Source organism: Zingiber officinale, chromosome 7A, assembly GCF_018446385.1.
Source record: "Zingiber officinale cultivar Zhangliang chromosome 7A, Zo_v1.1, whole genome shotgun sequence".
In the NCBI taxonomy this organism is placed as follows: domain Eukaryota; kingdom Viridiplantae; phylum Streptophyta; class Magnoliopsida; order Zingiberales; family Zingiberaceae; genus Zingiber; species Zingiber officinale.
In genome coordinates, this window is record NC_055998.1 from 137,850,599 (window position 1) to 137,967,305 (window position 116,707).

Genomic DNA, 116,707 nt, shown 5'->3' on the forward strand with positions numbered 1-116,707 from the left:
ATTTAACTATACAACATACCTCCTACTTGCCGAAATAAATATAATATGTTCAAACATGAAAAACATAATTCCTAAAGAGGTAAAACTATATAACTCAAAAAGATTGACAGAAGCTCCAACTCCATTAATCGGAATGTCAGCAAAAAAGTAGCAATGCACCTAATAACTTGATTCAACATGTCTACTAGTTTCAGATTGATTTGGAGCAAAAGTGTAGGGCAGGATTGTTTATAAAACTGGTTGGAGAGCCTTCCAAAGATATATAAATAAAGAATAAACAGATATACTTCAAAATGAGCCCAACTCCATCTCACACTTCTACATCTATTTTTAGTGGGAATTCTAATGATATTTCATAAAGGGTTGTACATTACCATTTCAACCAACTTCTCATTCAGAGTTGTAATTATTTAACCACGTGATCTCCAGTTTGGCATTGACAGCTCCCAATCATCATGGGCCTACAATATCTCCACTCATGCGTTCTCCAATTAGGCAACACCCAACCATCTAGAATCTTCAACATCTCTAAGTTCTTGACTAGAAATGCCAATCCTAGAATTAACTCATCTAAGGTTAAGGAAAACCTAGATAGGAATCCCAAAACAACTAGATATATGCCTAGGAATACCTCAAAGAAAAATGACAAATTAAAACTTGAGGTATTAGAAAAGGGAACGCCGCCAGTCGACTGTGAAGTGCTAGTCATGGTCAAGGGACGAGAATATAGGATGCCGAGGGAAGGGGTGAGCAAAGAATGGAGAAAAAGCCGATTGAAGGAAACAGGTAACAAAAAGAAGAAAGCGCTGGGGACAAGAGAAAAGGCCTTACAAACAAAGAAGATGATCGACGAAGGGCCGAGGTTTGCCGAAGAGTTGAGGGGCGAGGTTGCCGGAAGAGAATACGAGCAGAGAAGTGCCGGAGGAGAATGAAGCAGCGAGGCGGCGGCGGAAGCGGAGCCGCAAGCTTTATATTGCCACCCGGAAGCAACCTCCACCGTCCGATCCAGGTCGTTGATAACAAGGTCATCATCCAGCCGTTCATTTCAAACGGCGGCTGTCCCATCGGAAGTGACGACACCGCCATGCGCTGACAAGCGCACGATCGCCACGCGTCAGCGAGATACTGGCCGCATTTAATGAGCTCCCCTTACCGTGCGTAGTGCACGTGATACACAGTGGGGGAGGGGGGAGCATTGGACAGGGATTCCGAGAGAAGCACAAGGCGTGGACGAAATATTGCCGAACGGATGAGCATCCTTATGCCAGGCCGAGCGGATTAATGCAAGGATCATTGCTCAGTCAGATCGGCAGTTCAGTCAGTCAGACTTCGCCTCCTTCGACTAGACTCGAGGGGGAGGCAAGTGATCCGGTGGTAAGAATCCGGAACCCCATACGAGGGATCAACACCGCGGGGAGGTTAAAGGGCCCAGTGGCCCGCCGGAGAAGGACGAGCCGACCGGATTTAGAAGGAAGGGACATCTGGTAGTAAAAGGCACCCTGGTAGGGATCAGGGTTCCGACGCTCAATGAAACAGTACATAATGACCGAGCGGAGGGACGGGCCGCCCGGCCGACGCAGGGAATTAAGGCCGTCCGGACGACGTTCTTCGCCCGGTCGGCCGGACGGACGTCCCGGCCGGGTGGTGGGTAAAGGAAGGGAACACCCTCTGACAGCCGTCAAGTCGTATGGCTACGCCATACCCCTAGTCTGGCTACGCCATACCCCTAGTCTGGCGACGGGGTGTCTTGCTGTCCCATCAAAGACATGCTCGGACTGTAGCAGTATGGTGTCAGGTAAGCTCTCTGACAAGTACATACCGAGGTATGGGTGGTTGACACGTCTGCACCTCGATGAACGTGCATTAGTTCTCTCCTCGCTCTATATATAGAGCCTCTTACTTCGCCGGAGGTACGCGAAAAAATCATCTCTGGAGCCACCTTTTGCATTATTTGCTTGCCTGACTTGAGCGTCGGAGGGTCGACGCCGGGAACCCTTCCCGGCCCGACTTTTGTGCAGGTTCGCCGGAGATTCGTGCGACCAGACGGAGGTCTACGTCCTCGACTAGGAGCGTACCACGTGCCCAGCGTCCTTTGGTTCGGTGATTCGGACAGGATCACTATTATTGCATTGTCTACTACGGAGTCAGAGTACATGACAATAACTGAAGTAGCAAAGGAAGCTTTATGGCTTATAGGGTTGGTCAGAGAACTGAGTGTTCAGAAAGGTGAAGTCAAGTTGTTATACGATAGTCAGAGTGCTATCTATTTGGCAAAGAATAGGTGTATCATGCGAGAACCAAGCACAATGATGTGAGGTTTCACAAGATCAGAGAGTTGATTGCTTTTGGGGAAATTCAACTTGAGAAGGTTCACACTATAGACAATGCTGCAAACATGCACAGAGAAATTCAAGCATTGCTTGATCTTAATCCATATCTATCGATGTTAGAGGAAGGCAGCCCGGACCCAGAAATCCAGATGGAGCTTTATTCAGATACTCGTGTTATTCGAAGGGGTGAATATTCGCCAAGGTGGAGATTGTTGACTGGTGACTTATATTTAGATGAAGACCAATGCGATGGATGCTATGAAAGAAAAATCTATTAAGGTTTTTCATAATAAAATTCTGTTACGATTTTATATAATAGAATTCTGTTACGATTTTTCATAACATAATTTTGTTACGATTTTTCATAACAAAATTCGGTTATGATTTTATCGAGTTTGGAGTTTATACATTATTTATAGGGATCATCGTAAACCTATTGTACAATAACAATCACAAGAATCATATAATATGATCCTCTTCTTATATTTTAATAATTTTAAATAATAAATTATTAGATTATTTATGATGACATTTTTCTTGCCCTATATAATTGTATTATAATTCACAGGACAACGGCAATCAATATCTTTATAATTCTAGTATAAATATAATAATATTTAACTACCAAATAGACTATAGCAAACTAAATTCTCCGAATAAAAATAATACGGTTATTTATATAATGATACGAAGAACCTTCACGAAAAATCATAAAAATCCACTCCTAATCACTTAGCAGTTAACTATAAATTGATTTAGTAATTTATTTGCATTTACATAATTTAGAAATGAGTAATAAAATAAATTGTTGGGACCTTGACGCTGCGAGGAGGGGCGGGGGAGGGGGGGTGAATAGCGTCTCACCTAAAACATCGCTTCCTACAATGGTTAGTACGCACAGCGGAATACAAAAATAAATATTAACAATAGAAAGCAAACCTAACACGTTGATTTAACGTGGTCCAGAGATAAAGCTCCTACTCCACGGCTCTCCGTAAGGTGGACGATCCCGATCCGTCGGTGGATGATTCCCCGGAGAACTTCCGGCTAGCTCGCGTAGCTCCTTGTGGGTGGAGAAACCTCGCCACAACCTCGTACAAGCACGCTAGATCACTTGGAGACTCTAATTAGGGTTAACCCCTACTAATTTCATAAACCTTGGCGAAGCACCCTGAGCTCCATTAAATAGAGCTCGGGATGAAAACACCTACTGTTTCCCCCGCCACCAGTCGACTGGTAAAACCACCAATCGACTGGTCCTAAGAGAAATTCAGCCATTACAAGCCAACGGTCGGGTACTAGTCGACTGATGAAAACATCAGTTAACTGCTATAGTAACAATACAGTACTGCTATAGTAACGCTACAGTATAACCCTAATCCTAGGATTTAACCCCCGAGTACATTCGCTCAGCACTCATCCTCACCCGACCAACCTAGACCTAGCCTTCTGGCCTCCTCCATCAGCCTTGCTTCCCTATAATGTCTCTCCATCATTCACGTCTTGCCTTCTGGAGCTTCCATCGACTTTGTCATTGTTGTCGGGTCTTCCTTTGCCAAGAGGTCGCTCCTCCGGGACTTCATTCATTGCCAAGTCACACTTGTACTTATGTTGCCAAGACTGTATGCTTGGACTTACATCACTAAGACTCATCCTTGGACTTTCCTCCTTTACCCAGATCACCTTTAGATTTTCCTTGTTGTACCTGTATCCTGCACACTCACAATACATATCAAATACAATAATAAACCTAACTTAAATCTTTGCCCAAACATCAAAACTTAGGGTACCCAGATTGCTCCAGCACAAATAATATATGATATCAAGGAATAGACTATGAGACAAACAATATATGATATCAAAACTCGTTCAAAGATTTTTGATTTGATATATTGTGTGTCCTGTTGTTCAGAGAAAAGAAATTATAACCTCTCAAACCTTACCCAGTATATATGTTGTAACTATTATGAAACTGTAGTTGCTACAACTGTGTGACAACTTAGTTGTAGCAGCTACAAAACTGTAGCTGCTACAATTATAAACTCAACTTTAAAATGTCATGACTTTTGATTTGCATTGCACCACAAAATATATAATATATCAAATTGAAGCTCGTTCAGAGATATTTAATTTGATAGATTATGTGTCCGATGGTTCAAAAATCATAACCTTTTAAAATTTACCCAACATACACATAGCAGTTATGAAACCATAACTGCTATGACTCTAAGTTTAACTTTAAGATACCATAATTTTTTATTTAGGTTGAACCATGAGATGCACATTATATTAAATCAAAGCTTGTTTAGAAATTTTCAATTTAATATATTGTGTGGCCCGTGATTCAATGTGAGTCAAAAGTTATGATATTTAAAAGTTTACCTAGTATACACGTTGTAACAATTACGAAATCGTAACTGCTATATATAACTTATAACTTTGAAAGATTATAACTTTTGATTTAGATTGAATTGAGATATATTAAATCAAAGATATCTAAAGATCTTTAATTTAATATATATTATTGATTTAGTCTGAATTAAAAATTATGATATCTTAAAGTTTATTTAGTATATATACTGTAACAATTATGAAATAGTAGTTACCATAACTGTGTGATAATTTAATTATAGCAGTTATAAGAATGGAGCTGTTATAGTTTGACTCTGATTTAGATGGAAATATATGTATATAGGTAGGAGTGTTGTTAAAAGTATGCAGTGTGACAGAAAGGATTCGTGTCATTTTATAAGAATAGGAATGAGTAATGATAAAAAAAAATCAAAATGGATGCTCATTGAATAAAAAAATAGGGTTCTCTTGACATTTGGCAATTATTCATTTTGATCTATTAAATCTTTATTTTTACATTGCTTATTTCCCAAGATTGAAATCATCATTTGCACATGTGCAACAACTAACCTCTGCTTTATTGCTAATCACTTTACTTATTTGGCTAGCTAATTGATATTGTAATTTAAAGTTAATAATAACAACAATAATAAGAATAAGAACCGATGAAATTTATTAAAGACTCCTAAAAAAATATAGTTTTTTAAATCCTAAAAAAAAAGAATAAATATAATAAATTTCAAAAAAATTATCATTGTTTATAACAACTGATATAATTTTAAAAAATTATTATCCAATTAAAATTTAGCTAAATAATAATTTATAAATTTGATTACCCTATAATTTTTTTTTGGTGCGGTCGTTGCCGGTGTGGTGGGTGGGGGCCACCTACCGACGCACCCCCTCTGAGTCTGGTTCTTTATTCAAGTTCTTGCGGCGAACGGGCTCTGGCCACTATTTAAGCAGGCGCACGCCCCTTCTTCCTCCTTCATTCTACACCGGAAACGAGTCCTCTTACTCTCGCCGTCGCCCTTCGCTCCTCTTCTTATCCTTCAGATCTCCCCTGCGCCATAAGGTAATGCACTCAACTAGCTTTCGACTTCACTGAGTTTCTTGACCTGAGCCTGAAAATTTTGGCGCCTTGTCCAGATCTGTGGATATTATGCAAAATCTTCATAGATCTAGTGAGTCTACATGCTTCAGAATTGGGATTTCGTAAATAGGATCCATATCCAGACATATCTCTGTTGCGTGAGTCGTAGATCTGAACATATCACAGCATTTTGTTTTTTCGGATCTGTGTATGGTGACCTCGAAGAAGATATTTTCTAATTAATGCTGCGATTGTTCTAAAGTTGAGGTCGTTGTGTACGATTAATTTTACTAGGGTCCAGATCCTATTTTATTTCTCTTCCTGGAGCTGTGAATCTGGATAGATCTCAATAATTTCAGTCTAGATGGTCGTCTTTGTTGCTTTGTTTTTGAACTTAGAAGGTAGACATTGTTTGATAGTTATTTGATTGTGTGTGATGTCAAATTTGCCTTTCCAGATAGAAAAATTTCAGATCCGATCTCATCTTTTTTGTTTGGCCGGTTGAGTAATTATGTGTTCTCAAGATGTTCTAGAAATTTATATTTTGGCAACTAAAATCATAGATCTCTGCACTTTACTGTTTTCTTTTTCTTATTACTTTGATACACATTGATTCAACAAAGAAAATGGCAAAGGTCAGGTACGCTTTCAAGTTTCAACGTTCCTGAAGAATGTAGCTGTATGTTCTTGATAATCACAAATTGCAGATTTTCTAATGTCTGCAAGCATGCAGATTTTTTTCTATTTACTTTGATTTGTAGATATGACATACAATGCTAATCAGTGTCTCTTTGTTTGTAACTGGGTCAGGATAAAGATCTAGAAAATAAATATGGTGAAGATCTGCTGCATAGGTGCCGGCTATGTCGGTGGCCCAACCATGGCCGTCATCGCTTTGAAATGCCCGTCCATTGAAGTTGCTGTTGTTGACATCTCTGTCGCCCGCATTGCTGCCTGGAACAGTGATCAACTTCCAATTTATGAGCCGGGGCTTGAAGATATAGTGAAGCAGTGCCGAGGGAAGAACCTTTCCTTCAGCTCAGATGTGGAGAAGCACGTATGTGAGGCCGATATAATCTTTGTCTCTGTGAACACACCAACAAAAACCCGGGGACTCGGTGCAGGCAAGGCTGCTGACCTTACCTACTGGGAGAGTGCTGCTCGCATGATAGCCGACGTCTCCAAATCAGACAAGATTGTGGTTGAAAAATCCACTGTCCCTGTCAAGACCGCGGAGGCTATCGAGAAGATTTTGACCCACAACAGCAAAGGCATCAACTACCAGATCCTTTCCAATCCCGAATTCCTCGCTGAGGGCACAGCGATTCAAGATTTATTCAACCCTGACCGAGTGCTCATCGGTGGCCGTGAAACACCAGAGGGCCGCAAGGCCGTGCAAGCACTGAAAGAGGTGTATGCTAATTGGGTTTCCGAGGATAGAATCATTACGACCAACCTCTGGTCTGCTGAGCTATCCAAGCTTGCTGCCAATGCCTTCCTCGCTCAGAGGATCTCTTCAGTGAATGCCATCTCGGCACTCTGCGAGGCCACGGGTGCAGATGTGAGCGAGGTGGCCTATGCTGTTGGGAAAGACACGAGAATTGGGCCCAAGTTCTTGAATGCGAGTGTCGGGTTTGGTGGTTCTTGCTTCCAGAAGGACATCCTGAACTTGATCTACATCTGCGAATGCAATGGCCTTCCTGAGGTGGCCAATTACTGGAAGCAAGTTATCAAAATCAACGACTACCAGAAGAATCGATTCGTCAACCGGGTGGTTGCCTCCATGTTTAACACTGTTGCCGGGAAGAAGATTGCCGTGCTCGGGTTTGCCTTCAAGAAGGATACTGGTGACACAAGGGAGACTCCGGCCATCGATGTTTGCAAGGGACTTCTGGGCGACAAGGCCAAGATTTGCATCTACGATCCCCAAGTGTCCGAAGATCAGATCCAACGCGATCTCGCGATGAACAAATTCGACTGGGATCACCCCATCCACTTGCAACCTATGAGCCCCACTGCAGTGAAGGAGGTCTCTGTGACCTGGGACGCCTACGAGGCGACTAAGGGGGCACACGGAATTTGCATCCTCACTGAGTGGGACGAGTTCAAGAAGCTGGATTATGCGAAGATCTACCAGAGCATGCAGAAACCTGCTTTTATTTTTGACGGACGCAATGTGGTCGATCCCGTCAAGCTTAGGGAGATCGGTTTTATAGTTTACTCAATTGGGAAGCCATTGGACCTATGGCTCAAGGACATGCCTGCTGTGGCCTAATTGGTAGTTCGGTTGGAGGAGTCAGAAATTCAACTTTCTTTTAGGAGGTTGAGGGTTTGGTCTGAAGATTCGGCATCGTTGTTGTCTTAATCTTGTTGGACAATCCAGTGTTTTACACATTGCAATTAGACGTGGATTTGTGATTTGCTTTGTTCTCCTGCGTTCATTCTTATTATAATTACATGGGATTGGGTGTTTTTTTTTTGGAAAGAAGACAGTACCAGTATCTTTTTTTCCCTCGTTACATCTAATGGAATTCTTTTATTTGGAAGAGGGACACTTTTGTTTGTATTTCTGTTGCTAGAATCTTATTATTATTGAGATTGCCAGCTTGTTCAAGAAATGATTTTACAAAAATTTCTCCGCATATTATGAATTTGATGTTTATCCTTCCTATTTTACATTACTATCTTTTGCTAAATTGACTATTCCTTCATCATGTCTTATGAGTGCGATGCTAACTTAGTTAAGGCAAAGATGAAGGAGAAGCGGAGAGCTAAAATTTTAGAAATAAGGTTGGTTCTTTGATTAAAAAATTAATATATATATTTTTAATGATTTATATATTAAAAATCATTTTCAATTTTTGGCCCAATAATGGTTAAAAATCAAAAGAACCATCCTTTTAAATTCGTATTGTCAAAGATTTTTTTAAATAAAAAAATAGCACGTCATTTCATATTTTATACTTCAAAAATATTTTTTTTTCAAGCATTATTTTTTAGCCATGGGGCATGACCACTCCAAAATAGAAAAAAAAAATTATTCTATCTTGATTAAGAATTAAATTTTTTTACCAACTTAATTAAAATTAATTTAAGTTGATCAAATCATTAAATACTATTATAGAACGTGTAATAATTATGGATCCTAACTGTTACTATAGTGTGTAAGTGATTTTGGTTAAGTTAAAGTGATTTTAATCAAATTTAGATAATTTTAATCAAGTTATAAAAAAAATAATATAGAAGTAACTAGTAAGATAGAGTTAAAATAATTTACTCAAAATTAATTTGATTAAAGTTTTTATGTTATGTCATTTGTGTCTACACTACTATAAAATATATGAGCGTACTATTTTATTTTATTTTTTAAAAATATAGGCTGGGCGGATGCCTTTTTAATTGATTCCCTAAGAATTCTATCTTATTTCGAGTCATAGAATTATAAAATGCCCTTGAACGATAAGGTAGTCCATTGCCCTCGACGATAAGAGTGGGCCCAAGGTGTGAGGGTAAACTGAAAGAGTTTGAAAATTTCAAGGGTATTATTGTTGGCGAAGGTGAAAGTTAGGACTAATTTTAGCCGATCCTCCGGCCTCCGTCCCTATTTTAAGTCGCCGGAAGGCGTCGAGTAAAAGGGGAGTAGTTTTGCCCTCGAGTGTCGCAGTTCGCCGAGGCTCGAGGGGAGACATCGCCGAACAAAGCGAAGTTAATCTGTGGCGAATCGACGAGCTCAATCTTGTTTCGAACTGAGCACGTTAAGACGCTCCTTTGATGGGGTGTTGCAACAGCAAAGGCGCCGGGGATTCTAGCGCCGGTCGGGTCGCCCGATGGCGATCGACCGGCATCGTTGCTCTGAGAGACTCCAAATTGAGAGTATGTTTTTCTGTTCCCTTTTCCATTGGTTTCTAGGATCTTACAAAACCTTCCGCATGCAATTATAGCTCTTGGTTGCCTTCTGGACATGGAAAATCAAATATTTCAGAATCCAGAATTCTATATTTTCCCCTGTTTTTCATGGTATTGTAACCCTTGCTAGTGTTAGATGCTTTCATGTTGCTGGAAGGATTTCTGTTTCCGGTACATAGACTGTCTCCCTTTTGTATACATATTATGGTCCTCGACGCACTTTCTGGGAAGAATTCGGTCTTGAAACCTATCTTAGAAGCCATGGTTTAGGTGGATATTTAATATGATTAACTGCAAAGTTGGACATTCTATATCTTTGCCACTTAGTTGTCCGCACGAGGGCATAATCAATCCATTTTTACATGATGCAATGGAAAATGAGTGTGAGTTTTACTAAGAAGACAATTCTATGAGAAAAGATCATATGAATTGGTTTGTCTATATATTATGCAATTGCCATTATATGTGTTTGTTAACTATACTCATGCTTCATGCTACACTCGTCAATTTACTTTAAGTAGAGGTATACATGCACATACGCCTAAACTTTTACATAAGAAATGAGTATGCAAGATTGACAAACTTACATATAAGTTGATGAGTCATATTGCAAGAGGAAAATTGACTACACTTCTCTTCTGATATTGCATTATGATAACGCCTGTTCTAAACTTCTTTTACAGACGTTACCAAGTGAGATCCTTGCAGTGGAAAGTTTTGTTCGTACTCTTGATCTAACAAACAACAGAATAAGTAAGTGAAGGTTTTAACTTTGTCTGTTTCACTATATTCATGATCCTTGAGTAACTTAAATTATCAATTATGTTGATCATGACTACTTTATTGTACCAGTTCAAATGTTGTATAAGGTAGTATCTCAGGCCACATCTTTAACACATTTAATACTAGTTCTTTGTTTACAAACAGTTTCACATAAATTTATTAATTGGTATGCAAAAACTAAACATTATTCTTTTACTGTCTAAATGAACTGGCATAACCAAGAATATTAAAAACTATCATGAATGATTATTCCGTATTAGGTAATTGGGGGCATTAGATATAATTTCTTTCGAAAGAGATTATTACATATTGTTCTTATGGATTGTGATTACTTTTTTTTTTCTTCAGCAAGTTTTTGACAAGAAAAACAATGATACATGTTGTATGCCTATTGTAAACTTGATGGATGAGCACGTATCTTATAGTCCTAAATTTAGGTAGCTGGCCAATATATACTTAAGAGTCCTCAAATTTTCACCTCGTGTATGGAAGGGATAGTTCAAACTTCACTAGTGGTTTGAATTATATTGTATATTTTTGAATAATCAACTTTAGCAATCAAACACAAAATGCGCTACTCTATAACAGAAGTCTAATTGGTTGACCACTTCTCTCTACTATGAAATCTCTAATTTATAAATTTATATTGTTAGCGCCTCACAATTTATTTAGAGCTATATGTTAAAAAATAATTGACATTGTCTATAATTGAACATAAAGGCACCCTTCTCTAGTACCATTCATAGTCCAATTGGATGCTACATACCCCTAAGCCTTGAATTTCTAAGAAATGTCAGGATTTATGAGTTGTTGTTGTTAATGCATATATGTATTTGGATCTCCATTTGGACCAATTATTTATAATGGTTTATGAGGTTACATGAGTTAATCATTAATGTGAGCTTAGGCTTAGCATTTTCATGAAGATGTTGTTATGCCTATCAAGTCTGATGGGGGTTTCAATTATATGTGACTAAAGTTCTAAGCAAATGAAGGACAACTACTAAACAATACAATGGATGTGACTAGAAAAAGAAAAGTTACGCGATATATTGCAAAAATCTTGTCAATTAGCCACAACTTGAGGACAAAGGTTTTATTATCCTTAATGGGTGAGCAACCTTGACACTGAGTTTAAATACTGCATTCAGAAAGTTCACAAGAGGCATTTTGATGTTATATTTGACATGATTTGGTTGGGTCTTTCATGGGTCTAAGGCTCACTGTATATAGCAATTATGGATTGGGATTGAGTCGTTCCGAGATGTACATGGCATCTAAATAAGAACTGTTGGTAATGTTACTTATCATTCTAAAAATAAATTTAAATATGAAGAGGTCATCGTTAATTTAATCTTGAGTAGCCTTGGTTTTATAAAGTGAGTTTATCTCTTATTCAAACTTTCAATGAGTTGACCGTGGGCCTTGACTTTGCATAAACTGAAGAAACAAGCATTACTCATGTTACAAGAGAGAATGGTGAAGGTAGATAAATACACAATGAAGATTCTCATGATACACTGTCAATATAAATTTGCAGCTTTCTGTATGAGATTGCTTGACGAAATTGTTCATGGTGTGGATCAATGTGATGGCATATGTATAAAACCTTGGTTTAACAATCAATGAGCTAGTGCTCCTATCTTATTTCTCTTGTTTTGATTGGATGTTGAGATTTGGATTCACAAATTAGAGACTATCATATATATGATTACGGGCTTAAGTAGGAAATGCTAGCACATGGTAAGGCTAGTGGTATATCTCATGTATGGATCTCCTCCTATGCTGTCTTAATTTGCTTTAGTTAAAGATGATTTTGTTTAGCCATCATGAGGATGTAAATCTTTGTAGGTGGAATATAGTGACATCCAAATATAGTGCCTCATTAGAAGCAGGAAAATATGTTTTTTAAGCTTGATGATTTATTAGCATTTTGCAACATGGTTCTAGACCCATCTTTAGAATGTTTCTATTTTCTTGTCTACCTTAGTTGTGACTTGTGACATTGGATGTCTAAAAGCTTACCATCTTTGTAGATGTAGAAAGTAGGCAAATGTAGAAAACGTAGGAACATTTTGATTGATATGAATCTCTTGTTTTCTTGGCTTCTCAAGTTGCATATGATAGATTGTTTATATTTGGGATTGGACCAGTTTCAATTTGTCATATTGGTTCAAGGCAAATTATTACATGTTGCATTGGAGTGTTTGGCAAAGTAACTTTTTTGGCACATTAATGCAGTAACATAAGAAACTGATCAAGAATAGATTTCTAGAAAAGGAACATAACATTGGGGACATAGAGAGGGAAGGATGGGTTACCTTGACAAGGCGAGAGCACGTGTTGTAATCGGTGTCCAGATTGTTGATGGAGGTTATCTGTGCAATGCCTACCCACAGTGGTTGGGCCACTATGGAACAACAGACAGAGATGGGGACAGGGACGGCAGAAGCGGCATGGAAAATGAGATTAGGTAAAGTTTTGATATGTGAACCAAGGTAGAAGGCCATCAACAAATCGGAGTGATTCGAAAAATAAAAAATAAAATTTTTTAGGCCTTTTTATCAAATCACAATAATTATTTTTTTATTGAATTAGGCGCATATATTTTTCTCTTATTGTCCATAATTTTTACAAAATAAGGAATCAGTGTAGAGAAATATTATCATGTATGCTCATGATACAAATATCCACTAAGACAACAAAAATCCCATATTCTATTTATATTTTTGACCAAATACGTCAATAAAAGATCACACTGCCCTTTTCTATTTATATTTTCATTAGTCGATATCAAATGCCCAAAATACATTTGTGCCACATCGAATTTTAATTGATTTGCCATAATCTTCTTGCTATTTTTGAATATGCTCAAATAGGTTACAATTACCATGACCTCGTATTTAACATCTTGGTGAAACATTGACTGTTTACATTTTGAAGTTCTTCTTCCATTGGACTATGATTTTCGTTTTTGATTTTTTTTTTTCTTCTGTTTTCCAGCCCAGCTATTTGGTCCATTAATTTTCTGTGTTTGATATAATTTACTAAAAACAATTGCATTGCCTTGACTAAACTTAAAATGTGGATTCAACAATGTGAATAATTAAATATTCGTTATATGTTCTAACCTTTTAACTTTATTGTTGTCTCTCTCATAGAGAAATTTCAAATTTTAGCCGTGTCATTGTCCTTTTGCAGATGAAGTAACACCAGAAATCAGTAAACTGGTTAATATGCAGCGTTTGGTGAGATTATCTTTTTATGGTTCCTTTTTTTGGCATATCGTTGTGATAATTGGGTAATAGGGAAAATTCTCCAGTTATCAGCTTTGAGAGGCAATATCAGATAGAAAAACTTAACTCTCCCCATGGAATATATGCCCTTTTCAGGTTTTAGCCAACAATCAGATCGAGCAACTTCCAACAACAATTGGAATTCTCCGACAGCTAAAGGTCATCATACTTGATGGCAATCACCTTACTAACTTGCCCGATGAATGTAATTTTCTTTTTACAGTTACTATATGAAGAATATGAAAAATAGTTCAAAGACTCATTTTCAAAGTTTGGCCAGATAGCTTACACACATGCTTTTGTTTCTTTTTTCTAGATTGAATAAACTCTTTACACTGACTATATTGTGCTAGACTTGTTTTTGTATATTCATGGTTGTAATCTTGTATGGCATTCTCTTTGGTTTCCAGTGGGTTTTCTTTCCAGACTGGAGAAGTTATCCATCACAGGGAACTCATTGGTTTGTCTGCCCAAAACCATTGGAAATTTGTGTAATGTGAGCATTCTTGATCTACGTAATTCAATACGAGAAAATGCAATACAGTTTCTTCAAATGCTTCACACAATCAGTGAATCTGTTGTGACGTGGTACTGAACTACTGTGGGATACAATCATATACTGTACATATGATGATGGTGGATCCATATATTTCATTAATGTCTCATTCCTTTCTTAAAATACTTTGTTTTAAGAAACATGTTTCTATGATAATGAGAATTGTTGCTTGTTCGTCTTCAATAATGGCATTGATGCTATGCCTATGTAGTTTCCATGATATTCAAGTTCAAGTTAGAACCATATGTTCGTGAACTTCAGCGGTTTGTTGGTTGTCTATATCTTTCTTGTGCCACTGATCTGTAATGGAAATGATCACAGTTGGTGTTGCTAAATGTCTCAAGTAACAAGTTGAAGTGCCTTCCAGAATCAATTGGAGGGTGTATCTCCCTTGAAGAATTACAAGCAAACGGTAGTTTTCTTGTCATATTGAATATCACTTTATGATGAATTGTAGACCCTCATCTTTTTCCTGATAGATTGATAATTTTGGTTTATGTTCTTCAGATCTAAGTTTGTTTCTCATTCTAATTTATACTATTTTGCTGCATATGATCTGCTACCCTTATTTTGGCTGCCCATGATGTTTCTACGCTGCAAGTAGATAGGGATGACAAGCTGCAATATTTGTAGGATACTTCCACCTAACCCTCTTTACATGGGTTCAAATACCTAATCATGAACTTTAGATTGAGTTCGGATAGTTATATTGTATTGATAAATTGCGTTTGAGAGAAATTTGGGTTTGCTTAAATTCATAACAGGTATTCCCATTTATCATATTTGTATAAGGTTCAGTAATAAGAATTCTCAGACTATACCCTCCCTGTTGCAATAACTTTGTCATCAACCAAGGTCATACTTGCTCTCTTATTTTTCTACTTAATGAAGGTTTGATCACTCATAAAATGTGGATGTGGAAGTTGTTTCTTTGGGGAAAAAAGTTTGTAATGGAGTTTCCTTATGACCTCTTGGTAGGATCAATGCCTCCTGAAAAGAATCAAATGATAAATGTAATGAGCAGAGGAGTTAAAGGTGGGAGTCCTTGTATTTCATGTTATCAAACAAGCAGTGATAGGAATCTCTTCGACACTGGCAAAGAGTCCATGTGACAAAAATGAAGATTTTTTAATTGTTCTTTGTTATCAAGGTGAAGATAAGATTCAAAGCATTGTAGATAAGTTTTGCAACAAGATTTTGTCCCCTAGCAAGTGAGAATGAAATCTATGTTGAGATGTAATGATCTAGATGAAGTGATCTGAGGCCTGGAACACATAATCAGGAATATATGGAAAAAACAGAATGATACAATGGCGTTGACCACAATAAATCTTGTGTTGTTCAATGAATTTGCACTAAGTGATCCAGGAGTAGATGATGATTCCTACATAGAAGAAACTCAAAGATTTTTTACATTTTTATCTAGAAGTTTCACCAACATGTTGATTTTCAAGGCTCTGATAATGATTCCTTGAAGGTGAACTCAGTTTGGTTTGAAGAGAACTAGAGAAAAGTTGATTCTTGGAGGACATCGTTGGGAAACCCAAGATGTTGATTGATGTTGGACTTAGCACACCATTGATGGATAGCCCAAGATATTGAGTGGTGTTGACTTAGCACACCATTGATTTTATCTTTGAGACCTTAGATTTTATCATTACCTATTCTTGAGATGTTATAGCTTCCTTTTGTACATGGTATTCTTTAGTTAGCAATGTGGACTAGTGGACGTCTCTATGTTCTGTTATAAACAAATTAAGATGTGAGACATAATGTGTATTTTTGGGCTTGTGCCTTGAGTTGTTGAGTGCTATGCTTGTCTCAATGATAGTTGGAGAGGAAATGAGAGGTGAACCAAATGGTGATGTGAGTATGCTTGTCTCAATGATAGTGGACGTCTCTATGATCTAATGTGTGACGTGAACCAAATGGTGGTGAGTGCTCAAGATACCTCTTTTGAATGGTTTCCTCTCATTGAGGTCTAATCTGTCAAAATGTTAGTATTTTCTTATCGGTAATGCTACTTTTAACCATACAAGTGTTGATATGTTTTCACTATGCTAAAGTTAGAAGCCCTTCCATATCCAACACTGCAAAGTTGAAAACGTTTTGATCTAGCAGTTTCTTTTATGTGTTTTTTCCTCATCTATTTTCAATAAGTGATTTTGGCTTAGACACTCAATTGGAAATTCCCTGTTGAAATGGTTTCTCTTCAGAATGAACTTGCTCCCACTTCAAAACATGCTTTTCATGAATATTTACTTGTTGATCGTGAACTTTTTTTTATTAAGTTTCACGCTTGTATTAAGCAATGTTTGAAAGCTGGACCAACCTTGCGGTACTGTCTGAATTAAGGCCAGTTTGTCTTGGAAAATGCTTCTGTACCTAATATTTCCTTTTCAAATTTATTTGCAGGCAATGTAATAGAAGAATTGCCTTCCTCAGTCTGTAACCTTGTTCATTTGAAGTTGCTTTCATTAAACAACAACCTTATTCAGCAGGTATAATGAACCAAAATATGTTCACAAAAGCCAAAATATATTTATAATGCTCCTTTTCGAATGATTGTTTCTTAACAAGATAATTTGTGTCTATGTATGCTATATATTCATATTTGAATGTACTGATTCCCTGGTGTCTGCAGCTTCCGCAGGATCTTCTAAAGAGCTGCAAAGCTTTGCAGAATGTTTCCCTTCATGAAAATCCAATATCCATGGAACAGTTCCAGCAAGTCAGTCTCAAAACCTAGTTTAGCTGTATGATTTAAGAAATTGTATTTCTTGATAATGAAAAGTTCAAATTAATTTGGATGCAGATGGAAGGATTTCAAGAGTTCGAAGCAAGGAGAAAAAAGAAGTTCGACAAGCAAATCGATTCAAATGTTATGATGAGCTCGACTGGACTAGATGAGGGCCTCGACATATAAATTTGAGATTGTGATTGGGTTCTGTGGTGGAATGAGATGACATGAAATGAAATGATACAAAAGCTAGGATGATCGTTGCAATTATTGTATTTTGATTTAACTACAATGGAACGGTTTTGCAAGATAAAGTTGAATCAGCCACTCATACTTGAATAAATGTTTGAGATGTGGCTTAAGTTTAACTCTATTTTTAACTTGTATTTTGTATTAAATTTTTATAAACAGTCTGTGGTATTTGTTAAAACATGTACTTGAGCGTAAGTGGAGTTTCTTCTTTATATTTAAGTAAAGTATGTTCGACTAAATTTCACTTAATAATGCAGGATGTTGGAGCCTCGACGGGTGTTAGGGAACAAATCAGATCGTCTGTCCTAAGATTCCCGTGTCTCCTTACCGATCAAACATGATAGATTAAAGGATGTAGTGCACAACATGAGAATGTTATGCCTATCTGATTGGCGAGGGGATAGGGGGACATGAAAATCTTAAACAGATGATCTGATCTCGTTAGGGAACGAGTAAGAGGATATGATTCGAATCCCATTATAATTAATAATCACTTAATTTAGTGGAAATAAGGTAAAAACTTACTTTGAAAAAAATTATCCATTAAATTTTACTGGACTAAAATGAATTTTATTGATAATTTACTAGTTAAATTTAATTTTAATCGATAAAATATTTATAAATATTGTCCAAATAAATTTTGATTGGTATCATAATCATTTATTGGCGGAGATAAATTTTGATTTGTATTTTTTAAATTTTTTATTTAATTGGGTTTCTCTCTTCTTCATCAATGTCACCGGCACCCTCTCCCTCCACTACCACGGTGGCAAAGATTTTTTATAGAAAAATCAAAATAAAATTTACCATAAAAATGTGCTTCTACATGAATAATAGAAAACAAAAATACAAATACATCATAACGAACAACCATCATAATAATAATAATAATAATAATAATAATAATAATAATAAACAACTAAGACTGAAGACAAGATTCTATTTATTGCTAAATCTAGAACCTGTGAAAAGACTAATTATTTCATAAGGATTATAAAGCTATAGTAATATTTGTACAGGCAAGTGAATTTGAGCTAGTGGGTTGATGATTTAGTAATCGGTCAGGTTCTATTGGTAAAAAAGTTCTTCGAGCCAAACTGAGCTCAACTACATGGTGTTAAAGTTTATTTATTAAGATAATTGAGTCAGATCTATTTTAAAATGAATTACGGTGTTCAAATAGTTTTTAAATTTCTGTTTTTTATGAGTTTCAAGTTGGTTCATTATTTATTTGTTTTTTTTAATTAGCACCATATCTTTAATTTTTCGGACCAATTAATTTTATATGAAAATATTCATGAAAACTCATCTAAATGACCAACATTCTTAGATTCGTTTTTTCTAGAGGAAAAATCTCTTGAGTACACCCAGTTGAGATTCAAATTTTAAATCTCTTAGTTATTCAATGGAGAGTCTAATTATTGTACCCCAAGGACTTGAGCTTGATTCATTTAAATATTATTAAGTTCTCAATTCAAATTTATTTGATTTTTTGAAAAATTTATAATTTTAAACTTATTTGATTGGTTATTAAATTTGATAATACAAGTTTGATTGTAGAGTTTTATTGATGAACATGATTCAAAAGATTTGTTCGTATTCACAATTAATTATTTATCTTTTGATAATCTATGTATCAGCTTTTGGAACTAACTAATTTTAAAGGTGATCGGTATACTGCCGCGAGAATTTTCCATTGGCGATCAAGATCCAGATAAATCCAATAAGCACAAATAGATCTTGATGAACGGCTAACATCACAAGTGATTCAAACACCATTGGCGTATGATATGTCCTATGAGAGATTTGAACTCTCGTTGTACAGGAGTTCATCCTACCTCGTCCCCTTGTGACAGGAAGTTGGCTAGTACATGGGATGTTGTCACCATGAGATTTGGGGAAATAAATTCCTGGCTAACAGTTAGGTTCTTGCCCTCCTTTATACACTCGAGTTAATAACCAAATATGATTTACTTTCTTTCACATAATTTAAGAACAGATTCTGAAAGACACTGGAGATGGACATTATTATCTTTTATCATCATAAGCCAAGGGGCTATTATGTTTAAATTTTTTCATTACCAAGTCGAACATTAAATTTGGTCATGAACATTTAGTTAACTCACAACCCTAATATTTAAGTATATTTAAAGGACATTTAATAAACAGATGAAAATAAAAATAACTGAAGGCACCCTTTGATAATTAGTGCTTTACAAATTTCAAATGCTTCACTTAAATTTCACTTTTCACAAATTGTGAACTCAGATCGAGAGTTTCCCTAAAACAAAACACGCACACACTGAACAGCAACAGTTGGATAAATACACATCATGTCTTATAATCAGTGTGAACTGCTTTTGATTCACAAGGACTGTAAAACATGGACTAAAACATGTATGCATTTCTAATGATAATTTGTGATTGAAGTTTGTTTTGGATCATTCAAGTGTTTTGAGTTAAACCATTTTCTACAGCCAAGACTCTTTGCTTCAGTCATGTCTCCAGTCTTCGTCGGTTTCAAAATAGCTTCTGCCAATTCTTTCTCCAAGATCCTCCTAGCAGCCACCGGAATAGTTGCTCTGGCCTTAAACGACTGGTAAAGGGGCCATCAAACTGAAGAATCATGCAGCACAATATCTATCTTGCATCTTCAAGTGCTCTTATTCGATCGAGATCACAAGGTCCCAACACATATCCAAGCAAGACTAAGAAATGCGGACTAGCATGCAGCCTGCCCAGTATACAGAATACAAAGATTCAAAGAACAAGCGAGTAAAACATCGAATAAAATTGCAAAATTCAGGGAAAACAGAAACTGAGATGAATCATAAACAAATAAGAGCAAGAATCAAACAACCCTTGTTTGTACATTCGATCTGTAAAATCCGCTAAAAGAAATAGAGACAAATCGATCAGTATTTTACGATTAAAGAGTGGAAGAATCTGGTTTTGGATAAACCTTGAAACCAACAGACAACTATTAAACAAATAGGTGAAATAAACATGTCCCATCATCGGCAATAAGTTGATATTTATTAGACATTGAAGTTCGGTATAGAAAAATATAAATCGATGTTGCCTGATCAGCCTTGTTTATTGGCATAGTCATTAGGCTCCTCATCATCGTAATCACGGGAACTATCCCAGGACGCTTTTTGATCGTTGCTGAAGTTGGTGCTGTATTGATTGCTTTCAAAGCCACCACTCACACTGCTGTCAAAATTTCTGCTGCTGCTGCTACCGTAGCCATTACCACTACCTGCAACAGCACCTAAATTATTTCCAGCATTATTACCTCCATATCCACCACCACCACCACCACCACCACCACCACCGTAGCCACCTCCACCATAGCCGCCGCCGCCACTATAGCCACCTCCACCAAAGCCGCCGCCGCCGCCACTATAGCCACCTCCACCAAAGCCGCCGCCGCCGCCACTATAGCCGCCGCCACCACCACCATAGCCACCTCCACCATAGCTGCCGCCGCCGCCACCATAGCCACCTCCACCATAGCTGCCGCCGCCGCCACCATAGCTGCCGCCGCCGCCACCATAGCCACCACCACCCGTTCTATCAGAAGCATAGTTAACTCTTACCATCCGTCCATGAAGATCCTGATATGGTAAATTCATCAATGACATTAGCAATATAATGTAAAACTTAACATAGCACAGAGGACAGTTTCATAATGCCCCTATCTGAATATTGAGATTCAGTTATGAGCCATTTGAGAAATGACATTTAAATTAAAGTGAAATTCTTCAAGGATATTGTTATATCCCAAAAATTTGACTAAAGACAATATTCGTGACTTTTTAGTATGTAGCAAGTGTATTTGAGGATATAACAGTAGCAACTGCCAAAGCTGAAATCAACTTGGAATAGCAACATTAGCATCACCAGAAGTATTAATTTCAACTGTTTGAGGTAAGTTATGTGGATGTTAGCTCTTGGTTGTACTTTATGCAATATCCTCTTCCTTCTAGGAACCAATCATCCCTATTCTCTTCATTCCTCCCTCCTATGCCGTCACATCCAACACTCTTCCTTCTTTATCCCCTTCACAAGACAACCACCATTATCTATTTTTTTCCCTCTTTATGTTGCACTTTTTTCTAACTCTCATTTCTTAAGATGAATGCTTTGTTTTTCTGAATGAACATGAGTGATAGATTTGTGCAGCTAAACACCATGGCATATTTTCTCTATTTGAGACAGTATAATCATAAGTAAACAGGAAAATTGATTAAACTGTCAACATTCGTTGCCTTTCTTATTGCCAGACTTGAACATTTGACTGATAAATCAGTTCACAGGTTAGATCTTATGTAATGTTTACTTGGAGGAAGGGAAGGGAAGGAAAAATAGAGGAAAGAGAAGGGGAGGGAAAAACCCAGTTTGTTAACTTGGATGGGCTCGGAGAAAGAAATAAAGATTAAAAGAGGAAGGAAAAAAGATTGCTAGCAATCACCTCATCTTTTTTTTTTTACCAGGGTTCCGTCCTGTGAGGTAAACATTGTCAATGAAGCAAACATCTTATATTAGAGAAATACGTACATTTCTCTAGATTAAAACTTTGTAGGTCTACTGATGCTAGATTTTTGGTGTTCTTGCTATGTGACTGTCTAAATCAATCATAATTTTGTCTGTGAGAAGCAAAATTAGCCTCAAAACCTTGGATTCTCAAACAGGGAAAGTATAACTAACACATTTAGCATGGTTAAAAACTGGTGTAAGTGGTGTGAACATTGATGGGTTGTTGTGTTGCAAAGAGGATTTGGTCTCAACCATGTGAAAGAGTCCACTCAGGGCATGGCAAAAAATGGTGTCTACTAGCATATGATAGTTAGGAGGAAATAAATGATGTGCAATTTTAATCTAAAGAGGCAACATAAATCATATGAATTACAAAAGGAAAACACAGACAAATAGTTTTGCATATACCACCTTATTGTTTACATTTCATTTAACTAGCAAATAACTGAAACTTGTTGTTTTATTTCATATAGCCAATGTACCTTCCCATCCAAGCCACCAATCGCAGCAGAGGCTTCTTCATTAGATGTAAATGTAACAAATCCAAACCCCCTGGACCTCCCAGTTTCCCTATCCATGATAACTCTAGCTGCAAACGAAAATCAACATGAATTATTTCCATGCTGTAAAAGGTGCTATTGAATTTATATGGTAAAACAATCACTTGCCTTCTACCACTTCACCATAACTAGTAAATGCTTCTCTCAGACTTTGATCATCAGTTCCATATGAAAGTCCTAAGTAAGCATATAAAAGATTAGAAGTTAAGCATTACTTCAATTTATAGACTTGAAAGGCTTGTTAGTATTAAACCAAACCTCCAACAAAAACTTTTGAGGAAGACATGCATCTTGTTGCTTGAAAAAGTGATGATCCGGAAGTTATTGATTTCTTCAACAAATTACCAATTCTATTGGTAAAAGCCATTGTTCAACCTGAAAATGACAAGGGAAATAAACAAAATCAAAATTCATCATAAATTGCCATGTTGAACACAAATATTCATGCAAAAGAGAAAAAAAAACAAATTAATGGAAAAAATATCTAATAATAGACAAGAATGGGCCAGATAACACCGCTGCAGATGGAATATATATTTCCCAACAGATTAGAGATTGTAGTTGGGTTCAAATGTTCAATGATGTTGTTCTTTTCCATGAAGCTCCTCCAGGTTTCTTGACAGATTCAGAATTCTAGTTCGAATTCGATGATTTTCCTCTTCATGTTGGAATCTGGATGTTAATGCTGCTTTGCTTTCCTTCTGTTGCCGTAAATTTTGTTAACTTGGGAGGTTTAGAATCAATTACAATATTGCGCTCAATTCTTTTATGTTGATGGAGTTTTTCTAGCATAGACGTAAGAGGTTGCAAGAAGTTTCCCTAGTAGATATGGGTGAGCGTTTTTGGGTAGGTTTGCAGCAAGTGTCGTCTGTCATCTTTGCTACTGCACAAGGTTCATATGATTTCTGCTTCATTTTGGGTAATATCGTATGGTTTTCAGTGGAATGCTTTGTTTGGTTGTGAAGCAATGGACGGAATTTGGTGGTGGTATATGGTTTCAATTTTTTTGTCCATGGTTCTGTGATTGTTCGGTTTTAGTTCTTGGACAAAGAATGACTTCAGTTATGGTGCATGTGATCCTTGAGTTAATGTAGGATCGTATTCTTCCTTGTTGTACTGATTTGGAAAAGAGGGTTGGGTTATGATACGGTGTGTTAATTAATTTCCTTTTTCTCTCGATGTAGATTTGGGGCAGTTTGGATAAAATCTGAATTTGTGTCGCTTGATGTAGATTACTCTTCCATTATTTCTCTTAAGATACTTAGATTGAATATGCATTTCTTGAAATTCTAATTTCCTTTTTCTCTCGATGTAGACTTGGGGCAGTTTGGATAAAATCTGAATTTGTGTCGCTTGATGTAGATTACTCTTCCATTATTTCTCTTAAGATACTTAGATTGAATATGCATTTCTTGAAATTCCAAATAGATCACAGTATGATGGTATAGGAACTATGCACAATTATGTACATGATAAGATATGTTTCGATTCATGTGTTCTCTAAATGGCTAGTTAGATGGTTATGCGCATATGTGGTGACAGTACGGGATGAGTGCCTCGGGATGAGCTCCGGAGAGGGCCCTTCCAAACATGACTGATAACGTAATTTATGTTGGCTTTGGCTACACGACTGCACGTTCTCCTAGGAGGTACCTCTAGGGACATGATTATGGACTGGATGACAGGCTCAAATGGTGGTTACCACATGTCTGACATATTCTTCCTTACTAGCTGTGTAGGTTCTTTTACCTATTGTGCTTTACTCTATACTGCATTATAGTTTATATTTTGTGCCTACTCGCTACTGCTCATGTTTCTTACGGATATCATATTCGTCATATTGAGATGTACTTGCTGGGTCCATAGACTCATGATGTTTATGATTCAGGAGAGGGAGACACCTCTCAAGAAGTTATGGAAGGCATGCACGTGGAGTAGGCGAGCAGACGAGATGGTACCATGTCACACTGTCCGGAGGCCCTTAGGAGTGTTGTGTAGGCTATTGTGCTCTTATGAGTCCTTTCCTTATTTGTACTAGATGATGTGATGGTGCTTCGATGTCCCTTTTGCTAAACTCCTTGGGTTGAGATGCTACTGCTTGTGTTGAATTTGTGGTGTACGCAAGTTGAGATTTCTATCATAGTTTCTTAGCAGCAAAGGTTTAGAAATTGTTCTTGAGTGAACATCTGTCTGCAAGTGATTGGTAAAAGCTAAAAAAAAAACAAAGAAATAACACCGCTGCAGATGGAATATATATATATATATATATATATATATATATATATATATATATATATATATATATATATATATATATATATATATATATATATATATATATATATATATATATATTTCATTTTCATCCATTGTTTCCTATGCTTTCTACAATGATGGATCCTCAATCTGTCTTATACTTCCTATAAATGATGTAAATTTTCATAAATTTATTTATTTTTACCAAAATAATGTTTGTGTATAATATAATATGCAACCCAGTCACTACATTGCATTTGCATTATGCAAACACCTATGAAGATGCCAATGTGGTCGTCAATAAAATTTAAGATGTCCATAAACAATAATTTGCACTTACCTAACATAATGATATCAACTCTTACAAATAAACAAAAAGAATAGTGCTTAAGAATTTTTTTGTTCAAATTATTAATAGCGAATACTTAGACACCTATTGTTTCTTTCTTAGTCATCTCTTACCTTTCAATTTAATTATTTTCTAAAGTCTAATCATTAATCCAAACTAGATAAATAATCCACTTCTAGTTCAGTAAAATTACACACATACTAAGTCAAAATGAAACGTTAAACTAATTGATATAATTGGAAATAAAAGTCATCTGTATTTATCTATGTAGCTACAAGTAATATGGGAATCACTTCATCTGTGTGCATATTATACGGGTACATAAAACACTTTCAAAATAGAATCTTTAGAGTGCTTGAATACAATTTAAGAATCCCCAAGTGAAAGATGCATCCTTAATTGTTCTTAACTAAACTCACGGTATTACATCCACAGGCATAAAATCTTGACACGAACTTGTGTCTCATAGGAAATCAGAAAAAAAAGGAAGAAATATGGGATAGGATGATCCCTTCAAGTGGATCTACATCTAATAATCAAAGCCATTTGATTAGTTAATTTTATTGTTTGCCTGAAAATGTTACACTATAATATATTATAGGCATATATAAGTATAATACTTTGAATATATTTGGAGGGAGCAGATCTCCTGGTATACTTTTTTTTGGACTAGGGGATGGGCCACTTGCAATTGTGGCCGGATTGTGATTGCGATCCAGCCGCAATTGATTGCGATCTCTCCCTGGGTCCATTGTCCCCACCAAATTATAATTTGGATCAGAGTGGGCGGACAGAGGCAGCCCCCCTCAGCGCCCAGCAACCTAGACACTTGCCCACTTTCAGTGGACTCTAGGCGGCCGGAGGCTGATCCAACACAAATTATAATCTGGTGGGGATGGTGAACCGAGGGAGATATCGCAACCAATTACAGTCAGATTGCGGCCACGATCCGACCGCAATTACGAATGCTTCATCCCTGATCAACTTTTTTGTGGACAAGGAGATCTGATCTCGTATTTGGGGAGATCAAATCAAATCTACCTTCTCGCCACGTCAAAGAGATAAATCAAGGAACCGAATCATCATAAGTAAAGTAAAACAGATACAATAGACAAAAATCAAAGGAAGAATTGAACTCCGCGACCAATAAGGAGCAAATAAGAAAACGAAGAACATTGCAGGTTGATCGTAGACTTCAATTGACGAACAGAACAAGAATTGGAAGAAAGAAAATTCAGGGTTTACCAAAAGTTAGATTTACCTTTGGGTCGCGGAGCGATCAAACTTTCTCTCCGCTCTCCAAAACCCTACTCGTTTCGAAGGACAGGGTTGAACCGATGGCGGCCCCCTTTATAGACGATTTGAATCAGATCCAGACCGTTAATATACGGAGGAGGATGGATAGCCGTTGGATGGCTGATAGCTCAGGACCCAGGACTCTGGAGACACAGTTGTTCCTGAGGAACGAGTTACTTAAACGATACCAACGAGAGGGTTGTAGAACGGTGCGTGGATCGAAGGGAAGTGACTTGAGGCGATTGAAGAGGTGGAAGGTGGCCGAGCTACCGACGTTCCGGCGATCACGGGGAGTTCGGTATGCTTTCGTTGCTTCGCCTCCTTAGACCTAGAAATTGTGATGATCCTAAAAAATTGATATATGCTCGAAAAATCATGCCTTTTACACTGTCTGATATTTTGGATTAACGAATCAGTAAATTGTGTAGCCGAATTGTTGTGATCTTGATTACGTATTATTTCTATTGCATTATCGCATCGCAATGCTCACGTTAGGTGAAACGTATTTGAGAGCTGTATAATGATCTCTTTATTGATAAGCGATGAGTTATTGACTGTGTTAGACATGAATTAGGAATGCTTTCTGAAAAGAATAACAGGCTGAAGCTTTGGATCCTTGAAACCTAATCTATGAAAGTTTGAAGTAGACATTTGTTGAAAATGGAGATAGATTCTCATAGTTGAAGTAATTTCGATTGCATCATAAACAAGTTTATTTATCATGTTTCATTAAAGTTAATTTTATTATTCTCTTCAAGCTCTCGGTAGGAAATAGATTGCTTTGATGCAATTATAACGTACTCAGTTTTTGGAAATGAAAACTAGGATTTATCTTTAGTAAGATGGAGTCTATTGAATGATTATTGTGAGACAGTATACATTGCAAATAATAAATATATCAAATGTTCTTTTGGTGTGGATTATTCGGAGTCTATTATGATTAGTTGTGACTTGTGAGTGGTTGATTTTGTGCTATTCAAACTTAACCTGAACATTTAGTGTGAGCAAATTGCATTATGTTCCTCGGTTCACAACTTAAAATGATGGCTAGATAATGACCCGTCTAGCGAGTAGTTTTATTGCTGTATTAAATGTGAATGCTTCTCTACTTTTTCAGCTATTATCTTCAGAAACACTGTTATGAACTTCTATATTTTATTAAAGCAGTTTGAGATGCCAAATGGATAATCAACAACAACAAGATACAAATGAGAATCGAATAATGGCAACTGAAGAATCTGTGACTTCTTTCATTTCTGCGCTTTCAACAAATAAGGCCAACAGAGGGAAAAAAATTTGGAAATTTTGGGCATCCCAGTGGGAGATGCAGCCTATTTACACTGCTCAAATCACAATTGCCTAGTCTACCAAATTGTCAACAAGAGCAGCGGAAACAACACTGTTGCGAAGTTGTGAAAGCCAAATCTAGAGCTCACAGGGGAAGAGTTCGGCAAGTGGGGATAAACATCTGGCGGTGGAAGCATGCACTCATCGCCATTGAAATAAACTTTTCGGGGGAATGCCCATCCTTGCTTGAATGTGAAGGTATTCACGTCCTTTTTCAGGAGCAGCTCAGATTGAACATTGCCGTAAGTTCCAGCCTCCATGAGCAGGTCATTGTAGTACTTCATGCCATAGAACATGCCGGTGTCATCTACAAGCAGAAGCATGATTTCAAATTTGAATGTTGCCAAAAGCCAAAGCAGAGGGAAAGTATCTGTGCATCCTGTCCACTTACTGATGGATGGGTATGGCACGAGGGGCTTGTACTCGAAGCTGAAGACCTCAGTGACATTGTCAAGGTTGGGGTGTTGAACCACAAGCGTCCACTGGGTGTAGTTCATGCGGTAATTGAAGTTGGAGATGGCAATCTTGGCACGCCAGTATTCCTTGTAGTTGATCTTTACGTGCCAGTGGACACGGACAGGGCACATGTGGTGCGTGCATTGCAGCAAAGGTGAGTTATCCTTGCTGGGCGTGTTGATCCCCGGCATGGTTATTTGATTGGAGTCACTCCTGTATCATCATAAATTAAAACCTTGAATTTCTAGTAGCTTAAACTTGAAGGGGAGTTAGAACATATACTCGATGCAGTTTTTGTTCTCGCAGCCGCAAGCACAGGACTGGCAAGGAATGATGGTGTCGTTGTAGAAAGAGGAGAAGGAGACGCAACATGATGGGTGCTTCGATGCCAGAATCTGTGAGTAGGTGCAGGTAACCTTCCATGTCACTGCACAGCAGAACATGATTCATCAGCGCGATCCATTGTCTTCTCCGATCACACAGATTACATGAACAAGATAAGCTTACTGAGTGCTTGAGTTTTGCGACGCTTATCAGGAGTCCAAAATACGGTCGAAGGCACAATCTTGGCTGGTCCGCAGGTGTAGCCAGGTCCTGGCCCGAGCAAGGTGAAGTTCTTGGGCAGCTTGACAGTCTTGTTAGATGTGCCGGAGAGTCCAACACTGACCTGGAATGCTGAAACTGCGGCGGCAGGGTCCTGGCCGTAGGACGCGACCACTCCTCCCTTGCAGCAGTTAGCAATCTGCTGGTTGTAAGGGACCCCTGGGAGCAGGTCCACCACGGTCGGAGTTCTCTTGCAGCAGTGAGGGATATTTCCCTTGAACTTGGTGCAGTCTCCTTGGTCTGTGGTCTGAGCACCCACCATGGACCAGATGACCTCTTTCTTCGCCCACGTCCACCCCAACGTCCACCCCGGGCTCATGATGTGCCGGTACATTTGGAAGTTGTTCAGCATCACCATCGCCTTCCATCACAAGTATAAAATGGTATGTGAAACCACACTTCTTATTGATGTTTGAATCTATTTTTAGTTTATTTAGAAGCCTGAATTGCAAAAGGGACTAGATTGATACTAACCACGTAACCGTCAGGAGTCCATGAAATCACATCCCATTTGATGGTAATGTTCCCGGTCGGGTCCAACGGATCGAAAGCCACTGCTTCATCAAAACCAATAGCAGAACTAAGAAACACAAACCTCACAATTGCACCTCAATTCGCTTAGAACAAAGCAGAACCTGCACAGGAAGACACCAACACGAGGGCGAAGAGCAAAAGGATAAACCCCGATCCCCTCATGGAGCAACTCAAGCGCGATACCACAACCGTGAAATCTTCGTCTCCAACCTCCTGCTGAGGGAATGAAGTGATCAGTAGCGGGTTTGGGGAGCCTTTAAAGACAAGAAGGCCAACTATTGAGCCATCACTCACCTACAGGTTTGTTGGCTAACTAAGAAGTTTAAAAAGCCTTCTCTCATCTCTGTTCTTTCCTTCCATCTTCGCCGCCATTTCAATGTTTTCTTTAATTGCCATCTAATTTCTCTTCTTTGAAGCAATGTGTTTGGTGTGGGAAATCTGAAGTGTACTTCTCAACGGTTGTTGGTTCTCTGATAGAGACAAGCATATCAAATTTATCAACTAACAATAATAGTCATGAATCATTCTGCAAATTGCTTATTTCTCTAACAACTTAGGCATTTAGAATAATCAGTAAGAATCTCTAATATTATATAAAGGTGAAGAATGATCATCTGATACACTTCCATTCCTATAAGACTTCATATTTAGGCTCTCTCTTTTCAACTAATTACTTATTCATATATTGTTTACACGGATGATTTTGTGGATATCAAGTAATTCATGTATTCAGTTATTCGAATCACAAAAATTTTCTACCGACCAACTAGATAAATTTAAAAGTGCAAATGACTTATCACTCCGCATCCAATATTTTAGGGTTATCTTCCCACCGGAGACAATTAATTCCGCAGCGTGCTATAGTTAAGTTGGTAAAAGATGACTAAGCTTGCTCTCAACACCTTCTTCAATTCGTCTCAGATTAACATGGAGGAGGTAATCATGAGTAACTACTAGCCTTTGAATAGTGACAAGCACATAAGGGAGATATTTACTCGGCTATGCTGAGATTCGAATCCCGGATTTCTAATTGACAATATCTCATATGCTAACTACCAGATGGTTTAGATGAGACTCAGGGCACTACAATTAAGATTTGTCTCGTCTGTGAAAGCATTTTTACTATTGCACAGCTCGGATCTCATTAATCTCATATCAAATGGAATAAATTAATTTTTGAATAGTTGTGGGTCAATGATAAGACACATAACATCAGACAAACTTTCAGTTTCTTCAATTGTTGATTGAGATTGAAGGGAGGAGTTCTTTTAATTTATATATGTGTTTGTGTGGCTTTTATAAGGTTAGCTGGGAAAACGAAGTTGGCAGCAAGTGAGCAGTCCCCATCTGAAGAGTACCTCTCAACTAGGATCGAAGTCCTTGAAAAAAGGCATCATTTTCCTAAAGTCCAAAGCAATTATTCTAACTTTATGATCCTTTGAAATCTCATACCGATCAAAATGGTGTTTGAAATCTCATACCAAAATGGTGTTTGAAATCTCATACCGATCAAAATGGTGGAAACATATCATTTTGATGAATTATCGAAATGTGTTATTATTCGATAGAGTAATTTTTTATATTAATACTTAATATCTTTTGATAGGTTAAAATTGAGATAATGTTTTTTGTTTTTATAATTTATCTCCATTTAAAATAATACTTGAATGAAAATATTCTAGATGGAAAGTAAAATTCAACTGTACATCTGTCTTATCTTTTTCTTCTTTGTCACTCTATTTCTCCCTTGTAATTTATCACTGACATTATTTATCAAAATATCAATATAGTAATTTAGATATCCACCTTAGTAGTTTCGTCCCCTGTCAAGATTTGGATCTCATTGCGAATTATTTTTATTTTTTACTATCGCACCATAATTTTTATAATTCTAAGATAACTGATTCCATCCAAAAACAAAAAATTCGTCGACTATTACACCCTGTTTGAAAATAACTTAAGTCATGGAATTGAATTGAATTCCATTATGAATTGAATTCCATAAGGAATTGAATTCAATTCTTATATTTGGAATGAATTGCAATTTAAGTTATGGAATTCTTATATTTTATCATTTTATCCTTCTCTCTTTTTCCTTTTCTTTTTTTTTACAAAGAAGAGAGAATGAGGGCACAATGGACATAATATGGAGAATTAAATTCCCTATCTAAATCACACATAAAGAGGTGTGATTTACTTTTGCCTTGTTTGATGAAATTGGAATTGAATTCCATATCAATTCTGAGCTAAAAAAACATTCCAAAGCATGAAATTCAATTCTAATTCTAAAAGGAATTGAATTCCATATCATTCCAAACGAACTGTTAAGATAAATTAGAAAACGTTCATAACGGACAATCTATTAACTTAGCAATCTTAGATCAATCTGAAAATTATAGTTAATATTTTGATTCGTGCATTCACCAAACAGACTGGCTTTTTCAAGCATAGACTTTAATAATTAACATCACATCTAATCCACGTGCTAATCATGAGTTCTAATAAATAAATAAATTTTTAGTCTAGAATCTATTTAGTAAAATAGTAGACATAGGTGGATTTGGCAATCAATTTGCCTAGAAAATTCTAAATTAATATAATTAATATTTATGAGACAAGTAGAATTCATAATATTTTATTAAGATGGTTCACGAGTCGAATTTAAATTTAAATTTATTTTTATTATAAGTTTTAATATGAATAAATTCAAATTCAAATAATTAAATTTAAATTTAAATTTAAATTTAAGTCATTTTAAATTATAATACAATTATGTTTAAATTATAGTTCGAACAACTCAAGCTCAAATTTCATTTTTATAATTTTAAGCTTCGAATCAAATTTAAATATTATATAAAAAAATTTTAATTTTAAATTTAAATATTAATATTTTCATATTATTTGCCTAGAGTCGGTTTGATGACACCGGGTAATAATCTTGTGTGATTTTATTTCATTTTTTAAAATGAAAATTGATTTATAAATTAGTCTTCATATTAAAAAACCCAAATTAACAATAAAATTAGGATACTTTGAAGAGAAAAACAAAAAGGGTATTTTTGGAAAGGGAAATAATTATCATGGTACCTTTTGGTAAAAATATATTATCAAGGGTGTTTTGGGTAAAATGCTCTTTATTTATTCCAACTCTTTTCCCATGCAAAAACCTACGAATTTTTTTTTTATCAATTTATGCTTTAAAAAAATAAAGTAATGGAACCTAGAATGAAATAATTTCAAAGAAAATCTCACATGAATTTTCCATCATTTTGTGTGTCGATCTCTAAAATTTTTCTTTGAGATTTTTCTCTCTATATATCATTTGTCTTTAAAAAAAATTATCTATATAATTGAGACACTGTAGTTATTAGCTTAGAAATATCTTAAGATAAAATTATTTTTTTTTATTTTTTAGATATATAATTATTACAATTTGGAATAATTATGAAGCTTAAATTAAAAAAAAATAAAAAATTACTTGATTAAAAAAATAAAATTGTTGTTAATTAATATATTCAATAATGAAGAATTTTAAAATTTCGAATCTAAAACTATTTCAATATTGCAAAATCAAAATATAAAATATGATTCAATTTATAAATGTAAATTACTATAAAATAAATATAATTAAGCTTAATAATTAAAATAAAAAAATTAACAATCTAATTTAAAACTTTTTACGAAAGAACGCATTAAAAATTTCAAAATTTGAAAAACGCACCGTACTTTTATATTTCCTAAATGACAGCACTTAATTCAAAAAGTATTCTTCCCTCCTTTCAACCAAATAAAGCCAAAAAAAAATTAGTTTCTTTTTTTTAATCAACCAAACTGAACAACTAAAACAGGAGTGTCGTACTAAAGTCATTAATGATCTTAAAAAGTTCAATTTTTTAATAAATTACATCCTTAACTTATAATGATCTCTTAAATTTATTCATATATTTTTTATTTTTTTTACAATTTTAATAAAAAATAAAAATATAAAAGAAGATTAATAAAAAAAAGAAAAGAAAAGAAAAGTCAATAAAAAATTAATTTGAGTACTTTTATCTTTTAGATAGCTAATTAAAAGAGAGAAAAATAAAACAAAATTAAAACAGAAAAATAAAAAATAAAATGCTTAAAAAAATACTTTGGTGTTATTTTGGTTAAAGCATCACCATCTTGGTGATGATTCTATTAAAACATCACCACCTTAGTATTGATTTTGTCAAAATATCACTACTTTGGCATTGATTTCTTAAAAGCATCACTTCGGTTTTGATTTCTTTAGAGCATCACCACCTTGGTGTTAATTTCATCAAAGTATCACTATCTACATGAATTTTTTAAAACAAACTATGCCCAACTAGGAAGATATTGAATCTGAGACTTTGGTACCATGAGATCGAGGAACTCTACATAAACATATAGGACATGGATTGAGTCCTATCAGAGTCATCTAAGGTCATATGGATATTGTCTGAAATTCATTGATATGGACCTAGAGGATTTGAAATTATGAAACATGTACATGGAGTCAAAGAGGAGAAGCATATAGAAGATAGATATGATGTGCAACCCTAGTTCTAAGCCTCCTACATGAAATTTTGGATCTGTTCCAATTGACATGTTGATTGAATTTTTGAAAATAGGTCGTGGATGGCTAAGAAGACCTTGAATCTAAGATTTTAGGACATGATGAAACTGAGGAGCACTGCATAAACCTACACGACTTGGATTGGATCCTATTAAAGTTGTATAAGGTCGTTAATGAGTTTTGTCCATAACTCATTAATATGGACCTAGGATTTGAAATTCTGAAACCTAAACATGAAGTTAAAGAAGGGAGTATATAGAAGATAGATATGATGTGTAACCTTAGTTCTAAGCCTTCTACATGAAGTCGGTCGCATAGCCAGGATTTTCAATTAAGAGAGCGATTTTCAAAAATTTCAAACATTAGTGTAGGTCAATTTTCATACTCCAAAATCCTAAATTTCAAATTTAAGGAGTTGAAAATGAAATTAAATTCAAAAATTTTGACATTTGCCCTTGTTCTAGTTAAAATAGATTGATCCTCAGAGCTTGCTATGACTTAAAGTCGAAGTATCATTCATGATTTCGCTTCCTCATAATATTTAATATTCCTACATATGACACCTTCTTTTTGATCTAAATAATCATTATAACTAGAAATCTAATAAAATAAAGCTTATACTTTACAACTCTTCTTCAATTAATGAAACATGAAAGATGAAAGGAACAACTTACTTCTCTTATTGTTGTGATTGGACAAAGGGGAAAAGAGTTGTTTGTAAAAGGTTGCTCACTGGGAAAAAAATAAAATGAAAGTCATTGCTTTTGAGGAAAATATAAAAGAGAAGGTAGGGAGGATAAGCAAAAGAGGAGAGTTTTACCTTTTTTATTAGCAACCTCGACTAGCTTCGGGATCTCGACAATGACACAAAGAAAGCAAAGCAAGACAAAACAGGCTGATTCTTGCGGTGCCAACAAAATCCTAAAAGACATGAGAAGAGGAAGATGCGAGGGCTACTCATATTGCTGGAAGAGGGCAATAGCTGATACTTCATTTCTTACTTGCTGGAGAAGAGAAAGGAGAAGGAAAAAGAGCTCTTGTGCTTGAAAAGAGGAGAGGAAAAAAATGTTGAGGCAATTTCTCTTGGTCAAGGTTGATCAGTTTGACTAAACTTGAGTTGAAATAAGCTTGAGTCGGGGTTTGAGTTTTGATGTTTGACAATATATGGAGATTGCTAGGGCAATCGTCTGGCTATGGAGATGGTCAAAGGGTTGACCAAGTTGATGAGAATACAAGTCAAGTAGATCAAGGTTGACAGGAGACTTGACTGGGAAAGTCCTAACTAGAGGTTAGGCCTATGGAAGTTCTAACTGGAGGTTAGACGTATGTAAAGTCCTAACTAGAGTTTAGGCGTATGGAAGTCCTAACTGGAGGTTAGGCGTACGGAAGTCCTAACTGGAGGTTAGGCGTATGGAAGTCCTAACTGGAGTTTAGGCAGTGGTGGAAGTCCTAACTAGAGTTTAGGCAGTAGTGGAAGTCCTAGCTGGAGGTTAGGCAAATTGAAAAGTCCAAGTATGATCTTGGCAAAGGAGAAAGTCCTGGTGAGGAGCCAGGCAATTGGGAAGTTCTGGTGAGGAGCCAGGCAACGGAAAGTCCAAGTGTGATTTTGGCAAAGGTTGTAAGTCCAAGCATGTGGTCTTGACAAGGTAAGTCCTAGTGTGACTTGGCAAGGAGAACTCGATAACGAGGATGAGGCCAAAGGAAGCTCTTGAAGGCAAGGTGTGAAGATGGGAGATATCCGAGGGATACAAGGCTGATAGAGGAGGTTAGAAGGCTAGTTCGAGGTTGGTCGGGTGTGGCTAAATGCTAGGCATGGAGACCCAATAGGTCATGATTGACCAGGAATTGGGTTGAAGGCTTTGGACTTGAGTTTGAGTCAAGTCCAGATTGGTCAATCGATCGGGCGATCGATTGAACCAGGGTCCAATCAATCGATCGATCGATTGAACCAGGGTCCAATTAATCGGTCGATCGATTGAACCAGGGTCCAATCGATCGGTCGATTGATTGGAAGGTGAAATCGCGAGTACAGAAGCCTTCCTAATCGATCGGGCGATCAATTGGGAGTTGCCAATCGATCAGCTGATCGATTGGGCAGGGAAGTTCTCGTGCGATCGCGAGAACACAAAAAGGCCCTGAATCGATCGGGTGATCGATTCAGGCAGTCCCAATCGATCAGTCGATCGATTGGGCAGCAGAAGCTCGCGCGTAGATGCGAGAGCACAGAAATGTGCTGAATCGATCGGGCGATCGATTCAGGCAGTCCCAATCGATCGGTCGATCGATTGGGAAGTGACCGTTGTGCAGGATGCAGGTGATGGACGGCTGCGATGAAGCGGTGCTGACGTGGCAATCGATTGGGGATGAATTGGATCGATTGGGAGCACTGTTTAAAGCCTGGGCGGAGCGTTTTCTCTGCAGATTTTGGCGATATGTTTTTTGCGAGCTTTGTGCGATCTACACAGCGATTTCTTCGATCTTCACCGCTAGTTCTTGAAGGCTCTTGAGAGTGTTCTCTCAAGGTTCAAGAGGCAACAACAAGCACAAGTAAGCAAGAAGAGAGTGCATTTATTTGTATTTGTATATCTCTTTCTTGTGTGAGTGTTGTGTTGTAGTGTGAGTTTGTACGAGGCTTCTCCGCCTCCGGCTGCGACCGAGAAGGAGGTTTTCATAGTGGAGATAGCGTGTCAAGTGTGGATCCTTGGATTAGTCACCTTTTCTTGAGGTGGATACCAAATAAATCTACTTGTTAGCGTTGTATGAGTCTTGTACATTATTTCCGCTGCATATCATCACCAAGACGAAGCAAATCGATGCAAGCGCGACAAACCGCTATTCACCCCCCTCTAGCGGGCACAAAGGTCCCAACAAAAAACTTTAGATTTATTGTCGTTGGAGAAGAGAAGGAGAAGGAAATGGGGAAGAAGAGAAAGGGAAAGATAAAAGAGAGGGATGAACGAAGGCATGGTGGCGGCATGACATGGCAGGCGTGTGTAGGGATAAAAGGGAGAAAAAAAAAATGAAAAAGAAGGTTTCCTCAAAAATACTTTAATTAATTTTAAACTGATTAGACCAGTTTAAAACTTAAACTTGATTCAGCTATAACTTGAACAAATTAACTCTAAATCAATCTCAATTTGAACCAACGTAATCCTTTGCACCTACTTGTTGAAATTAGTTTGAATCTGATTCAATTTTCATTTAATTTATGCCCTCACTTCGTGTTCTATGATTTAATTCATTTGTTTATTATTATATATTTTATTTTATTTTCAAGGGTGGTCCCCCTGGCTACACCATGTAGTACGGCTAAGAACGTCTTGAATCTGAGACTTTAGAGCATAATGAGATTGAGGAATACTTTAGTTACCTACAAGACTTGGAGTGGGTTCCTTTAGAGCTGGTTAAGGGAATCAATAAGTTTTTTTTGAAATTTATTGATGGACCTAGAAAATTTGAAATTCTGAAACCTAGACATGAAGTGGAAGAGGAAGAGAGTAGAGAAGGTAAATATGGTGTGTAACCTTGATTTTGAGCCTCCTACAAAAAAGTTATGAGTGCTTATTTTAAAGGATCGAGACTATAACGATGTTTTATAAAGATTAATATCACTGTATTAAAGAAATCACAATACAGTGGTACTGGTTTCGAATAATCAAGACCATTGTGGTGTTGTTTTATAAATATTAGCACTATGTGTTAGAGAAATCAAAACATAGTGGTGATGGTTTAAAAGACAAAACACTGTGATTTTTCAACACGGTGGTACTGATATTCATAAAATAGCACCACAATAGTCTTGATCCTTTGAAATTAACATTATTGTGTTGTGATTTCACCAATATAGTGGTGCTGATCTTTATAAAACACCACCACAATAGTCCTAATTCTTTGAAACCATCACCACTAACACAATGGTACTAATAACACCACTATAGTCACGATCTTTCGAAACAAATACTCATAACTTCATGTAGGAGTCTAAAAATCAAGGTTGCACACTATATCTATATTCTCTACACTCTCCTTTTCCACTCTATATATAAGTTTCAGAATTTAAAATCCTCTTGATTCATCAATGAGTTTTAGATAAATCCATTGATGACATTAACTAGCTATAAAGGAATTCAATCCAAGTCTTACAAGTTTATGTAGTGCTCCTAAATCATATTGTACTCTAAAGTTAAGGATTCAAAGTCTTCTTAGTCATGTACAATCTATTTTCAAAAATTCAATCAATATGTTAATTGACACAAACCCACAACTTCACGTAGGAGACGCAGAACTAATGTTGCACATCATAAGCTATCTTCTTTTCACTCTCCTCTTTTACTCCATATCTAAATTTAAAATTTCAAATCCACTAAATTTATTAATGAGTTTTAGACAAAATTCATTGATAACCTTATGAAGCTCTAATAGGACCCAATCCAAGTCATGTAGATTTCTGCATTGCTCCTTAGTCTCTATGCTCATGTTTTAGAATTCTAAATTCTCTATGTCTATATTAATGAGTTTTAGACAAAATCAATTGATGACCTCAAACAACTATGATATGACTCAATCCAAGTCATGTAGATTTCTGTAGAGCTCCTTAGTCTCATCGTACCCTAAAGTCTCAAATTCAAGCCCTTCTTGGTCGTGTATAGTATGTTTTCAAAAATTCATATAGGTGGTGATGTTTTTCATAAAATCAACATCAAGGTGATGATGCTTTTAAGAAATAAACATGAAGGTAGTGATGTTTTGATGAAATCATCACCAATAAGGTGATGTTTTAATAAAATCAGTACCAAGATGGTGATGTTTTAACCAAAACAATAACAAAGTATTTTTTTTGTTTTAATTTTGTTTTATTTTTTCTCTTTTAAGTAACTACATGAAAGATAAATATTTTTTATTTTTTTATTTTTATTAACGTTCTTTTAATTTTAAATTTTTATTAAAATTCTTAAAATTTAAAAAAATATATAGATAAATTTAGGGGATCATTATAAGTTTAATAATATATTTTTTAAAAAAATGAGCTTTTTAGGGGACATTAATGACTTTTGATGAGCTTAGTTCAATTTAAAATAAAGAAATTATTATAATAGATATTGATTTCATCTGATTATTGATCGATAAATTATTATATTATTATATTTTAATATGATTCCACCTATCTGATAAATAGGGCGTTCAGTAGAAATAAAAGATAAATAATTCTTTCTTCAATTCTCTCTTCTTTTATTATTAAATTATAATAGAAATCAATTTTTTATTTAAATTTAAGGTTGAAAGATGGAAATGATATTTTTGAAATTAAAGGTGTCTTTTGGAAAATATGAAAGTAGGAAGCGTCCTTTGAGAATTTCAGAATTTTAAACGCATCCTTTAATAAAAAAAATCGATTTAATTAATTATGAAGCAAAGAGCCAGAAGTGTTGACATATCCGGGCAGATCGAAAATAAAAACTTCGGGCTGATTAAATTTTTTTCCTTCATTCCTTTCTTTTATCCTTCCTTTCTCCTCTTTTTCAACTCATCGACCCCCAAACTAAAACCCGATAAAGCAATACGTGGCTTCGCCATTGTTTATATACATACTCTCTTTCTCAAAATAATTATATTCTTAGCTGTGGTAAAGTATGATAACACTCGTCCTTAATAATAAAAGAAACAATGGAACTACCATATATTAGTGGCCCTAAGACCATCCACTACAGGTCAGACTATCTACTACCATAGATCTTCTTCGTGTTGGTCCTGAGACGAGTTAGCGAGGACACTGAGACAAACGTATTGGTTTTGAAGGATCGAGACTATAATGATGTTGTTTTATAAAGATTAATATCATTGTATTAGAGAAAATACAATATAGTGGTACTGGTTTCAAAGAATCAAGGTTATTGTGGTGTGGTTTTATAAAGATTAGTACTGTGTTAGAGAAATCAAAACACAATGGTATTGGTTTAGAAGATAAAACACTATGATTTTTCAATACGGTGGCACTGATCTTCATAAAATAGCTTCACAATAATCCTGAAGCTTTGAAATTAACATCACTGTGTTGTGATTTCACCAATATAGTGATGCTGATCTTTATAAAACATCACCACAATAGTCTTGATTCTTTGAAACCATCACCACTGTATTGTGATTTCTCTAACACAACGGTACTAATCTTTTGATAATAACACCACTATAGCCACAATCCTTCAACACCAATACTCCTAACTTCATGTAGGAGGCTAAAAATCAAGGTTGCACACTATGTCTACATTCTCTATACTCTCCTTTTTCCACTCCATATCTAAGTTTTAGAATTTAAAATCCTCTTGGTTCATCAATGAGTTTTAGATAAAATCCATTAATGCCCTTAGCTAGCTGTAAAGGAATTCAATCCAAGTCTTGTAGATTTTTGTAGTGCTACTAAATCTCACTGTACTCTAAAGTCAAGGATTCAAGGTCTTCTTAGTCATATACAATCTGTTTCTAAAAATTCAATCAATGTGTTAATTGATACAGACCCACAACTTCATGTAGAAGACGCAGAAATAAGGTTGCACACCATATCTATCTTCTTTTCGCGCTCCTCTTTCACTCCATATCTAAGTTCAAAATTCCAAATCCTCTAGGTTTATTAATGAGCTTCAGACAAAATCTATTGATATATAACTTTATGCAACTCTAATAGGACTGAATCCAAGTCTTGTAGATTTCTACCGTGCTTCTTAGTCTCTATGCTCATGCTCCAAATTCTCTAGATCTATATCAATGGGTTTTAGACAAAATCAATTGATGACATTAGACAACTATGATATAACTCAATCCAAATCCTGTAGATTTCTGTAAAGCTTCTTAGTCTCATCGTACCCTAAAGTCTCAGATTCAAGCCCTTCTTGATCGTGCATAGTATGTTTTCAAAAATTCATATAGGTGGTGATATTTTCATAAAATCAGCACCAAGGTGATGATGCTTTGAAGAAATCAGTATTAAGATAATGTTTTTAAGAAATCAACACTAAGACAGTGATGTTTTGATGAAATCATTGCCAATGTGGTGATGTTTTAACAAAATCAATATCAAAATTGTGATGCTTTAACCAAAACAATAACAAAGTATTTTTTAAAATTTTTTTCTCTTTTAATTAACTACATGAAAGATAAAAATATTTTTTATTTTTATTATTGTTCTTTTAATTTAATTTAATTTTTATTAAAATTCTAATTTTTTTAAAAAAATATATAGATAAATTTAGGGGATCATTATAAGTTTAATAATGAACTCCTTGATTTGGTTCCTTTAATTATAATATATTAATTTCATTTGATTGTTGATCCATAAATTATTATATTATTATATTTTAATATGATTCTACCTATAGTGTTTGGTAGAAATAAAAGATAAATAAAATTTTTTTTCAATTCTCTCTTTTTTATTATTAAATTATAATAGGAATTAATTTTTTATTTTAATTTAAGGTTGAAAGACGGAAGTGATATTTTTAAATTATGTATATATTAATATTTAAAAATTCTTACATATCACATGTGAAGTCAACTTGAAGACACCAGTTTGTGAACGCCTTTTTCATTTTATAAAAAGAATAAACGTGGAAGATGATATAAAAAGATGTTTTTCATCAACCGTTTTGCATGATAAACATATATATATAAGCAAATAGAAAATATCTCTAGTTTTGATAAACAAAAGCCATCAAAACTTTCAGGAACTTCGTCAAGAACAGTTAAAAGACACTAGTTTCATCTCAAGTTACATTTCAGAAACAGCACCACCCCAGATTTTGCTGCAGATGTTTGCTCTTTGTTACATGATGAATTATAAATATCAAATTACTAACCAATGCATTGATGACCATTGTTTCTTGTCATCCAGAACCTGGTTTTTATTGGCATTCCTGGAGCTGAAACTCGCAAATGTGTGGAGAGTTTAGCATGTCAATGAAGCAACAACAACTGCAACAGCTTGCATCATTCCATTGCAAAATAGATTGTGGGGACGGCTGCAGCAGCATTCTCAAATTTCCAAGTGAAGTTTCTCCAGACAAACAATGGCGACGATAGGCCCAGCAAAATCTCCAATGGCACAGCCTGCAGAACATTGAAAAAAGAAGAATCATAGTTCTTAGCGAAGGGTCAATGCATAGCTTAGTCATTATGTTTTTTGGTCGGAGTATTATATATTACGAGTATAATGTCCCATTGATGGTAAACTTTTGAGTAAGAGTACTGAACCAATGGAGATGAGTTAGAGGTAAGAAGGCAGGCTCCAGGCTACAATTGAAGCTTGGTGCCAAGTTGCGACATGACCATCCATCACAGCAGGGTCTTTGGTTGGAGTATTATATATTACGAGCATAATGTCCTATAGATGGTAAAGGTTTGAGTAAGAATACTATTTACATTGCAGATGTCGGAACCAATGGAGATGATTTAGAGGTAAGAAGGCAGGCTCCAGGCTACAATTGAAGCTTGGTGCCAAGTTGTGACCTGACCATCCATCACACAAGGCCAACACAACCATCGAGCAAGCATCCATGATCACCCCAGTTGTGAGGACGACGGACTACTTGCGCTGATCAACATCAAGCTCATCATTGCAAACCACCATGAGCCCCAATAATAGCACTTCTATTGCAGTAGTAACTAGTAGGAGGGAGCCTAGTGTGGCATCCACAAGATATGCTCCTTGATCCGTTGAATAAGTGAGTGCTCCTACTTCCACACGCACAGTTGCAAAGGAATCTTCCTTCATCAACCCCAACTAGATCTCCTCACTCGTGGTCTACTTCGCTACTAGATGAATGTTCTTCTTCTCTGTGATGCCACCCAATGGCACCAATTGTAGACAAGACATCTAAAGAGTACAAGACTGACAAGGGATGCTTCCTTTGTGAACAATGTTAAGTTCCAAATTGCGCTCGCAATCATTGTGGCTCAGGTCAATTCCAAAAATAATACCACAAGATGAAGCAACTCATTGCACGTCAACGGAAACGACCATTGACGTTAAGTAGTTGTACCAGATGCAAGCCAACTATGCCATGTTGTTCCTGCAACTAATGTGACCAACTTTATCATCAAGAGCAAGTTTGACAATCTATGTAGCTAAGGGAGTTGCCCACATCTCAACTTTGGAATCCCTTTCTAGTGAACCCTTCACTCATTGTGAGGAATTCCAAGGGATGCCATCACCACCAATATTAGACTTTGCTCACGATCCTATAACAGCAATATGCTAGAACCACATGGAGGAGTGAACCACCACTACTGGCCCCTGCACTTGACCTGACCACCAGCCTCCGCTTATGGCAAGAACTTCCTAAGGATGTGGGCACTAACACAATCACCCTTTAGCATGACCCGGGAGCCTATCAATTACCATGCCTCACACAAGTACTATGCAATTGCTTCACCACTACCAATCTCTACTCACATATGGATATGACCTCCTACTGACGACCCTTGATGATTGCCTTAGGTAAACATAAGTGTCACCGCTACTAACCTTGGCTTGAGACCCGAATGCCTATTGATGGCTGCGCCTCACTCAAACATAAGCACCACAACAAACAACCTCTCACCACCCGCCCGCCCGAATGCTCCACTAACTGCTTTGTTGATTATAAACCACAGGAATTTTTAGCTATGTGTTTCATAGCTCTTCAAGTTTTGTTTCTCCAGCATGCGAGTATTATGTTTCTGATTCATTATGAGATTATTGTCATATCTTATCTATATTTTTTTTCTTAGTTTTCTCTAGTTTATGAAGCAACCTGAACATAAATATAAATAGCATCTATTCTCTAATGTAAGGAGTATTGGAGATATAAGACTGTTTATCTAGTATATTCAGTCTCATATTAGTACTTCTAGGTTCATGGTTTTATCATGAGTCTCTATGTACTCATTTGATAGTTATCTCATGATCAAGCAATATAATATTTTCTCTTTCCCCAAATTCTACAATTAATTATGTAGATTTTAATGCATGAACATGTTCACTTACCAATCCACTGGCCAGTTGAAGGGTGAACAAGAGCACCAATGCCAGCTCCAATGGATGCAAAGACTAGTGATGCGCTGCATTTAATAGTTGTGCCAAATATCTTTTTCCTGAAGAGCCTAACTTTTTGAATGTTGTCTATATCTTCACTGTTGCTGATGTTCTTACGGAAAAAGCATCTATAACCCTCAATGACCACTTGGACAAACCACGTGGCAGCTACAGCTAGCAACTGCCCTGTCATGAATCAGAAGATGATACTAATCGTTTAGAAAACAAAAATATCTTTAACTGGAAATAAAAGGCAAGAAGAGCCTAACCCCTGAAAGTTGATCTACTGACACTATAAAGAAAAATGGTGGTTGGCATTCCTCTTTCAGCCTTGCGTTTGGCTGATTTAGAAATATCTGTATAAAAACTGAAAACAATCAGCAGTGAAAATTAAAAAAAAAAAATTCAACAAGAGTGGTTGATAATTAAATCAATGAGGATCCTAAAAGAAACTGTTGAATTCTTTAAATTTAAACAATTTAACTAAATCAAATGTGTTGATTTAACTGTAGGGTTCTAACCTTTAAGAAGTTTCCATGCCATTCTTTGAGACACGCGATGGACAGCAAACCTTTCCAATACCCGCCTACTTGTTACAACAGCAGTCTAAAATGCATGAAGACATTTTATATTATGAGGACTAAAAGTTGCTATTGGCAGTAACCAAGAAATGCAAGTAGCTAAACAGAGTGGTGTTTAATTAGGGCATTCATATGTATACAGTAAATAATAGGATAATTGGTGATTATGGAGACTGCTAATGCATAAATCTCACATTGATGAATTAGTCCATCTTAAGGAAATCTTGTTCCAAACTGATATTGGATAGCAATACAAACAGAAGAACTACAAGTATGAACAGAGAGTCAGCTCCATGCTCAAGTTTATAGAAATTGTGGAGTAGTAGGACAGTTAGCATATGCAATCTTATCCTACTGTTAAAGAATTTTCAGTGACTAAAAGGAAAAGATCGATTATATGCACAATATCCAAGAAAATATTATACAAGTTGCATATATTAATATATTTAATTTAAAAATTTTAGAATGTGATCTCTTATTTTATCAAAAATAGATATAATCTAGTCTTCTCGGTGGTTCTCTCACACATAGTAAAATCTGGCACCAGTAGCACCAATGTTGATGGATGATGGAAGCTAGAGCATGAGGTTTTAAACTTGAAAATGTACAAGTGCTTAAGAATAAATTTAACTTGAGGCATCACATATAACTTCGTCTAATAGTAACCTAACACTTTGTCACATTTATTAAACATTTAATCAACTATCTCATTGTAAGTTTCAACTAATTATGTCCAGATTCATTTGAATTTCAAGGTAAGGTTGTTCATTGATATCCCAGTTTGACTTAAACAAAAGATCACATAATTAGCCTAAATCTCCCTTTTCCTGAAAATATGGAACCTAAACATTTTTTCCAACCAATATAAAAAAATTTCTATGTTCTTCCGTATATACTAATAAACTACATAGTTAGTCTACAAGAAACAAACAGCTAAGTATGCAATAATCATACTCTATAATAAAAATATCTAAATACATGTAAAATTACTTGTTTTGTAGTTCTAACTTCTAAATCTAAGAACCTCTCTAAAAAATTTTCACAGGTTTTCCACATAAAGATATAAAGAAAATTAAAATACATACCTCACGAATAATTTGTTTCAACGAGTTCTGTAAAGGAGTCACCAAATCTACAGGTTTTTCTTCTGGAGCCTCATGTAGGATATCATCATCCTCTTCCATAGGGAGGCGAGGTTCCAATAGAGGTAAATAGAACAACAAAAAGGATCTCAATGAGGTCACAGCAAGCGACTTAAGACCGAATGCTGAAAACAGAGGTTTAAGCTCTATAGGATACTCTTTCACCCCATACTTGAAAGAGTCTGGATAAATATTTTCAGAAGCAATTTCACTTTCAACACTGGAAATGTTCTCCTCATTCCATGTTGCACTAGCACCAGCATCACAATGAGCAATCGGGAGTCCATAATAACTGAAAAGTTGATACATAGAGGTCATTGGGCTGAATAATCATCCTATTCATGTGAAATTGAATGAGCAAAAATCAAATTCCGTTAATAGTACTATTAATTTAAGAGCAATAGTAGGGTGAATCATGCAACTAAAACATACGCCATTTGCCAAAAAGAAATTTCAGCATTCAACCTAGCATATTGAAGCTGTTAAGGACCACCAGAGAAGTTGATAATTAAAGACAGGTCAAGAAAATTGATGAGAGGGACAATGTTTAGCAATCTACATCTTGCATGTTCTGAGGTTGGTTCATCCCAAGATTGAATTTCCTCCAGCCATAACAGTCAAACCCACATATGATCTGTAGGTTATCACCTTAAGGGTTTTAACCTTGATGAGGCCATTAAAAAAAAGAGAAAAAAAAATGAAGCAAATATTTTTATAGGTCTAATTAGCTGCAACTGATAGTAAGTTCAAGTGATTTTTGAATAAAATGTTTGATGAGATAGTAATATTAACTCCAGCACAAGTTATCCAAGCTAGCAGGAGTAAAACAGCTAAAAGAAGACCAAAAAGTTACAAATTTTCTAAGCTATCTACTTATATTATCATTCTTGTACTATTTTATTTGACTCAGTTAATCACAACATCCATAAATTCTTTGGAAGTGATGAGGTGATCTTATATGGTTTGTCTTGTGCTGCCTAATTTGAATCTAATGTGAATGAAACATGTGAACATGGGCAAATCAGATAAATTCTTGCCTTAGTTTCAAAACTCTTTATTAGAAACTCATTAGCAGAAGTCCTTGGTAGAACTAACATGGATATTGTCATGCATCATGAGTTTGATATCCAATCCAGGATACTAGCAATAGTTGACCTCAAGTAGCACCTTCTGGTTGTAGTAGGTCTGACAATTAAGAACTTTAGAGCGTTTTCTAAATAAACATGAAGAGAAAGGAATAGTAGGAATTCACAGGATTGGGCTACATGCTAAATACAACCATATTCAAGCAATACAAACTAAAATTTAATTCTATGGTCTTGATTAAATGGACAGCACCCAATTGACACCAGACTACCCCATGTCAATGAATTAGGCAAGGCGTCAAGGGGAAAGCATAATTCTCTATGACACAAACTTGATGTAACATTAAACTTTCTTGATGGGGACATCAGAATTAGGTCACTCATCATCTCTCATCCTCTTCCACTCCATACTTAAGGAATAGGTTCTAGCTCAAATGCATTTACACATCTTGATTTGTTATTTAACCTCTATGTCATAGTTCCAAAAAACAGTCTATGCCCACCTCCTTGACACCACCTATGCAGAAATGTAAGGAAAATACTTCATCTAGTGAAAAAGTTGTTCCCTTTAGGTGGATGTTTCAAAAAGTTGTTAAGAAGTTTGCTTAGGCGATCTAGACAACCATTCTAGGTGGTCCCAATAGCCAGCATAGGTAGTCCAAGTGGCCAACCTAAGCAACCTAGGTGGTCCTGGTGGGAGGTCCAAGCAGGAAGTTCAAGCAGGTTCATTAGAAAAGCCAATTATTTTGATATTTTTTTCTACCGGCAAGGATTATACTTGATTGTTAAGAAGTTGCATGATAGTAGCATGTCACTAATATATATATATATATATATATATATATATATATATATATATATATATATATATATATATATATATATATATTCGGTATTATAGCAAGATACTAATTTGAACTAACTTGATTGTTATGTTATATAACATTGTACATTTTCTTGCAATGTGCCAATATGAATTTATGATTTTTATGTTTATTTATGACTTATTTGATTCGATATACATTGTTATTTATTTATATATTCTGTTATGTCATATGTTTCCTTCATTGCAGTGTGAAATATGATGAGTTAAATAGCTGTTATGTGTTTAATAAAGAATTATGACTTGCTATGTTGTAATTGAGAACTTATGTTGATTGATAGACTCTATTAAAGATATATATTAATGATTTCTAATGTTAATATCAATCTATGTTATTCTAATATTATTTTAATATTGATGACCTAGGTCTCCATCTACCGCCTAGGCATTTTACACTAGATGAACCATATACCACTTGAAACTGCCTTTTAAAACATTTCTCTATGTCAACTATCAGTTCTTCTATCTTTGGAGCCAAAGGAGGAATTGAGAGAGACCCCTATCTCTCACCTTTCCCTAATTTTATCGCTTGAAGGCATAATAAAGAAGCACAAAGTCTGAATATTTTGCCCCATGACCCAAATCAAAATTTTTAATCTGGACAACTTGAGAAAGGCCAAATTTTATTTCTTCAACAAGTTTAATGCTTAACCACCAAGATGACTAAAAGTGAGCCAAAGATAAGTAGAACCCTTCATCATAGCTAATGCTAGGTATGTGGGCATATGAAGTAGAGGAAATTAGATGGAAATGAAATAGTTAAAGTAAAAGGAAAAGAAAATATATAAATTGAAATCTCATAGTTCTACTCAATTCCATTCATTTTGTTTCCTTGACAAAATTGCATAAATTAATTCCTCCCCATTTTCTTCCTAATTTAGCCTGAAACTAAAAGGACAAAAAAATAACGGAATAGAATTGAAGATAACGAAAGTAGGTAGAAGGACATGCGTACATATCTTATTACAATGTCTATACTCCAAAATATGTCAGGCAGATGGAGGAGACAAAATTTCTCTTGCTATATCCCACAATGCACCAAATAACTAATTTTTTGGCTCGTTTACGTTGAATGCTTCATTGATACCTTAATTCTGATGGCCATTTGTCCATCGGAAGAAGGAAGCGACTTTTTTCACCGATGCTAATGTAAATAGAAAGCAAACAATGTTTTTTTTAAGATGGCACAAATTTAGCAGCAACAATTTCGATTAAAAAAAAGTCAAATAGGGAGAATGCCAAAAGGAAGAATTTTGCCACATCTTCCACGTGCTCAACTCGATCTGATAAACAAAACACTGCAAAAACAATAGAACCTTAATGTCCTATCACGAATAAATTAATGATCTTTCTGCTAACAGCTGATCCAGATATCATAGTGAAGATCAAAACTTCTGCTGAGATGGAAACTCACCCAAAAAATGCTCGAGAGGCAAAAGGCTTCCCAGCGGAGATGGAAGCCGCCGCCGCTGACGCGGCCACCGCGGCCGAGAACAAACTGTAGGAGTGGTGCGAGTGGGTGGATAGCCCAGGGTTGCCCTTCCACAAATCGAGCAGGATAGCGATCCCAGCCATTGCTCCCCGATCGCCAGAGGCAGATCCCTCTCGATCCCTTCAGCAGCGACGCTCCCCCAGGGGTCGCAACTCCTCCTAGGCCTCGAACCGGAGAACTGACAGGAGGATTGCGACCGTCATTAGGGTTAAGATCCTGTCAAAACAATCTAACGGGTAGGATTCGAAGAGATAATAAACGGACGTTGCGTATTGAAGATAGATGAACGAGTTTGTACCCGACTTTCTATACGATCCGAGGCAAAGCGGGCCCAAGGGAAGGCATAGTATTAGTGCCCGTTGTCATTAACCCAATTACCACCCATGGATGGTCCCTTGCCACGTCAACAATACGAAAAGGAACAACCTCATATGAATGGCATGGCGATGAAATTTAGTCTTTGCAAAAATTGAATAGTTTGTAAAAAATTTTATATTAGCAATGTTGAATTAATTCAAGGCCAGTTTTTTAAAAATCCAAATTATCTTTGGTTAAATAAAGTGACGCGTGGGTTTTTTAAACTATCCGAAATGCATAATTTGTAATAGGGTGAGCAGACCGACCTAAACCAAATGGAACCGAAAAAAAATCGCTATATATCTAAGGCTGAATAATATTTTATCTTAATAATCGAATTAATCTGATTTACGATCAACCCTATCTCTAGCCGCTAATATTGATAAGTTATTACATATTATGATAGTTACTGTCGATTAGTTATTACAATGTATAATGAGTATTATCCAAATCGTCCCAGGACCAATACGAAGGAGGTAAATCATGAGCGGCTACTAGCCTTTGGAATAATGATTAATACATAAGGGAGATATTTATCTCGGCTTTACCGAAATTCGAATCCCAGACCTTATGATGATAATACCTCATGTACTAACTACTAAACTCATTCAAGGGGACCTACCCACTAGCGTATATGTCCCTTATATAAAAGGGTCACTTTGTTAAATTAAAATGGTCTTCATAATTTATCTCCTCTCAAATACTCATGGGGTAATGTTGGAGTGGAATCTGGGTAAGGGTTATCGCCATCAATTCATAGGGTAAATTTTGTAGTGCAAACAGTTACTTATTCAACCTTGCTAGATTAGTACAGGAAGAATTCTCTGGTACATAATTTGCGAATCAGAAGATGAACCATTATTTTTGATTGGTAGATTATGATGGACCTCATTTATTTAACAGATAAGGTCTTTCAAAATAAATCAATCCATACAGTACACCATCATCTGGTCTGCAAATTATGGATCAGAGGATCCATCCTCGAATTAGCGAATACTAAATACCTTGTGTGTCACGATGCCCGGGCTCCTCTATTTCTCTATTAAAAAAAGGTTAACTAGGTTGGGTATTGTCGAATCCGGCTCGGTCACACGAAAGTTTTCTACCGATCGCTAAAGTAAATTGGGAAGTACTCACGTTGAGTGGTCTAGAAGCCCAGCATTCATTGGTTGCACATCCCATTTGGAGGAAAATTCCTACAAATACGTCGTAACTAGGAATCAAACTCTGAGTACCTAGATAATAACTGAACGTCCTTTATCATAACTCGGGACTCCTCTCTTTCTCTAAAAGAGCACCTATATTAGTTTTCCTATCACTTTATCTAATATTTAGAGTAAATAACTCACTTTTATTAAATTTAAACAATTATTTTTCACTACACACTATAATCAAGTATCATAAAATTTATATTATCTTTAATTTTTTTATTATTTTCTTTTATTTATTTATTATTATTATATTTATGCAATGAGTGAAAGGAAAGAGATTCAAAAGAAATATTATTTTACTTTTTTGAGGGTAGATGTTTCATTAACTAAATTTAAAAAATTACTATTTATCAAATCTAAATTTAAGAAATAGATAAGGTAGCTAAAAATTTTTTAACTATCCTAAAGATTTTTTTAATTATTCTATTTAAAATTTAAAATAAAATTTTTTAATAGAATAATTGATGTGGATGTTATAAAGAGATAGGAATGGTGAAACAGAATTTAAACAAGCTCTAATTAATTCCTTGGAATTACCTGCTCAAATTTAATGTGATTACAAAGAACAATTATTATTAGTAATTTAACAAATGGCAGCAGCGTTTGTAGTCCAACGGTTAGGATAATTGCCTTCCAAGCAATAGACCCGGGTTCGACTCCCGGCAAACGCAATAATCATTTGTTTTTTAATGTTTTTAGATCACATCTTACTCGCAAGTCCTTTGGTCACCTAGCCATGAACTCGCTTGCAGTCCTCTAACTATCTTACCATGTGCTTGCGGCTTGCTCTCATGAGTTAGTCAATCGCTCAGTCGCAAGCTTGTAGCCTACTCGTGAGTTGGTTGCGACTTGCGAGCTTGCAACCCGCTCACAAGCCCCTTGTCCGTTAAGTTGTGAGCTCACCGATTGCAAACAAGGTTTGCTATGATTTTATTTTTATTGTGAGTTCGTCTTGACTTGAGTCTGTCCCCATGCGGTAAACTGAGGATCTCATCCTCCGTTCATGATCAGAATTTCTCTGTCTTGCTTTTGTTGTCCTAAGTTAAAATAACTTATGACTCTTTTAATTAGTTTATCAAACAACTTCAATAGAATCAATTATAATTCAATCGTTATGGGTTAGCATAGTTATCTGCACGAGTGATTATTTTAATAAATCTTGGACTCAATTTTTAACAATTTATCTCCTTCCAAAAAAAAACAGTATGGAATTAAGGGACAACTAAGATGACTATTTTACTCCAATTATAATTCAATGGACTTGAGAGAAAATAAAATCCTTCGTGTTTTTAAATTATTTGGTCGATTTGAATATTTTTCCTTGTAGGATATTTTATTCTTGAATTGGATCGGAAAAGGTTTAGCGAGTTAATCAGGACTGTTTTTCTATAAATACTTTGTATTTATAACAAACATCAATTTATCATTCCTTTTTTTAATTCCTTATTTACATGGATTTTTTTCAATATGCACCTTGTTAAATTTTTAATGTCGGCATAAATTAAACTTAAATCCTTTTATATATATATATATATATATATATATATATATATATATATATAAAGAATGTTATTCTGTACATTTTTTAACACGATTAAAATCTAAATTTTTAAATCAATCTTTTATCTGCATGCAATAATTCTTTTACATGCAATCAGTACCATGATAGTATTAGACCACTAAATCAATACCATACACTTTGATACTGATTTGTAGAAGTCATCAGTCAAAGTGGTGTAGCACCACCAAACAAGCACAATCTATCTTGATGCTAATTTATAGAAATCAACACTAAAATGATATCAATCTTTAAAGAATAACTCAAAAGTTGATGTTGGTATGTAAAGATCAGTTTCGATATGTTTGTAGACCAGCACTAAATGATGCTGGTTTATCCATCTTTGTGTTGATTTAGTAGTGGTAACACTATCTTAATATTAATTTATAGAAATCAGTATCGTCTTATATAGAATCACAGAGAAAAAATTATAATTGTTATACGCAGATAAGTGAGATTAAAAAAAAAAAATTTGATTTTAACTATGTCTCGAATGTCGTCAATTATCGCTAGTATAAAAGTGTGCATGCTATTATTCTAATTTTTATATATATTAGATAAAAAAAAATTGCTAACTTAACGACTCTTAGTATCACGAATATAGAGATAAATATATCTTCATGTCATTAGGGATAGGATCGGGTCGGGAATCATCCCGTAATCCCCTTTATCTAATACCCGTCCCGATAAGAATTGAGATTTTTTTTTTCCTCCTGATCCCGCCCCTGAAAAATGTTGGGACTTGAATGTTCGGGATCCCGAATATTCGGGATCGAGTAGGGACCCGTAAGAATATCCTGAAAAATATTTTTTTAAAAAAAATATCTATGGAGACTCAAATAATTTTTAAGTACAATACAAATAAATTAAAACAATTTCGTGATACATAACCATTAAAAATTAAAATATTTTCCTAGGACATCATAAATTAAAACTAATAAAAAAAAACTAAAACTACAAATTAGTTTATACTTTATACCTAATACAAGAAAATCTAAAAAAAAAGTTATCATGTTAGTTATTATATCAATAATAAATTGATGATATGATAACCTTAGGGGATGCTTGGTTCGAGTAAAGGAAACGGAATGAGAATAGGATTGATTGTCAATAATAATGAAATGGGAATGATTCTCATACCACCCATTCCTATGGGTAATGGCCCATTTCTATGTTTAGAGGAATGAATCCGTGGGACCCACCATTATTTCTCCAAACCAAACACCATGTTTCATTCCATTCTCATTCCAAACCCCCCAAACAAGCAGCCCCTTAGTCCTTAGGAATACTTGGATTCAACCTACAGGAAAAATAATCATAAAAATTATTCTTTATATCATTTTATCAGTTTCATATGCTAAAATAATAAACTAACTGACAATCTTCTTCCCATATTGACAATAAATTATTTAGAAATAAAATTATGATGAAATATCAGAAAAATGAGATAAAAAAAAACAAACATAATGATTAGATACTTAAAATATAAAAAAATAATATTTTTAATATAAAAAAATAATATTATAATATAATTAGGTCGAGACAGGATTCCCATCAGGAGAAAATTTTTTTCCGATCCCTTTCTTGATAGTGGCCAGGACGAGAAAAATCTTGAATCTTCGGATCAGGAAAATATCAAATTGGAAAATTTTCGAATCGAAGATGGAATGAAATTCGAGAAGGATCGGGATTTTTTAGATTTTTTCCGGCCCTACCTGCCATTACATCAAACGCTGCCTGCTACGTATATTAAACAAAGATATTATTTAACGTGCTTAAACAAATACGCTATCACCCACCAGCAAACTTATTTATTTAAAAAAAACTCCACTACTTCCTTTTAAAAAAATATTTAAAAATCTCCCTTCACTTCTTCCTATGGAAGGTGACAAGAAATCTGCTGCTGCTGCGGAGTACGAGACCAATTGAATGCTACCCTCCTCCGTCTTTACTATTTCACCCTCCAACGGTCATCTCCAGTTGAAGACTAAACAAACGGAATTTTAAGAGCTTTCACACGCAGTGGTTCCACTGTAAATATGTCCATCCACAAGCCTCTTAAAGTAATCCGCTTCCTCCACGCCTACATTTTCCCCGCTCAAATTCGGATCCCCTGCGCCCTACAAATATCGCACGGCCACTGGAAATCTCTTTGTTTCTCTCTCTCCCTCTTTTCGAGCGATTTAGGTCCGAATTGTAGAACAGATCTAGGTTTTGATTTTTGGTGGATTTGTTTGTGTTTTGAAGACTTATTTCTTCTGATCTCAGTAATTTCTCTATTTTTTTTTTTCAATCCGTCTGTGTTCGCCTGTTTTTTAGGGTTCGGAAAAAACGATGGAGGAGAGGGAGAATGGGGTTTTGATCGATGGAGATGCGAGGTCCCCGACGTCCGTTTTGCAAGATGAGGTTGCTTCTTGCACTGTTGTTCGATTTTGGAGTCTGTCGTTTTCGGCGTGATGTTGATGTTTTCCTTTTTCCTTTTTTTTTTAAATGATCGTTGAAACAGGAAATTTGTAACGCTAAGTCTGCGCTAGAGAAGCATCAAATCGGCGACCTTGGAGAGAGCCGTGTGGCTGGTGAAGATTCCAGTCTGCCACTCGAACTGGAGGCAAAGAATGGGGACGCATCCTTAGTCTCGCATGCCATGGCCGAAGAAGAGGAGAAGATGCTGGAAGCTCGAGTGAAGCAAGAGGGGATGACGCAAGATGCGACTCCTGATGGTCTAAACTCTAAGCTTCGATTCAGCAAGTTGGATGAACTACTGACACAAACCCAACTATACTCAGAGTTCCTACTAGAGAAGATGGATAATATCTCATTTGTAATTACTTTGGGTCTAGCTTTGTTTCACGTTGTTTAATTTAGGTAAACTCTTATGGTTAGTTTTTTATGGCAGAGCAAGACAGAGGACCATGTGGAGGCAGAGGATGAGCCAACAGAAAAGAAGACTGGACGAGGTCGCAAGAGGAAGCCTACCACTCAATATAACAGCGTGAGTGCTCTTTTCACAATTTTCTATGTATCTTTTCTGTATGTTACTCTACTGTTGCGAGGTTGCTTAAAGTTATAAATACCAGTTTTTTTTACCAGATATGCTGCTTATTGCATACTGTCGTGTGTTAAGGGTGTATTTCCTTTCAATGCTTATTGGTTTATGTCAGGTTCCAACCATTTTCTTGAGTATGATGTAAAATATGGTGCAAGATTAGCTCACCTTTTTACTGCATCAATCGCTCCTAAATTGTGGTTTATGTCAGGTTCCAACCAATTCCTTGAGTACGATGTAAAATATGTGCAAGATTAACTCACTTTTTTACTGCACTAATCACTGCTAAATTCGAGTTAAATATGGTTGTTAGTTTCTTTAGCTGGATTTCAGACGAATAGTTGAGTGGAGATGTAACAATGTCCCTTGGTGATTACTTCACACGCCCTCTTTAAACCCATGCATTCTTTCCTGTGTTCAAAATCATGCATTGAAAGATGGTTGTTACAGCTAATTTTCTGGTATCGTTTTGTCGTGCATTCTTTACTGTGTTTGACTACTATTAAATTTCCTCACAGCCTGTGGTTCTTAGTTTACAAGCACATTCTAGAACTCTGCCGGAGTGCAATCTCTTGGCATTTTATTCAATTCTTGATAATTTTTCTTGTCTCAAGTTGTGGCCTAATACAATATCTACAAGGTTAATCAATTTCTCTACTAAATCAAAATGACTGATGAACGATTAGTTAAGCCTTTTGCTATGTCTAGCTTCTTAATGAATATGCATTTTTTCTTCTGGATATGAGAAATCTGCTATGATTTTAGATACCTCTTTAAGGCCAACTAAGAGGTATGCTAATTATGCAATAACCAGGACACTTTTTGTCTCATTAGCATAGCACATCTTTAACCTCATCTCTTTTACGATAGTTCCAACCAATATTTCCAAGAAAAGCATGTGCTAAAGCCATTACTTTCCTACTTCAATAATTAGTTTAAAAAGATAATGATACACTGATATTCAGAAGAAAGCCAAGACTGCAGTTAGAGCTATGTTGACAAGGTCAAATGAACAAGTGTCTTCTGAAGATGCTAATGTGACAGAGGAGGTGAGGGCTGAGAAAGAGCAGGCTGAACTTGTGCCTTTGATGACTGGAGGAAAATTGAAGCCTTATCAGATTAAAGGTGTGAAATGGCTGATCTCATTGTGGCAAAATGGGCTGAATGGAATTTTAGCAGATCAGATGGGTCTTGGGAAAACCATTCAAGCAATAGGGTTTCTTGCACATCTTAAAGGAAAAGGTTTGGATGGACCTTACATGATCATAGCTCCTCTTTCTACACTCTCAAATTGGGTCAATGAGATTTCCAGGTAAAGCAATTTTCGTTGACATATTCAGCAGACTTCTTTAATTGATATAAGAATTCTTTATCAGGTTTGCTCCTTCAATGACTGCTATTATATATCATGGAACAAAGCAAGAGAGAGAAGAGATAAGGAGGAAACAAATGCCTAAGCAGATCAGCCCTAAATTTCCTCTAATCATTACTTCATATGAGGTTGCATTTCATGATGCAAAGTTTCTAGCTCACTATAGATGGAAGTATGTTGTTGTTGATGAGGTAATTCATAAACTGAGCTCTTGTTATGGCCCTTGTCAGTTGTCAGTGAATACTACTGCGAACCTTTTGGTATGTGGCTTTTATTTTTGCCTTCTATCTCTTGGTAGGGACACCGGTTGAAAAATTCAAAATGTTTGTTGTTGAGAGAACTGAGACGCCTGCCAATGGAAAATAAGCTTCTTCTCACTGGAACACCTCTGCACAACAATCTGGCTGAACTTTGGTCTCTGTTAAATTTCATTTTGCCTGACATTTTCTCATCCCATCAAGAGTTTGAATCATGGTAATGATTTATTTTCCTATATGATATTCATAAAATTTGATTACAAGATGCTCACTGCTCAGTTCTCTTGCACCTTATGTAAGCATGTGTTTATCACTCTTATCTGATTTTATACGTGGGTTTAGTGTTAGCAAGAGAAGATAGGAATGGCATAAGAGAAGAAAGATAAGATGGAGAAGATTCAGATTAGAAGAGTGAAGAGAGTGAGAACCTGTGTGAGATGAGAAGAGAGTAGAGAAAGATTGAGAGAAGTGATAAAATTTGTTCTCCTCTGCACAACAATCTGGCTGAACTTTGGTCACTGTTAAATTTCAATTTGGCTGACATTTTCTCGTCTCATCAAGAGTTTGAAACATGATAAGGATTCATTTCCTTGATGGATATTCATAAAATTTGATTACAAGATGCTCACTGCTCAGTTCTCTTGCACCTTATGTTAGCATGCATTTATCACTCTTCTGATTTTAGTTGTGTGAGTTAAGTGTTAGAAAGAGAAGATAAGAATGACATCAGAGAAGAAAGATAACAGATGGTGAAGATGCAGATCAGAAGAGTGATGAGAGTGGGAGCATGTGTGGGATGAGAAGAGAGTAGAAAAAGATTGAGAAAAGTGATGAACTTTATTTCTTATCTCCAAAAATTATAGTTTGTTTCACTTCAGAATCAAGCTGTTTTGAGTGTGACAGTGCATTTACTTTAGGAGAAAAGACGAGAGAACATGCAAACTTTATTCTCATCTCCAAAAATTATAGTTTGTTTCACTTCAGAATCAAGCTGTTATGAGTCTGACAGTGCATTTACTCTAGGAGAAAAGACGAGAGAACATGTACCACATAGATGGAAGATGAGAAGAGTAGAGAATTATCGAGAGGTGTGATAAACCTCGTTCTCATCTTAAAAAATTGTAGTTTGTGTCACTGTTTTTTCCAAAAAGGATTGAGAGGCAAAGTCTCTTCCTTTTTATTGAACCAGTTGAGGCAATTAGGTTGGGTGGGTGGACAGTCAACCTGAGTGATAAACCTTGTTCTCATCTTAAAAAATTGTAGTTTGTGTCATTGTTTTTTCCAAAAAGGATTTGAGAGGCAGAGCCTCTTCCTTTTTATTGAACTACCTGAGTTGGCTGGGTGGGACAGTTGAGGCAATTAGGTTGGGTGGGTGGACAGTCAACTTGAGTTTGCAAGGAAGGCCGGACAATCGGTTGGCTAGTTGGGTTGGTTGGGCTAAACCGACCTATTGGGTCAGTTGAGATGGCTAGCTTAGTTGGGTCACATAGACCAATTAAACGTTGTGACAGTCAATCCAAATAGTGCATGTAAGAAGAGTTATTTATGTATTTTCATTGTGAAAATTATTCTTTGTGCCAATCAAACATAAGAACAAAATCAGACTAAGAAATACTTATTTTTTGTAGTCTCATCTATGGTATTATTTGGGTGGGGTTATGTATTCTATTTCTTATCCGTTAACCAAATGCACCATTAGGGTTGACTATGTTTATTTTAGTTCTGAAAGTAACTATCAACTATCAAATACTACTATTATTTCTCTTTTTGTATTAGTTTAATCTAATTTATGAAATTTAAATAGTTGAGTTTAAAGTTAATTATCATTTGCATTCATTCTTTTTTAAAGGTTTGATTTGTCTGGCAAAGCCAATGGTGATAGCAACTCAGAGGAGAGTGAAGAGAAAAAAAGGGTTCAGGTATTTTATCTTAGCTGACTGTCTTCTACAGTTGTCATCTATGATTTGTTTAGACTGTATATATTTATCATCTATATTTTTTAAGAATACATATTTTTTTGTTTTTTAAGGTGGTCATGAAGCTCCATTCAATATTGCGCCCTTTCCTTTTAAGAAGAATGAAGGAAAATGTGGAGCAAATGCTTCCAAGAAAAAAGGAGATCATACTCTATGCTAATATGACTGACCACCAAAAACATATACAGGAGCACTTGGTCAATAAGACACTTGAAGATTACTTGCAAGAAGAAGCAGAGATTGGTAAGAAAAAAAAATTCTTGATTATTATGTAAATTGGCAGAGCTAGAAAATATGGATGCCAATAGCATATTTTATTTCAATGTCATGATTATATTGCAGTAACATTGAGACCGGGCATGAAAGGGAAGTTGAATAACTTGCTGATGCAGCTTAGGAAGAATTGCTGCCACCCTGATCTTTTGCATTCTGCTTATGATCAATCAAGTATGCACTTGCACTCACCATACATGTCTGTTAATGTCCTTTGTTGCATCTGAACCCTCACCTTATCTTTTGTTCCTTTCCTGCAGCTTTATATCCACCTATTGAAAAACTTCTAGAACAGTGTGGCAAATTCCGCTTGATGGACAGATTATTAACTTTGCTCTTGGCTAGGAAGCACAAAGTATGTCCCTTTGTTTTTTTGGATTGGTTAAAGATTCCTTTCAAATATGTTCCTTTATAACCCAATAAAACCACATTTTTCAGGTTCTAATTTTCTCTCAGTGGACTAAAGTTTTGGACATCATTGACTATTTCTTAAGTGAGAAACACCTTGAGGTTTGTAGAATTGATGGTCAAATTAAACTGGATGAAAGAAAAAAACAGGTAACATCATTTGTTCTTGATTTCCTGCAATTAAATCTGTCACAATCCATTAATAGCCTGATACTTGCTTAATGACATATATGTGCAATCTCCTGACATTGGAAAACATATGGCCATTGACATCCGTATGAAAATTTTTATGCATTTTCTTGCTGATTGAAATCTATCCTCATGTGCTCAGTACAAGCATGGGAAAAAGAACATTGGCGTTTGTCATGTAAAATAAGTGATATTCAGCATTCCAATTTCCAAAATTATATTTGCTAACAGCAACTGTTCCATTTTTACCTGTGATGCTTATTAATCAAGTTTGCTCCTGACTAATAGAACAATCAGCAGCCATTCTTCTGCACTAAAAGATACATCAACTTTGACAGATAGAGGCGTTCAATGATCTAAACAGCAATGTTAGCATTTTTCTTCTCAGCACTCGGGCAGGTGGGCTTGGTATCAATCTTACTGCTGCTGATACATGCATCTTGTACGACAGTGACTGGGTAATCTTTCTCACTAGTTTTGAATTGAGCAGCTGAAAAGTAATTCAAAGTTTTGATAGCGAGTCAGAGACTAACTAACGATTCCTGGAATATAGAACCCTCAAATGGATCTGCAGGCAATGGATCGATGCCACAGGATTGGCCAAACAAAGCCAGTCCATGTTTATAGATTAGCAACATCACATTCTGTGGAGGTATACCAAGATTTTTGTATGTCTATTAGGGTTTTTAGATTGCAACTTTAAGAGAATCTAAACCTTAATGCATCTGAAGTAACAATTCCCAAGAAAAATAGGCTCATTATACTTGATGCTTGTAGGGACGGATAATAAAGAAGGCCTTCGAAAAAATGAAATTGGAGCATGTTGTTATTGCTAAGGGACAGTTCCAGCAAGATCGGCAGAAAACCAATACACTAGAGGTCAGTCTAATCTTCTAATTTAATATATGAAAAAATATAGCTAAAAATTACATCAGTTTGTAGAATTGCAGTGTCTATTGTTATTTGTCGATAAAAATAATCATATATATGCATACTTTACATGCTCTAGCGTATCTTTCGTTACGTTGATTTTTTTCTCTTTCATTTCCCACAATTACATAATCTAGCGTATCTTTTCGTTTTTCCCCCTTGGGGGATTAAAATCAGGAATCAGAACTGCTGGCATTGCTTCGGAATAAGGAGGATCCTGATGATAAACAGATCGAAACAGACATCAGCCAGGAGGATTTGGTCAGGGTCATGGATCGGAGCGACCTAGTAGAACCCATCGATGGTGGCGCTCCAGTTAGCAGTTGTGCCCTTCCACTTAGAGGACCCGGGTGGGAGGTGGTGACCCCAGCACAGAGTGGCGGCATGTTGTCGTCACTCACTGCTTGATTTCTAATCACTCGCTCCGTCTTGGTTTTGTTTTGGCTGGCCATGATGATGCAAGTAACCGAATAGAAGTTGTTACTAACATTTCTGTTGATTTAAACCAAACCCTGCTGTGAAGTCTGAACAACTGATGCAGTAATTTATTTTTGGATATGCACACTGTATCTCCTGTTTTTGACAGTAGTACATATCTTGTAAGTCCTAATGATTGTAACTCACGGTACTAATCTCTGGATTCACGAATCCCTCTGATCAGTTTTCTTCATTGAATCAGAGTTCATTATGCAGCTGCCACTTACATGTGTTGTCACCGTATTATTCTTGAGTTAATTATGCAGTTGTCTCTCAGACACAAAGATATCTCCCTAATTGGAGCATTTGGAGCTGTGGCATTTTTGTCGTCTTCGTCCCCTGTGACAAATTTGTACTACTGTATGCTACTATGGATTTAGGTTTGTGTGCTCAGACAAATATGTTAAATGCATGCCGTCTGTTTCTAATGTGTTTGTCTGCTGCCTCTGTGGACTGTTCTAGGTTTCCTGACAGTTTATGCAGTTGCTTTTCTTTCTAAAAGAGCTAGTGAAGGCTTTGGAGTCAGGAGGTAATTCTTTCAGGTTCAATTATGAGATCAGTTATATTTCTTATCTCAAGTGAATTGATCATAACACTAAGCAGTTCGACTAATTGTTTTTTCTTAATTAGATTTATACTTGCATCTTCAGTTGATTCATTTCTACCCCATATAAAACTTGTAGACTAATACCTTCTCGAGCAATCTCAGAAATACCTGGTTCTTACCATCAAGCCATCTCAGCAGTTCAATGATTTTTTTTTCTTCCTATTCTTGCTATTGTATCATTAGTTATCAAAACTTACCATTAGTTGATTGGTTATAGCAGTCGATTAGTTAGATGACTTAGTTATGAACATAATCATTTTGTTTGCTAGTTGCTGAAGCTGAGTCAATTTCTCAATTGATTCAGCTCTCCAGTCGGCTGGATTAACTTAGCAATTGATTTATCTCAGCCTTAGTGTTGAACGGAACCATTTTGTTTGCTAGTTGACTCTCTCAAGTCGACTACTTGATCGTCTCAACCACTAGCTGATTGAGAACAACCTTCAGTTGACTAGATTGTTGATTATGATCATCCTAATGGTCAGGTCCATCTAAGTTGAGATTTTCTCTCACTCCATGCGTATAGGTCTTTTAACTCTCACAACTCACTAGAGTTTCCTTCGTGATGTCCCTCGGTTGCCCTATTCAAGTTTATCTTATCTCCATAGACCCCCAAGCCATAGAGCACATCGCCTTGACTGCTCCAAGTGAGTTCTCCAATCTCTATTCGTGCTTGCTACACTTGGACACATGTCAAACTACAATGTAAAACTAATTTAAATCCTTTGTAAAAACATCAAAACCTATAGTTCAACCTAATCACTTGGGCGATGGTTGCACTAATAGATCTGTATTTGAGCCACCAACCCTATGACAAGTTTTTGACCATCCGAGGTACTTTCAAGTCAATAAAGATCAGTCACCACTAGGATAAAGAGCTCACTTCTAACCCAACTCGAACTTAACAATAGAGGCAACATATATTTTTTTTCAGTCACACAATATCTCTTTAAAAAATTAATGTATTGATTAATTAAACAAATTATTCAGTAAAAATCATCTGTAAACATAACTAAATTTTGTGTGTGAATGAATTTTATGTGATTTAAAAATGTACATGCAGATGAATTTAATATAAGGGTACTAACAATAATATGGACATATAATAAGAGAGCAAATAGATAAATATCTATTACCAATGAAATGAATAATATCTCAAGAAATAGATTATTGAATGCTCTACTACTGACCTCACACAAATATGGGCAATTAAGATTGTTTCGCATGAGATAAGAACATTGACATTAGATGTCTTTGCATACCCAGAATAAGATAAAATATTAATCACTTACATCAGTCTAACTAGCTCAAGGTTGGAGAGAAGGGTAGTTTGGTTCGGGCAAAGCAATCGATAGTTGAAGGAGGTGCAACAATTATCTGTTTGATGAGAAACAAAGATGAATCTATTGCTAGTGGTGGAAGGTTGAGATTGAGATGGACGAGTCATCTGATGCAGAGGAGAATTCTACAGAGGGTCGGCAGTAGTTAAAGAAAACAGTATCCTAACTCAAGTTATTGTTGTTTTTTACATCATCTATGACAATTGCAAAGACTAACTTTGCAAACTACCGGCACAAATGACTCGTTCTGAAATAAAAATAAAATCTGTTAATTGCTCATTGTAAATAAGGCATATTCACAATGACATTTTATCACTTGAGAACCATTGCAATTCGATCATATTTCTAAAATTATTGTAGAGTGTTGTCGTAAGAGAATCTCCTAAGAATTCCCTGGGTGGTCTTTGAGTGCCAAGCAACGAAGGATTCCTAAGCACTAAACATCAACAACAGTAGACGAAGCTTGGCTTCATCCCCTTTAAAAGTCAAAATATGTCCTAATTAAAACAAGCAGTTGAAGTCTAATCCAATCAAGAACTATGGCCCAATTAGGAAACACAATGTAACAACAAACGAAGGCATCAAATACCTAAAAGCAGTAACAGTGATTCACCTACACTCCATAAAATTCAAAGGATTACATAAAAAAATGAACAATGGCTCTCTTGATTCCCGAGAATGACTGAAGGTGACTGCAGACAGGTGGGCCACTTGGCTTGCAAGTAAACAATTGGTCATGTGCTCATTAAACAATTTGCTAATAGCAGGAATTGGCTTCGTAACCAACGTTGCTCTTCTTATTTCTTTTTTTCCTTTTGGAAAGAACTATTAATTCTTAGGTGCTTTCTTCCTTCGCCATGACAGTTCCACAGTACCATCATTTAATGCTCTGCGTTGCTTCACCATGAATATATTTGACTGCTCCTTTTCAGTCAAGTTTCAGATCTTGTGGTTTTATTTGGTTTCGACTAAAAACATTTTTCATAAACTGCAGAGCTGCAATGGAGTTACCGTCAATAATTGAGCAATAATTCATATTATCTTAGGCATTTATGCAATTTCACAACTTGTTTAGGGCAGTATGAAGATATATAATTAAGAATCATTAATGTTTGTATGCATTACACACCATAATAAAAGATATTCTTCTTTCATTTAATGCTCTTTGCATTGTAGAAATTGTACTAATTAATTGAAATTGTTTACTGATGAGTTAACTCAAAAGATCAAGTTAGAAAGGAAACTTAGTTCAGAGTTTTCTTTTTCTTCAACAACCATCTTTATTTTCCTGGTAGAACAAGCCAACTTCTTATTAAGATACTGGCATGAGTTTAGGAAGTGAAAATGGAAAGAAAGCCATTAGATAAATCATCCAACATTGCTTTAACATTTTGGCTTTGACAGACAATTTCCAAAGAAAAAATATATATACAGTTATGTTGCTTTATGTAGGAGCCTACCACAAACTCTTAAACCACAAATATTTTCATCTCATTCCAACATTCTTTTAAGATAGAAATAACGCTTTGTCCTTTTATTTTTAAAAATATCACTCAATGTTGTTAGTAAAAGTTCTTTTTTTTTAAAAAAAAAATATATTTTAATACTCACATTAAATTTGTCTATTTGTTTTGTGATTGCTACTCTTCATCTCACTTGAAGGCCCTTTTTCAATTTGTCTAGTTCAGACAAAGAGCATTTCGCTCATTCGGTTCCTCTTGACTGGCTCAATTCGATCATTGTGCTTGGCTCGACCAGGCCAATCATCTCGCTCAATCTGCAAAGTATTCCCCACCAAACCGCTCATCCAGGATCATACAAAAATCAGGTAACTTGGAAAGCCAACACAGTAATTTAAGAAGCTTCTATTTCTTAATCCTGGAACAATAGTCTATGTGTAATTGTGCTCATGAAAAACAGGGGGAGGATCCAGTGCCAAACCAATTGTACCAATAAATTTCATCCCTGCCCATGATGGGCCCCATTTGCTAGATTTTCCAAAATCCAAAGCAGATCCACAAATCCATCACTGGATGGTATAATATCTTGACTATCCACCTAAGCAAGCATCTGCTTCCATTAACAAGCGTTTTATTAATTAAGAAAGAGATTGAAGAACAGTTGGCAGACAAAGAGAAAGAGAGAGGAAGATTTCTGAAGCCTTATAAGAAGAACCAATGTCAGCATTAAAAGGCAATGCAGAAACTAGAAGAAAAATTGATCCCCAAGTTATCATTCCATTTTTTTTCCTTTAACTTTTTTTTTTTTTCAGAGAAGTAATGCTGCTGACTTTCTGGTATGAACTCGTATATATTTATTTCTTCAAGCTTTTGGTTTTCCATCTCTGAAGCAATTGGCCATCTTTTGCTGTATATTTGCAGAACAAAGCCCGATCGGCATGGAAGCAGCAGCCGCAGCAGGGTGGAACTCTCATCTGGTGAGTAGATTATCCAAAAATATAAAATCAAAGCAAAGCAAAAGATCACTGAATTCCTCTTTTATGATCGGCAGGGAATGGAAGGAGAAATGTTCGATCAGTGGGAGGTGATGGAGCAGCAATTCACAGCGCAGCAAATTGCAGAGCTGCAGCAATCTCTAGCTCTCTCCTCGGAGCAACAACCACAGGCGGCAGCGGCAGCGGCAGCGGCGGCGGCGGCTCCCCTAAAGCCAAGGAAGTCTCTGAAGACCAGAAATGCCTCCTCCCCGAGCTTCCTCTCCTTCGGCAGACCAGACGACCTGATGAGCATCGACGAGAGCTTCTATGGCGGCCTTGCTCCCTCGGTGAGTCCGAAGAAAGAGATGGACTTGGAGGCCATGTTCGGGCAGCAGGCGTCGAAGTGCGGAGCGAGCATGGCGGCGAAGAAGCCAAGCCACAGCAACAAGGAGCACATCATCGCCGAGAGGAAGCGGAGGGAGAAGCTCAACCAGAGATTCATCGCCCTGTCCGCCATTGTTCCTGGCCTCAAGAAGGTTCCACCCTCCCTCCCAAATCCAAAACTCTCTCTCTCTCTCTCTCTCTCTAAATTCTCAGCGCGCAGATGGACAAGACCTCCGTTCTCAGCGACGCCATCAAGTACCTGAAGCAGCTCCAGGAGAAGGTGAAGTCCCTGGAGGAGCAAGCCGCGAGGAAGACCGTCGAGTCGGCGTTGGTCCGGGTCAAGAAGTCCCACCTGTGCGGCGACGACGACGACAGCCACTCCTCCTGCTCCTGCGACGACTACGACTCCGACTCCGATTCCGACGGCCGGCCCTCCGGCGCCGAGTCCGCGCTGCCGGAGATCGAGGCCAAGATCTCCGACAGCACCATCCTCGTCAAGATCCACTGCGAGAAGCACAAGGGCGTGCTGGTGAAGGCGCTCTCGGAGATCGAGAACATCCACCTCTCCGTCATCAACACCAGCGTCATGCTCTTCACCACTTCTTCGCTCGACATAACCGTCATGGCTCAGGTTCGATGCACCAAGCCTTTCAATTCTCTCTCTCTCTCTCTCTCTCTCTCTCTCTCTCTCTCTCTCTCCCCCTTAAGCCTCCTCTAACTCGGTGCTCGCTCCGGCGATCTTTTAGCAGATCGAGGAGGAGTTCGACATGACCGCGAAGGAGGTTGTCAAGAAACTGAGCTCAGCATTCAGACAGCCGCACTAAAGAATTTAGCTCTCGTTGCAGAAAATGGGAAAAAGGGCAGGTTAGTTACCACCAATAAAAAGGTCAAATCATTCGATTCCCATGCCATTTTCTTGCTGCGATTCGAGCTCGTTCTCTTGTAGGGGGTGGTGTTTTAAGTTACTATCCAATAAGGCCCTTGAGGATTGGATGATCTGAATATCTTTCTTTGTTCTTGCTCTTTATGTGCTGTCAGATCATCTGAATTTATGAACAGATTTTTAAAAAATGTAAATTTTTTTCACAGAATTAGTGCTCACCCAAGTCTTCATGCCATGGTTTAGCAATAACTCAATCATTGTGCTCACGGCTTTGGTTCAGCTTGAAGAGGCAACCGAATGCCGAACAAATACTAAAGATGGAGTGTAATTATCTAGAACCTTTGTAGTCACCTCTTTTCGCTTTGCTTAACTCGAGTAATCAAAGCTCAGTAAAAATGTTGACAACTTGATCATGAGTCTTCACATGTACTAGCTGCACATTCTTATTTTCGATATGCTCTCAAATTGAATGAAAGCGCACAACAATATGCTTGCTCCTGTGATCATTAAACGAGTTCTTTCCCAAAGCAATCATTAATTTGCTATGCAAATTCTTATAGCTACAACTTCGAGCAGTGTGGTTTATTGCTTCTTAACCATATCGTATGGTTAAGATAAGTAGATGTTATAGTAAACTCGCTCCACAAGTTGGTAGGGCAGTAATGAATTGCTTTTTTGACCTCCATGAACAAATTGGTTGCCAAACCAACACCATAAACAGTTTGATCTTCTACAAGGTAAGTTCCTCAGACACCTGACCAAGCTTTTATAAAGTGTAGAATCTATCACCTTGTCTTAAACTTGAATAGTTTTCCTCCATAATCCATTAGTTTAGCTTATACTTCTCCATCTTGAACTTCTTGAGAAAATCATTTACAAAGTTATGCCTTCTTCAAGTTGCTTGACTTCTTAACCAAGAAAGTTGAATAAAACCTTCATATTTGTCATATCCAAACTCCTTTTCCATGCCTTACTTGAATAAGATCATTCAACTTCTTCTCTCCTTTGGCTACATAAGTTATTATTCTGTTCAAAATTTGCTTTCAGACTAACACAAACTGCTTCCTTAGCGAATGCAACAATTCCATAGTTGTCTTTTATCTTGAAGAAGAAACTTATTTTGCGATAGGATTACACAAAAACTTTTAGGCACAAATCATTTGAACAGGAACAGGCATTGTAATCTTATGTTATGGCAATCCATCTCTTGAAAGCCAAAGCTGCTTCCCTTCTTTTCAGCTGAGCTTCTGTCTGCACCTTTGGGGCCTTTCCCTTATACAAAATCTTATGATACTTCAACCAAAGAGACCTATACTTGTACTTGTCTATGAACATCTGATCGAGCTCCATCATCTCGATGACTTCCATGGCTCGAAGGAAAAAGCCACCCCTGACAAAACAATACAGTAATGAGTCTAATAACTCCTGGTCAAATTTCATCGACTTTGAATTTGCAAGAACTTTCATTTCTCCCCACAAATCTGTTACTTCATGATATTTCCCACCTATTGCAGCATACGCAATAACCAGAGAATGGTAAGTCTGAGCATTTGGCATGTGGCCTAAAGATTTCATCTTGTTCAGAGCTTTTTGAGCATCACCCATCAGTCTTTTCTTGCAAAAAAAATGAATCACGTTGTTCCAATCGTGAATACCAGCATCGACATTCTGACTGTCCTCTATTTCCTCTAAAAGCTTAGCCATCAGACCTGCTTCATGTCCCCCTGCACAGCCATCCACTGAAGTTTCAAAACTCCCATGAGTCAGTCTTGGTATGTTGGACTCTTTCATCTCCTTAAATATATGCAGAGCACCACTCGAGTCATTCTGTTGTATCCGCGATTGGATAAGAGTATCATAGCAGCTTGAGTCAAGCTGGATTCCTGCTTGTCGGGCATCTCTTAGGAGTGCCAGTGCTTCAGCATGTCGATCATCCTTACAGTAAGCTTTTAGCAGAGAAGAATAAACAGCAGAACCGACTCTAATCCCAGAAAATCTCATCTCATCCAATAGATCATGTGCCTGTTCTAGTAAACCAATAGAAATACAATAATTTATTACTTGAACAACAGCAGATTTTTCAACAGAAACAGGAGCTTCTTCCTTGCTTGCTTTGATTAGGAAAGATGCCAATTCGCTAATTTTGTCAGCTTCAAGGAAAGAACTTACGAGTTTAGCATACATTTTCTCAGTTGGATGAAGAATGCCACGTTCAGATTTAACAAGTTCAACCTTAGCCTGCAACTTTTCTGTTAGCAAATCAAGCGATTCCTTGGCCTCAGCTTCAAGCCTTGAACATCTTCGATCCTTGGTGAAATCAAAATAAAGAGGCGCCTGGAGCTTAATCAATTCAAACTTGTCCAAACTATCCAACTTCTCAAGTCCAGGGTTTTCACAAGGAATTGAACTTCCAGCTTCAACAGTTTGCAACAATGACCTTGCAGCAGCCAAAGACTGCTTTGCTTCCTTAGCTTTTCTGAGCATGTCTAGGACCATGTCGACGGCTGCATCTAAATCCTTAAACTTCAAATGACAGGAAAACAAGCAATTGTAGAACTGCTGAAAGTCTACAATGTTAAGATCAATGGCCTCATCGACATGCCTCTTTAGTTTTATAAGTTCATCTCTATGCCCATTTTTCTCATATATTTGAGCCATGACAATCAGTAAGTTGGAATTAGGCTTCACACCGATCCGTGGCATTAGTTCAAGAAGCTCCTCAGCTTTTCTAGTAGTTCCAAAAAGGAGGCATCCGGTTAAAACGATCTTAAAGGCAATAGTGTTTGGCTTCATAGCTAGCAAAGGTCTGTTGCTCTTTTTACGAGGATCAACCCTGTTATCTTTGAACAGATACCCAATCTCCATAATTAACTCAGAAGCAAGCAATGCACCAGTCGATGTTTGGCTCATGTGGCCTATGATACCTGACCAAGCTGTTACAGGAGGGAAAGCTTCCATCTTTACCAATTTTCTTACAATGTTTGCTGCAAGGATAGACAGTTGCGATCTCGAAAGGATGAAAGCGAGGTAAAGAAGAACATCTTTCTCCAATAGATCATGCTTAGTTTCCGCAAAAGCCACCTCGACGACACTATATGCTTTGTTTAACCAATGGACACTACAGCTCTCAGTAAAACCAACTAGAAGCTTGCTCAAGACTGATTTCCTAGGGAGACCAACCATGTGCACATGCTTCTCATATGCAATCCATGCATCCTCAAATCTTTGCTCATCGACTGCATGTTCTAGCTCCAAAGCTACTCGAGACGGATCGCAAGCTTGAACTAATAGGGGAGCAGCCACTGTACAGAATGCTCTAAAACAGGGATTGTCCCGAGTCATGAATCCGGCGGCCTCCATTTTTCTTTCAGAACAATAAATCGAATGCTTATTGCACTCATCGCTTAATCGAGCCGGCGACCCATAGCCAGAGGTATTTGTCAGTGTGCATCGAAGAGCTGAACATGATGAAGAAAGAAAGCTGAATCTCCTTGAAGAAAGCATTTGTTAATCTAAAGTAATCGTCCATAAACTGGAAAAGCTTGCATCCGAAGAGTTCCAATTAGCAAGTAAATCCAGAAATTCCTATCTTTTAAACGCCGCATCGATGCCTATCTAAACTAGCCATAAAGAAACAAAAATGACAAAAGTGAGATTCACCAACCAAAAAGTCGCTATAAAAAAGGAGGCTCGCCTGAAGGATTTCACTAGTACGGTCGCGTGCGCTGTTTTGGATTCTCTTCCGGCACGCAACTCCGCCGGCGATGCGGGAGAAGAGAGATCTGGCGGTGACAGAGCGGAAGCAGAGCTAGTGAAGGCGCTGACTTCCAAGGTTCTGCAACCGGACAGGCGAGCACGTCGGAGCCGCGTCGGGGAGGGAGCGGAGCGGATCAGACAGGAGGAAGAGGCGGCCGTGTGGTGTGGACTGGGGAACGGAGGAAGAAGAGAGAACCGATGAATACCCTAATTGCCTTCTGAATCGGGTTCGACTAAGTGTCTACCGGTTCGGTTCAACCGGAGCCTGATTTGATATGATAAAATAAATTGATGCAAAATAAAATTGATGGATTTTGTTCGAGCTAAGATTTTTTTATCGCAGAAACATCGTCCTTCCTCTCCCATCGCAATTTATCAAATGACGCACTTAAACATCTGAATTTATCAAAAGGCATACATTACTTTGATATTTATCAAAGAGCGTATTTTTTTAAAAACATTTTCTATTTTACCCTCCTGATAATTTAATTATTTCTACTGTTTTTCTTTTCTTTATTATATTTATCTCACATCTCTCTTCTTTGTCGCCAAAATATAAGAATAACATTAGTCAATTTTTAATCACATTTTAATACATTTGAAGAAGCCAAAATAAATAATAGACGCCATATTTGGACTCCTTGTAATTTAAGAAATCCACAGGAACTGAAATGGGTGCAATCGGAACTTTCTAGGTCGATCAGTGGGTTTGGTCAAAATCCACTTATGGACCTAGAGAGCTCCGATTGCACTCATTTCAATTTCTATGAATTTCAAAAATTACAAGGAGTTCAAATATGATGTACATTATTTATTTTGATTTTTTTATATATGTTAACAAGCAAAATCAAAAAATGGCATAAAAACCCACGTTGGGCCTGATATCATTCCATATCAGGCCCACGTTGGGCCTGATTTGAGTCCATATCAGGTCCAATGTGGACTTTTTTGCCGATTCTTTGATTTTGCTTGTTAACATCTATAAAAAGTCAAAATAAATAATGGACACCATATTTGAACTCCTTGCAGTTTTAGAAATTCATAGAAACCCACTTTTCGATCTAGAAAGCTCCGATTGCACCCATTTCAGTTTCTATGAATTTCTAAAATTACAAGGAGTGAAAATATGGTGTCCATTATTATTTTTGGCACTTCTAGTGGTAGACCAGAGGTTTTGAAAAACCCTAACTCTCTCTTTCTTTTTTTTTTTCTTTTTTTTTTGTTTAGGCCTGATATGAAGAGATATCATACCCACGTTGGGCCTGATATCTCTTCATATCAGGCCCAATGTGGGCCTAATATGGAAGATATCAGGCCTAGTAACAACAAAAAATAAAAAAATAAAAAAATAAAAAAAAGAAATAAAAGGAGATTTAGAGTTTTCAAAACCTCTGGTCCACCAATAGGAGTGCCAAAAATAATAATGGACATCATATTTTAACTCTTTGTAATTTTAGAAATTCATAGAAACTGAAATGGATACAATCGGCGCTTTCTAGGTCGATTAGTGAGTTTCGGTCAAAACCCACTGATGGACCTAGAGAGCTCCGATTGCACCCATTTCAGTTTCTATGGATTTCTAAAATTGCAAGGAGTTCAAATTTGGTGTCCATTATTTATTTTGGCTTTTTATAGATGTTAACAAGCAAAATCAAAGAATCGGCATAAAAGCCCACGTTGGGCCTGATTTGAGTCCATATTAGGCCCAATGTGGACTTTTTTGCCGATTCTTTGATTTTGCTTGTTAACATCTATAAAAAGCTAAAATAAATAATGGACTCCATATTTGAACTCCTTGCAATTTTAGAAATCATAGAAGCGAAATGGATGAATCGAGCTCTACAGGTCCGTGATTGGGTTTTGACCAAAATCGTGATCGATCTGAAAGCTCGATTGCACCCATTCGTTTCTATGAATTCTAAAATTACAAGGAGTGAAATAACCTATTACTTTTCAGTAGTGACCAGAGGTTTTGAAAACCTAAATCTCTCTTTTTTTTTTTTTTTTGTTTAAGCATGTGAAGATATCATGCCCACGTTGGGCCTGATATCTCTTCATATCAAGCAATCTGAGCCTGATATCTCCCATAGCGGGCCCGATATGGAAGATATCGGGCCAGTAACAAAAAAAAATAAAGAGAGATTTAGATTTTCAAAACCCACTAGAGTGCCAAAAATAATAATGGACATATTTAACTCCTTGCAATTTTAGAAATCACGGGAACTAAAATGGATGCATCGGAGCTTTCTAGGTCGATTAGTGGGTTTGGTCAAAACCCACGATGGACTTCCAGAGCCTCGATTATTTCCTATGGATTTCTAAAATTGCAAGGAGTTCAAATATGGTGTCCATTATTTATTTTGGCTTTTTATAGATGTTAACAAGCAAAATCAAAGAATCGGCATAAAAGCTCACGTTGGGCCTGATATGGAATCATATCAGGCCCAATGTGGGCCTGATATCATTCCATATCAGGCCCAACGTGGGCCTGATATCATTCCATATCAGGCCCAGAATGATATCAGGCCCACGTTGGCCTGATTTGATTCCATATCAGGCCCAATGTGAGCTTTTTTGCCGATTCTTTGATTTTGCTTGTTAGCATCTATAATAAGCCAAAATAAATAATGGACACCATATTTGAACTCTTTGCAATTTTAGAAATCCATAGAAATTGAAATGGGTGCAATCGGAGCTCTCTAGGTCCATTAGTGGGTTTTGACCGAAACCCACTGATCGACCTAGAAAGCTCCGATTGCACTCATTTCAGTTTCTATGAATTTCTAAAATTACAAGGAGTTAAAATATGGTATCCATTATTATTTTTGGCACTCCTAGTGGTGGACAGAGGTTTTGAAAATCCTAAATCTATCTTTATTTCTTTTTATTTTTTTTTATTTTTTGTTGTTACTAGGCCTGATATCTCTTATATCAGGCCCACATTGGGCCTGATATGGGGAGATATCAGGCCCAACGTGAGCATGATATCTCTTCATATCAGGCCTAAACAAAAAAAAGGAAAAAAAAATAAGAAAGAGAGATTTAGGGGTTTTCAAAACCTCTGGTCTACCACTAGGAGTGCCAAAAATAATAATGGACACCATATTTGAACTCCTTGTAATTTTAGAAATTCATAGAAACTGAAATGGGTGCAATCGGAGCTTTCTAGATCGATCAGTGGGTTTCGGTCATTTCTAAAATTGCATGGAGTTCAAATATGATGTCCATTATTTATTTTGACTTTTTATATATGTTAACAAGTCAAAATCAAAGAATCGACAAAAAAGTCCACATTGGCCTGATATGGACTCAAATCAGGCCCAACGTGGGCCTGATATGATTCCATATCAGGCCCAACGTGAGTTTTTATGCCGATTCTTTGATTTTGCTTATTAACATCTATAAAAAGCCAAAATAAATAATGGACACCATATTTGAACTCCTTGTAATTTTAGAAATCTATAGAAACTGAAATGAGTGTAATCGGAGCTCTCTAGGTCCATTAGTGGGTTTTGACCGAAACCCACTGATCGACCTAGAAAGCTCCGATTGCACCCATTTCAGTTCCTGTGGATTTCTAAAATTGCAAGGAGTCCAAATATGACGTCTATTATTTATTTTGGCTTCTTCAAATGTATTAAAATATGATTAAAAATTGACTAATGTTATTCCTATTTTCTGCCGACAGAGGAGAGAGAGAAGTGAGAGAAATATAATGAAGAAAGGAAAAACAGTAGAAAAAGTAAAATTATCAGGAGGGTAAAATAGGAAATGCTTTTAAAAAGGTGCGCTCTTTGGTAAATACAAAAGTAGTGTACGCCTTTTGATAAATTCAGATTTTCACGTGCATTATTTGGTAAATTGCCTCCCCACATTGATGTTTAGCCGCTTGGGCAAAGATGTCGATTGAGATGACACTGACCACTTGATAGAATTGATCGAGAACCTAAGAGAATGCCTCCTCAACGTTGGTCGATTTTAAAGCGAAAGTCTCCATGAAAAAGTGCTCTCCTCCGCGAAATGGGCCACATCTAGAGCCGTCAATTTGGGTTGGGCCCGTCGGGTTGGCCGCCCCGCCAAACAATTTAAGCGGGTTGGGTTAGAACTTTATCAATCCAAGTCCGCCGTGGGCCGACCCGCCTAGGCCCGCGACCCGCGCGGGTTGGCCCGCTCGGGCTTGGGTTGGCCCGCGGGTTGAAAAACACATGTAAGCTAAGTTTTAGGCCAATTTATTATCTTTCTTTGTTATAATTTTAAAATAAAAATAGTACTTTTCATCCAACATAAGTACACGTTTGTGTTTATTTATATTTAAAATACATGTTTATGTATATATTTAATTGTAGAAAACTTTTTCGAAGTAAAATGTTGAAGATATGAAATATTTTTTAATTTTTAAAAAAAATTTTGATGGGCCCGCGGGTTGGCCCGCCAAACCCGCAACCCGCCTTAGTTGACGGGTTGGCCCGCCCCGCCCCGCCAAATGGTTAACCCGCCACGGGCCGACCCGCCCCGCCACGGGTTGGCTCGTTTGACAGCTCTAGCCACATCCTTGGCGTCAAAAATCTTAGGATGCGTTTGATTCAAATTATTATATATAACTTTAATTATGTATTTATTAGGTAATCATATAATTAAGATTACGGGAAATAAAACATAACCAAATATTATTATTATTATTATTTAAACTCTATTATATTTTACTATATTTTTACATTTTTCTTTATTTTTATATTTTTTTATTTTTTAAAGTTTTTCTTTTTTTCTTTTTTGTTTTTTCAAAATTTTTAATGGTTTTTAATATTTTTTATTTTTTTTACATTTTCTATTATTTTTTACTTTTTTTTATTTTTTTTACGTTTTTTCTATTTTTAAATTTATTAAATTTTTTTTATATTTTTTCCCATTTTTAAATTTTTTAAATGTTTTTTTTTGTATTTTTTAAATGTTTATTTAAAGTTTTTTTTTATAGTTTTTAATTATTTTTTTTATGATTTTTTATTTTTTACATTTTAAAAAAGTTTAAATTTTTTTTTTCATTTTTTTCCTTTACGTTTTTCTTTTTTGTTACATTTTTCTCTTATCCGAGGATATTTTAGATAAAAAAAATCGTTAACCCCGGAATCATAAAAAATCTCAGTTTTCCTAGGTTTTCCAATTCATGGTTGCATGGCTCTTTTGCCGATGTATCGGACATGAAACATTACTTAGGAATCATCGATTATCTAAACCAAATAAAGTTTTTGTTGATAACCTTGGATGGATAACCAAGGTTATCAAGAATAACCCTCAACCAAACGCATCCTTAAGAGCATCTCTAATGGAAGGTTTTTAAAGAGGTTTGTAAAATGAAAAAGCTAAATAAAAAAGTTCTAACCATTGTGGATGTATGGTTTGGAGTTTGTTGTTAAAGGACAGTAGTGAAATTTCAAAGTTATTTTTTTGTGTTGAAATTGATATAATATGCATGTAGCCATGCAATTACATATTATAAAATGGATCACCAAAAATCATTTGAAGCTTTAACTATTGGAGATATTTCAATAGATTTTTAGAATGTTGATGTGGCATGATGTGGCATACTACAAAAGTTTTTTTTTATGATCTTAATATGTGACACGATGCAACATCAATATTCTAAAAACTATTGAAACATCTCCAATAGTTAGAATTTTAAATAATTTGTGTGTGATCCATTTTATAATATGTAATTGCATGACTACATGCATATTACATCAATTTCAACACAGAAAAGTAACTTTGAAATTTCACTGCTGCTCTTTAACAACAAACTTCAAACCTTACATCCACAATGGTTAGAATTTTTTTATTTAACTTTTTCATTTTACAAATATCTTTAAAAACCTTGCATTGAAGATGCTCTAAGATGTCCCAACTCGGCCTTGTTCCCGATAAGCATGATCATTGATCATGATGGTCGAATTGGTGTGCTCCCTCAACTCCTTCAACCACCTCTCAGCATCCTCAAATGTCGTATTGTGAGTTATGTCATAGACCACAAGTGCACCCATGCACGACTCCTCGATAATATGCGCTCTATATCTATTTTGACAAAGAGTAATAATGGAAGAAAAAATTTAGGATAGACATATAAATTCATACTCTATCATTTTTATTTTTATGGATCTCATTATTTTATGTGTCTATTCCTGAATTTTATCATGGATAATAACAAAAAGTTTTAATAAAATCACATGATCAATAATAACCTAGCTAGTCCTTTAAATTATATATATATATATATAAACTTAGACATTTGATTCAATAAAGAAATCAAGTTAGTTAAGTCATGTTTCGATATATGATTGCATATCGTTTATCATTGCCGAAGAAGATCAATAAACAAATTAATTGTCATCGCATAAAGAACATATCGATGGATTTCTTGAAATGCACTGGTGTATTGATCTTGTCAGGAACCTGAGAAGACGAAACTATCAGTGACGTGGTTAAAAAACTGACCGCATCTTCATGACCCAAAATGAAGAGAGGTTATGATTTATCTTTTATGTTAACCAAGTCATCAAGAGTCCTTTGATAAACACTACCTATAGCCAGTGACCGGGTTTGTCTCAGTCCCTGGTACCTCGATGCTCGAGGCATATCCTCCAAAAAATATATATAAACAGTCGAACAATAGTAGAGCTAGGGGTGGCAATTTTTGACCCGACACAAAAACACGACCCGAACCGAACACGAAAAAATTAGGTTAGAGTTCGGTAGTTTCGGGTTCGGGTCGACCCAATTGACCCAATTAATAAACAAGTCGGGTTCGGGTCAACCTGAAATAACCCAATTACAACCCGCGAACCCGTTTATAAATAATTATAAATTTAAACTAAAATTACAAATTTAAAAAAGTTAAAAACCCTAAACATAGAGATATGCTATTGATTGCAATATTGTTATGACTTATCATTTATAATATGGATTTTCAATTTGTGTAGATAAATGTTATTTTTAGCTTTTAATTTAATATACAAAATTTCTTTAATGAATGCAAGTCATGTTCGGGTCAAACGGGTCGGGTTCGTGTCAAGTGCAAATAAACAAATCAGGTTCAGGTTGAATAGTTTGACCCGAATTAATAATCAGGTCAGGTTCAGGTTGACTAGTTTGACCCGAATTAATAATCAGGTCAGGTTCAGGTTGTCATTTGCCAACCCGCCAACTTGCCAACCCGAACCCGTCAACCAGAACCGAATTGTCACCCCTAAGTAGAACAATGAAATGAATAAAGAATGAGTACAGTGACAAACTCTGGCCCCAGGGGGGACGCCCTCTAATAGACCGGTGAACTGATTGTAACGCTCGGCCCATAGCAGTGGACATAGATGATAAGCTGTCTTAGGTTAGCCTCCTTTGATGTGAAATATGATGACAAGTAAAAATATCATATGTAAAAAGGAGAGCAATAACCTCCCTGTACCTTGGCCCACGGGGGCGAGAGTTTCTATAGCCTGAAGGATCGGATTGGATGGAGAATTGGGTCGACACGGAACTGGGGGTAATACAAATCAGAGGTCTTGCAGAGCCAAGGAGCAGGAACATATCAACGGCTCGAAGGCCGAAATCATATCGGCTCGCAAGCCGATCGCCATATTGGCTCACAGGACAAACACCCTATCGGCTCGCAGGGCGAAGCAAAGATGGTATGAAGTCTAAGAACTCAGACGACGACTGCTGGAGGAGGAGGCAACCATTGGAGGCGGCGGCGGCAGTGGTGGAGGCTGCTGTGGAGGTGGCAGCGGCCACTGGAGGCGGTGACGACAGTGGTGAAGGTCGTTGTGGAGGTAACGGCCGCCGCTGGAGGCAGCGATGGCAGCGATGGAGGCGGCGGCGATGGCAGCGATGGAGGCGAGGGCGACGGCAGCGATGGAGGCAGCGGGGACCACTGTGGAGGTGGCAACAACTGTTGGAGAAGGCGGCGGCAGCGGTGGAGGTAGCGGCAGTAGCGGTGGAGGCCGCTGTGGAGGTTGTGGCAACTTGAGGCGGCAGCGGTAGCAGTGGAGGCCGCTGTGGAGGCAGCGACAACCGCTGTGGAGGCGGTGACAGCCGCTGGAGGCGACGACAGCCGCTGGAGGTGGCGACAACCACTGGAGACGCCGATGGCAGCAGTGGAGGCCGCTGTGGAGGTGGTGGCGACCGCTGGCGACGGTGAGGGCATTAATGGCCGTGGGGATTGCGACGGTTGACTGAGGAGACACTCGTTTGTGACGGCAACGCTGGAGAGCACCCTGAGTGGCCGACAGAGGCCACTAGAGGTGGCACCGGAGGTGACGGTAGTGCTCCTCCACGGCGTCAACGTGGAGAAAGGAGGAGGCAGTGATTGTTCGATGCATCCCTGTGTGTGAGGCGTCGTCTTGTACACGAGGGAAGGGGAGAGGAGCAGAGCTCCTCAGACATATCTGCATCATGTACAATTATCGGAAGCATTATCAGAACCTTTCTTGGCCCGAGATGTCCCATATTTGAGCTTTGATGACCTTTTCGTTGACGTGAATGCTTTGCATTGCGAATTCAACACCGATGGTGGACCTTGATTCGAGGCCAAACTCATTATGAGTGAATCTTGAGAGAAGGTTTGACTTTCCCACCCTCGAATCACCTATCAACACCATTTTGAAAAGGTAATCATAATCATCTTGTCTATGTCATTTTACCTCAATAATATGTTAGTGTAATTTTTTTTATAAAAGTTGACCAGTGTGACTAAGCTTGAGTTGACTCAAATTTGAATTTTAATGTTTGAGTTTTGATGTTTAATAATGAATGAAGATTACAGTTGCAATTGTCCGTTTGGAAAGATTATTGATATAATTCTCCTCTAGTCAAAGTTTGACCAGTTTGATGTGAACAAGAATCAAATAAGTCAAGGTTAATCAAATATTTGACTGGAAAGTCCTAACTGGAGATTAGACAAGGACAAGTCCAACAAAAGAGTTGGCAAAAGTAAAATCGAGTAGGTCAAGGTTAACTGAATACTTGACTGAAAAGTCCTAGTGAGTAAAGTCAGGCAGTTTGATAAGCCCTAATGAGTGAAGCTAGGTAGAAGAAAATCTTGGTGAGTGAAGTCAGGTGAAAACCCCTAGTGAGTGAAACTAAGCATATGAAAAATCCTAATGAGTGAAGTTAGGCAGATGGAAAGTCCTGGTGAGTAAAGTCATACAGTTTAAAAACTCTAGTGAGTGAAACTAGGCAGAAGAAAATCTTGGTGAGTGAAGCCATGTGAAAAGCCCTAGTGAGTAAAGCTAGACAGATGAAAAACCCTAGTGAGTGAAGCTAGGCAGATGGAAAGTCCTGGTAAGTGAAGCTAGATAGTTGAGAAATCCTAGTGAGTGAAGCTAGATGATGGAAAGTCTTGGTGAGTGAAGTAGGCAGATGGAAAGTCCTGGTAAGTGAAGCCAGACAGTTAGGAAATTCTAGTGAGTAAAGGTAGGTGATGGAAAGTCCTGGTGAGTGAAGTCAGACCGTTGAAAAGCCCTAATGAGTGAAGCTAGGCAGATAAAAGTCCTAGTGAGTGAAGTTAGATATGAGGAAATCTAGGTGAGTCAAGGTTGACTGGACACTTGGTGTTTGAAAGTCCAAATGAGTCATGGTCGACCGAACACTTGACACGAGGGGAAAAGTCCAAAATGGGTCAAAGGATTGACCGAATACTTGGTGACGAAGTCTCAGCAGGTCAAGATTGACCAGATGGTAGACACAAGGAGTTCCAACAGGTCACGATTAACTAGATGTTGGGATTGGAACCCTAGACTTGAGTTAGTCAAGTTAGGGTGGGTTAATCGATCAGCCGATCGATTGAACCAGAGCCTATCTGGGAGAGTCTCGCGAGCAATGCTAGTCCAATCGATTGACAGGGCCACGCCAATCGATCAGCTTGGAGGCCTCTCGCGTGCAAAGAGCACAGTGTGCTCCCCAATCCATTGGGATACTTCAATCGATCAGTCGATCGATTAGAGTTGAGTTTCTCGCGATGGACGCGAAGAAGCCAGAATCGATTGGTCAATTAATTCCAGGGTTTTCTGTGAGAACACAAAAATGTCGGATCAATTAGACGATCAATCCAGCTGCTCCCAATCGATTAGTCGATCGATTGGGATATGACCGTTAAGCAAGTTGCGAGGTTTGGACGGCTGAGATCGCGTGGATCTGACTTGGTAATCGATTGGGAGGATGTTGAATCGATTGGGAGCCAGAAGCGCAGCTATAAAGGCAACAGCGAGGTTCAAACAAAATAAGTGCTAACACACGATTCTCTCCACTTCTTCACGCTCATCATTGACGGTTCTTAAAGGATCTTGGGGACAAGTGTTGCTGCACTTCCAAGAGTCAAGAGGCATCCTCAAGTTACACAAGACCAAGCAAGAAGAAGTTTTATTTGTATTTATGTACATTTACTTCTTTTTTTGAGTTGTATACTTGTGTGAGTGTTGTATGAGATTTATCCACCTCCGGTTGTTCCGAGAAGGAGGGTTTATATAGTGTAGAGTATGTTCGGTGTGTGGATTCTTAGATTACTCATCTCTTCTTGAGATGGATACCAAATAAATCTACTTGTTAACATTGAGAGTTTGCTTTGAGTATTTCCGTTGCAAAATATCTGTTGAATATGTGTGAATGGAGAAGAGGTGGAAGAGGATAGAAATTCCAATGTGAATGAGACTTTATCCCACATTGAGAGTTTCTTGGCATATTGGTTGGTTTATATTGATTTATATGCTTTGATGATGTGAAGAAATGCATGGGGAGAGGCTCTCTCTCATGCGTGAGTGCGCAGAGGGGGTGCAAATCCAGGACCCGGATTGCACCGAACCATATTGACTCGTGTGCGGGCACGACTTGCGTGTATTGAATGCTGGACGAATAATGATCATTAAGATCATTAATGCTGCCATTGGTCTGAGATCCTATATAAGGAGGTTGCGATCACAGGCAGAGGGCACACAACAACACAAGTAGAAGCTCTCCATCTTCATTCCCCTCCTCCTTTGTCGTACAACCCCTGCTTGGTAGAGTGCCTGTGATAGCAATCGTGTGTCACTCAGTTTGCCGTGATCACCAGTGCTTGGTGGAAATCACGGTCAACCGTTGTATCCTGGGAAACAGACAACCCTAGTAAGCCTCGAAGCACAACTGGAGGTGGGCGAATCTGTTTCAAGGAAACTACAATAATCGCAGGCTTCGGTCCGCTGCTTAAAGCCCGACCGACCTCTTGCCTGGCTAGCCTCTTCGCTTAGCATCTTTGCCCGGCTTGCACTGTTCGCCCGACTGGCATCGTCTCGACCTGTCTGTCTGTTCGCCCGATTGGCACTATCTCGACCTGCCTGTCTGTTCGCCCAATCGGCCTAGCTCAGTCTGCCTACTCGCCCGGGCCAACTTCTCTGTCTAGTCGAACTTGGTCGGCCTTATTGACCGGTCTACCTCTCTCTATCCGCCCGGTCTATCGTTCTACTCGCCCAATCGTACCGCTCGGTTGGCCTATCTGATCAGATGGTTGCTCTGCCCGAGCAGACTCTGTGATCTATCAGTGACTCACACTGTTCTCTCGACCGCTACGCTTGCTTGAGCTGCTCTACCTGATTAGCTGCACTACCCAGTCAGTTCGCTCTGTTGCTTGGCAGATCTGCCCGCTTGGCAACACAGATCTGTTGGTTAGCTGATCTGCCCGCTCAGCAACATAGACCTACTGCTCGGTTGATCTGTCTGCTCGGTGACTCAGTTCGCTCTTCAGCACATAGCAGAAACGAGCTCCTACCAATAGTCTGAGATTATCCGTTCAAATCATTTTAATTGTAAATTGAATTTAATTCAGTATAGTTTAAATTCAACTAATACTCTGTAAATTTTCGACACATTATTTCTTCCAATAAAATCTTCATCAACGAAACGAACGAGCTATTCATCTCCTTCTAATTCCGAACTGTCCCAATTCAATACCTCCCACGAGTTGCTATTTCTATGATGCAATGATCGAAAGTGTGACAACAAAATTACCTGCTCAAACCATCACCGAAAGCACTTTTAGGCATCGCGAAGGAGAATACGTGGCAAAAAAAAAAAAGTGAAGGTCTTTTATTTTCAATCTACCAAAAGGAAGAAGCAAAAAATGGAAGGTGTTTGTGTGACAATGAGGCAAAGCTAGCTAATGTTTTTGAATGTCTTATATATAACCTATCGAAAGTCTAAAATTATAGTCGTAATGTATTTGGAGAAGGTGAACATGAGAATGGTTAATATGTAAGGTGGAGAAAATTTGACAATCAACAAGTAAAAAAATGAGAGTTGATGTATAGAAATAAAAGAATAATTCAAGTCAATTATTTTTTTATTTTATTGTGTGTCAAAAATAACAATTTCTTTTTAGGTATCTGTGTCAAAAAAAAAAAATGTTGTGGTGTTAATATTGTTTATGTATCATTACAAATATGTTGGTCAATTTAAATATTTAAATTATTTTGAATTAAAAAATATATATATAAATAAAGAACAAATATATTTTTGAGAGTGTTAGATAAAAATAAAAATATAAAGGTGAGTAATATCATCTTTTATTCCAACAATATAAAGGTGAGTAGTTTAATTTGACTCGTTTATCATCCTAAATAGACTTTCAAAAAGCAAACTCATAACAAAAACCATTAAGGCTAATTAATTTAACCGTGCTCAACATTCCATTGGCTTTCAAAATTCTCTAAATTTTAAAATGTTCGATCAAATGAAAAATTGATTAAGACATGCAACCTAATGCTATAAGATTATCTAAAAAGAAATTATGAAAGTTTCCTGAAAAAAAAAATAGTTGTAATGTACTGTAAGAATTTTTTTGCTAGTGAAACGACAATCCTAAAAATATTGGTAGCTTAGATATGCTTCCGTGAATACTTTTTAATTTACCCTAATAGTCGATAAAAAAATTTTATAAGACCAATCCGGTCATAACGGATACCTGATTACTAAATAAAAAATGAGAGGGGTAGTCAATTTTGATTATAGGCTCAAGTTTAATTTGAGAAACCTATTTTAAATTGAATAATATTTTTTAAAAAATTGAAATTAATTGAAATTAAATAATTTTTTGAATTTTATTTCTTTTATGCTATAGACCAATTTCAAAAAATTATGGAAGTTGTTTATTGAGAATCATGACTTATTAAAGAATTATTTAAAATTATTTCCCTAAGTTTTTTAATTTGAAATTACGAAGAAGAAAAAAGTATATTCCTTTGGGATTATTTAGAAACGTTTAATTTAGCTATTGAGAAATTTAGAATTCTTTTAAATTAATTTCCAAAATTGCGGCCTACAAAACTAAAAGACATTTTCTCTCCAAAAGTCAAAGGCTTGAAAAAAAATTAAAAATTAATTTTCCCCCTTTTTCATAAATTTAAAAAACAAAATTAAAAAGTCACATGAATTATAAATTAAGAAATTAATAATATTACAAAATTTTAAAAAGTTATAAATTTAAAGGAAAAAAAAAAACAAAATACAATCAACTAAATTCTCATTTGAATTCGAAAATAAAATTATCCCCTTAACTATTTGAGTCAGCTGAAATGTATTTCAATCGTTAAAAATACAATGAGTAGATAATAATTCTATGATTAGAAGGACAAAAGAAATTTAGATTACAACATTAGCGGTAAACAGTAAAACTTCACGTTCTCCCTCTCCCTCTTCCTCTCCCTCGCCCTCATGGTAAACGGTAAGGCTGGTAAACGGTAAGGCTGTGTTTAGTAGGGGTGATAATTAAGATTATGTTTTCAAAAAATTATTAATATGTCGTTTGGTAGGATTGATTAGGGGTAGGATTAGGAATGATTAAGATTGGGATTCATAATCCCTAGGCATGAGATGTAATTAATAATCCTATCTCTAATCCTATCCTAATAACCAAATTCTAATCCTATCATCCCTACCAAACGGAGCCTAATAGTTAGCCTGATAGGGTTTTGATAGTTGAATGGTGATTTATCACATGAGGTTAAAGGATCAAACTGTGATAATTCCGAATAACTATCATCAGTTCACTTTCATCATAATTAAATTATTATCTAAAGAAAAAAAATGATTAATTAGATTGGGTAACGTCGAGTCTGGGATGACCGACTCGATCTCATGAAAAATTTCCATCGACCACCATAATAAATCGAAAAGTGCTCGCAGTGGATAGCCCAACAACCCAACATCCTTTAATTATGTGCTCTATTTAGAGGAAAAATTCTTACAAATTCATCATAATTAGGGCTCGAACCACGGGTATCTGAGTGATAATCTGGATGTCATGCCGTTGCACCATAGCCCTGGGGGCCACACAATCACCCTCTAGATAGTCAAATAAAACATCATCCGTTCAACTCCAAGATAAGTTAAAAAAAATAATAATCTCAATTAACCTCATTAACTATCTCTGGAATGATTGATATGACCTCGCGAAAGTATCCTTTGATTACGCGCACAGTGGCCAGCCCAGACGACCAATATCCTTTGATTATGTACCCTATTTGAAGAAAAATTCCTACAACTATACTATAACTGAACTGAAGATCAAATTACGAATAACTAACTAACAATTTAAATATCCTATCACAACACCACATCCCGATAACATCTCCAGGACAAGTTTAAGAACGCATACCTAGCGGCGACATTTAATATTTTGGGGTGTAAATTGATTAATACCTATATAAATATGTAATACAATAAATCTAGAGTTGATACCTATGTAAATATTTGATACAATAAATCTTGATAATTGAATACCCTCCATAATTCACTGCCTTTCAAAATCAGTGAGGCCACCCTCAAAAACGTACGACAACTTTACTTTGTCTTTTTTAATTCAACACGAAAGCTCTATTTATCTAGTTGAATAATAAAACATGAAAAAAAAAATTAGGGCGAGATAAAAGGATCTTTATGCAAGAAAAACAAAGTCTTGGCTGCATATGACTTGTAATCCCCAACACCAAGAAAAATGCAACCTTTTAGAACATCACAAATGACTAAATTAACTTCCAACGCAGCTTTTTTAAAATCAGCACCAGTTTGATTAAAGAGTATCAAAACTGCAATGAGTTGATAAATATAGCCAATCACTAGGCGACCAACAGAAAATCAAAAGTTTCCACGCAGGGGATCAGCAGGCTTTCCTGATCTTGAATCACTCCAGGCCTTGGCAATTGTTCGTTTCATATCATCATCACCGTCATCATACATATTCTGCGTGAGCATCAGAAAAAAAAAAAAAAAAAATTGATTCGGCGCAAGCTTAAAGATCCAAAGAAGAGGGTCCTTGAGGAAAGAAAGAGCTCACCTTCATCAGATCCATGATGCCTGCCATTGGATCTTTCTCCTTGTCTAGATTGGGCTTTAGCTGCATAAAGAATAAATCAGGTTGAGTTCCTATTTGAAATTCAAGGGGCAATGCAATTCTATACAAGATATGCACATAAAAATGTCTATAGAGGACTATAATTCATATTAGATTCTCCAGATAGAATTGAAGTGTATTCTTTAAATTTGCAAAATGAACACTAGGAGAGCTAATTGCAATTGAAGAGATTTTTTTTTTCAAAGAAAAAAAACCAAAACAAGTTATTACCTTATCTTCTTTGAAATGAAGGTCTAGCCAATTTCCTTTCGAAGCTTTCACAAGTGTAATTATCACTTTTGTTGGTTTAACTAGCACCTTACATTTCTCAGGGACTATTTCTTTGTTTAATTTTGGTATGGTGCACCGATAATTCTTTCCCTGAATATCATGGAATTTGAGGTCCACTGACATTGTCTTGAAAATAGTCTCCAACTTCTCTGGATCAACTCCTTCAAGGAAAACATAGATCTGGAAGGATGAATCTTTGAGAAGTTAGTTAAACAAGAATGTATCAGAAAGAGGGGACTCTACTTCAACTATGTTATGTCAGAAACTAAATCTTTCGTGGCAGTAAGTTCTAATGATATGTGTCCATTTAGATGAGCTGCAACCAATTATACATGAGAAACGTAGTTGTAAAACATATGTTAGTCATAAATAGGTACATTACTTTTGATTATTATGTTTTAAAGATATGAAGGCTTTCCATTGTAGTCTTTATTGTCGTTTTCTACCATCTTGTTCTGCTCTGGCAACTTAAAGATATAGGAGGCAATTATTTTGCTCCTTCAAGTAAACAAAGAACATACAAATATACATCTGGAAATTTCTAGAATATCTAAGATTCTATCTATTGTTCATTTATTCCATTGAATGATCTTCAGATACCGTGTGGCAAGAAAGCTAATTCTAGACATGTTGATATATCATCAAAAGTAGCCATGTAGAAGCAAAAAAGAAGAAAAAAACAGATCTAATCATCAAAGCCAAACCTTACGAAGAAAATATATTCTGCAAAGTTAGATTGATATTGTCAGTCTCAAAGGGAGGGAATTAATTTATGATGGTGCAAGTGCAAATGGGTATTTTCGGTTAATTAATTTGAAATATTAGCATAAGTTGAACATTCATAGAAGATGCAGAAATTGTATCTAAGTGATATGGTCCTAGTAGTTGATCCCACTGATACAAGAATTTACTAAACAAATGCTATAAAAAGGATCAATTTGCAACTGAAATATCACAAGGAGAATGAACACAATTTAGAATATGAATAGTTGTTGATTTATCAAGCAATGAACCACAGAATTTTGAATAGTCATCCACGTAGGTCATCTAGCAAGATAGTGTGGTTGCCGATTGATCAAAATTTACATGGTTTGATGCAATTATTCATGTGAATTTAATATATGTTGAAACTCTTTTTTCTTTTAGCGATGCTCTGCTCTGCAGGCAGTGTGATTTATTTCCTCAAAGCACCAGAAACAGTACAGTAAAAAAAATGAAGCCAACATACCTTGATCTTGTCATTGTCTTGATCCCAGCTGAACGATGAGAGGGTAACATAACTGTTCAAAGAGGCAGCAGCAGCTACCGGTGCCTTCTCTGCAGAAACCTTAGCCCCTGTTGTTGCCGCAGTCACCGCAGACAACTGCACATCAACCATCAATTAAACAGATAGTTCCAACTAAATCACAATCGAATCGCACAATACAGCATCGTAACCAATCCCGGAGACGAAACACGTCGAGAAGGGAGAAAGGACCAGAAAAGTGAGATATACCTTGGCTTCAAGGCTACGGATCTCAGAGGCGAGAAGGGAGGCGACGCGAGGCCTCTTAGCAAGGCTCTGCAGGTGCCTCAGCTCCTCGAGATCCAGCCGCAACTGCTGCTCGTCTGCCATCTCTGCTCCTGGATCTTGCCGCCGGAGTTTATCTGTTTCTCAGCTAGGGAAGACGAGGGATTTTAAGGTGCGGGAGGAAAGGGCCAGAAGGTTCTAGACAGAGCTAGGGAAGGAAGGGTCGTATCAATTGTCGATAGAATGGGCCGTGTTTATGGGCCAGCCCAACCTGCACAATATGTAGTATTAGGATGGAATTAGAATGGTATACGTGTCAAATCAAGCTTAATTTTTTGATGTTCAGAGTTTATTTAACAAGTTATGGAGTTAAATTAAATTCAGATTAAAATAAAATAAATTGTTAACATTGTAATTTAAGTTTAATTTTTTTATAAAATAGATTGAGGTTTGATTTGAGTTGTTCAACTTTAAATTCAAATTTAGTTGATTATTTAAAATTTTTATATTTTTAAATTTATTCGGTCAATTAATATTATTCAAATTTATTATTTGGTTTGAGAGATTTATTTATAAGTTTGATAAAAAGATTTATTAATGAATATAATTTGTAAGTTTTGTTCGTGCATTTATTTATAAATATTATTACAGTTAGTTTATAACGAGTAATATAAATAAATTTTGGAATTAATATTATTACCGTTTATTTTGGAGCATATTAAATAGATATAAAAAATTTTTATTCGGTCAAATTAAATTAACCGACGGAATCGATTGAAATTAAAAATTTATTCAGTTAAATAAATGAACCTCCTGTGTAAAATGAAAGGAGACTTGTTGTTGACTTAACGAAAGGCTACTAATAGAAATTTAAGGAGATGTTTGATTTAAGGAAATAGGAGTGGGGAATGGGAATGAGAATTATTGATTGTCATTGTTAATGTTTGAATTATAGGAATATGAATACAAATAAGGGAATGGATCCTTGAAATTGGGTAATGACTCATTCTCATGTACCTCTCCTTCAATGAGTCATTATCCTATTTTCATCAATCAAAATATTTCCTTATTCAAAAAATACTCTTGACCTAAAACTAAAATTTTCTTCCTTAATATCAAATATCAAAATATATTTATTTATTTTTTATTTTATATCACTTCTCTCTCCTTGTTCTCTCTCATCATTTTATCACACACTTTTATCTCTCCTTAATTTCTCCTATCACACTATCTTTCCTCTTTTTTTTCTCATTACACTTTCTCTCTCATCATACTTTCTCTCTCCTCAATCTCTCCGCGATCCCATCACACTCTCTTTTTTCTTTCGTTCTCATCACACTTTCTCTCTCCTCAATCTCTCTTGTCACACTCCCTCCTTTTTTTTCCTCAACACACTTTCTCTTTCATCATACTTTCTCCCTCATCATACTTTCTCTCTCCTCAATCTCTCCCATCACACTCACTGTTCTATTTTTTTATCACACTTTCTCTCTCATCATACTTTCTATCTCACCATACTTTCTCTCTCCTCAATCTCTCTCATCACACTCTCTCTCCTCTTTTCATTACATTTTTTCTCTCTTCATCCTCTCCCATCATATTTCCTCTCTCATCTTTTCTCATCATGCTCTCTCCTATCACACTCTCTTTTCTCATTTTCTCTCATCACACTTTCTCTCTCATCACACTTTCTCTCTTATCATTCTGTTTTCATCATATTTTTCTCTCACATTCATCTTTCTCTCACATCTAATTTTTTCTCTTATTTTCCTTTAAGAGTAAAAAAGAAAATTTTAATTTATTCCGATAGAAAATATGCAAGTAACCAAACATTGCTTTTAAGAGTGATATCCATGCTCATATCCATTCTTATTCCACAATACAATGATTCTCATTCCGATTTCTATTTCTAGGAAAGAATCAAACGCCCCCTAAGATTATAATTATAGTTATGAATATCTAATATGATCATCTAAATAAGTCATAAATTGTCAAATTTAGAATTAAGGAATATAATTTAAGACTATAATAGTGTACATACTATATATGAAAATTTTGATTTAATGATGGATCAAATTAGAAATAAGTAAATTTATATTTTTATAAATAAAAGTTATGATGTCAGTTTACAGAAAATATTTTTTTCATATTTTGTTTTGTAAAATTCTTTAAATATTAAGAAATCTATAAATTAAAGATCATCATCTAAATTTAACTACAAATTATGAATTCTGATACACTTTCATAATTTTAGTTATTATGTTTATAATTTTTTATGAATTAAATAAAATTTAGTATTATGTGTCGAGACTTCTCAACTTATTTCTATTAATTATCAGAGCAATCCATTTTTAATTGTTAAGAGATTATTATATTTTGATTCTATTTTAGTTGTCCATCCTAGTGATTCATGATGGTTGGTATGGAAGGAAGCACAACCATTGATTTTATTAACTTTTCGAATTTTCAATTTATGGGGGAAATTCGATTTTATAGTCTGGGCTGTCGAAAAAATTTGAAATTTTTTTTGTCTGGATTGCCGGAATAAGGAAATCACAAATCCGCTATTAATTTTCTATGGCATTTGAAAATGGCTCCATTAATTTTCTAACAAATTGGAGGAGGGCGACGCTGTGGCATGGTCAGTTCCTTGTGTGCTGCCATCAGTTATGGTGCCTCGGTTGGACAACGAATAACTGATGCTTCTGATGGACAACGTTGCGTTGTTTGGAGACGAACAGTCGCGTCGATTTTAGGACATCTACTAAAATTTTAAATGTGATTTTTTTAATAATTTTAATATGTCGTGTCAATATTATAAAATCTTAAAGTTCTAAGCAGAGCGTATTCGACGGGATTTGAATCATACTATAAGATGACCTTTTTATACAATAAATATACAATAAATAATGATAAAATTTAATTTACAAATAATATATATATTAAATCCATAAATAAATAAAAAATAATATATTATTATAAATACTATTTGTCTAGTTATTTTAAGATAAAAATATTTATAAAATTTGAATAATCTAATTCTCATATTATTTCTTTCTCAATCTATAACGTTGATAGTTCATTTAGTGTATCATGTAACACTGAGACCAATGCGGTAGCTGCAGGTAATAGCAAGACGACAAGCAGTAATCACCGTGCAATTAGGTCACACGAGCAAAGGTCAACCACCGGCCCGTGTTGCTTGAGATAGCTAATGCGATAATCGACGTGATTAGGTCGCACAAACGACTGTTGTGTAGGTGCAGCGGAGGGCGACAAGAGGGGGTGAATTGCTTCTGAAATCAAAAATAAACTATACCATCCTCGGATTTCAACTCAGAAATAAAATCAGCAGTAAAAATAACTAGCAACTATATAAAACTAAAGACAGAAACAAAACGGGAGACCGAGGTTTACCTAGTTACAACCAAGGAGGTTGTTAATCCAGGACAATCGAAAATCGCACTAGCAGAGTCTCCTTCACTGTAGGCGGAGAAGCCTTTTTACACACTTAATGAACTCACAAGTTGCTAGGAATTGAAAGCTTGAATGAATGATGAATTCCTAGATCCAGGGGTCCTTTTATAGCCCCTGGAAAGTCTATCCCGAAGCTCCAAGGCGCCTCCAACAATGGCCTAAGGCGCCTCCAAGCAGGTGTTCGGATAGAACTCTATCCGAAGCCAAACGGTCAATTTGATCAGACTCAAGCCCCTTAAAAAGGCCTTGAAGGCGCCTTCAAGCATGATGAAGGCGCCTTGAGCTGTCTTTTCAGCTCCTTTGCTTCTTTGCTTCGTCTTCCGACATCTTCCGTAGTTCCGGTCTTTTGGGTGATTCCGGCCAACCGAAATAGGGCTCACCCAAACCCAATTTCCAGCCTTCCTCGAGCAGACTTTCGTCCGGCTTCTCGTCCCTCGAACGCCGCACACGTTCTTCTCGCTCCACCGGAGTACTCTTCCGCAGCTTTCTCGTCCTTCGGACGCACCGAGCACGTCGGCTCCCTACCCGTGTCGTCCTTCTCGCTAGTTGCATCTTCCGCTCGACTTCCTGTGCTCCTAAGCTCCTGCACACTCAGACACATGGATCAGACAAAACGCAGGACCTAACCAACTTGGTTGATCACATCAAAACACCCACGGGGTCCAACATGTTGTTGCACGATTAAATGCAATTGGTGCCGCGTGTTGCAAGACGAAGAAGATGGTCAAAAAAGAAGATTAGAATTACCTCTTCTTCAGTGAATCCATGCATTGGTAGAAAGAACGCTGGAGAAGAAATTAAATTACGTGCAAAGAAGAGCAATACCAGAGAAGAAATTACATTTAAAGAAGAGTCGTGCATCGGTGTGTGCATCAAAACCGTGAGGCTAGGTTTGGCGGTCATTTAGGGTCCATGTCTCTCGTTTTGTTTTAGTATAATTAAAAAAAATACGTCCTTCATTGAACTGGGCCATGAGACGGTTACCTCTCGACCTCATAAAAATTAAGACTCTAGTTCTAAGTGATTTTTTTTTATAATATAATTCATATCATATAATTACTTGACTCTATGTATATACAACAATTTTAATAAAATAAATAAATTTAATTTTTTATTAATGCTTTTAAATTATAAACCTTATATTGCTTAAATTTTTTTTATTCAACTTTTTTAATTTAAAAAACTCTTGTAAATTTTACATTGTAGATAATCTTAGACACAGTTAGGCAGATGAATAGTTTGCATTAATTCATTGGAAATCGTAACTAATGTTCTATATCGATGCATTAATTCTAATAGTTTATTCTTAGAACGTTACCGTCTGGACGCATGCAGAACCTTTGATAATAATCCATTAGATTTAATTATTTATTTTATAATATTGATTAAGTTTTTTTAAATGGATGATATGTATTCCATTAACCTCTATTAGTTTAAATGAAGTTAAATTTAAATTATATATCACCAAAGTAACGTCTGTAATTTAAATTTAATTTTATTTAAAATATTATTAAGATATTAAATAAAGTATAAATGTGTATATTTATTTGAGTATTAATCGGCAAAAAAAAAAAATTATACTTAATTAAATTATGCATTTATTTATGATAATAAACACATAATAATTATAATGTTTTATTTATTATTTTCATGAATATAATAAATTGATCTAATGATGGATTTATTATTTATCAATTATTATTGTTAATATTTTATTATTACTATTACTACTTACAAATTATATTACTGTTCAAAAACTTCATATTATAATATTAGATATCTTTAAATGAGATTTATCATTTATTTTAATTAATTCAAATTGAGTATGCTATTTATTTTCAACAAATGTTGTTATTATTTTTACTAACTTAAGTTTAGTGCCGATCTTAATGCAACAAATTTTAAAGATTAGAAAGAGAATATTCTAATTGTTCTTAGCTACGTGGATCTAAATCTTTTGATTAGGATAGAGCGACTCATTATATTGCTCCTAAAGATATTAATTCCTCTAAACAAAGAGCTAAATATGATAAGTGAGATGGTTCTAATCGCATGAGTCTTATGATCATTAAGCATGACATACCTGAACCTTTTAGTGATGCGGTGTCTAATAGTATTACCAAAGCTAAGGAATATCTCGATAAGATTGCAAAAGGCTTTGAAAAAAAGTGATAAGGTGGAAACAAGAATAATTCTAAAGAGTTTGATTTCTATAAAGTATAAAGTCAAGGGAAATATTTGAGAATATATCATAGAAATGTCCCATCTTGTATCAAAGTTTAAGACACTTAATCTTGAGTTGTCGAATGACATGCTTGTACATTTAGTGCTTATATCTCTTCCAAACTAATTTAGTCAATTCCAGATAAATTATAATTATCAAATAGAGAAATGGACTCTATCATTTTATATTGTATTCAAAAGGAAGAAAGGTTAAAGTAAAATAAGACCGACAATGCTTATTTGGCAAGCACCCATAAAGATTGAGTTAATTAAGGATATGTAAATGTTCGGTTAAATCAAATTAATCGGCCGAATTGATTGAAATTAAAATTTTAGTACAGTTAATTTAGATATTTATTTTTAAAAAATTATATTGATTATATCGATTTGGTTTCGGTTTAATTTTCGGTTAAACAAAAAAAATCAAAATTTCAATCTAACCCGAAATTAAATCCCCAAATTCTTATTATGTTGGTCTGCTTTGTAAAGTCATGATCTTCTCTTTTCTCCGAGTCTTTGCTGCATGCCTTTTCCGTCGCTCTCACCCTTAGCACCTGCCTCAAATCGATCCCCTCCCATTGCTTTCGCCTTTGGCGCCTGCTCTATTCTCTCCCGTCGTGCAAGTCCTCGTCCTTACACGATCCGATGTAGTTTTGCATATTGACAGTGCTTTGATCTTGACTGAGAAATGGGAAAGGTTCGATATTTGATGCCATAGTGGTAACTTCTACAATTTAAATGGACTCCTTTCGTCTTGTGGGATCCACTCTTCTGGACCTTCACATGCAGTTTTGAGTCGATCTTCTTCACATAAGTTTGAGCCTTGTTCAGTGACGGATCTAGAAATTCAAATATGGAGAGATAATTTTTATACGAAATAAGGGGTGGTATTCTCCAGATCCGCCCCTGGCCTTGTTCATCTTCTAGGGATAGTGTGTTTCATGGAAGGAGGCTTGTTGTTGACTTGCCCAGAGGATGCTAATTAGAATTTTAGGATCATAATTATAATTATTTAATATTATCATCTACATAAATCATAAATCGATATAGTGAAATTTAAAATTAAAGAATATGATTGTTATAAATTTATGTGGTAAAATTTATAGAATTAAAGAATATGATTTAAGGACTTAATTATTAACACAATAGTGTAGATATTACATATACAATTTCTTATTTGTCGATATGTCAAATTAGAAATAAATAAACTTCAAAAACAAATATACCGTCACATTAGCAGCCAGTATCATGGATATGGAATAAGGTAAATACACGCACATACGTAAACAACTAAAAGCGCATGACTGGGATGTTAACCCCAGGTAATGACATCCCGAGAATCGAACCCTGGACCTCTCAATCACGAAACCATGCGCCCCAACTGTGATACACCCTGGGACAAGAAATAAATAAATTTAGGCTTCTAAAAAAACTTAGACTTCTATAAAAAAGGATTATGATCCTAATTTACAAAGAATCTTTTTTATATATATATTTTGATTTTTATCAACAAAACTTTTTAAATATAAAAAATCTATAAATTAAAAATCATCATCCAAAATCGACTCCAAACTATAAATTTAGGTACATATCCGTAATCTGATTATTATATTTATAATTTTTTAAGAATTAAATAGAGTTAGACTTCTCAATCTATTTCCATCAATATCAATTAGTATCATAGTAATATCTTATTTCCATCAATATTAATTAGTATCATAGTAATATCTTATTTCCATGCTACTGCTTGGATGATTTAAAGACGAAAATTGGCATCGATTTGTTTGAAGACAATAGTTTCATCCATTTTGGAAAGTTGGGATGAATACTTGCGCCAGTTTTATAGTGCATTAATTCATTGGAATAACTTATGTTTTCTATTAATACATTAATTCTAATAGTTTATTATTAGAACATTCCTGTACACATGACTTTGATAATAATTCATTAAATTTAATTATTTAGATAAAATAATTTAATTAAATTATTTTATAATATTAATTATTTTTTAAATGGATTATATGAGTCCGTCAACATCTATTATTTTAAATTAAGTTAAATTTAAATTATATATCACCGAAGTCACCTTTATTATTCGAATTTAATTTTATTTAAAATACTATTGAGGTATTAAATAAAGTATAAATGCGTATATTTATCTGAGTATTAGTCAACTCAGAAAAATTTATGTTTAATTAAATTATACATGTACTTGTGATTATAAATACATAATAATTATAAGATTTTATTTGTTATTTATATGAATATAATAAATCGATCCAAAAGATAGATTTATTTGTCACGTATTATTGTTAGTATTTGATTATTACAGTAAGAGTACAACTTCGTAAATAATATTATTGTCTAAAGACTTGATATTTTTATAACATTAAGTATCTTTAGATATGATTTACTATTTATTTTAATTTTTTCAAAATGAGCATATTATTTATGTTATAATTTTTATGTTCTCTTTCCAGCAAATGTTACTACTATTTCTGCTAATTTAAATTAAGTGTCGATCCTTAATGCCATAAATTTTAAGGATTAGAAGGAGAACATTTTAATTATTTTTGGCTACATGAATCTAGATCTTGCGATTAGGACAAAGCAACCATTACTCCTACAAATACTTATTCCTCTCAATAAAGGGCTAAATATGAGATGTGAGATGGTTTTAACCGCATGAGTCTTAGGATCATCAAGTGCGGCATACCTGAGGCTTTTAGGGGTGCAATGTCTAATAGTGTCACTAAAGCTAAGGAATATCTCGATGAGATTAAAAAGCGCTCTGCCAAAAGCGATAAGGTAAAAACAAGAACAATTCTGAAGAGCTTGATTTCTATGAAGTATAAAGGCAAGAGAAATGTTCGGCAATATATCATGGAAATGTCCCACCTTGCATCAAAGTTGAAGGCACTTAATCTTGAGTTGTCGGATGACATGCTTGTGTATTTAGTGTTTATATCTCTTCCAAACTAATTCAGTCAGTTTCAGATCAAGTATAACTGTCAAAGAGAGAAATAGACTTTTAATGAGCTCATTTCATATTGTGTTCAAGAGGAAAAAAGCTTGAAGCAAAATAAGGCTGACATTGCCTATTTGGCAAGCACCCCCAAAGATAAGGGCAAGAAAAGCAAGAATGAGATTACTAAAGGTCCTTATGTGAAGAAACAAAAGTAGGATAATAACAATAAAGATTATTTTTTCTGTAACAAGTCTGATCATGTTAAGAAAGAATGTCTTAAATACTATGCATGGCATGCAAAAAAGGGTACATTTTTAAATTTGATCTATTCTGAAGTAACTGTAGCTTCAGTACTAAAAACACTTGGTGGCTAGACTCATGTGCTACTACTAACATAAGTGTTTCAGTGCAAGGTTGCTTGAGCTGTTGAAAGCCAAGTGATGCTAAAAATGCATTTATGTAGGTGATGACAAGTCGGCTGAAGTGGAAGTAATAGGGCATTTTAGATTGTTGTTAAGTACTGGTTATTATTTAAACTTAATAGATACTTTTATTATACCATAATTAGATGGAATTTGGTTTATGTTTCTCATTTGGACAAATTAGGTTATTGTTGTTCATTTGGAAAAGGTCAATTTAATTTATCTATTAATTCTACTATTATTGGAACCGATTCACTTATAATTTATGACAATATATGCTTGATATAAATGCTTCTTATATTGAAACCTTAAATATGGAATCACGTGGTACTAAGTGTAAATTTAATAATAAAAAATCAGGTGCCTTATGACACAAACGTTTATGACACATCTCTAAAAATAGAGTTGAACGACTTATATCGGATGAAATTTTACACTCCATTGATTTTATAGTCCTAAACATTTGTGTTGAATGCATTAAGGGCAAATAGACCAAAAGAAGAAAAAGGGTGCATATAGAGGTACAGAAGTATTGGAATTGAAACATACAAATATTTGTGGATCATTTCCCACACCTTCTTGGAATGGTCAACAATATTTTGTATCGTTCATTGTTGATTATTCTAAATATGCATATCTGTTTCTTATTTATGAAAAGGGTCAAACATTGGATGTTCTCAAATCATTTAAAGTTGAAGTCGAGAATCAACTCGACAAAAGAATTAAGAAAGTCAGATCCGATCGTGGTGGTGAATACTATAGTAGATATGACTGTTCAGGTGAGCAACGCCCAAGATCTTTTGCTCAATACCTAGAGGAGTGTGAAATCGTCCCAAAGTACATCATGCTAGGCTCACCAAGCATGAGTGATGTAGATGAAAGACGAAATCAAACTTTTAAGGATATGGTAAGTAGTATGGTTAGTCATTCAACTTTACAAACATCACTCTGGGGAGAAGCATTAAAGACAGCAGATTACATTCTCAATCGAGTGTTCATTAAAACAACTACTAAAATACCTTTTGAACTTTGGACAAGGCGATAGCCAAGTTTCAAACATTTTCATATTTGGGGATGTCCGACTGAGGCTAGACTGTATCAGTCATATGAAAAGAAATTGGACTCTAGAACAGTTAGTAACTACTTTATTGAATATTCTGAGCGATCATAAGGTACAAGTTTTATGATCCCAAAGTAAATATCATCTTTGAAACGGGAACTACAACATTCTTTGAGGATATTGAGTTTGGGGGAAGAATAAAGTAACAGACCTTGTCTTTGAGGAAGAATGTATTCCACTACTCTTCAAGAGGAAATGATTTATATTCCTATGATTGCTTCTGATAATGATCAAGATTTTATTCCTGTCAGTGATCAAGATGCAATACAAGAACAACAAGACATTGTTAATCAACTCCCGGAAGAACAAACTCAACAACATCAATAACCAGTGTATGAAGAATAAGTGTCTTTATGTAGATCCACTAGAGAAAGGCAGAATGTTATTTCAAATGATTACATAGTACTACTTCAAGAACATGAGGAAAATGATGGTATGATAGAGAATGATCTGATCAACTTTCATCAAGTCATGTAAGATTTAAATTCTCAAAAGTGGATTGAGTCAATGAATGAGGAGTATAAGTCAATGCAAGACAATAAAGTTTGGGAACTTGTCCTATTACTAGAAGGTGTGAAACTCATTGGTTGTAAGTGGATTTTTAAAATCAAATGAGATTCAAATGGTGATATGGAAAGGTATAAAGCACGTCTTGTAGCTAAATACTATACTTAAAAATATGGGATTAACTTTAAGGAGACATTTTCTCTAGTTTCAACAAGGGACTCTTTAAGGACGATCATGACACTTGTCGCACACTTCGATGTAGAACTCCATTAGATGGATATCAAGATAGCTTTTCTTAATGGAAAAATTGAGGAAACAATCTATATGGTGCAACTAGAATACTGTATCAGGAGATCCAAAGAATATAGTTTGCAAACTTAAGAAGTTCGTCTATGGGTTAAAGCAAGCGTATCAGAGCAATTCCAGTCGAAAGTTTTGAGAAGGGTACTTTTGAAATTTCAAGCAATTCACCCCCTCTTGTCGGCAGCGCAGAACCAACAATTGGCATCAGAATAAGGACCCTTCAGAAGGACTAACCGTCGACTGAAGTACACAAGAAATGGCCGGAGCTAGCATCCATTCATTGATGTTCGAGGGAGACTTTGTGATTTGGAAGAAAAGGATAGAGATATTTTTTAATATTAATTTTGAAATTCTATTAACTATCAAATATGGATTTGTAGCATCCAAAGATCAGTACGGTGACAAAAAAGAACACCTTTGGAGCAAGCCAACTTTGTGGCAAACAGCAAACTAGAATTCCATCTATTGAGCGTTTTATCATCACAAAAAGTCAATCGGATTGGAGCCTACGAGTCAGCTAAAGAGCTCTGAGAGTAGTTCTTGTAACTGCACGAAGGGATCTTGGAGGCGAAACTCACAAGATGAAATCTACTTCGGAACCAACTCAGCAACCTCTGAATAGAAGAAGGAGAAACAATCGTACATCTACACTTAAGGATCAAGGAGTTGATCACCAAACTCATGAATCTCGGAGAAATGATAACAAACTGAGATTCATTAAGGTACGTTTTAAATGCATTTTCGAGAACACCTGAGTGGAGATCCATAATTGACTGTTTTTACATCTCTAAGGACCTTGAGGTGAGTACATTAGAAAATTTATTTTTTTACTTTTGAAATTCACAAATCGAGATGTGTAGGCCTAAGAAGTAAAGAAGAAAAGATAGCTCAAAACCTAGCACGAAAGCTAACAAGAAAGATGAACCAAATTCAGTAAATTCCTTAAATTTAATAAGTTTAACAAGTCGCAAGTTAAGAAACTTCTACGAAGCAAACGAAAGGTGTGTGGTGCTATAATTGCCAAGAAGAATAATATATTAAAGACAACTACTCAAAACTGAAGGAGAAAGATAAGAACAAAAGACCAATAAAAATGAAGCACAATAACCAATAGGTGATGTGGGACAAATTGTCATCATCAGAATCAAAAGCCTACGTCTGACTTACACTTATGGAAAGTCACTAAGAAGTCAATGACGAAACAAGTTCATCCAAAATGAGCATCGAAAATATCAACAAATGAAGAACTACTTTAGAGGGAAATAGTAATGAGGGGGAGGATCAGATAATGAGATCGATATTGTACGTGAGATACATTCTCTACCTCCGAATAAGTTATACAAATTTATCAAATTGCATTCTAAAAATTCTTGTCAATTAGAAATAAAAAATTAAAAATTTAAAAGAAAATTCTTGATTAATCTAGTATATTGGGTTAAATCATACTTAGATTAAATTAATTGAAAATTATTTACTAAAAACTTGAATTTCTAAACTGAAATTAATTTCACAAAATGTTTTAAAAATTAATTTAAAGTGAAAATAATTTTATAAAAGTTGTAAAAATATTAAATAATTTTTTTTAAAGTTGTAGATTTGAATTTCAGAAACATTATTTTTTTTTATAATATTGAGAATAGTTAAATTTCAAGCTCTAAGTTTTGCCCAATATTTTAAATAAAATCACTATGGCATGTGATATAGCTCAGCAAAATAAAGAAAAAGAAAGTTATGATTCTCATCTAGAAAAATGAAAATTATAAATCACATTAACTCCAAAAACACATGCTTTTCCAACTCCAGGACAAACAAACATATCGACTTCTTAAAACTACAGGAATAAATCAGATCATACAAACAAATTTTTAAAAAATCACAGAAGAAATAGCAGGCCTCTTCGATCTTCCATGTCACTTGAAGAGAAAAGAGGTTAGTCCCAATTCAATTTTATTAGAAATCGACTAGAATATTGTCAATATATATATTGCTTCAAGCTGCTAAGGTGGCCATAGTAAAATAACTGAGTATAAACCAACATACTTTTCTGTCTCATAATACTTCCTGATCAAAGATTGAATGGGTGTTGCAGTTGTGGTGGGGAGAACAAAGGGAGATCCAGTGCAGCGCCACCGATTTTCAGATCTTCTTCAGACACTTTCACATCCTGAAGAGGAGACAAGGGAATATTATACATTGTATTTTGTATCCAATTGATAATCTAAGCTATTTCTGTTCTCCAGTAAAGGAAACACTTTAGAATCAATAACTTAAATAAGGTGTGGAAGACTTTAAACACGAATCATGAACGTGAAGTCGGAAAAGGAACAAGAAGGATAGATTTTCTTAGTTCCTTTCACGTACCCAGTTGTGGGTTTTCCTGATGTATCCAGTAAGAAATAGATCCAGGCGATCGTTTGTGGCACCTTCGACATGGCCGATTAAATGCGGGATCTGTACAAAGAAGACAAGTTGCATAATTCATCTTCTCCTGAAAAGAACAAACCACTCTACCATTGCGCCAAAGCACCCCTCCATGAATTTGACTTTGATACCACTTATGCAATGCCACGAATGAAATTTATGTAAAGAACAAATCAAGAATTATAACAAATTGAAAAGATTCATTACATGTACATATAAAGGGTCCAATCTTCTAACTATTTCTCGTAAAAATAGGGTTCAACTAACCTGGTATATACTATCCACTTTACTAATCAATTTAAGCAAGAAAGAATTAGGATGAAGCGGTATAGGGAAAGGCAGAATGTAAAATGTCAAATCAAGAATTTGGCTTTGATACACCTTGATGGAGCACCATGAACAAAATCTCATGTAGAGAACAAATCAAGAGAATTCTATAAAACTGAAAGATGCACCCCCATGAGGTTTGAGGGTCATTTTTATGAAACAAATAAAGGGTCAGTCTTCTAATTATTTCCCCTAAAACTAGGGTCTACTTTACAGGTTTATCATACCGAATAAATATAACAAACTTTAAGAAACTTAAAATCTGGTATACCTTTACAAACTAAAAAGAATAGGATGTTAACCCTAATCAAACATGACAATGAAATTAATTCATCTACTGCATTGAACTGATAACAACTAGCCAATGAACACATACCATTACTCTCTTAGCAACCCCGCGCGAGGTGTCCCATCCCATGTTCACAATAACCTTATACATTCCATGCAGTTCAAGCTTTGCCCAACCCAAAAAGACTCCACACACTTGATCAGGAACTGATTCATATGAACCAGTATCTGCAATAAACAATTTAACTAGCAACTGAAAACACACCTAGAGACTAGAATTTAGTACATAATTGCACAAATATGTAATCATATTCTTTACATTACAACTTAACAAGCAAAGCGTTAGTTTCCTTACCTGCAGTGACATTAACTTGAGTAACACCGTCGTGAGAAACTAGCTCTCCAACCAGGCCTCTAACAAACAATAATTCAATTGGCAGTGCACTTTGCACCCCTGAAAAAACATCAACAATTAGTAGTAACATCACATTTTCTAGCTTTAAATTTGTTGACAGATATGAAGAGTTGATGGACATGGAAAAGAAAGTACAATCATCAAATGCAGGAAGATCCCATAACTCAGGCTGAAACTCCAAAAGGGAATGAAGCATATAATCTGCAATGGAATAACATTCATCTTGTCCTTGAAGAGATGGCACAGCAACTACCTTTGCTCCTGCAGTCTTTGCTGCTTTTACACCAACCCTGTATTGAAGTAACATAATTTTCTATTTAAACTCAACTACTAGCAATAAGGTTCTTTCTGCTAAACATAGAAGGGAAAAACACTTGACGTCGGATGTCAAATTTCCTTGAATGTTCAACATAATCAAAAGGCAGTGAATTCAAGAAAGCAATCAAGAGTGTAAGAAAGAGAAAAGTATACTCATCAGAGAGGACAAAGCCAAGAATAAATCTATAGGTTTCAACTTAAAAGTAGACTAAATCATCACCATAGCATTTGTTCCGATGAGTACTATTTAGTGCTAACTTTTAGGTGCCAAATCTTCATTCTTATGGGGACATCTCCCTATACACTTCATCCAGAATAATATTGGAAGAATGATATACATGCCTAGACTCAAAGATAGTAGCAGAGTAAGAATAACGGTTGTTGCAAAGCTAGTTGGGACAACAAATTAATGCAACATTGTTTGAAAAGGTTAGTATGCAACATGAAAAATGTCAAGACACTCACTATGGTTCAAAAATTTTTGCAGCTTATAATAATACCATTTAGATAACCTTGGAAAAAAAATTGCAAATTTGTAAAATTTAACTGAGAAAGTGAAATTCTACTTACGGGGAATCTTCAATGACCAGACAATTTGAGGTATTTACTCCAAGTCTCTTTGCGGCCTCTAGGTATCTGATTAGTAGAATGATAACAAGGATATGCCATTCACAAAAAAGTTGTTAAAAAAGAAGTTTTTGATATATGATAAGAAAAAATCACTCACATGTCAGGAAAAGGTTTTCCGTGATTAACATCATCCCCACCAAGAATAACAGAAAATGATTGTGCCCATCCTGAAGAGAAGTTTAATAGTTCATAAGATCATGAAGAAACAACAGATGACTAGTTGCAGATGCTGATGTTTTATTTAACATTGAATTTTCTATATGGTGCATACCACCCAGCTACAATGTTTTACATTCCAATAAAAGTTGTTATGGTAAAAAGGCTCATGTGTAAATATGTAAGGATAAAGGACTTCCTAATAAATGTTTCTATGGATCTCTTCGCATCCTTGGTGGGCTCCCAATCTAAGCCCGTATAAGTTTGCCTGTCATTTCACAGAACGCACCATGCATGATTCTTCATAGCAAGCTCAATTTGAGTTCATTCTCAATCATGCACTCACATGGTATAAGCAAGCGCAAGTAGAATGTTGGTGCAATCAACCTCCAGTAAGAGTTGACCATGGTTTAGGGTTTGCTTTTTAAGCAATGTGTTTAAATAATATGTGTTGTTTGGATGAGTCAAGTAGGTCAAAGTTAACTAAATGTTTGACGGTGGACGAAATCCAAATGGGTCAAAGTCGCCTAAACATTTGACATTGATTAAAGTCCAACATGTGTTTGCAAATATAGAGAATCCAATCAGGAGTTAACAAGGGAGAAGATCAAGTGAGTCAACATAGACTAGACACTCAGAAATGATGAAGTTCAGTCAGGGTTGATAATGGAAGTCTAGGCAAGTCGTGGAGGATCAGATGCTTAGCAATGATAAAAGTCCTCATGAGTCAAGGAGTACAGGATGTTAGACAACTAATGGAAATCTAGGCAGGTTGCGGAGGATTGAATGCTTGATGGTGATGAAAGTCCTAATAGGTCAAAGTGGACTGAGTCCAGACAGGTCGTGGAGGATTCAATGATTAACAACGAAGAAGTCTTGCTAGGCGATGTCAAGCAAGGTTGAAGTCCTAAAGGAATGAACTCTAGACATTTGAAGTCTTGGATCAAGCTTGACCCAAGGCCGGGCATGTGAAAGTCCTAGTAAGTTGAGGTCAACTTGATATTGGACAATGGATGAAGTCCATGTTGGAACCCCCAAGGTTGTTTTGATGTGATCAAACAAGTTAAGTTAGGTCCTGTTTGGTTTAACCCTTGTGTCTAAGTGTGCAGGAGCTTAGAAGCACAGGAAGTCCAACGGAAGACGCGACAAGCGAGAAGGACGGCACGGGGAGAGAGCCGACAGGCTCGGTGCGTCCGAGGGACGAGGTGCCACGGAAAAGTACACTGGTGGACGAGAAAAACGTACACGACGTTCGAGGGACGAGAAACCGGGAAGGAAGACTGCTCGAGGAAAAGGTCGGAACTTGGGTTCGGGTGAGCCCTATTCCGGATGGCCGAGATCACCCAAGCTAGCGGAGCCGGAGCGGAAGACCCAGACCGAGACGAGCAGAACCGGAGTAGAGGAACCGGACCGCAAAAAGTCAATCCTGTTGACTTTTGTGGTTCGGATGCCCGGAGCCATTCCGGGCGCTCGGAGCCTTAGAGTCCGGGTGCCCGAAACCCAAAGTTTATCAAGAGTGACGTGGTCGTTGACCGACGCGTCATGGATATAATTTTATCCCACTCCAGGCGCCCGGAACCCTTCCAGGCGCTCGGAACAGTGCTATATATAGCACTGATTTCAACAGTTAGAACAACAATTTGTAATTCCATTTCTTCTGTTCTACTTTTGTTTGTTAGCTGTGAACATTGTAAGAGGCTACTCCACCCGAAGGAGATCTTCAGAAAAGTGCGCTTCATTCTCCTTGGATTAGCAATCTTCTGATTACAAACCAAGTAATTCTTCTTATGTCTATTTCCTTTTTATTAGTCTCTTTATTTTTAGTTACAAGTGTTCTTATTCAAGTTATAAGTCGAGAAATGGTTGATTTGTTTTTGTAGGACAATTCACCCCTCCCCTCTTGTCGGCCTCCAAAAGAATCAACAAGTGGTATTAAAGCGAGGACGCTTCAGAAGGACTAATTGTCGACCGAAGCAAAGCAACCAATGGTCGGACCAAGCATCGTTCCACCAAAATTCGAGGGAGACTTCGCACACGGGAAACGTCGTATGGAGGTATTCCTGAAAACAGACTTTGAGATTTGTTTAATAATAAAATATGATTTTGTAGCTCCTACGAATCAAAATGGAGAGGAAAAAGAAGAGAGTCTTTGGATAAAGAAAGAGCAAAATGATTCCGTAGCGAATAACCGAGCGGAGTATCACTTGCTGAGCGTAATGTCGCCTCAAGAAGTCAACTGCATCGGGAGCTACTCGTCGGCCAAAGAACTCTAGGAAAAATTCCTGGAACTCCATGAAGGCACATCCGAAGTCAAGCTCGCAAGAAGAAATATACTTCGGAACAAACTGACGAATATTCGTCTGGAAAGAGGTGAGAAGGTAGCCGATCTACATGTGAAGGTAAAAGAACTAATCACCGAACTCGAAAACCTCGGTGAAACAGTAACCAACCGGAACACGATACGCTACGCACTCAATACCTTTCCCAGGACTCCAGAATGGACCTCAATAATCGACGCCTACTATATCTCAAAGGACCTGGAGGTAAGTACCCTAGAGGAACTTTTTTCTACTCTAGAATTACATGAAACCAGATGTGCAAGGACAACAAAAGACTCAAGCCAAATTATGGCACTAAGTGCAACCAAGAAGGATGAACCCGAGTCAGACTCAGAAGAAGATCAAGAAGCTTATATGGTAAGGAATTTCAAAAAATTCTTTAGATCTAACAAATTTAAAGAAATACAGAATAAGAAAAATCCAAGAAATAGAAGAAGGGTTCGATGTTACCAGTGTCAAAAAGAATGACACTTAAAAGAAGACTGCCCAGAACTTAAGAAGGAAAAAAGGAAAGATGCCCAAGAAACACAAGACTCTAACTGCTACTTGGGACGACAACTCATCATCAGAGTCAGAAATAAAAGAGTATGTCGGACTAGCACTGATGGTGAGCTATGAAGGGCAAAGCACATTAGAAGCCAGCATTGATGAAGGGGGAGTGACTTCAGATGAATGCAGCGTAGCAGGGGGAGAGTCAGGCTTCAAGTCTGATATGGTAAGTGAGGTATGTCTCTTACCTCCTGATCAACTTTATTTTGGTATTAAGTCTATGGCAAAATCTATATATAAATTAAAAAGTAAAAATAATAAATTAAAAAATTGAAAACTTAGAAATAAAAATAATTTTAGCAAAATCATGTCTGATAGAAGATTTTGATAAAGTAAGACTTGAAAATGATAGATTAAAAGAAGAAATAGAAAACTTGAAAAATTCTGCTTGTTCAAATATTTCTGCTTTTAGAAACTATAAAGGATTAAACTGGTACTATAGGTTTCACAAAAGTCAAATCAGAAAAATATCAAAAGTTTATATACCTAGAAAATACATGATTAATCCTGTAGGAAAGAACCTATATTGGGTTCCAAAAACTTATTTAAATTGAAAATGAAATTAGACTTAGGGCTTTCAGGTAGAAAATTGAATATTTGAATTCATTAAAAGGCTTTATCTAGAAGTGGTTGATGATCCAATAACCAAGAAGGCCTAGTGCCTCGCCACAGCCTGAAAGCCAATTTCTGAATTAAATATTTAATTGACAAACTGATAAGCATAAAAATTAATTGTCTTCAATCTTTGTTAATGGTTTAACATTTGTTAAAATTTCATCTAAAAATAAAAAAAAAAATTACTTCACTTAGAAAACTTTTTCAAACTTAAATTTTTTTTTATAGCAGACTTCATTTAAATTATTTCTATTAAATTTTTTTTAATCCGTTGCAAAAAATTGTTATTTTCAATTTAGAAATTTTTCTGCTTGAAAATTTTCTCACTTAGAATTTTTTTTTTAACACTTAAAACTTTCTAATTTATTGCAAATTTTTTTAAATTAACCTTAGACTTATTAAGGATCCCCATTTTTTTATGTGATCAAAGGAGGAGAAGGATATTAAGTCTAGGGGGAGGTATAATCTAATTTTTAAACTAAAAAATCTTTTTGCACTTATTTGCAAAATTAATTGTCTTTACATTGTATTTTTTTTTGTTTTTGCATTTGTTTACCCTAGCTTAACTTGGGTTGCTCACATCAAAAAGGGGGAGATTGTTGGAACCCCAAGGTTGTTTTGATGTGATTAAACAAGTTAAGTTAGGTCCTATTTGGTTTAACCCTTGTGTCTAAGTGTGCAGGAGCTTAGGAGGAAGTTGAGAGGAAGACGCGGCTAGCGAGAAGGACGGCACAGGGAGAGAGCCGACAAGCTCGGTGCGTCCGAGGGACGAGGTGTCGTGGAAGAGTACACTGGTGGATGAGAAAAACGTACGCGACGTTTGAGGGACGAGAAACCGGGGAGGAAGGTTGCTCGAGGAGAAGGCCGGAACTTGGGTTTGGGTGAGCCCTATTCTGGATGGCCGAGATCACCCAAGCTAGCGGAGCCGAAGCGGAAGACCCAAACCGAGACGAGCAGAACCGGAGTAGGGAAATCGGACCGCAAAAAGTCAATCCTGTTGACTTTTGTGGTCCGGGTGCCCGGAGCTTTAGAGTCCGGGCGCCCGAAACCCAAAGTTTATTAAGAGTGACGTGGTCATTGACCGACGCATCAGGGATAGAATTCTATCCCACTCCAGGCGTCCGGAACCCTTCCAGGCGCCCAGAACAGTGCTATAAATAAAGCACTGATTTCAACAGTTAGAACTACAACTTGTAATTCCATTTCTTCTATTCTGCTTTTGTTTATGAGCTGTGAACGTTGTAAGAGGCTACTACGCACGAAGGAGATCTTCAGAAAAATGCGCTTCATTCCCCTTGGATTAGCAATATTCTGATTGCAAACTAAATAATTCTTCTTGTGTCTATTTCCTTTTTATTAGTCTCTTTATTTTTAGTTACAAGTGTTCTTATTCAAGCTATAAGTTGAGAAAGGGTTGATTTGTTTTTGTAGGGCAATTCACCCCTCCCCTCTTGCCGGGACCAACAGTCCAAAGGCGATGAATCTCTTGGTAAGGGAAGTTATGGTAGGTTGAGGGTTGATGTCAACTATATACTAGGCAAGGATAAAGAACCACTTAAGGTCGACTTGTATTAGGGTAGACGAAGAAGTTTTGAAGACATAAGGTTTCTTAGCACGACACAGTTCATGATGTTTTTGTTTCACATAATACGTTATATATATATATAGGTAGTGGCAGCTGCTGATTGGGAATAATTCCCCCTTACAAAAGTCACCTAGCTAAAAAAATAAGCACATAAGGAGGCGACATTGATCCATTATAAGAAGAACATGAGACAAGTTTAAAATTTTTTTTCATGGTTGATAAGACTACATCCAACCCGACAATATTATTTTAAGCACTATGAATACTAGCACACTGGAGAAGCCAAAGGAGACTATTATATTAATCAAAGATTAAAAAAAGTTAATACACATGCAGATGATTAGAGATCAGAGAAATAGAGACAAAAAGCCTCTTATAAGACCCAAAATGGTAAATTCAAAGGTCATTGTTGAAGAAGTAAACTAATCTCATCTTCTTACTAGAGATATGTTAGGCACAATGAAGATACCTTGTTAACTTAGATAAATTCCAAAACAAGTCATTAAAAAAATCTTAAAATACCATGATAATGCCGAAAATTCATGGTAAAATGTACAAATAAATTGAAACCTTGATTGTGGGAAATTTTTAGCTCAATGTGTTTCCTTATGGAGTTTGAAGCAAGTGCCAATGGGATTCCATGTTTGCGAAGATGCCCAATAAGGCGATTAACACCCAGAAGTGCTTTTGCTAATGGCCACCTATAGAAATGAAAGAACACAGAATACCATTATACAGTTATGATATTGATCAGCATTGGCTCGTTCAAAAGATAACTAGCCTTCTAAGAGCAACAAACCCACAACATACAACATAATAAAAAACTCAATAAATCAACAAGCACACTAATATCATAGTAAAGAATTTTCAATGCAATCCAGGCTGCCTGAAAACAAAAGAATGATCAAATTCATAGTTTATTTGTATGGATGGATACGTACTCCAATTCTTTGGGTGCTAGGCTGACATTGAAGCATAAAAGTTAAAGGAATTTTTTTACAACTGATCATGCCTAAACCAATGAGTGGGATAAATAAATGATTAAATCACTAGAAACTTTTTTTTTTTTTGCTATTCTTTGATCCTCAAGTGATCAAGAAGAGAAGTTACACAAGATAACTTTAGCATGGCATTCATACATGTTGGCACATACTGTAGTTTGTGATAATACACGAGTTAAATGGCAACAAGTATAGACACTCATTTTAATTTGAAGGGTTTATTCATTGAAATTTTGCAACTAAATGATAATGATGATGTTGTTCAAAGATGACAAATACATTCTATATAAAGAATCAGTGAAACTAAAAAGAATATTATACATTGTAATGAAAATGAGTTAGTTGGTTTGAATATAACTAATAAAATAGTCTTGCAAAGAGTTGGAGGAAAAATATGATTCATGTAATTAACTGTCGATTGTTGTGTCAAACTTGATCATGATGATGAATGATAATGACGAGGCTAAAGTGAAAATTAACACAACAAAAGCAAATATTTTTCCACCTGTCATACACTTACTGAAATGGATTTACTATTGAGATAAGTACTAAAGAAGAGAGATGAAAATAATGCTTCAAATTTAATCGCGAGGCAACAAAGTTTCACCTTTCCTGATATAAAGGCATGATCGCCTGAGAGTACTCTTCAGCCGTCATCGGCAGCCCGTAGTCCTGGACTATCGCGGCGGCCGCCTGCTTGTGCATCATCCCCACCCGCTTCTCCTCCTTGGCGGCATCAACCGACTTGCCGTACCTCGCCAAGAACTCATTCAGGATCCCTCCCGTGGCCCTATCTGACCCATTTCGTAATCAACAACACAAATTGGAGAAAGATTGGAGGTGGCGCAAAGAAGCACAGACCGGTATCGAGAAGAGTTCCGTCCAGATCAAAAATAACGGCCGCGATCGAGGTTGCGCCGTCCATGGAGGGGATTCCGCTGGAAGGGCGGAGGCAACGGCGAAGAGCTTAAATGGCGGAGAGGAGGAGGCGTGGCAGCGGGAATCGATTCGGCGATTGGAATCGATCCGGGCCTCGCATTTTGCTTCTGCCCGCCCGCATTCGATTCCACTTCCGTCTCGGGGATTCGTCGCGCATAAATGCTTGCCTTCGCCGGAGCACAGAGACGCAAGTCGGCGCTTACGTCAACAGGCAACTTTTTGTTATAGGGTAACGTATAACGTACGATTATAAGGCATCATAGCATCATTATCAATTTTCTTATTATTATATCAAAAATTTTAAATAAATAATTTATTTTATTAAATTTAAATAATAATTTTTCGCTACTTACTGTATTAATTATCCTAAAATTCGATCTTCCTTAAATTTTTTAATATTTTTTTTCTTTATTCCATCCTTTTATTATTGTATTTATAAAATGAATGAAAATAGAGAGATTGAAAAAATGAATTGAAAGAAAGAGATTAAAAAGAAATATTATTTTACTTTTAGGTTAAAGGTTTAATTCATTCCCTAAATTTAGAAAATTATTATTCATCCAATTTAAATTTAAGGAATTGATAGTGTAGCTGATGCAAAGATTTTTTAACTACCTTATGTAAAATTTAAAGTAAAATTTATAGATAGAATAACTTATATGAATGCTCTCACAGTGGTTACAATTTATTGAACTCCTTTGTTACCATATCAGTACTACATCAAAAGTAAAAAATTTTACATATCTTTCCACTATTAAAAATTTTTTCAACAACTCTTTTATAGCTCTCACACTTTTCATTATATATAATTCTCATCCTCTCTCATATTTTACATTATATAACCTTAAATTTTTATAAAATTTAAAGTCATAAATTACTAACATAAAATAATAAAAAATATATAAATATTACAATACATCAAATAATAAGACAAAAATTATAATAATATATAAAAATAAACTTAAGCACATCTACACTAGGTCATATCTCTGTTTAATTTTTTTTACCATTTTCTCATGTAAATAAAGTTGTCCTGATGACATCTCAATAAGTATCCTTCATAATAATTTCATAATTCCTATAATCATTATGAAATATCTCATCTTCTCGCAAAGCCATTTTTGTATTTGATATTCTTTAATATCTTATTATTCTTTGTCAATACTATGTTCTATTGTGTCGCCCTCTATGGCTTTGATTTGCCCTTCCTCTTCGTTGTCTTTTGGCCTATCTAACGAATGCGAACTTCAGAGTCATCCAAATCAGCACTCATATCTATATTTGATGTTAAAGTGTTTCCCCCTGATTTAGATGTCCTTATCTTCTTGTTAGAGTATTGAGCAACTGATTATGGAATATATTTCTCATACTTTTTGAGAACCCTCCGCACATGCATATACTTAAAATCTTTGCTATTGTTGGTGGCTTTCACATATTCAGTGCATTCTACAACGTATTTGTCACTTCAATCGCTTTGACAATGAATATAAAAATTATTATAGGTTGCAGAAAATTCATTTAGCATCACTGCAAACCTATAATAATATGATTTCAGCCATTGACAACTTCTCATCATAGATCTAGTGGGGCGATACTTGTTATAGTAATTAGCTATATGTTTCCAAATAGCTTGATCCTTCTGGTCATTACCAATGATTATATCGGTGTTGATAGTTGCCCTGACTTCGTAAGGACCACATCTTCATCGAGAGACCAAAATATTCGTTTTGATTCATTTATCTCTTATTCAACTTCGCGCTCTTCTTATGATAAGTGTAGTGGCCATTGAGTTACTGGAGCAGATGATGGTGTTAGACATTCTTTATCACTGATAGAAGGATCAATAGTAGCCCTTCTTGATTCATTCGAAAGTATGGTTGATGGTCGAGTAAGACAAAATACATAAGGATAAGGCATCCAAAGTTGGCTATCCATGTTTGACCAATCTTGAAGTGGATACATACCAAATGAAGCTAGGGCGGCGTTACTTGAATTCATCAAAGAAGTTTGAGAACTTTGGGAATTTGGAAAATTTGAAGGATATTGTGGAACATATGAAATATTTTAAAATTTTGGAGGGCATTGTGTATGAGAGAAAATATGAGGATGTTGGATATTTGGAGGATTGTGAGTATTTTGAGAAGATGTATTTTCTTCCATATTTGAAGAATTCAAAAGAATTATAAATGAAGTATTGATATTTTTGTTGGATATAAGTGATGTGAATGGAGAAGAGGTCTCTCTCTCTCTCTCTCTCTCTCTCTCTCTCTCTCGTGTCAATATGTATTAGGTATATAGGAACATCTTTTCTGTAATTTTGATAGACGGATTCCAACTACCAACGAAACGTAGTCAACTTCATTCGTTAGAACAGCTTTCATTGAGTCTCTGCACCTATCCTTTTTTTTATTCTAGTTTGATAAAACTAAGGATTTGGCTCAGGATTGCCCATTTTAAATTCCAGGGTTTCTCTGAATTTGAATGTTACCACTTAGCAGGTTTCCTTACTAAGGCTCAATCCAATCAAGTCCGTAGCGTCTACCAATTTCGCCATGAAAACGACCGAGCGAAACGCTGGTGTTTCACAGCTCGACAAGTAATGATCATTAATCAATCATTAACGTTACCGTTGATCTGAGCTCCTATCTAAGGAGGCAGCGATCATAGGTAAAATACACATAGAAAAAATAGCAAAAACTCTCCATCTGTGTTCCCTCTTCCTTTATCGTGCAATTCATGCTCGGCGGAGTGTCCGTGATAACAGTCGGGTACCACTCAGTTCGCCGTGACCACCAGTGCTTGGTGGAATCACGGTTAACTGTTGTATCCTGCAAAATATATGACTCGAGTAAACCTCGAAGCACTGCCGATGGTGGACTATTTCAAGGAAATTGCATCAATCACAGGCCTCAGTCCGCTGCTCGCTATGTTCTACTGATCCCTCTTGGCGTCAAAGCCCAATCAGACAGTTGCTTGGTCAGCTCGCTTGACCTCTATGTCCGCTCGCTCAATCGATCTCCTCATCTCGCCCAGTCGGTCTCCTCGTCAGCTTGGTCAACCTATCTGCTCGGCGTCAAAGCTCGACCGGACACTTGCTCAGTCAGCTCGCTCGACCTCTACGTTTGCTCGCTCGGTCGATCTCTTCGTTCGCCCGGTCAGCCTCTCTGCTCGCCCGCTAGGCCTCTTTGCCCGGCCGACACCAGCAGCTCGCTCGATCTATCTACTTCGCCTGACAGGCCACTCGCTTGGCCTATCTGCTTCGCCAGACCAACCTCTCGCTCGACCTAACTGCTCGATCGACCTAATTGTCGGCTAGACTTGTCGGCCAAACTACTACTTGCCCGCCCGGCCTTTCAATCCGCTCAGGCTTTGCTACTCGGATTCGGAGCTCAGACTACACTCAACAATTAGCATAAATCAATCTCTGCTGGTAGCCTGAGATTATCAGTTCAGTTCATCTTGACATATAAGTGAATTTAGTTCAATTTAATTTAAATTCAGTTAATATCCGAGAAATCTCGGATAGTAGATTGTTTCTCTCAATAATTTTCATTCATCTTGAATATAAATAGGGAATGAAAAGAAGAAATAAGTAGAGTGCGAAGATAACAATGGAATAAATGAAAAAAAAAATAAAATGGATTCTATATTTATAGATTTTTTAAAAAATTAAAACTTTAAATTTTAGTTGAACCACGGCTAAAAATTAACACAATGGCTAATGTTTGTTCTTTATTTTTTATACAAATATTAAAATAAATATTTTAATATAAAAATACAAACAAGTTGAAAAAGTAGTTACGTGACCACGAAGTTGCTTCCTCAATTAAATCGGAAAATCTCCCTCTACTATAGGAGGAGATTTTTCAACAATGCCAGCTCACAGTGGGAGGTCGTTCAGAGCTCTCATCGTAGATGTTCTAATATGTTATCCGATTTTCTTATCCGATTTTCATGCCCGATTGAGTGGGCGGAGTCTTAAAAGTAATTCGGGTGTCCGAAAATATGAGTCAATTGCAGATAGAGTCTCACACGAAGAGTCTAGCCGCATATCTGAACTTGTAGAGTTTATTAAAAATCATTAAAAATTACAAAAGATTATAATTAAATTAGAGATCATAAGTTAATTAAATATTAAATGAAAAATATAAATTAAATTAAATAAAATAAATATATTAAATAAAAATAAAAAATTAAATTAAAATATCATAATTAATTATAATATTAAATGAAAATTATAAATAAATATATTAAATAATAAATAAAGATGTATAATTTAATAGTGTATGAGCCCCCAAAAAAAAGTTACTAGGAGATTTTTTTGTATATATAGCTGAGATAGTAATAAAATTTTATATTTTTGGCGTGTCAATCATTAAAAAATCATTTAGAATTCTAATAAAGACGAATGCCCTAATATAATATAATTTATATACTTTATCACTATAGCAAAGAAGTGAAAGAAAATGAAAACTGCAGAGGGAAAAAACATATGGGGAAAGAAAAGGAATGAAGGAAAATAAACAACAACAAATAGATTTTGCTACAATCACGGCCAATGATCGCAACTCATAGCTGGACGGGATTCGCGACCAAGTTGCAACCATGACTCACGGTCAAAAATAAGCTAAGTCATGAATATGATGCATTTATTTTCAAAAAAAATAAAGGTATAATTCCTTTTAAAAAAATATGTAGATGCTTGCAACTAAATTTGGGAATGAAAACAGAGAGGTCGACTTGGAGTAATATTTTGTGAATATGCCATGAACATTTGGATTAGCCATCAAAAGCAAAAATGGAAACAAAAGTAAAGGAAGGAAGAGTATCAAATCAATTGGAATTGGAATAACTATCTGGCTTTATAAAAAATGATAAATTCGCTATCTTAATAGCTCCTCTGGTACTGGTCATATGGATATAGAGGAAGGTAAATATAAATACACAGGGTATTATGTGTATTGTAAGATAAATCTTAGATCATCAGTTCTTAAAAATTGACCCTTAATTATTACACTACGTCTGTAACTATTTATCATAAGTCCACCGTTTATACTACGTCTGCAACTATTTTGCTTTATAGGCATCACACAAATTAGCTTTAGGATCACATTTATCAATCTCATGATGTTGATTTGTTTTATGTAATTGTAATTCATTAGTACATCTAATTCTATCAAAAATATTGCACATAGTTAATTTCAATAAAGGAAATCATTGTTAATTTAAATAAAGAAAATCATTCTTAATATGTGTGTAAGTATACTGGGATTTAAAAGAATACACATATACCTTATGACTATGACTAAGTTTTAATAGAAGACACAAGCGAACGAGAATGGTGGAATGAGAAAAGATCTGGTGGGTTCAGTATATCTGAGATACGAGGAGCTACATAAAAAGACACATGGGAGCGAACCAGAAGGATTTGGTTCATTCGAGGGATCAAAAGCTTGAAGGAAGACAACACAAGACAACTGAGACAAAGTTCAGACTGTTAGTGCAAGTTACACCAGAATCAAACCTAAGTTTTAATATTGTCAAAGGTTCAAGTTAAATCTTGTTGTGATCTAAAAAGTTAACCAAGTATGCAGGCTGTTTATTCAACCGAAAAAACCTAATTGAAGGCTAGGCAAGAGAAGTTTTAGCAAATCATGGAACCCAAGTGGAAAGACCAAGTGGGTCAAGAGGACCTGATACTTGGCAGTGAGATCGAGAGGTCTGGAAGACCGAAGATCGAGAAAAAGTCCTGGCGAGCCGATCAAGGCTAAGTGAAAAGTCCAAACAGATCTGGATGATCAAAGTTTGGCAGGTAGGTTGAGATAAACAACTGGAGGAGCGACGGTAAGGTCGTGTTTCTGAAGGGAACAACCTAAGGTCGTTGATCCAACTGAAGAAACCGGGAAGATTTCCAAGTTGAGATCAAGACAGTTGAACTGTCTATTATTATTACTCATGTATTTCATATATTATTGTGCTAATCTCTGTTTTGTAGGAATATACTGTTTAACTTTATTTTGCAGGTTCGACCTTATCGGTCGATCAAATATAAGGATCGGTCAATCGAACCAGGCTAACTCAGAACAAACTCCAGTTCAGACCAAACCAGAGCGAAATCTGATCAAATCTTGATTAGTCAGCCTAACCAAAGGATCGGTCGACTGAACCCTGACGATGTGGCATAGATCAATTCGGTCATAAGCAGAGAAGGAAACCAAACTAATCGGTCGATCGAACGATACCTCATCAATGCAGCATTAAGTGTGAATCTCGCCGAATAGGGATATTCTTTGTTCGGTCGACCGAAAAAGATGATTGCTCAATCGAACACTTTAATGTCATTAAATGTCGAAGATCGAATCAGCATCA

General features: G+C 36.1%; 10 protein-coding genes, 1 non-coding gene and 1 pseudogene across 23 annotated transcripts; 5 read left to right on the plus strand and 7 right to left on the minus strand.

The window, feature by feature from the left end:
- Positions 1-5,604: 5,604 nt before the first annotated feature.
- LOC122002786 (UDP-glucose 6-dehydrogenase 5-like) lies at positions 5,605-8,208 on the plus strand. The gene is made up of 2 exons (XM_042558110.1): positions 5,605-5,757; positions 6,586-8,208. The coding sequence occupies exon 2, from the start codon at positions 6,608-6,610 to the stop codon at positions 8,048-8,050; it is 1,443 nt and encodes a 480-aa protein (XP_042414044.1). The 5' UTR covers positions 5,605-5,757; positions 6,586-6,607; the 3' UTR covers positions 8,051-8,208.
- A 1,030-nt stretch (positions 8,209-9,238) lies between these two features.
- On the plus strand, positions 9,239-17,488 carry LOC122002787 (plant intracellular Ras-group-related LRR protein 7-like). Its single transcript, XM_042558111.1, has 9 exons — positions 9,239-9,648; positions 10,365-10,434; positions 13,666-13,712; positions 13,857-13,965; positions 14,171-14,256; positions 14,638-14,728; positions 16,732-16,817; positions 16,961-17,047; positions 17,132-17,488. The coding sequence occupies exons 1-9, from the start codon at positions 9,547-9,549 to the stop codon at positions 17,240-17,242; spliced, it is 789 nt and encodes a 262-aa protein (XP_042414045.1). The 5' UTR covers positions 9,239-9,546; the 3' UTR covers positions 17,243-17,488.
- A 2,721-nt stretch (positions 17,489-20,209) lies between these two features.
- On the minus strand, positions 20,210-26,344 carry LOC122002789 (glycine-rich RNA-binding protein blt801-like). Its single transcript, XM_042558113.1, has 5 exons — positions 26,277-26,344; positions 22,669-22,785; positions 22,519-22,587; positions 22,333-22,439; positions 20,210-20,928 (listed from the first exon to the last, which is right to left on the minus strand). Exons 2-5 carry the CDS (start codon positions 22,775-22,777, stop codon positions 20,395-20,397), a joined length of 819 nt encoding a protein of 272 aa, XP_042414047.1. The 5' UTR covers positions 22,778-22,785; positions 26,277-26,344; the 3' UTR covers positions 20,210-20,394.
- A 1,190-nt stretch (positions 26,345-27,534) lies between these two features.
- Positions 27,535-29,542, minus strand: LOC122002788 (COBRA-like protein 4). The gene is made up of 6 exons (XM_042558112.1): positions 29,353-29,542; positions 29,192-29,271; positions 28,622-29,078; positions 28,397-28,541; positions 28,050-28,327; positions 27,535-27,965 (listed from the first exon to the last, which is right to left on the minus strand). The coding sequence occupies exons 1-6, from the start codon at positions 29,411-29,413 to the stop codon at positions 27,676-27,678; spliced, it is 1,311 nt and encodes a 436-aa protein (XP_042414046.1). The 5' UTR covers positions 29,414-29,542; the 3' UTR covers positions 27,535-27,675.
- An 11,974-nt stretch (positions 29,543-41,516) lies between these two features.
- LOC122002790 lies at positions 41,517-49,271 on the minus strand. The gene is made up of 6 exons (XM_042558114.1): positions 49,002-49,271; positions 45,563-45,911; positions 44,418-44,502; positions 44,166-44,252; positions 43,849-44,082; positions 41,517-41,930 (listed from the first exon to the last, which is right to left on the minus strand). Exons 1-6 carry the CDS (start codon positions 49,160-49,162, stop codon positions 41,857-41,859), a joined length of 990 nt encoding a protein of 329 aa, XP_042414048.1. The 5' UTR covers positions 49,163-49,271; the 3' UTR covers positions 41,517-41,856.
- Positions 49,272-51,246: 1,975 nt separating this feature from the next.
- Positions 51,247-51,318, plus strand: TRNAG-UCC. Its single transcript has one exon. It is a non-coding gene; the product is annotated as a tRNA-Gly (tRNA).
- A 2,979-nt stretch (positions 51,319-54,297) lies between these two features.
- Positions 54,298-61,359, plus strand: LOC122002791 (ATP-dependent DNA helicase DDM1-like). Of its 2 annotated transcripts, none has more exons than XM_042558115.1 (16): positions 54,298-54,392; positions 54,525-54,611; positions 54,712-55,026; positions 55,102-55,197; positions 56,217-56,563; positions 56,628-56,814; positions 56,922-57,097; positions 58,730-58,799; positions 58,910-59,099; positions 59,199-59,303; positions 59,390-59,484; positions 59,568-59,687; positions 60,065-60,184; positions 60,280-60,378; positions 60,504-60,605; positions 60,834-61,359. In XM_042558115.1, exons 2-16 carry the CDS (start codon positions 54,540-54,542, stop codon positions 61,062-61,064), a joined length of 2,325 nt encoding a protein of 774 aa, XP_042414049.1. In that variant the 5' UTR covers positions 54,298-54,392; positions 54,525-54,539; the 3' UTR covers positions 61,065-61,359. The 2 variants fall into 2 exon arrangements, with proteins under 2 accessions (XP_042414049.1, XP_042414050.1); XM_042558116.1 differs by having other exon boundaries at positions 54,345-54,416.
- A 3,458-nt stretch (positions 61,360-64,817) lies between these two features.
- LOC122002794 (transcription factor NAI1-like) lies at positions 64,818-68,146 on the plus strand. 9 transcript variants are annotated; one of them, XM_042558127.1, is made up of 6 exons: positions 64,824-65,373; positions 65,459-65,514; positions 65,589-66,047; positions 66,116-66,526; positions 66,642-66,759; positions 66,985-67,241. In XM_042558127.1, exons 2-5 carry the CDS (start codon positions 65,476-65,478, stop codon positions 66,717-66,719), a joined length of 987 nt encoding a protein of 328 aa, XP_042414061.1. In that variant the 5' UTR covers positions 64,824-65,373; positions 65,459-65,475; the 3' UTR covers positions 66,720-66,759; positions 66,985-67,241. The 9 variants fall into 9 exon arrangements, with proteins under 9 accessions (XP_042414056.1, XP_042414054.1, XP_042414057.1 ...); XM_042558129.1 differs by having other exon boundaries at positions 64,828-65,373; positions 66,645-66,759; XM_042558122.1 differs by having other exon boundaries at positions 64,818-65,514.
- Positions 67,828-70,736, minus strand: LOC122002792 (pentatricopeptide repeat-containing protein At1g03100, mitochondrial-like). Of its 3 annotated transcripts, none has more exons than XM_042558118.1 (2): positions 70,473-70,736; positions 67,828-70,236 (listed from the first exon to the last, which is right to left on the minus strand). In XM_042558118.1, exon 2 carries the CDS (start codon positions 70,136-70,138, stop codon positions 67,964-67,966), a length of 2,175 nt encoding a protein of 724 aa, XP_042414052.1. In that variant the 5' UTR covers positions 70,139-70,236; positions 70,473-70,736; the 3' UTR covers positions 67,828-67,963. The 3 variants fall into 3 exon arrangements, with proteins under 3 accessions (XP_042414052.1, XP_042414051.1, XP_042414053.1); XM_042558117.1 differs by having other exon boundaries at positions 67,828-70,393; XM_042558119.1 differs by having other exon boundaries at positions 70,443-70,736.
- A 5,655-nt stretch (positions 70,737-76,391) lies between these two features.
- Positions 76,392-82,590, minus strand: LOC121999761 (annotated as a pseudogene).
- Positions 82,591-85,456: 2,866 nt separating this feature from the next.
- Positions 85,457-87,908, minus strand: LOC122002795 (calcyclin-binding protein-like). The gene is made up of 5 exons (XM_042558132.1): positions 87,721-87,908; positions 87,454-87,588; positions 86,166-86,405; positions 85,878-85,937; positions 85,457-85,783 (listed from the first exon to the last, which is right to left on the minus strand). The coding sequence occupies exons 1-5, from the start codon at positions 87,838-87,840 to the stop codon at positions 85,679-85,681; spliced, it is 660 nt and encodes a 219-aa protein (XP_042414066.1). The 5' UTR covers positions 87,841-87,908; the 3' UTR covers positions 85,457-85,678.
- Positions 87,909-100,534: 12,626 nt separating this feature from the next.
- Positions 100,535-110,541, minus strand: LOC122000547 (bifunctional riboflavin kinase/FMN phosphatase-like). Of its 2 annotated transcripts, none has more exons than XM_042554920.1 (10): positions 110,261-110,541; positions 110,007-110,193; positions 108,969-109,099; positions 103,252-103,321; positions 103,095-103,160; positions 102,342-102,496; positions 102,147-102,245; positions 101,880-102,019; positions 101,117-101,206; positions 100,535-100,919 (listed from the first exon to the last, which is right to left on the minus strand). In XM_042554920.1, the coding sequence occupies exons 1-10, from the start codon at positions 110,322-110,324 to the stop codon at positions 100,821-100,823; spliced, it is 1,101 nt and encodes a 366-aa protein (XP_042410854.1). In that variant the 5' UTR covers positions 110,325-110,541; the 3' UTR covers positions 100,535-100,820. The 2 variants fall into 2 exon arrangements, with proteins under 2 accessions (XP_042410854.1, XP_042410855.1); XM_042554921.1 differs by having other exon boundaries at positions 110,007-110,189; positions 110,261-110,335.
- Positions 110,542-116,707: the final 6,166 nt, after the last annotated feature.

Coding starts and splice junctions, on each gene's coding strand:
- LOC122002786 (XM_042558110.1), top strand. CDS start 6,608: ATGGTGAAGATCTGCTGCATAGGTGCCGGCTATGTCGGTGGCCCAACC.
- LOC122002787 (XM_042558111.1), top strand. CDS start 9,547: ATGGGGTGTTGCAACAGCAAAGGCGCCGGGGATTCTAGCGCCGGTCGG. Junction 13,966..14,170: donor TACTAACTTGCCCGATGAAT/GTAATTTTCTTT, acceptor TTTGGTTTCCAG/TGGGTTTTCTTTCCAGACTG. Junction 17,048..17,131: donor CCATGGAACAGTTCCAGCAA/GTCAGTCTCAAA, acceptor ATTTGGATGCAG/ATGGAAGGATTTCAAGAGTT.
- LOC122002789 (XM_042558113.1), bottom strand. CDS start 22,777: ATGGCTTTTACCAATAGAATTGGTAATTTGTTGAAGAAATCAATAACT. Junction 22,588..22,668: donor CTCAAAAGTTTTTGTTGGAG/GTTTGGTTTAAT, acceptor ATGCTTACTTAG/GACTTTCATATGGAACTGAT. Junction 20,929..22,332: donor TTGGTGGCTTGGATGGGAAG/GTACATTGGCTA, acceptor TTACCATATCAG/GATCTTCATGGACGGATGGT.
- LOC122002788 (XM_042558112.1), bottom strand. CDS start 29,413: ATGAGGGGATCGGGGTTTATCCTTTTGCTCTTCGCCCTCGTGTTGGTG. Junction 29,272..29,352: donor GTTGGTGTCTTCCTGTGCAG/GTTCTGCTTTGT, acceptor TTGATGAAGCAG/TGGCTTTCGATCCGTTGGAC. Junction 27,966..28,049: donor CGTGCCATACCCATCCATCA/GTAAGTGGACAG, acceptor TTCTGCTTGTAG/ATGACACCGGCATGTTCTAT.
- LOC122002790 (XM_042558114.1), bottom strand. CDS start 49,162: ATGGCTGGGATCGCTATCCTGCTCGATTTGTGGAAGGGCAACCCTGGG. Junction 45,912..49,001: donor GCCTCTCGAGCATTTTTTGG/GTGAGTTTCCAT, acceptor TCAACTTTTCAG/TTATTATGGACTCCCGATTG. Junction 44,083..44,165: donor CAGTAGATCAACTTTCAGGG/GTTAGGCTCTTC, acceptor GATTCATGACAG/GGCAGTTGCTAGCTGTAGCT.
- LOC122002791 (XM_042558115.1), top strand. CDS start 54,540: ATGGAGGAGAGGGAGAATGGGGTTTTGATCGATGGAGATGCGAGGTCC. Junction 56,815..56,921: donor AGTATGTTGTTGTTGATGAG/GTAATTCATAAA, acceptor ATCTCTTGGTAG/GGACACCGGTTGAAAAATTC. Junction 60,185..60,279: donor TCTTGTACGACAGTGACTGG/GTAATCTTTCTC, acceptor CCTGGAATATAG/AACCCTCAAATGGATCTGCA.
- LOC122002794 (XM_042558120.1), top strand. CDS start 65,376: ATGAACTCGTATATATTTATTTCTTCAAGCTTTTGGTTTTCCATCTCT. Junction 66,048..66,115: donor TTGTTCCTGGCCTCAAGAAG/GTTCCACCCTCC, acceptor CTCAGCGCGCAG/ATGGACAAGACCTCCGTTCT. Junction 66,527..66,641: donor ACATAACCGTCATGGCTCAG/GTTCGATGCACC, acceptor GCGATCTTTTAG/CAGATCGAGGAGGAGTTCGA.
- LOC122002792 (XM_042558117.1), bottom strand. CDS start 70,282: ATGCTTTCTTCAAGGAGATTCAGCTTTCTTTCTTCATCATGTTCAGCT.
- LOC122002795 (XM_042558132.1), bottom strand. CDS start 87,840: ATGGCAGACGAGCAGCAGTTGCGGCTGGATCTCGAGGAGCTGAGGCAC. Junction 87,589..87,720: donor TCCGTAGCCTTGAAGCCAAG/GTATATCTCACT, acceptor GTTGATGTGCAG/TTGTCTGCGGTGACTGCGGC. Junction 85,938..86,165: donor TTCATTTCAAAGAAGATAAG/GTAATAACTTGT, acceptor TTCTTTATGCAG/CTAAAGCCCAATCTAGACAA.
- LOC122000547 (XM_042554920.1), bottom strand. CDS start 110,324: ATGGACGGCGCAACCTCGATCGCGGCCGTTATTTTTGATCTGGACGGA. Junction 109,100..110,006: donor ATGCCTTTATATCAGGAAAG/GTGAAACTTTGT, acceptor TCATTTCTATAG/GTGGCCATTAGCAAAAGCAC. Junction 100,920..101,116: donor TCAGGAAAACCCACAACTGG/GTACGTGAAAGG, acceptor TCTCCTCTTCAG/GATGTGAAAGTGTCTGAAGA.